The sequence below is a fragment of the Xyrauchen texanus genome, chromosome 47 (genome assembly GCF_025860055.1).
Source record: "Xyrauchen texanus isolate HMW12.3.18 chromosome 47, RBS_HiC_50CHRs, whole genome shotgun sequence".
Classification (NCBI taxonomy): Eukaryota; Metazoa; Chordata; class Actinopteri; order Cypriniformes; family Catostomidae; genus Xyrauchen; species Xyrauchen texanus.
The window spans coordinates 8,617,112-8,761,290 of NC_068322.1; the positions used below are offsets into that span (position 1 = coordinate 8,617,112).

The 144,179-nt window shown below is 37.1% G+C and overlaps 4 protein-coding genes across 8 annotated transcripts in view; all 4 read left to right on the forward strand.

Annotated features, from left to right (window-relative positions):
- The first annotated feature begins 1,490 nt into the window (after positions 1 to 1,490).
- LOC127639003 (inhibitor of growth protein 3-like) lies at positions 1,491 to 21,169 on the forward strand. The gene is made up of 12 exons (XM_052120801.1): positions 1,491 to 1,631; positions 1,765 to 1,836; positions 3,027 to 3,127; positions 5,932 to 5,997; positions 6,249 to 6,345; positions 9,213 to 9,284; positions 9,394 to 9,510; positions 9,927 to 10,087; positions 13,173 to 13,363; positions 13,729 to 13,915; positions 19,002 to 19,040; positions 19,957 to 21,169. Exons 1-12 carry the CDS (start codon positions 1,604 to 1,606, stop codon positions 20,071 to 20,073), a joined length of 1,248 nt encoding a protein of 415 aa, XP_051976761.1. The 5' UTR covers positions 1,491 to 1,603; the 3' UTR covers positions 20,074 to 21,169.
- A 2,904-nt stretch (positions 21,170 to 24,073) lies between these two features.
- On the forward strand, positions 24,074 to 92,257 carry LOC127639062 (cadherin-like and PC-esterase domain-containing protein 1). Of its 3 annotated transcripts, none has more exons than XM_052120899.1 (21): positions 24,074 to 24,894; positions 36,235 to 36,406; positions 41,745 to 41,839; positions 42,785 to 42,866; positions 47,329 to 47,395; positions 47,500 to 47,656; positions 53,148 to 53,275; positions 53,366 to 53,435; positions 53,779 to 53,928; positions 54,196 to 54,303; positions 54,709 to 54,854; positions 55,384 to 55,412; positions 55,690 to 55,876; positions 57,947 to 58,115; positions 81,753 to 81,870; positions 84,164 to 84,300; positions 87,150 to 87,370; positions 88,622 to 88,723; positions 89,011 to 89,098; positions 89,269 to 89,415; positions 90,961 to 92,257. In XM_052120899.1, the coding sequence occupies exons 1-21, from the start codon at positions 24,610 to 24,612 to the stop codon at positions 91,219 to 91,221; spliced, it is 2,919 nt and encodes a 972-aa protein (XP_051976859.1). In that variant the 5' UTR covers positions 24,074 to 24,609; the 3' UTR covers positions 91,222 to 92,257. The 3 variants fall into 3 exon arrangements, with proteins under 3 accessions (XP_051976859.1, XP_051976858.1, XP_051976857.1); XM_052120898.1 differs by having other exon boundaries at positions 24,075 to 24,894; positions 54,199 to 54,303; positions 55,384 to 55,458; positions 55,694 to 55,876; XM_052120897.1 differs by having other exon boundaries at positions 24,077 to 24,894; positions 55,384 to 55,458; positions 55,694 to 55,876.
- Positions 92,258 to 93,119: 862 nt separating this feature from the next.
- Positions 93,120 to 103,359, forward strand: LOC127639064 (protein Wnt-16-like). The gene is made up of 4 exons (XM_052120900.1): positions 93,120 to 93,428; positions 93,599 to 93,825; positions 97,060 to 97,346; positions 101,976 to 103,359. Exons 1-4 carry the CDS (start codon positions 93,337 to 93,339, stop codon positions 102,438 to 102,440), a joined length of 1,071 nt encoding a protein of 356 aa, XP_051976860.1. The 5' UTR covers positions 93,120 to 93,336; the 3' UTR covers positions 102,441 to 103,359.
- A 26,235-nt stretch (positions 103,360 to 129,594) lies between these two features.
- Positions 129,595 to 144,179, forward strand: part of LOC127639009 (podocalyxin-like) — a 30,323-nt gene continuing 15,738 nt past the window's right edge. Inside the window, exons 1-7 of one of the 3 annotated variants that reach the window (XR_007969919.1) lie at positions 129,595 to 129,994; positions 139,222 to 139,412; positions 139,499 to 139,528; positions 140,621 to 140,732; positions 141,202 to 141,245; positions 141,344 to 141,493; positions 142,043 to 142,307. Coding sequence is in view for 2 of the 3 variants with exons in the window: in XM_052120813.1 (XP_051976773.1) it covers positions 129,964 to 129,994; positions 139,222 to 139,412; positions 139,499 to 139,528; positions 140,621 to 140,732; positions 141,202 to 141,245; positions 141,344 to 141,493; positions 142,043 to 142,237 (753 nt within the window). In the remaining variant the exon portion in view is untranslated. Of the gene's footprint in view, positions 129,995 to 139,221; positions 139,413 to 139,498; positions 139,529 to 140,620; positions 140,733 to 141,201; positions 141,246 to 141,343; positions 141,494 to 142,042 lie in introns of all 3 variants that reach the window. The other 2 variants (XM_052120813.1, XM_052120814.1) reach the window with 2 other exon arrangements.

The window sequence follows — 144,179 nt, forward strand, 5'->3', positions numbered from 1 at the left end:
CAAGGAAACAATGGTAGTGGCGGTGGGGATCGAACCAGCGACCTTCTGATTAACAGTTATGTGCTTTAGCCCATTACGACTACGCCACCACCACTCCTGTTTCATTTGGTTCTATTTGCTTTCAGAACAACACTGGTGTAATAAGAAAAACACCATTATTAATCCATGAGATTTCCAATCCAGCATATAAAGTACACCCTCCTTGACCTTAACCATGGTCATACTTAAAATGACATTAAACGATTAAAAGAGAAAACATAAACCCACATCATGGGGTTAAAAAATCTGAGTCTATTCAAAATATAAATTAAACCTTGGATTTTGCAGGTATGATTAACTGAAAAGGGCTAATAGTTGATCGGCTTTTGATGCGCGAATGGCTTGCACGCGCAGCGCGTGTCTCGTCACACGTTTAGCTTCCCATTCATCTGATGAAAACACGCTGCGTGATCACGAGGAAGTATTTAATCAAGATATAGATTGGAATGCAGGAGCGAAAAACGTAATATAAATAAAACAGCCTGCTTCTTTATCGCTGTTACTTGCGTGCTGATTCAATGATTACAGTGACATAATATAAGACATATCATATTGATCAGTCATCAAATATGCACATTTGTGACATTAACCTTGTTAACTCATAACAAAAAATTGTTATGTGAAAATTCACATGCAGGATCATGATTATATCATAATCATTGGGGTTTGCACAACATTTTCACTCAAACAGTTTAATATAATTTATAATGAAAAATAAACGATTAAATTAGAGAAATCAGAAATGAATCTAAGGGCACTTGACATACCAAATTGAGTCAGTGCTGCCCTCCTGAGGCCAAAGCTGAATTAAAATGCAACGCACTGAGACTGTTTGTGTCTGATAAAATGTTTATAAAAATAAATATAAAATATAAAGCAGAGTAAATTATTATTACTTATCATCTGAAGAAAAGGGTTGACACAATATGTTACCAAATAAACACACTGATTTCATGCTCTGTTCATTAATAAAACATTTTTTTTTATATACATTTATTAATAAGGAAAACTCTATTTGAATACTAGACCACTCTCTGTTAATGGAGTACATTTCACTCTTTTTCTTTGTTTCCATTTTTTTATCTACCTGTGCTTCATTGTTGTTTTAATAGTAGTTTTATATTATAATTGTTACTTTTTTAACTGGCATTGCACATATTACACTATATGTTGTATTTTTCTCCCCACTGCTCTTTATTTATGTTCATTTGATAAATGCATTTGGCTTTTATCTTTCATTCTATTTGTCTCTCATTTTAATTGTAGTGTCGTTCATTCCAGCTGTCATACCTAGCAAAAGCAAACTTTTCATGTAATATACTCCTCCTGCATTAAAAACGAACAGTCCTATATTTACGATTTATGTTGTTTAAAGAACTACAATTCCCATAAACCGTCTTCTGCGCGACTCCCTCTTTGCCCAATCAGATCGCACGCTCTTGACGCAAACCCCTCCCCCAACTAACATGTTTTTATTCTCCCCTTCAGTTCTCCGCTGCCTGCGACGCCATATTGTTAAAAAACACCCTTTCCCTAAAACGCTCGAAAAACCCCTTCTGCCAGAATGCTGTACCTAGAGGACTACCTCGAAAGTAAGTAGAAGATGTCTATTAATGGTTCGTGTTCATATTAGTTTTTTGGGGGGTATGAGATGCTGTTTTAGGAACGTAAATGTGTCGCCTCTGTTAGACAGTAACGCTCGGCTCTTGTTTTTCTCCCCGGCAGTGATCGAGCAGCTTCCCATGGATCTCCGCGACAGGTTTACGGAAATGAGAGAGATGGACCTGCAAGTGCAGAGTACGAATACACTCCAAACTCACTCTTTTGGCATTAAACATCACATTTACCATTGTGTAATACAGAATGCCATTCATAACGGCGGGGATGTGATGGTGTGGAGTGTGATGTGCATGCATAATGAGGAGGACGAGTGAGTGTGATGTTGCATGCTGATGAGAAGTGCATGAGACCGTGTGAAAGTTGCAGCATGGGTGTAACTCTGATCAGGAAAGATTGGAGACGTGGTTGCGTTGTTTTCTTAAATAAATGCGGTATTTCTACTGTCTACGGAGTATGTTGAAAAAGTTTTCAAACTCCCTTCTGATATTTATCGTCTCTAGTAGCTTTCTTGAATTATGACAGTGGTCATGTTAGTCTTATTTTGTATGTTAGTATTTTTGTTACCTTTTTATAGGTTTTGCATGGAGCATAATTGATTTTGCCATAAAATTCGATCTATTTAGTCATTATTTCTGCAAAATTTAGCTAATGGGGCATTTCTTATTGGAGCAATCATAGCTGAATTTTACAAAATTAAATATACAGTATATGTCAAATGCAATACAAATTATATTTTGCATGAAGAAAATGAATACTATTAAACAAATTTGAATTATGGCATTGAGTCAGTTTAGAATATTTCCCCTCTAATTTTCATTACTGTTATGGATAAAAATCTAATTCTCATAACCATAATTTGTAATAAGAGAAATTATTTAAAGGGCTAATATACATCTCAGTATTATCCGTTTTGCTGATGTATTTTGTTTTACATAAGTTGATTATAAATTCTTTTTATTTAAATAATAAACTATAAACATTTTACATTTCATATTACATATGGTATTATAGTAATGAGGGAGTTTTTTTATTGCATTACAGACTGAAGGGGGGGTCTTGTCATTAAAAGCTCACCTATGATATCCTAAAATAGTTTCTTTATGCAAAATATAGCTAATTCATTATTTTTATTTAGGCGAGAATGGGTGAAAAATGAGATTAACCTTTAAATCCCTTGCGTACATTTCTGATAGTTCATGGTTCACACCTTGTGGGGTTTGAACATGCAACCTTTCAGTTATTACCTCCGTCGCATCCCTAAAGAGTCAGTGATTACCATTACGTAATCACTGACTCAGGCATTACGCATCTGTGTTATTGTCATTTCTGAATGCTGGGTTATTGAATTCTCTTTTAATTTTTTTTAGATGCTATGGATCAGCTAGAGCAGCGGGTAAATGAGTTCTTTACTAATGCTAAGAAGAACAAACCTGAATGGAGGGAAGAACAGATGGAAATTATTAAAAAGGTAAAGAACAGATGACTCCATTCACACTGCTCTAGATCTCGGTTAATCCACAACAATAAAAGTGATATTTCTAGGAGTAACTAATCAATTGTAATAGATAATAAGAAGTAATAGAATAATTGTAAGGAAATATTTAGAAAGATTAGTATCTTTTTGATATTTGGTTAGAAGTCTGTACATTGTAAGTGGCACAAACCTAAGCCAAGCAAAAGTGAACAATTTATTCATGGTTTTGGGTGGATTGCTTGCTCAACCACCTGCTTGGGGAACAAAGGAACTAGGGATGCACCATTCCGATTAGTGGATCAGTATTGGCTCTGGTAATAATGTTTTAGACAGAATAGAGTATCGGTTTGATGAGCCCAATCTAAATCCGATATCATGTTTTAGTCATGATTGTTACTGTCAAGGTCAAAGAATGACATAAAAGAATAATAAGAGTATCACTAAAGTAGTCCATATGACGTGCATTTTATTTAAAGACTCTTGAAGACATGCAATAGCTTTGTGATTCACAAAAGGCTGCATTTAAAAAGTAAATAATATAGTCTGCATGCGCAGCACACTTCGCTGAATCAGTAATTATTATTATTATTTAAGCCAAGTCATTTATATTTGTATAGCGCCTTTCACAACACACATCGTTTCAAAGCAGCTTTACACAAAATCATGCATTAACAGAAAATGAAACCGTAATATCTATAAATAATCTATAAATTATGTAGTTTGATAAAATATGAATGTGAATTGTTTAAAAATAAGTAATTAAATAATAATTGTATTTATAACCCTAGTGAGCAAGCTGAAAGCAACTGTGGCAAGGAACACAAAACTCCATAAGATGATGATTAATGGAGAAAAATAACATTGGGAGAAACCAGACTCACTGTGGGGGTCAGTTCCCCTTTGGCTAACATCATGAATATATAGTGCAAGTCATTGTTTAAAATTTGTAAACTAAGTAGTTAAAGTCCAGTGGTTTAAAAAAATATTTTTTATCAATTGTAAAATTAATGACTAATGTCTTTTGAAGTCCATCCTGGATTAACTGCAGAAGTTCACATATATACAATTGTCTTTGATAATTGGCTGATGAAGGCTTTTATGTTTTCCATTTCAAGAGTGTAGTCCATCATTAGATCGAGGTGATGCAGGCAGAGATCAGTGAGGTGCATAACGGTTCAACCGGCCGGTAATTTCTGTGAGGTCTATCCTAAATCCAAGGTTCAGGCAATGGCAATTGATGTATCCCATGTCTTATTGTTGGCATCAGTTCATCCTCTGAAGTCCATCGTTCTAAACTTAAGTGATGTTTGGCTGGCACCGGCTGCATTTAGTCATCACTCGTTCACGACACTTTGAAGTGGAGTCCCGACACCAAGCAGGAATGGAGCTGGATCCAGACAGTTCTGGTGACCTCAGGATAGGAGTCCCAAGGTTGAGAGGGAAACAATTAAAATAATAATAATTGCATAGATTCCATTCAATTTATTGCAGAGTTATAGATCATGATCACCGTTTCTGGTTCCGGCAGACTACGCTAAAACAGCCTTATTGTGAGTTGATGGATAAATTAGGCGTATGCCTGGCTAAATATATGAGTCTTTAGTCTAGATTTTATCTGAGGGAGTGTGTCTGCATCTCGAACAGTGTAAAGGAGACAATTCCATAGTTAAAGAGCCAAATAGAAAAAAGGATCTACCTCCTTTTGTGGATTTTGATATTCTAGGAACTATTTAACAGGCCAGAATTTTGTGATCTGAAGGAACGTGGTGGAATATAGCATGTTAGAAGGTCACTTAAGTACTGCAGAGCTAGACCATTCAAAGCTTTGTACGTAGTTAACGGAATATTTTAAATAAAATAAAACTAATATGAAATTTAACAGGTATGTAACAATTAATGTAATAACGATAAAATTGGGCTAATATGATCATATTTCTTGGTTCTCGTCAGCACTCTGGCAGCTGCATTTTGAACCAATTGAAGTTTATTTATTGATTTTGCTGGGCATCCACCCAGTAATGCATTACAATAATCTAGTCTTGAGGTCATGAATGCATGAATTCGTTTTTCCGCAACGGAGAGCATCTGCTGTAATTTAGCAATGTTTCTTAGGTGGAAGAATGCTGTTCTACAAACATTGGTAATTTGATTTTCAAAGTACAGATTGGTATCAAATATAACAATATACGTTTTTTGCTGTTGAAGATGATCTAACAGTACATCGAGAGTCAAATTATATTTTAGCGGCTTGTTTTTAGAGGTTTTTTGGTCCAATAATTAGGACCTCTGTTTTGTAACTATGCGATTGAATTTGGACTGATATCCTTTTACAACTCTAGTTAACCAAACAGACAAAAACAACAACAAAAATTATCTGAATGTATTTACAAGTCCAGCAATAAGTTAACAAATATGTGCAAAGAGAACTGACTTTTCTACCAAAGGCATTCACTGGAATTACTATTAATTTCCAGCAGGCTAGTGAGCAAAGTTTTTCCTAATCGGCAACACATATTTTTATGTTGCTTTTTTAAAATGAAGTAATTCATAGTTAGAGGTTTTTGTTTCTTAACACAAAAAGTGTACTCCCAATCAGTTCCACACTGTGGGACATAGATATTTAAAAATAATTAAGGAAAAACCAAACTGGTATCGGATTGGTATCGGCCAATACTGAGAGGGTTCAGGTATTGGATCTGTCAAGAAAAAATGGCATCTGTGCATCCCTTAAAGGAACTTATTTCAATCCTTGTCCAGGGTCTTTTAGAAAAACATCCTTCTCTTTCTGTCTCCATCAGGATTATTATAAAGCTTTGGAAGATGCAGATGAAAAAGTCCAGTTAGCCAATCAAATTTATGATCTGGTGAGTAAAACCACAACAGCATAAGATTTGATGCATCTACTGTTGTGTCAGTACATCATTTGCTACTGTAGGTGGCAGCCAATCACAAATAGTGAATGGTAGGATGACTGTTAGAGCTGCCTTTACTCCCACTGTTTACAAACACTGCTGCCTTTTCATATGCTTGATCCAACATTAATGATGGTACATGCACAAGGCCCTGGTGGGAGAAATCTACTATTTATTGATCTTGTATTTGGGGCTCTGTTTAGGTTGATCGTCATTTGCGGAAATTGGATCAGGAATTGGCTAAGTTCAAAATGGAGCTGGAGGCGGATAATGCTGGTATCACAGAGATCCTGGAGAGACGTGAGTTTGAACGGCTTTACTTAACGAGAGTAAACATAAAAACTAAGGATGTGCCCAAAGCCGAATGCCGTATTCCGAAAGGCACGAGTAATGACTTAAAACGAATGTCGAATTCACCTGTTTGTAGTCTATATTGATTTCTTTTCATGCTTGTATTTGTATCTAATATTCACTGCAAAATGTGTGCTTGACATTTTACAGTTGTTTGACACCTCTTTAGTGATGGGTCTTTTATAAACAATTCGTTCATTTTGAGCAAATCTTTTTTGTCTCGAAAGAACGAGTAGTCTCAGAGAGTGATTTGTTCATTTTGTCATGCGCAAAATCCGTGCTCTTTTTTTCGTTCATTTCACATTGGACTCTGCGTGCAGGCTCTGTACAGGAAACAGAAATGATTAGTTCACCTTCCGAGTCTTCGGGTATGAGTCTTTCATTCATTTTTCACATGACAGCCGCATAGGATTTGTACAGGAAACAGAATTGATTATACTCCCAACCTTCCTTTAATACAAGCGGTTAGTTTGATTGTATTTTTGCCTTTACAGTTTCACAAAGCATTTCTAGTCTCAAATTTTTGATTCTTTATTACTTGCAATATATACGATATATATTTGTGAATGTTTCCGTTATGATGGTTCTTTTCTGTAACATTGAACATCTGGTAATAAAGTGTTAGTTGAAGCTTTAGATTATCGTGATAACAATTTTGGCCATATCGCCCAGCCCTACTTGACAGAAAATATCTTGTAAACACTTCCTGCATTAAATACATTAACTCATCATGACAATTCTTATGATTTTAGAATGTATTTTATTGTCACACTACATGTATTTATCGTGATACAAACAACTGCAACACAATGAACTGGAAGCTGTTAAGAGAAAAATGTACATAATTTGTCTTTAATGCTGAGCCTAGTAGCAGTCACATGACAAATGAATGAAAGACTCCAAAGGCCGAGTCGGGAGGTGAACTAATCAATTCTGTTTCCTGTAGCCGAAATGCTCAAACTGGGGCCCGCGGGCCAAAGTTGGCCCATGGTGACCTTTTGATTTATCCCACCTTGCAGTATATGACAAGAGAGGAAAAAATAGAAATTCCACGTTTATAATGCGGGAAATTCCTGCACACTTTTATTCACTTTACAGTGCAGCTGTAAATTATTAAACCAATAGATACAGATTAATAAATCAAATCAATAAACTTTTTTTTTTTTTAATCAAACTGTAATTCCAGAAGATGCACGAGTAAATCCGCTCTACCTCTCCCTCCCTCTCTCTCTCTCTCTCTCTCTCTCTCTCTCTCTCTCTCGTGCAGCTGTCAGCAACACATTGAGCACTTGTTGAGTTTAGTGTGAGCACACGCAGTGAAGGAGCATTTTTATTTACTGAACTTAAGAGGTTACAGATGTATAAACCTTTCTAAACCTGTTAATTCACATGCAAATGGCATTATACTGCATCTTATATTTATATACGTATATTATACGTTCCTGTTTATAATCAACAAAGCTGTTAACATTGCACGCACAGGGGTTCGTTTATGATTTCTGAGGCCCCAAGCAACCAACCAACATGGGTCCCATTTAAAAAAAACATTAGCTTAAAATATTTTAAATTCATCCTATCAGCCATTGTAGCAAAGTACATTCAAAAGGTTTAATGAAGCAAAAATCTAAAGATAATTAATGTGTGTTTTTCATAATACAGTGATAAAAACCTACATCTATTTTTACAAACACCTTTTTTTTTAATGAACGGTGTGTGCAAAACCTACAACAATTATTTATTGTTGTCCAGTTTGTCATTATAATATGATACAGTATTACTATTATTACCTTGAGGATTTGATGTATACAATAGTAATATATTCCTGTCTTATTTACTTTACTTTCACCTGGAACTTATATTCTGATGTTGCAGTGTATTGTGCATAATGCTGCATCATAGGCAACATTCGTAACAGTAATGTAACCAAACATACAAGGTACGGCAGACCCTCAGCACGCTAGAGCAGAAGTAAAATACATGGCTGCTTATCAAGTGCTGAAACTTTGCTTGGTGCTGAATAATCTGGAATAATGCTAAACATTGTAACAGTCACCTCTTTTCAACCTGAACTTGTTCAAAACATTAAATCTTTCTGACACCTGCTCTAAAAATAAACTAGATGCAGCACAATGAATAAAACAGAATGTAGGTGTCTCGACATGCTTTTTTTTAAATATTTTTTTTTATTATTAACTTGACATGGTGTCTAAAAATGTGCCGGTCCTGCGTGAGACTTGGAAGGAACAGTGAAATGTGGTGCAGCAGTCAAGGACGTTCGTCCAGCGCATGTTTACATAGGAAAAACACAACACCTTGTGCCTCAAGAATAATGTTGTTATACTGGACGTATTAATGTCATAAATATGAGTAGAAAACACACTTAACGTAGCCCACTTATTCAGCTTCATCTGGTTAAAAAAGAATAAAATAATAGCATAATAATAATAATTATTATTATTATAACATTTTAGGCTACTATAATGAATAAGCATGTACAGGGCATATTATATTTATAGAAACTAAAAAATGTAATGGAGTAACATTTAAAAATGTGATTTTCATTTAGTTTTGACACTTCCAGTTTATACTCCGCCCATATCCGTTTCTATCCGAATACAGATTGTTTTTTCAATAGGAACAGATGCAGGTAATGGCTTTGCTGCACACCCCTAATAAAATCTTACAATGCCTCGTAATAAAAAGAGAATGAAGCATTTTTTTCTTAATCTTAAACAAACAAACTCTTCTATGCAATTCAGACTTTGTGCTGATTTCCTTTCTGAAGCTGTTTGTAATGTAAATTCGACCCTTTTCAGGATCACTGGAGATGGACAGCCCCTCCCAGCCTGTCAATAACCACCATGTCCACTCGCACACAACTGTTGAGAGTAAGCCCTGCCTCCAAGCCCTTGCCATCTTTCTTTTCTCTCACTCTCTCCATCCCCAAACTTGCTGTCCCTCTCCTCTGACCTGTTTCATGTGTGTTTTTGTTGACAGAGAGGAAGTACAGCACACCAGCCCACCACACGACTGAACACGTACCAGAAAAGAAGTTTAAATCAGAGGCCCTGCTCTCTACACTCACATCAGATGCCTCTAAAGAAAACACTCCAGGTAAAAAACACTTGTCCGCTCACACTCATTCATTTACGCTCAAGAGCACATCAGGAACAAAACGTGTATTCTCACTTTCTCTTATGAGTCGTATTTATAAAAACACATGTCACATCTTAATATAAACCTGATATTACCATACTTTGTTTCTTGTCTAACAACTTGAATGTGTTAAAATCAAAATCTCAGCACATCTGGTTAAGGCCTGGCTTATGACTAGTGTCATAGATTACATATGCATCTGTAGAAAGCACTGATTCCACTAAATACATTTTACACTGCAGAATTTGTATTAAAAGTATATGTTTTGGTAAGGTGGTCTTATAATTTACTGACTAGTGCAATGAAATAATAATAATAATAAATTTTTTTTTTGCTTTGTATGACTAATAAATGTGATCCTGTGCGTGTTTCAGGCTGCAGAGTAAACAGCACATCATCCTCTAACAGCGTCTTTAACGTAAACTCCTCCCAGTCTCTTACCTCATTCAACCTGAGCCCGCTTCCTGCTGGGCCTGCCGTGGGGGCCGGGGCTATTTCCATGGCAGCAGCCCAGGCAGTACAAGCCACCGCTCAGGTAAAACTACCAACCCCCCCCCCCTTCCACTCCAATTCTAGATCTGTTTGTACACCCCTCCCAGGGTTCGTACGGGTGCTTGAAATCCTTGAAAATGCTTGAATTTTGTTGTTGTGTTTTCAAGGTTTGAAAAGTGCTTAAATTTTGGATAAAATGCTTGAAAATGCTTGAAATTGTATTTTTTCCCCACAACAAATACCTATGTGACTGAATAGTCTGTTTATTAAATGGAGAAATAAAATGTTAGAGAGCCTAAAATGAAAACTGCGGTGCGCGCTTGCATGTGTGACTGGCACTGCGATCTGCCGCACGTGTGACTCCGCTGTCCGCCCCCATGATGAAACCACTACTGCAACATGCCGGTAGGTTGTCGTTTCAATGAACGTTGGCTGGAAGATGTGAAATTCAAATCATGGATTAAACGGGGACAAACCCCACGAGTTGCCTCGTGTAAAGTCTGCAAAAAAGACGTGCAGCTTTTCACAATGGGCGAGTCTGCTCTCTCGAGTCACATGAAAGGTAAGTCATAAACTTTTCAATTAAGTCAACTGAAGTAGCCTACTGTACACATTAGCGCCTATTTGTTTACGCTAGTAACTGCTAACTTAGCTAGGAATTCGCATTTTGTGACAAGTACTTGGTGTGATGATGTAATGTTAGTATTGCATGTCCGTTACACGTTCATTTGTGAACATAGCCAAAGTTACAGCACAGTAAATGTAACGTTAACTACCCGCAAATTAAAACCTGCAAACGTTAGTCCAGTGCATAACAACAATCGTTGATTGCTGAACAGAAATCGTGTCAGATGGAGTGTCATACATGCAATATTTACACTGCTCTATTCCAGTAGATAAATGTATATGTTTTGGAAATGAAATTTTTTTATAATAATTAATTCATATAGGCTATTTATCAGGCAGGTGCACTGTCAGAGTCTTCTGGGTTAAAATGGAATTACAGGTTGTTGTTGCACTGTCTCAGATTTTGTTAAAACCTTGTCTATATCAAGAATGTGTGCCAAAACCAAGGCCTGTTAAAAAAATTCTTAATTTTTTCAAATCCTGTCTTATTTTCAGCCCTTGAAATTACTTCAGTTTTAAAGCCTGGAAATCACATTATCTGGGAAGAAATATTTGTACATTAAATTAATATAATGAAAAGTATTATTCACAGGCAGCCCACATTTTGTAGGGTGGAAGACAAACATGTAAATATGACTGAACCATTACAAGTTTGTACGGCATGCCCTGGATTTGGAAAAAAGTGTGAAAAGACTGACATTCAGGGTAGCATAAACTTTGAGCAAAATCTAAGAGAGTGCAGCAACTGTTTTCCTGGATTCTGTCTGATTTGACACAGAATGACTCAGCTGCATGTCATTTGGCTCAAATCCTCCCATTCAGTGCTACTCTCCATAGCTGTCTTACTGTATGTTATGAACCATGAAGAGATTAAACATTTTAAAGGTGATAATTCAGCATTTATACAGCAACATAGTTAACTGACAACTGTAATTTTCAGCATCTTACTGATAATTGTTGAGTGATTTTTGTTTGGGGTAATTGTTTTTACATTGATTCAGGCAGGTTAGATAGTAAGCAAAGTCTACTTAGACACTGATACATTTTGAAAAATAAAACTTGTGATTTGCTTAAATATCTGATACTTCTGCTGCTATTACAAAACACAATTTTGGCTGTTTATAGCATTTAATGCGATAAAAACACTAAATATTAATTTTTACTATGTATTGGTATGTAATTAACGGTGGTGTAAGGTGCTGTAAAAAGCTGTAAAATGGACCTTGAAAGTGCTTGAAAAGTGCTTGAATTTGATCTTGGAAAAGGTGTACGAACCCTGCCCTCCTCACTTCTCGTTTCAACTGTTTGTAGCCCTTTTTTATATTTGTTATGGCTGTCAATCAATTAAAATTTTTAATCAAATGACTTGGTGTCCCGATTAATTAATCGCATATACAAATATTTGCTGAGAAAGCCCGTCATATAACAATAATTCAATATATAATGATGAAATAATGATACATAGTTATCTTTAAATATTTAAAAATTATATAATATATATATATATAAAATAAAAACATATTCAGATAATTAAAAATGCATTACATTCTTGTGGCAGAAGAGTTCGTCATTAATAAGACGATACAAAAAGCTGTTTTAGAATACAATGTATTGTTTAATACCATATTACTGATCATAAGTCAATCATTGGCATACAGTTCACAGCAATCCATTTCACAAGTGAATTTGTCAATCAGTTCGAGATTTATTATGAGGGCTTGTTTAAGGATCCGTCAATGAACAGCTGCGTCAGACATGCTTGTGTAGCGTCTTGGATGCGTTGCATCATAAACATAACATTTGTAGGTCACTGTGTCAAGTTAAATATAGTTTAATACTTAGAACACATCTTGAGATATCTTAGTTTGGATTTGCGCTCTCAAGTGTTTTGAACACAAGAACGTAACGCATGTTTGTGTTGTGCTGCTGCTCAAGGGTGTGCATGGCAACTGCGCATTGCCAAGCAGCTGAAGTTTCACTTACTGCCCTCTGGAGTAAACAGGTGATACTACAAGCTTGCATTTCTCAGGAATCTTCCACATTACATTCCAGGGTGCATTGCACTTAATGGCGTTAATTTTTTTAACGCGTTATTTTTAGTCAAATTAACTGAATTAAGGCGTTAAATCGACCGCCCTAGTCAGATTGCATGGCATTCAGCTCAAGTTAATTTCAAAGTTCACTTCACAGAGGCCCTTCTGATATCCTATGATGTTGTGCGGGAAATCACATCAACTGTGCTATCATTTAGGATTTTTCATTAGAAGCTTTTTTCTTTTTTTCCATTTTGGTCCAGCGAGACTCTTTTCCATCAGCGATTGTTTTTGTGTTAGTTGTTTTCTTCAGCTTATATAATGTTTTTTTTTCTTGGCATGATAATGATACTTTTAAAAGCATCTACACACTTCCTGTGGGTTTAAAGCGATTGAATCAGTCAGTGTATAAATGAAAGGTCATTACTGCTGTAAAGGTGTGACCTGTGATATCTTTGTGTGTTTCAGATGAAAGAGGGGAGGAGAACGTCCAGTCTCAAGGCCAGTTATGAGGCTGTTAAGAACAATGATTTCTTGGGGCAGGACTTTGCTCTGAGCAGGGATTCCAGTGGTTACACGTCTTCTGCACTGGCTAACACACTCACACAGCCCCTCACTTCCAGTAACAGCACAGACTCCCGCACGGGACGCAAGACCAAGTAAGATACACACTCTTACTCCCTTTAGATTTTTTTCTCCAAATCCCCCATTAATGTCAAAGACAATATTTTTGTACCCCCTCTTGATCTTGATGTTTAGCTGTTTTTAGCATTGAATACATTATTATTGTATTATAACTTATTTCAAAGAATTTAGTTAAGTTGTCTTGCTGCCACCCTTGAAAGTATGCTGAGGTTGAGCCCTTCCAAAATTGGTTTTGTCTTGTGTAGTCCTGTTTTCATCCTTTTTTACAATTTATCTTCTAATGGCTCATTTTATGTACTAAAAATAAAATATAAGACTCATTTCATATGCATCTATGATTTTATTAAACCGAGTCTCACTCTGGCATTTACTTTTATAGAGGAAACACAAAGTCTTCCAACCACCAGTCCTCTTCATCCTCCTCTTCTTCCTCCCTGTCGTCCTGCTCATCGTCCTCGGCATTGGCTCATGAACTGGTTCAGACCACCGTCACAGAGACGGAAACCAGCAGCCAGGTGGACTGGACATATGACCCCAATGAACCCCGATACTGTATCTGTAACCAGGTATGCTTTCTTTGTCTTTCCCTCAAGTATTATTGTGAATTCTTAAAGTCTGGTTGCTAATTTGATGCTAATAATTATTGCTTCTTGTTGCTTGTTGAGCCATGTTACTCGTATAAAGTTGAGTCTTCTTGCTTGCTTTATCAGAGGCAGATGCGCTGTCATTATTTTTGACATTTTTACGACACTGGTTACCGTGTATACTAACCAAAGAGAAAGATGAAAAATTCCTTTATTTCATTTGTTTGTGTTTGTTTGTATAGACCATTAATGCATAATGTGGGCAAGTTCAACGAACTGAGTCTCTTTTACACAATATAAGACAATGTCTCCTCACACAACAGCACTCGAAGCTTGAGAAAAAGTAGTGGAAATTCAGAACAGGACGAAAATAAGTTAGGAAAATAGTTACGATTTTTGTAAAACTAACAGAAATATGAGAGTAGAAATAAGCTTACAAACAATCGCTCTGTACTGTTGTGTGTTATGCAATTACATTTTGTCATAGTTCCTGAATACATAGAAAGCAACCCTCTACGGACACATTGGAGAAAGAATCGCCATTGGGTCATACATTTTTGTTTTTACTCGCCAGACTTTTGAGAACATGTAAGAGTAATGCAACTGAAAAAGATATTAAGCAAACCGAGAAGTGGGCATTTTCACATATATATTTTGATCAGTTTAATCACAATTTAGCTTTTGTACAAATGTATAAATTTCACATTCTATCAATTTATATGATGTCATGAAATTGCATTTTTAATTATACACTCTTTTGTCATTATTTGAAATTTCAGACACATTTTTAGCAAATTATTCACAAGGTTGAACCTACTAATGAAAGTAGAGTTACAAATAAAACAATTAAAATAATTGTAATGATTACATTATAAAGCTTATCATTTAAGTGCTACTATATCAAAACTACTATGCCAAATAAAAACACACACATAAAAAAAACATTTTTTGATTTGATTATGATTTTGTAAATATTTATGCTTTTACACATTTATTACACTTACTACATTTACTACATTTTGTACAATTTTTGTTTATATGCACTTACATTGATATCTGTAACAAGAACTAAATTGGTACTGTCTCTTTAAGTGAGACATGCAATGAAAATGAGGTGCCTGGATCTCATCTTTGGATACACCATAGACAAGGGTTGCTCCAATATCAAAATTTTGGATTCGGTACGATACCAGCCCCAGTACCTCGGTATCTATACTAACTTGATACTTATGCAACAAATTACAAAATTTCAGATTTTTGAAGAAATTACACATTATTTGTATTCTACTTTATTGACAAAAAGAACTGCATAAAGTCTTGTAGATACAAATTATGCCTTTTCTGTTTTAATTTTTCTGGATTCCATGTTAAATGTTTTATTGAAATCTCCAGGCTGCAATGGAGAAAGGGTTCATTTGAGAGTTCACAGACATTTATACACTAAAGACACTGGCTACTATTGGACACACTCCATGAGAGAGAGTGTGTGTGTGTGTGTGTGTGTGTGTGTGTGTGTGTGTGTGTGTGTGATGGATGGATGGATGGATGGATGGATGGATGGATGGATGGATGGATGGATGACAGGGCAAAGAGGCGCCTCATACTGTGGTGCACAGCGCATGTGACTATTTCATTAAATGACATCCTTCTGCTGTTTAATGATCTTGGCCATATAGAGGCTTTTTATTATTATTTTCAAATGGTCTTTGATTTCTTGTCCAATCTCAAGTTATATTAAATTTTGCTAATGGCGGCTTTTTGGGGCGGCTGTGGCTCAGCTGGTAGAGTGGGTCGGCTGCTAATCGCAGGGTTGGCAGTTCGATTCTCAGCCCACACGACTCCACATGCCGAAGTGTCCTAGGGCAAGACACTGAACCCCAAGTTGCTCCCAATGGCGTGGCAGATCTGTCGCCATTGGTGTATGAGTGTGTGTGTGAATGGGTGATTGGGACACAGTGTAAACTGCTTTGGTAATCTCTAAGGTAAAAAAAGAGCGCTATATATGTGCAGACAATTTACCATGATATTTTGTTAGTAACGGTATACTGCGCAAACGTACAATAAACTGAGCAAAGCTAAAATACATTTTTACTTGCATAATGTGTATGACTTTTACAATTATTTATTGTACACATTCTCAAATTGAAATCTACAAGCTCACGAGTTTGATGTCAGGAAAGACATCAGTATGACGAATAGTGGTCATATTGAAATTCACATGGTATCACCTGTGATTTGATAACATCTTTACCTGACTAAGAACTTGCCAACATCAAGGAAGAAGCCACTGCTCCAAAACCATCATTAAAAAAGCCAGACTACATTTTGCAAGTTCACATGGGGACAAAGATCTTACATTTTGGAGAAATTTCCTCTGGTCAAATTAAACAAAAATGTTACTGTATGGCCATAATGACCATCGTTATGTTTGGAGGAAAAAGGGTTGAGACTTGCAACCCGAAGAACACCATCCCAACTGTGAAGCATGGGGGAGGCAGCATCATGTTGTCGGGGTGCTTTGCTGCAGGAGTGACTGGTGCACTTCACAAAATAGATGCCATCATGAGGAAGGAAAATGATGTGGATATATTGAAGCAACATCTCAAAACATCAGCCATGAATTTAAAACTTGGGTCTTCCAAATGGACAATGACCCCAAGCATATCTATAAAGTTGTGGCAAAATGACAACAAAGTCAAGGTATTGGAGTGGCCATCACAAAGCCCTGACCTCAATCTGATTGAACATTTGTGAGCAGAACTGAAAAAGCATGTGCGAGCAAGGAGGCCTACAAACCTGACTCAGTTACCCCAGTTCAGTCTGGAGGAATGGGACAAAATTCCAGCAACTAATTGTGAGACGCTTGAGGAAGGCTACCCAAAATGTTTGACCAAAGTTAAACAATTTAAAGTCAATGCTAACAAATACAAACAAAGTGTATGTAAACTTCTGACCCACTGGGAATGTGATGAAAGAAATTAAAGCTGAAATAAATAATTCTCTCTACTATTACTCTGATATTTCACATTCTTGAAATAGTGATCCTAACTGACCTAAGACAGGGAAGGTTTTCTATGATTAAATGTCAGGATTTGTGAAAAGCGTAACGTTTAAATGTATTTGGCTAAGGTGTATGTAAACTTCTGACTTAAACTTATATATATATATATATATATATAGCTAGCTCTGGAAAAAATTAAAGGACCACTGCAAAATTACTAGTTTCTCTGGAATTACTATTTATAGGTATGTGTTTGAGTAAAATTAACATTTTTGGTTTATTCTATAAAGTACTGACAACATTTCTCCCAAATTTCAAATAAATTGCTGAAGCACCCCCAGATCATCACAAATCCTCCACCTGGTTGTCTAATGTTTAGACGGAGACCAGGAGAGGCCTTCAAGCCACAGTGTCTCGCCCCCACTGTGAAATTTAATGAAGGATCGTTGATGATCTGGGGGTGCTTCAGCAAGGCTTGAATCAGAATAGAAAGGTAGAGAACATGCCAAGATGCACAAAAGCTGTGATTGAAAATCAGGGTTATTCCACCAAATACTGATTTCAGAACTCTTCCCAAGTTAAAACATTAGTATTGTGCTGTTTACAAATGAATATGAACTTGTTTTCTTTGCATTATTCCAGGTCTAAACTGCATCTTGTTTGTTATTTTGACCATTTTTAATTTTCTGAATATAAATGCTCTAAATGACAATATTTGGAATTTAGGAGAAATGTTGTCAGTACTTAATAGAATAAACCAAAAAATGTAAATTTTACTCAAACGCATACCTTAAAATAGTAAATGATAATTTTGCTGTGGTCTCTTAATTTTTCCAGGGCGCTATATATGTATATATACATACACACACAATAATTGTAGTCACTGTGGTATTTGTTTTGTACATGTTAGTAGGGGTTAAAAATATTTTGGTTTGGACAAGTTCAAAAAACATGCAATTGATTTATTTTTTTCCTTTTTATTTTTTCAGTTTCAACATTTATTTTACAATTTGAGTGTGCATGTTTGTGTGCTGTTCAAATGTTTAATTTCAGTTCATAGGTTTTTGAGTCTGTGGAATAATATTTTTTTTTGATGGATGTCTAAATCAGAAATGTTTTAGTTATAAAAAAAGCGAGTAAATTAATGGATATAGCAAATACAGCTTTCATTGTATTTATTTCAGTGTGGGTCCCAGGTAAACACAAAACATCATATTTGGGTACTGGGCTTAGAAAGTTTGAAAACCCCTGCTATAGATGATATGTGAAGCTATAAAAATATATCAGATGTTTTGATATTTTCATGAAAAAGCACATTTTGTACAGGTCATTTGGAAGATCCCTGGGAAAACGTCTTCATATTCTTGATTAAAAAATTATTAGTTTTTTTTACTTTTTGAAGTTAAAGATACATTTGTGTACAATCTTATGTATTCAAGGTGCAAGGAACATATTTTAATAACTTTTGTAAGGCCACATGACATTTTTAAAGTCATTAAATATTTTGTAAAAATACGTGTTTTTAACTAGATTTGTAATAGATTCATAATTTTATAATATTGGACAACCATATTTGTCAATGGCTCTTTTATATTTAATGTTTTTCTCAAGTATTTTATCTGCCTCAGTTTCATTGTGTAGAAACGAAATCAACCACGGCTGGTTTTAAATATACTTATTTTCGAAACACCCCCAGTTCTAACACAGGATCATAAATTCAAATTAAAAAGCTCTTCAGAGAGGTGAAGTGGATCACTTCAATCCACATGCTGGTTTACAGATGAATTGTGTGCGTGCACGTGTGTGTACAATGTTTTGTATGCGTGCAAAAGAATTGTCTTCCCCAAATACATTTGTCTTATATCCTCAAAGTAATATTGCTTTTGTGTATCAAAAATAGAAGTGTGTGTGTGTGTGTCTTCAAGTAGACATCAAAGACAAAACTCGCTGAGAATCTTTGTTTTTGGAGGCGTGTGTATGCGTGCCTCTGCTGCAGCTGTGTGTGTGTGTTTATCTCTAAGCTCGCTCTCTCTCTCTCTCTCTCTCTCTCTCTCTCTCTCTGTGCAGGTGTCATACGGAGAAATGGTCGGCTGTGATAACCAAGATGTAAGTCACCTCATCATCTCCAGAGACACACACCCATGTTTCTTCTTCAAAGAACAGACAATATGCTATCTTTTACTGGGCTCTGAAAGCTCTTGTGCTTTCCATGTACTTGCAACGAGACCCTCGGGCAAGCTGAGATGATGTCTAATGATAAGAGCAAACCTCCTCTCTATTAGAAATAGTAATCAGTGTTATTGTGCTCGTGTTCCAGAAAGAGAAAATGAAGTACGCTGACAGCTGTTTATATAAATTTCATTTTCCGTCTGCTTCAAGGGCAAGCACATCACCAGAATGGACAAACTGAGGATGTTTTCAGTATCAAATTGGTCTGCTATCTAATGGTTATTTTTTTGATTGTTGAAGTCATGTAAATCTGTAAGTTTAAGCATAGTGTAGATAGAGGAAATTATTGGTTTGATCTTAATCTTAGCCTGAGATGGCAAAGGAGATGCATGTTGCACACAGAACTGAAAAGGACTTTCTTGATCTGCCAAGCTAGTAACTGATTGGCTGGCCTTGCACAAATTCCAGTAAGAAAAGCAAAGGCTTTTTATATCAGTCCAGCTGGAAACAAAGTCGTGCTTACAAGGTATCGGGTTGTTCAAACACCTTTTGAGGATGAAATTATCACTAATCTCTGTATTTGTAAAAGTTTACCAGGTTAGTGGTTTTATTTTTTTTATACTGGTCTATGATTGTAGTATAATCCATTTCAGTTAACCCATCCCTAAACAGCACATGAAACGAAAACGGGATTGATCACTTTACACGTCGATCAGTTTGTCTCTTCCTGACTAAGTGGGCTGCTCTAGGCAACAAAAAGCTGCAATGTGGACCAGGTCTTTTGCTTTTTAGTCAGATATCTGGCTATGTGAGATTAGTTTGATTCTGACTCTCTTCCTGTCTTTCCTTTCAGTGTCCTATCGAATGGTTCCACTACGGCTGTGTTGGCCTGACCGAGGCACCCAAAGGGAAGTGGTACTGCCCACAGTGCACGGCTGCCATGAAGAGGAGGGGAAGCCGGCACAAATAAATCCAGAATCATTACTGCCTCCAAACTCATAAATGACTGCCCCATCAACCAAGACTCATCTGCACTCCATAAAAACTCTCTCCCAAGATGCAGAGAGCGTCGCTGAGAGTGTACATGTTACGTTTTCATGCAATCAGGGTTTTTGGATATGTGTGAGAGAGATGTGTTTGGCTGTGGCTGATCTGTTAGTCAACCTCAGATCATGAGTTTTACTCTGTGAATCCATCTAAAAGCCCACACTGCCCTCAAGACTTCATGTTTTTAGTTTTTTCATCTTCATCTCCATTAATCTGTATTGAAGGGGATGTCCAAGTTGTTCTTTGAAAGGCCAGTGTGTTTTAACATTCAAGACATTCCTCGGCTTGCCATGCTTGATGATGACGCCTCTCGCATTTGGCAGCTCCTGCTAATTCGTACTGGCAGAGAATGGATTGACATGATGCAGACTGAGAATTGTAGTCCTGAACTGTCTGATGGACTACAAAACCTTTGAGACATTCAGTTGGAGCTCTGACAAATCTTACAGGATGCTGATATGAACCGATATTGATGATGACAGCAGTGATTATTATCACTGAATCCTACAGTTCATGTTGGTCGTTAGTGAAAACTTTCACTGGATTATTTGTGTGTAATTGATAGATGATGTATTGTGCTCTGCTTACAGGATCAAAAGTTCTTAATTTTAGCAAGGAGCTCTTAAGATGTACAATAGGAAAAATGAACAACTGTGACGTGTGTGTGTGTGTGTGTCTGTGTGTCTGTCTCTAGCCTGTACTGCACTGAAGTGGTGATGCAAAGTTTGGAGAGAAAAAAACATTAAAATGATCAAGAACTTTTGGTACTCGCCATCTCAAAGGATGTAAATGCTGAAACCAAAACTGCATTGATTGAAGTTTACTGTGCTTTTCAAATGTTGGAATTTAAAGGAATATTATGGGTTCAATACAAGTTTAGCTTAAAGAACAACTGTTTGTTGCATAATGTTGATTAACACGAAAATAATTTTAATTTGCCCATCCTTTGCTTTAAAAAAAAAAAAAAAGCAAAAATCTGGGTTGCAGTGAGGCACTTGCAATGGAGGTGAATGTGGGCCAATTTTTGAAAGTTAAAATACTAACTTTTTCAAAAGTATAGCCACGAGACATTAACAATATGTGTGTAAGCGTGAGTTTAGTGTGATAAAATCTCTTACTATCCTTTTCTGTGTGAGGTTACAGCCAATTTTACAACTTTGTTGCCTTGATGATGTAATATCAACAAACCCTATAAATGACTATAAAATTACAATTTAAACAACACAGTTCAAGTTTACAGCACAAATAATTTGAGTTTTAACAGGGAAATTATGAATTTTTTCTAAAATTATAAGCTTCAAATGTCTGCCTTTTAAACCCTCCAAAAGTCGGCCACATCCACTTCCATTATAAGTGCCTCACTTTAACTTGAGTTTTGCTTTTTAAGAAAAGGAGGGACGAGTCAAAATAAATTGTGGTAAAAACATTAGGCTATGCCACAAATGCTGTTGATTGAGCTTAACTTTTAATGAACTTTTATATATCTTTTAGGATATTGATTATATACTAAAATGCAGCGTGGCCCTACTACCGTCGTGCAAACACAATGGCAAAAACAAATGAACAAATCATAAAACAATGCCAAATTCTGAAATAAAACATGAAATCAGAAAACAACGGCAAGTCAGTCGAAACGGAAATGGTAGGTACCATAGCTTCTGATCTGATTGGCTGTGTGGATGATAATGATTGGTTCACTGATTACTTTCTAATCAAAAGATCACTGACTGAAAAAAACGAATCTTTCGGAGTGGTTTCTCGCACTGTAACAGAGAGCAAAAACTGCAAGCGGGATAAAATTACTTTTAGGTGCTTTCAAATAAAAAAATTTAAAAGCATGTAACTTAAGAAAAAATGCACATTTGAATGCTAAAACTGAGCATTTCAATTTTGGAATGGTGCCAAACACTGATGAAGCCTTCAAGCTGATCGCATTCTTGTGCTAAACAAAAGGATAGATTCAGCGCGAAAACTAAAGTTAAACAGAAAGCCAACGTTTCGAGATGCGTTTTAAAGGTTGAAGTTCTCTGTAACTTTACATTGCATCTAAAAAAAACAGCCCTCCTGCCAGTTGCGGGCTAGGGGGTGGCAGTGTCCACCATGGGCCGAAGCCTGGCCACCTTACTCGCAATTGCTGTGTTAGTAATTTTTTTGGTCATTTTTGGCACAATTTAGTTCTTAAGAGGTGAAATCATCTCTGTACAAATGTACAAACTTAACATGCGCACACCAAGGTCGCCAAACATCTCTGTCCCAGGGTGTCACTGTATCCACCCCCTCCCCCCACACAGACTGATCGCTTGCCCCTGCCTGGCCACCCTTTTGAAAAAATCGTGGTGAAATATAGACCTTTGTCTAGTGTGTGAAAAACAAAAGGTAAATGTTATGTGTTCAAAAACGTTAGTGCGAACATCCCCTTAGGTGGAGGTCTATGGCCGTTGTGTCTTGCCCACTTGTCATGTCATGTTTAGTCATATAGCGCTTTTCACAAAACATAATTTCAAAGCAGCTTTACAGGAAATCATGTATTAACAAAAAATTTAACTAATATCTATAAAGTCTTAAGTCATCATTGTGTAGTACGATTAAATACGATTGTAAATTGTGTATACAAATTTAAGAATTCTATTCAGAACCCCAGTGAGCAAGCTGAAGGTGACTGTGGCAAGGAACACCAAACTCCATAAGATGTTGTATAATGGAGAAAAATAACCTTGGGAGAAACCAGACTCACTGTGGGGGCCAGTACCCCTTTGGCTAAACAACATGAATATAATGCCAATATTTGTAAACAAAGTAAGTTAAAGTCCAGTGTTGAAATTTTTTTTTTTATGTACTGTAAGATTAGTGATTCATGTCTTTGAAGTTCATCCTGGATGTAATTGTCCTTGTTAATTGGCTAATGAAGGCTTTTGTTGGCAATTGTTAGTCTATGCATTCCATTTCAAGAGTGTAGTCCATCATTAGACTGAGGTGATACAGGCAGAGATCAGGGATGCGAAACCAGTTCAACCTGGCCGGTAATTTCGGTGAGGTTTGGTGTGGTCCATCCTAAATCCAAGGTTCAGACAATGGCATATGGAGTATCCCTTGTCTTATGGTTGGAGTTGGCATCAGTTCATCCTCTGAAGTCCATCATAATAGACTGAAGTGAAGAGCTAACAAAACGTATAAAAAAATTAAAAGCCACAACATGTATGTTAGATCCAATACCAACTGAGCTCTTAAAAGAGGTATTCCCTTTAATCTCAGAACCTCTTAATATTATTAACTCCTCGCTATCCTTAGGACATGTTGCAAGAACCTTTAAAATGGCGGTTATCAAACTGCTTATTAAGAAGCCACAGCTTGATCTTGGAGAATTACAGACCAATTTCAAATCTACAATTTATATTGTAGAAAATACAAGAAAAGGTAGTGTCCTCCCAACTATTTTCATTTCTACAGAGAAATGGTGAAAATATGAACAATTTCACTGCCACTGTTACAACAAATCGGACATGCCAATTCTAGACACAATGTCCTAAGCTAATTAAATGTCATTCTAGTTTTGGAACCCCTGTCAGAACTGTTATGATTATGAATTTGCATTTTTTCATCTAAAATGCACTTTCAGGATCTTCAAAAAGAATAATTTCAATTTGCTGTCATCCCCAGTATCCGCTTTTTAAGAGTCTTTAAATTACTACTTGAACAACTTTTCCTTTATTTTCAAAGAGCAGCAGCTGGATATTTGTATGCCTGTGTAATCCAGACTCCATCCGTGAAGGGGACTTTTGTTTAGCTTCCTTTTCGCTCCTCTCCGTATTAACGCAAACCAGGTGTACAAAGTTACCATGAAATCAAGAAAACACATTCCTTTCTTCTTGCTTTAACATACATGAGCATGGTACCGTTTTTACACGACGTGGCAAGTTAACAAGAACTTCAACGGTAAAAAAAAAAAAACAAGTCTCGAGACTCCTGCTTTCCGCTCTATTCGTGGCACGGCGTCTAGTTCTTTTACGGCGTGTAGTGAACGCCCCCCTTAGTATGAGAGACACAGCTTTGAAGCGGTTTGGTAAAGGGAGGCAGACGCTTTCTGACTGCGCGGCGCTGTGTGAAGGAGGCGTGTCATCAATCTCAGTCATGAGGCACCTCCACTCGGGAGTGTTTTTAATCAACCGAGGGACTCGGCATCTTTGAGACAAGAAAGGAGCCTTTAGAGAAACTTTTCACTCTGTTTGGTCACAGACCGCTACATTGAGAGGATACGACCAGCTCTGACGCACGTCGAATTAGTCATATTGGGAGACCGCTTCAGAAGATGCGTTAGGTTTAAAGGACTCAAGTTTTGCAATGACCCTGTCACGAAGTTGTGTTTCTCATATGTGCGCTTTTAAAGGGCGCATTGGATTCCCGAAGTTCGCGTTGCACGACGCGTCGTGATCCGTACAGGGATGATGCGGGCACATTCCCAATGGTATGTCTCTTGACTCAGTCCGGGAATATTTGTGCAGTTGTGGGAATGCTTTTCCGTGGGATCTGGACGCTCCGCCGGAGATGTTGCACGGGTCCCCTTCTGCTGCTGGGGATTGCGCTGGGGCTCTTTTACCACACCTTGACTATTGACCGTGACAGCAACGAGTTCAAGTCCAGTCAGCGGGACCAAAGGAACAAATCAGTGGTGTCTGATTATAAACTACTGCTCAAGCACCCAGAGAAGCTCATATCTCTTCTGGAAGCATCACAGACTGATAGCTTTGTAAGTATGGCACTTTCCTGTGCGTTTGAAAACTGCCATCATTCCCCCAGTAATATTATAAAACAAGTATTGATAAATGCATTTATTAACATATATAATTTAGTGTATTTTTAATATTTTGCATTAATATAAAGACACAATACAGTGTATTTTATGTATTAGATTTTTATATATATTTGAATAAATTAATTAAATGTTAATCAAAAAATGATGAACACATTAATAATGATAGTCTAATAATCAGACATTATTATAAAGTACTACTGAAGAACCCAGAGAGACTAAAATCTCTTCTAGAAGCATCACAGATGAATAGTTTTGTAAATATTATGCAACACCTTTTTAGATATATGCTTGAAAACGACTGTCTCTAATAATCAAACTTAGTTTTTATTAATTGTTTAATTTATTTATAATATTTATAACATTATTTTATTAGTGCTATAGCCTTTGTTAAACACAGTGGATAGGCCTATAGATCATTTATTGTTGATGTACTGATGTTGTATAATGACTTTGTTTATGCATTTGCATGTTCTTCTGATTTGAGGCAAGGTTGGTGTGTTGGGATATTTGTCTTCCCCCTGTTCAGCATGAAACCTGTGGTTTAAAATAGCCAGCCAGTTTTGTTTATTTATGATGGGTGTCTTTGTGGGGGTATTTTAGGAGGAGAAACTCAAGGCTGGACATCCACAGGTCTAAGAGACCACATGAAGGAGGAGTTATTTATGAGTGCACACATGCTTTCGTTGGAGAGCTGGGATGATTGGCATCAGCAGGGAAGAATTATAGTAGGATCTAAGGGGAGATACCATCAATAAAGACTCCTGTCATGCTAGATGCCTAGCCATTGATTTATTTATGACATTTGTTCGAGGGGTAGTGGGGCACGAGAAAGAGCCCTTAAAGGGATAGTTCACCCCAAAAAAGTTACAATTGTCATAATTTACTCACCCTCATGTTGTTCCAAACCCATATGACTTTCTTCTGTGTAACACAAAAGGAAATATTTGCACAATGTTAGCCTCAGTCACTTTCATTGAATGGAAAAAAGATTGAATGAATAATGGTGGCTGAGGCTAACATTGTGCCTAAAGTTTAGTTTTGTGTTTCACAGAAGAAAGCCATTCAGGTTTGGCACAACATGAGGATGAGTAAATGATGAGAGCATTTTCATATTTAGGTGAACCATCTCTTTAAGAAGAAAATATAAAGGGGCAAAAAATGAGACCGAATCAGATTTGATAGGGACTTATGGGAACGTGACTTAATGGTTTGCTCCAAAGTACACAGTAAAAATGCCAGGGCAAGTACTCATGATATAACATAAACACAAAATTCACTGGTGGCCAAAAGTTTAGAATAATGTACAGATTTTGCACTTCTGGAAAGACATTGGTACTTTTATTCACCAAAGTGGCATTTAACTGATCACAATATATAGTCAGGACATTGATAACATAAAAATTACAATTACAATTTAAAAAAAATAACAATTTCAGAACTTCTTAAACTACTTGAGAGTTTTCATAAAAAATCATCCATGTGCAGCATTGACAGCTTTACAGATCCTTGGCATTCTGTCAGATTGTCCAGATACTCAGATGACATTTCACACCACACTTCCTGCAGCACTTGTCATAGATGTGACTGTCTTGTCGGGCACTTCTCACACACCTTACAGTCTAACTGATCCCACAAAAGCTCAATGGGGTTAAGATCCATAACATTGTTTTCCCATTATCTGTTCCCATTACCTCATTATCTGTCCAATGTCTGTGTTTCTTTGTCCACTCTAACCTTTTATTGTTGTTTTTCTGTTTCAAAAGTGGCCTTTTCTTTGCAATTCTTCCCATAAGGCCTGCACCCCTGAGTCTTCTCTTTACTGTTGTACATGAAACTGGTGTTGAGCAGGTAGAATTCAAAGAAGCTGTCAGCTGAGGACATGTGAGGCGTCTATTTCTCAAACTAGAGACTCTGATGTACTTATCCTCTTGTTTAGTTGTACATCTGGACTTCCAATCCTCTTTCTGTCCTTGTTAGAGACTGTTGTCCTTTGTCTTTGAAGACTGTAGTGTACACCTTTTGTATTATATATGTATATATATATAATTATTATTATTATTATATATTTTTTTTTTGCCAATTTCAAGCGTTGTATAGCCTTCATTCCTCAAAACAATGATTGACTCTTTTCTAGAGAAAGCTGTTTTTGACCTATTGACCTTAAGACACACCAGTCTATTACATACTGTGGCAACTCAAAAACAAACATCAAGACAATGTTAAGCTTCATTTAATGAACCAAATATCTTTCAACTGTGTTTAATATAATGGCAAATTATTTTCTAGTACCAAACTAGCAATTTAACATGATTACTCAAGGATAAGATGTTGGAATGATGGCTGCTGGAAATAGGGTCTGTCTCGATTTGATAAAAAAAATATTTTTTAAAATAGTGATGCTGTTTTTTAGATCAGTAATGTCCTGACAATTGTGTATACGAATTGTACATTTTCTGTTTTCCATTGCAAAAAAAACTGGCTTAGACTAAATCAGTTTTGTGAACATTGGATGTATAGTCTCTATATTGTCTATTACATATTCTATATATGTTTTTTATTTCCTTAAATAATTTTTCTCCCCAATTTGGAATGCTTAATTCCCAGTGCACAGTTAGTCCTCGTGGTGGCGTAGTGACTCGAATGGTGGTGGATGAATCTCAGTTGCCTCCGCGTCTGAGACAGTCAGTCCGCGCATCTTATCACGTGGAGGCTTCATGCTATTCTCCACGGCATCCACGCACAACTCGCCATGCGCCCCACTGAGAGCGAACCACATTATAGTGACCACGAGGAGGTTACCCCTTTTGACTGTACCCTCCCTAGCAACCGGGCCAATTTGGTTGCTTTGGAGACCTTGCTGGAGTCACTCAACACGCCCTGGATTCGAACTTGCGACTCCAGGGTTGGTAGTCAGCATCTTTACTCGCTGAGATACCCAGGCCCCCTGTTTCTTGCTTGTTGTTTGTTTGTTTTCTTTTATAACTTAAAGTATAACCAGGGACAGGTGCTGCAAATTAGCTAGCCAGAAGCCTGCGTACAGAGCATCTGCTGCTTAAACCTATGAAGCAACAATATTCAGTATTGTCCATGTCAAATAAACCAGTAAAAATAAATATACAGTTTACAAAACAATATAAGTACAATACATATACAGGGTGTGTACTGGTGTTGGTGAGAGAGAGCAAAAGATTGAAAACCCGATTTTAAGGTCAATGAGGCAGAAGAAAAGGGCAAGAAAGCAATGAAAGGTTTGAGAGGTTTACGATTAAGCTGTGGTTGTGGCAGTGTGCTTCTGATAATCCTACACTAACTAACTCTGAACAGGAAGTGTACAATGACAACTATGACAGCTGTCCTCAATCAGCAGTTAGTAAGCCGTGTATGTGTGTTCACACAATCTTTGGGAACCTTCTGATGTGTTTTAGGACCATACTATCCCATACAGTGTCTGGGGCTGCAGTATAAATAGTCAAACGCATAGGTATCAAAGTTTGTGTAGCAGGAAACAAGGAATTTGCTTGTGAATTGGCTATATATACCACAGTGTTAAATTAAAAGTTCACCTCAAAAAATTCTCCCATCATTTACTCACCCTCATGCCTTTCGAAACCTGTTTGCAATTCTGTGGAACATAAAAGGAGTAATTTATAGAAGAATATTCAAGCTGTTCTTTTACATACAATGAAAGTGAATGATGACCAGATAGAGATTGACCAATAGTGTGGTAAACAGGCCGATAGCCGATTATTCAGCCGATAGTTTTTAAAATGTATAAGTTGAATAAAAACTTTACACTCAATGTACAATAGCCTTAGTATTACTTTCCATGACGATACATTAATACATTTCTCCCACACTGCTTACAAAGCCAAATAGTGACTATATGCTTCATCAATACTGACAGTATTTATTATTCTGTTTTATTGTCATTTTAAACCTGTAAATGTACAAGAAAGTTAGGGAGAAATGGGGATAGAAAAAATCTACTAAAATATTGTCTTTTTAAGGTAATTTTAGAATAGTGTTGTCTATTTTATATATCCATGTGCCATAACATGAACACACATTGTATTATAAAACAATGTGCCATCTCATGAATATCACAATTATTTCAGAAGGATATATTTTACCATGCTCTTAATAGTTTTACCCATCTACATCATAAATTTAGGAAGTTCAGATGGAAGTTAATTTTGTCAGAACGGAGAAAAAAATGTAAACCAACTTTATAGTCAAAAATCTATAAAACTGTTCCTGTGCATGTGCATTCACACCGAGCTCACACTTTGACTTCTGAAGCAAACAAATGTATTCATAAAAAGTTGCCATTAATGATTGATTTATAACTGATAAGTAATTTATAAATTCACTTTGAAACAAAACCTCTTTGGAGTGCTCATGTTTATAATCTGACTGGAACAAATTAGATGCATCTCTATCCCGGAAAAAAAAAACTCAACGGATATGCACAGATTTATTTAAAACAGCGTATTAAGTGGAACGATAAGCAGTTTCCATCCTTGACTTTGGAACATTGTTCTAACCATTCGAACAGCTAATTTCCATTTGCCCATCCTCTCCACCCAGTCAGCATTGCAGTTCTCTAGTGCAGCGATTAGTTATAAACAAATGTATTAACAAACCACCTCTGGTTGTCTGATTTATTGTGCAGTGACAATAATAATAATAACTAGCATTGTATACATATCTTGGCTTTTCTCCGTCAATGATTTAAACCTGAATATGAAGCATATGTCTTTATAAATAGCCTAGTCATGGTGCACATCAAACTCCATGTTTTGTCAGTGATTGTTTTATTTAACCTCTAGAATGTGCCATTTATATTGTTGAACCAAGGAGTTCAGACTGTAGAAAACTCCAGTGCCGGCCATGGAGAAATTAAACCAAAAATCTATTGGGAACTATTGGAGTTCAGATAGTTAAACAACACATCTATCGACCGATTAATCGGTAAATCCAATATATCGGTCGACCTCTTGACCACGGCCGCCAAGCAAGATTTTCACTGCATAACAACTTACATTTCAGTTTGCTTATCACTCAAACTTATCATCTGACTTAAGAATTTTGCAGTAAAGCGCACAAGTTGAAACAACTTCTTTTGTGGCATTTATGTTGCTTAGTTTTTCCTTTTTGGAGATTGACAGCCCCTGGTCACCATCCTCTTAAATGTTTTGGATGAGAACAGCTTGAACATTCTGCTGTCCTTTTGTGCTCCATAAAAAAATTAAAAGTCATATAGGTTTGGAACGAAATCGAGGGTAAATTATGACAATTTTAATTTTGGGGTGAACTATATCTTTAAGGATTCTGTGTTATTGTTAGCTATTAAAAGGAATAATATTATATATATATATATGCACAGCAGCCAGAGTGAACCGCATAATAACCATAATGTTTCTTTGGTGGATTATCTTAATGTAGTGTTGCATAACATATATCTATTCAAAATTCATAACATTCATTTGAAGAAAAATGGTTATACCATCCCACAAACCAATGGCGTCTCATTGCCCCAGGAGACAAATAGGAGAAGCACATTCATGTTAACGAAGTCACTTGTCTGGACTGGAGTCTGTCTGGTGCTGATCCAGTCTCAGCTGATGAGTTTACACACACATAAACACGCGCACATACTTTTAGTAATGCGAACAATTGCAGTGACTGCCAATGTGTCGGTCTAAGATGAACCTCACTATGCAGTGCTTAGACATTACACTTTATCAGCCTTTTAAAATGTTCTTTTATATCACATGCCAATTCAAAGTCCCTTTCAAGGCATGTCAATCAACTCAGCGGCCATCTTTGGAATGTTTCTCAGCTGGCTGTGCAGCTACAAGCAGCATAAATGTATAGCTTATATCTACTTGAATGGGGTAAGACTGAAATCTCCATAGCATTTATTCAAGATTACGAGCAAAGAACATATTTCAAATCAGAAATATGGCACTTTTACCAGTAAGGTAAGTTAGGCCATTGGGCTTTCCAATTTCGCCCATTAATTTTAAGACCATGCTAAACTGTCTCGGTACTAATATCACATAATCTACATTGAAGTGTGGCAACATTCAAGGAATTTCTTTATTAAAGTTTGTTGCTAATGCTAGCATCACTATAACTATTACTCCTACCTGGGGGATCTCAGGAATTTGAACAAAATCCTAACCCTAAGTATTAAACTTCTAAATGAATTACACCACAATCACAGCACAATATAATATATGACACACAGTATAAAAGACATGTAAAAATGAACCTCTGCAGTCGCAATGCTCTCAGGAGACAGGGTACCCTGCTGTCTAGCACATGCTATGCATACTGTAGTCTATATTAGGCTTGCTGTTTGCACGAACAACTGCACTCAATCACTTTCAGGGCTGAATGCTTGCTAAAGACACTTAGTTTATGCGTGCATTCTAATGCAGTTCAAGTATACCGAGAGTTTGTTGTCTGCTGCTTGGGGCGAAGACAAGTTTGGAAGGTCAGCAAGCAGCGTGAACTGCTTTCGTTCTCTCTGCGTCACATTGTTATGGAGGGTCTAGATGTGGCAGAGAGGTGTGTTTGGTATGATATCAGTTTGTATGTGTGTGTGTTCGATGTGGTTTGCCTCAAAAGTCTCTATTTAGATTTGGTAACTTCATGCGTGATTCTGATCGAATAGCTGTGTAAAGGCTCTCCATGATGCATTCGAGACAGATAGCAATCTGCCATTTTTGAATCACATGACCAGATGAATATCACTTAATTAATCTCAGTAATCGTTTTGTTATTGGACACTCATTCTTCGATTCAATTAATCATGGCTGATTGTGAATAGTGCATTTTTACAATGGCATCTGTAACTGAAAACTATTTATTTTGAATGATGCTGCATCCACACCACTAGGTGTCGCTGTGAGTCCAAGATGACATGAGCAAATAAAAAGATTTCACTACTTGGCATTAGCATCATGAACTATATATATATATATATATATATATATATATATTAGGAGTATGTGAATGGTAGATTGGACAGAATTCTATTTTTTGGAGATCAAGGGTGAATGTGCATACCCAATGAGATAGCAACCCGATCAATCAACACACATGAAGTAACTATGTGCAAATATGTCCTGAGAAAAGATAAATAGATGGGTGCCTCGCGACAGCCATGATTAACCCCTGAACCTTATACATGGGGCCAGGGGTAACAGAACCCATCATCCAGAGTAGCAGGCAGAGAGCGAGAGAGAGAGAGAGAGAGAGAGAGAGAGGTGGGGGTATTTGTGGAGGGGGAGAAAGAAAATAAAAACAAGGAGAAGTTTGTAGTGGAAATGCTTGGAAATGCCAAATCTTTGGCCAAGTAAACCATTCACTTTGCATGGACAAGTAGGGTTTGAGGTCTCTGCTGAATACTAACAGAACCCACATTTTGTTGTTCTCCCCCCTGCTCCTCTCATCAAAAGCGTTTTCTTGAAGTGAAGGACTTGTTCAGTTAACCTGACCCAGATGTGCCTTACACTGAGGTTAAATATCGAATCTGGATTACAGGACTATTATGTTCTTTGTAGAAACTTTTACAACATAGTTTCTTGGATTTTACCCAGAAGATGATGGAAACATGATCAGAAGTGTTCACATAGCCTATTTTACAATGGCATAGTGGTAAACTATTACACGCGGCTTATTCTGAGTATACAATTGCCCATGATACCCTTTGATAAAATGCCTTTCCTCTGACGCATGTGAATGTAGAGAGTGACTTATATTTATGGCAGTTATGTTTGACTCATAAGTAACCAGAGCAGGGTTTCTGAGATGATAATTGTATTTTGGTGTGGACACAACTCTCTGAACACTCACAAACTAAATTATTTTAGTCTGACCTTACCAGAACACTAAATGTTTTGGTAACGTGCCAAAATCTTTGAACTTGGTAATACACGTTTTTTCCTACATGCATCATGGTAATACCATGTTTTTAGACATGTACCATGGTAATACCACTGTATTCTTCGAGGCACCCTGGAGTGCCATATACTGTAAATACCATTGAAAATAATTATGGTAACCATGCATTACCATTGTGTGTATATGTGTGTGTGTGTGTGTGTGTGTGTGTGTGTGTGTGTGTGTGTATGTATATATACACAGTATACCATAGCATTTCCATCTGATGGCATGAATATACAATGGAACTGCTTTGGTATATACGTTTTTTTTTTTTTACACATTGTGCTATAGTGTTTTGTAAGAGTTTTCTGCATAGCATCTCTCCGGGTGGTCTGGTCTGTGTCTTGGTCAGCTGCATGTGTGTATGTGGGTGGGTGGTCGTGTTTGTTGGGGCAGTGGGCATGTGAGAATTGAGTTGTTTGACTGCAAGTACAGGTGCTGGTATCTGCTTAGATTAGTTTAATTGTATTACACAAACAACACTTGCATTATGTGTGTATATACAAATACCCTCCTGTATATGTGAGCACAATACATGTAATTAAACCGAGTGATTGTTTCTCTGTCAGTAGGATGTGTCCGCGTGTGATTTGGTGATGTGTGTCTTAAAGGTCATGACCCTTTGGGTACAGTCTTAGGAGGATGGCCTTTAAAGAACATGAATAGGATTTTTTTATATATATATGTTGAAAATGATGTCAACTCACTAGAGATGAAGACTCTAGTCATATCAGTAACCTAATTAAAGCCGTTTAATTTTACATGGAGCAGGCCACCCCCTCATAGACGCTGCCATGTTGACAACACATGACAACCTGTGTCATGCAATTTACTGAGTTGCTACCACCACTAATAATGATAAAAATGATAACGCGTTTACTTTATATAGCGCTTTCTGCCAGTGCTCAAACATAAAAGTATGTGTAAACAAATCAATCAGACAAACCATAAAATAACGAACGCAATATACTTACTACAAACAACAACTGAGCCCAAGTCAACATTATGTGATGGTGGTATGGTATTGATTAAACAGGAGTGTGATCCACCAGACAGTCTGAGCAGAATGAGTGCAAGTACAAAGATAAAATGTCAACAGAAGAGGTCCCTGCTGGAGTCATGAAACAAACCGGTACTACCTGCAGCTCTCAAGGATAAGCGGCGTGATAGAGAGAGCTTGTGAACCACGATTGCACAGTCTACCGTGCAAAAACTCATTGAAATGAATTTGGATTGGAAACAAGAATGTCCATTGTAGGGATTTGTTTATTATGAGATGGATAAAACAGACTGAAAGCAACAAAACAAAAGATAAAACATGTTCGGTGTAAAGCGGCAGCATTTGCTAAACAAACTTCCAGTATCCAGGACGATAGGTGTCAGTATAGAGTCCAAAACCACAAGTACTACTGTGACCGATGGGACAAGAAAGAGCCACTCTTACTGAGTGCACCTTTAAAGATAGTAGCAGTATTTTTAGTCTGAACACTTGGTGTTTAATTACACACATACCAAAACAGTCATCACTGTCTCTCACATACTTGTGCACAATCTCTTAAGAAATAAAGCTAGTCAAGTTTGAGTTCACACATTTGTATTAAAGATCAAAGTCGTTGAGTAAGTCTGGCTTCCACCTGTTTTAAATCAACCTCGCTTTTCGTCATTTTCAACTTTACAGTATTTCAGCTATGATTTAATCATATGTTCATAGATGCCTGCACGCATCACAAGACAAAATTAATATTTATAAATGCGTATTACCATTCCCAGTTGATATGAGGTGAGAATTAAAGGAAAATTTCGCTGAAGGGGTTTAATGTATTTCTGTTTTGCTGATTTAAATTCAGAACCTATTAAAATAAATGTAGCCATCATTTTCACTTTCAGCTCTTTTGAGTTTTGTATGTTTCTCTCTCTCTCTCTCTCTCTCTCTCTCCCTCCTTTCTTTTTATTTTCTTGCTCTCTTATTGAGATGTTTCTTATTAGTTGTTATTGCTTGCTTGAAGCGCTGGCATGTTTTAGGCACCGCTGTAATAAAGTAATGATGTTTATGTCTTGGGCCACAGACACACAGTGCGAAATGAATGCAGTCCAGTAATTGCATGTTTTAGATTAGCATCTGTTGCCTGAGGTCTCCAAGAGGGGCAAGTGAAAGAGAGGAGGAGAGACAGACTGTGGGATGTAGGAGAGAGAAAACGAGAGAGAGAGTTATGAGTGGAATAAGATTTATGAATGGAATAAGTTGAATGAACATTGGAAAATTAGCAGAAATGTTTAGGTGAGAGGAAAAGTAGAACAGTTGGTGGGTGGTTGCGATGCAGTTGCTAAAGTGTTCAGAGTGTTTTTGAAGCTGATTGCTATGCAGTTGCTAGGGTGTTCTGGGTAGCGACCTGGTGGTTGCACCACACTAGCAGACTCCAAACAACTCCATTTTGGCGAGGGTGTCACACATGCAGACTGTTTTGCTGAGATCTCTCTCAGATTTTACGTGGAGTTCACAGAAATAACAACAGGTGTACCGCATGAGCAAAAACAATTGTAAAAGAGTGATTAGGATGTGATTCATGGAGTAACTTTACCTTGTGAAAGTGTGTGATTGTGGTTTTATCCCCTTGAGGCTTGCTGTAGAATGTGTATGTCCATATCCAGTTTTCAGTGGGTTAAGAAATGGCGTATGATAAAAACAGACTGTTACCCCTCTGCTTTCTGATTTTGTGAGTCATTTTAGTGTGGAAAAACGCTTGGTGGCAGAATCACTATGGATTACAATTAGTGTTTTTGATGATATTCTGCTGAGTGCAATGAAAATGTTCAGATCAGCTTGACGTCAGTTCTTTTGTAAAAGAAGCAACTCATTGGTCACTTGAAGAGAACACAATAGTCTGTCCCAGGGACAGAATGATTTTTTCTGTCATTTTGGATAATTTTTTCCTGTTGCTGAAACCTTTAACTCAGCAGGAAATGATTAGCACTAATGACCACTCCATCTCTCACCTGCTAGTATGTTTCTTAGCAATCAGACTTACAATTTTCACCTGGTGAATAATACAATTGGTGAAAACAATCTCAAACACTTTTATTGAAAGCCATTTCTAGCGATCAAAACAGCATAGAGACTTTTGACTCTGGCTAGTAACCACCTAGCATTCACCCAGAAAACCACAGCAACTACCTAACGACCACCCAGAACATCATATCAACCTACAGAAGTGTATAGCGTGGGCAAGCAATGCTCGGATTTTCATCAGAAAATTGAATAATCTAGTTGCTAAACATAGTGTACTGTTTCTGATGCTTTTTTCCATCACTATTTTTCAGGTGCAACATTCTAAACGCAGCTGTGCGGGAAAAGCCATTATTCTAACAGGCCAACAGGCTCCGACAGATACAGAGGTTCAGTTGTATCAGCGAGTTCTACAACAGCAGGGGTATCATGTGGATCAAGCTCGCTTTGCTGAGACCAGTGCGACTCTCAGACAGGACAGAAGAGGTAAGAATCATATAGTTTGTATTCTTGACACTGTATGGGCTCAATAATGTTTTGCAGTATGCATCACAGAATTCACATTTTCTGTATGCTTGAAGTACCTGGATGACCCACACTATGAGACAATGTATCTCAAATGCAAGACCAACTTGACCTTCCGTTTTCACTGTGATGATTTGATTTAAAAAGCATTGTGTGCTTGTTGGGCAGTTGGTTTAGGGATTAATTTAGAACCCCTGCTTCATGGTCACAGCTGAGGTCCTGAAGGCCCACCTCACCCTTCAGGTCATGAATGGGCACGAGAGGTCAATGAAACGAAGGCCTCTCTTGTGAACTGCACAGTAGCTTAACATCTTTCACGACATGTACATAGATGTGGATTGGAGCCAATTGATTCAGTGTTATTACATTCATCTAGTCTTTATACTGATGTCGAAACTAGCATTATGCAACCTTATCACCATCAAATGAGGTTGTAAAATGTGACTGAGCACTATGCTTCAAAAAAATAAGCTGAACAATACATTTTTTAATAGTTATTTTGATTAATATAGTTGACCACATTTCCTGAATAAGGATGTAATGACATAATTGTGGACGAATAAATACAAGCAAAACCTTTTTGAGAGAACGCAGTATGTGCGTGCATGTGTGTTTCGCGAGTATCCAAACAGGTGTTGTCTTTGCCACTGCGGGTAAAGACTGGTTGTCAACAGCCGTCTGTCAGTATGATTAATGGGCAGGCCTGCCAACCACAAGCTGTCCAGATCTAAACCTTTGAGGTCATCAGGGCAACAACTTTACCCCCAAACAACTTTACCAGAGACATGCACAGAGAGACCGCTGATAAAACTGTCCTTCATACACTCGCACACACCCAGATGCCGAGAAAACTGGAGACATTAGTGAGGTTCCCCATTCTGTTCCATTTCTGGCACACAAAGTGTGTGTGTTTGTACATACTGTACTTAGCTATGGTTGTAGGACTAAATTGTCCCTATATTCAAGTTAAATCTGACAAAACCTCACTTTAGGGACATCCGGGGGATATACCTACACATTAGGTATCTTGGCCTAACAATGGGCAATACTTTTTACAGCATTTTATAAATATACTATTGTTTATTGTTTGTATATATTAGTTCTTAATCCTTAATGTAATGTTAACATATGCAAATTTTTATATATATTTTTTTTTTTTAATTAGCATTAATCAACCAAGATTAATAAATGCTTTTAAAGTATTGATTATTATTAGTTCATGTTAAATAATGTAGTTAACTATTGTTAATAAAAAACACCTTATTGTAAAGTATTACCAATTAAAAAAATTCTAAAAACATGAACTTTTCTAGTAGGTTTAGAAAGTCGTCACCATTATAGAAAAACAAACATGTGTATACACGGCCAGGGCCTTTGCTAGCTATAAGCAGTTTAAGTGGGCGCTTAGGGCCCCCGAGCCACCAGGAGGCCCGACAAAGCAAGGTTTACCGTAATTTCCGGACTATTGAGCGCACCTGAATATAAGCCGCATCCACTGATTTTTAAATAAAATATTATTTTGAACATAAATAAGCCGCTCCTGTCTATAAGCCGCAGGTGCCTACCGGTACATTGAAACAAATGAACTTTACTCAGGCTTTAACGAAACACGGCTTGTAACAAAAATAAATAGGCTTTAACGAAACACAGTGTGGCAGCGGGGGCGTGGTCAAGGGCCCGTCCGGGAGAGAAAAGCGGTAAGGGCGCTTACACCTGAGCTAAATTATGTCTAACACCGGTGTCTAATTTCAGTAAGCATGTGGAGAGCGGCATAAAAAGGCAGCAGCCACAGAGCTGAGAGAGTGACACACGTCAGTCTAGTGTTGGCGCATAGAAGAATTGAGAAACTTTATAAAATTGATTGTAAACATTGCTGTGGCCATTAAAAGCCTTACCTAGAACGTCAAGTGCCCTGCTGAAAACTGTCCCACTGGTGCCCGTGTGACAGTTTTCCCAAGAAGGACACGTGAAGCAGGGCACTTGAAATTAGACACCGGTGTTAGACATAATTTAGCGCAGGTGTGAGCGCCCTTACAGCTTTTCTCTCCCGTACGGGCGCTTGACCACGCCCCCGCTGCCACACACGGCTTGTAATAAAACATTTGCAGTAAATAGTAGCCTACCAAGAAAGTCATTGGTCACTATCTTCCTCGTCCTGTGCACTGAAACCACTGAAGTCATCTCCTTCGGTGTCGGAGTTGAATAGCCTCAGATTTAGTTGTCTTTTTGCACTGAGTCAATTCCTCACGCTGCTGTTTCCAGCGTCTTATCATCGACTCATTAAGACCAAGCTCCCGTGCAGCAGCTCTATTTCCTTTTCAACAGCCAGATCAATCGCCTTCAACTTGAAAGCAGCATCCTATGCGTTTCTCCATGTCTTTGCCATGGTGAGGGTGACAAAATTACTACCGTAATCAGAATGATGGGAAGTTTGAGCCTTCGATTTAATCTAAACAGTAAACAAAAAAAGTTGTTTTGACCTTAACCCGTTCGGCAATTTCATTGGTCTAATGAAAGCTTCACGCCGCCAAAAAACTGAGCACGTCACAGAATGTTTTTTTTTTTCAGCACAAAATTTGAAAGCGGGAAAAAGCCATATATTAGCCGCGTCATTGTATAAGCCGCGAGGTTCAAAGCGTGGGAAAAAAGTTGCGGCTTATAGTCCGGAAATTACGGTATTTATAATATAATTTATTTTTAAATATAGATATACTAAAAGCTGCACATAATACTTAGGCATCTCTTATGGCTCAATAAGACAGATATAGGGCCCCCTTGTGGCCCGAGTGGGAAGGGAGAATGTTATGATCTGGGGGCCTCCAAGAAAGACTTTGATTTGGGCCCCCATATGCTTAAAAACAACCCTGTGATTGGCTATAGTTTTGGGGCAAATTTGTCTGCAGAAAAGTTGCAAAATCTGAAGAAAACAATTAATATTTAAATAATGTGGTTTTTTTTTTGTTTTTTTTTTTTAAGTTGTTGTTTTTTAGAGGTAGGGTTAGGATTAGTCTATAGTAATTAGCTTTAAAGAAAAATAAATGAGAGAGGTCTATGGTGCATTCACATTTAAATGTGTATTAAGTGTTTGATCATACATTTCCATGTGGTGACAATTTTGTGGACAGCACAGACAGTAATTTAGCAACTTATTCAGCTAGGAGTTGTTTGTGTGCATCAGTCACTGGCAGTTATGGCTGTTGACCAGATTTTGGTACTAGCTGCCTGGAGACTTCACCGGAAACTGTGGGAAAACTCTGACGCAGACATAAGATTATGATAAGATTATTATTATCATGTTGGTATTAGGAGGGATGCAAGGGCTCATATCCACGATTCCCCTTTAGGCTATAAACAGTACTTCCTGTCGTTTGGGCTGGAACGGCACACAGGCACAAATGTTTGGACTTCTTGCAAAATACACACCAGCCCATTTCCTGAAGCGATGCTGACTATCACAATAACTACCAGATGTTTGTTTTCCCCCCACTTGTCCTCTCTCCTTTGCACAAAGAATTTAAAGAAACTTTAATAGCACAATAAACAAGGGTTCATATTTCCAAAGCAGTAATAATCATCACACACACAAATACATTCACGGCTTAATGTGATTTCCTCAAGAAGGACATATTCCTGGAGCAACAACATCATTGTTTGTCCTGGAACAATATTCCAATTATCCAATGAGATTTTAGGTTAAAATGTAGGGTTAGGTCTGAGGTTAATGGTTTCAACAACATTCTTATCAGTCAATGATTTCCATCTGTTTCAGTGGGTTGGTTATATGGATCAAGACTTTTCAAAACTCTAGTATTAAACTTGAGTGCATTTCTTGTCCCACACAATTTGTTCTACGAGACCTTATATCATGGGGCTTGTTCTTTTACTTTTCTAAGCACTTTAACTTGAAGGGATCATCTGAGCCATATAAGAACCAGAATGTCATGGAGTCCTTGTGGTGGTATCTTTTGAATTGGGCCAGTATGCAACCACCCAGAACATCTCAACATCATGGAAGCAACTGTTGTACATTACAGGCGAAACTCCCATTTTCTCCAATGTATTGATTTATAGTTAGGGCATGAGAAGTGCAGTTCTGTTTATACTTCGATTTTTGTGCATTAAGAACAAAAGCTTTCTGTGTTTGCTTGGAGAGCTGACAATAGCATTTTGGCACTGTTTGTATCAATAGTATTTCTGGATGGTTAATCAAGGCAGTTTAAAATTCCCTTGTAAGGGCATTTGACAGCTTCCATGTAATCCTACATGTAACCAGGCATCATCTATGACCCGTTACATGGCTTAATAGACCTTGTTTCAGGTGGAAAGATTTTAGTGTGGACTTCTAGATGGCTAATTGGGCCTCTGAACTGTTCTAGAATTTGGGGTATTAAAACGGCACTCATAAATCATGCATTCATGCGTGTTTGCATACAGAGAGAGGTGAGGTGGGGTGGGTGGGGGGTGGTTGCATGTCTTTGATATTCTGATCAAAACCATATCCCTCCTTTTAACTTTTTAAATTTCCTTTATATGGTTCTGGTTTTAAAAATGCAAAGTACGGATGAAGGCAATCTTTTCAATGGAAAGGAAAATTGGCCATGGCCCATCTCTTCCTGGCTGTGCTTTTGAGTCACCAAACTAAAGTGTTACGTAATCTACTTTTGTCCATATTTTTAGGTCTATAAAAGAGCATCACAAATGTTGGGCTTTATTTTAAGGGTTCAGGGTTTTTTTTTTTTTTTTCCCATATTTTCATTATTCCCATATTCTTCTCCTCTTATAAAAATCCAGACAGCCTTAAGGTAGTTACACCCAAAAAAGAAAAATCTCATGTTGTTCCACATGCATATGACTGACTTTCTTCCCTTGATGAAAGTGAATGGTGACTGAGACTAATATTCTGTTTGATATTGCTCAAACATTCAGTTAAGTAATTTTTTTTTCTATCCCTATAACTTCTATTCATTGAGCCCAAACTTCTAAACATACTGATTTTGCTTTGCAGATCATTTCAACTTTTGATGTGCTATTTATTCTTTTGCAAACATATGCTTTTTAAGAAAACATTGCTAGAATGCATACTGGATTCAGAATTTCTTGCATTTATCTGCAAACTGTATTGTGATTCGTATTTGCATCTATTTAACCAGCTCCGATTCAGCAGTTCAAATCCAAAGACTAAAACAAAAGCATACCTACAATTTTAACACTATTCTTTTACTGCCTTGGAAGCACTAGTATTTCCTTCAGGAAATGCAAATCGAGTTTTTTCTCTCTCTAAATCTATTTTCTCTTACAGATGGAAGAGACTGGTCTGTCTTGGTATGTTTAAAGGGATCTGAAAAAAGCTGCCTGCGAAAAATCAACTTTGCCCGTCCTTACCACCACCAGAGGGTAAGACCACCCACTCCTCTGCTGTCTTAACTCATATCCAGTGCTATTGAAGAGATTCCTCTTGATGATACAAACTAAGTCATAGATAAAAATGTGAAAAATCTTGTTTATTATAGATCTGAGACTTCAGAAGGGAAAAATAACACCAAAGCTAAACGTTTATCTAAGCGCTACGATCTGGTGAAGTGATTTAGTGGGAGAAAAATATTTATAGAAACCAGGCCCCAGTGAAGCAGGACTACACCATTTTAACATTCCAGCGTCCTTAAAGGGATAGTTCAGTGGATATTCTGTAATTATTTACTCACCCTTATGTTGTTCCAAACACATTTGTCTTTCTTACATGGAACCCAAAATGATAAGTAAAGCTGAATGTTAGGTCACCATTCACTTTCACTGTCACTGTATGGAAAAAATATACAAGGAAAGTGAATGGTGACTTAGGCTAACATTCTGCCTTACATGTCCATTTGTGTTCCATGGAAGAAAAAAAGTCAGAAGGGTTTGGAACAACACAAGGGTGAGTAAATGATTACCAAATTAACCATTTTGAGTGATCTAAAAATTGTGGAATCTCTAAAAAAACAAAAAACTGCAGAAATGCAGAATACTCCAAAAGCAGTTCTGGTATTTACTTATAGTTAATCTAAAACATTGTTTTACCTAATAATGTTCATATAATGACCAGATTTGTTTTAGATCATGCCCTTAAATATCCCAGCTTTTGTTCGTCTCCTGAGCCAGTTACAGTTCTGGATGTCATCCAAGCTCAGTTGCTACTTACTGTCTCAGTTATTAAGTCATTCTCGTTCACAAGCTATTAGTCATTCTCACGGGATCATAAGGAATTACTGAAGGATGTGTGTAAACGTTTTTAAACTATCCGTCATGGTGGTTTTGGCTAAACTGACTTTGGATCCCTCCGTGGGTCGATTCTCTTTCCAGGTTAACATTATTCCAGCATTTTCCGGAGCGTTTTTGGACATGGGCGGTGTCTGCCGGTTTTTGACAGACAGCAAGTTGTCAGGTGAGCAGAATAGGAATGTTCCTGTCATTTCTTTAGCATAGGTAGTCATGTTAAGTTCGGAGACATCTCATGTTTCTATAGCAACAATTCTATAGCCACAACATTAAAGGAATTGTTCACCCATAAATAAAAATTCATTCATCATTCTATCGCCCTATTCCTCACACAATGCTGTCTTATGACATCTAAAGATTTTACTCAGCCTGGTCTCATGAAATTTATGTGATAATTGCAAAGTTTTTGCAAAACTGAAATTACGTGCTTCATAACACGTTCGGCTGCAGTTTCCAAGTAAAGCCGAGTGAAATGAGGTTGTGATCAGACATGGTTTTTAAGGTGAATTTAAGAGGTGTTATTAAGTAAAACATGCCTCTCTAACCTAAAACTTTACCCTAAACCTATAAGAGTTTAACAAAACGTACATCCTTACCCTTAACCAACACCTAAACCTGACCGATAAGTTTTAAAAGGCAAATGAAAAAATTTATTTTTTTTTTACCAAAATGTACATTTACTGATGCATCCACATAATTTTATGCCACTTCTATGCCACTTTCTCATTCACGCGTCTTTGGCTGGTCTCGAACTGCAGCCATTGAGTCCAACATGCTTTCAAGTGAGCTACCAAACATGCTAATGATGCCTGAATAAGTGTGTACATATAGGGGTGTATGTAATACAAGCGTTAAAATGTTTCGTTTTCAAATCATGCGTTAAACTAAAACTGTTTTGTTATCATAACATAGCGAAGGGTAAATAATGCAGTGAAAAATACGATTTTATAAGGTCATAATCAGCAATTGTACTCGTGATTTGTGTGACAACGAATAAAACGCACAGTTGTTGTAGCGCCTCTAGTGTTTATTTCCCCAGGAAACTGCAGCGAAATGTAGAAAGTGGCACGTAAGAGTCAGTTGCAAATATGTACTGTATATAGAGAAACATAGTTCATTCTATGAGACAAGGTTGCTTTTACTATAGCACATGACTTGTAACATTTTAATTACATTACCGACTACATTTACAAGCTTGTTCCATTGTAATGAAATTACACTGATAGAGCTTTGCACTTGTGATGTAAAGAACCACGATACGAGTCCTGAAGAGCATGCTAGGCAACACGTGAGCCGAAAATGTCAAATGACATTTTGTGGTGCCTGTATAACATTTTCCATGTCACATTTGAATTTTATGACACTTTTGGTTAAGTTTTAGGTTTAGGGTAGGGAGGAAGGTTTTGTTGATTTAAAACTCGATGAAGCATAAAACATAAAAAAAAAAAAAAAACACTTCTATTTGGGATTTATTTTTTTTTACTAACTTTTAGCGATACTCCGTGCATATTTCACCTCAAACTGCCACAATATTTTGAATGAAGTATTAAAATTTGGCTAAAATGTCGCCAAAAAACATGTAATTGTCATGAGATCAGGCTGGCCAAACATAATCCGCACTTCCATCCAAACGTGCCATATGAAGGTGTGTCATGCCAGGTTTGACGGCAATGATGCCAAGAATCACTGGTTCTCATGAGGTTCTCGTTATGCGTTTATTTCTGGATGTAATATTCCTTTAATCAATAAATAGAGATTTGGAAATAGTTTCGAAATGAAGCGTAGGCACTTACATTAGTTTGAGAGGAAGATCAGTTCAACATCGACTTAATTTGACATCTCCAGTCAGACTGTGCAGTGTGTGGGAGGCACTCTCCTGTCAGGTGTGTTATTTGACAATCGTGTAAATGTAGTGTTTTCAGATTGACTCTGTAATTAGTTATAAAGGTCAGTGTCAAGGGTTATATTTACTGAGAGTAACTCTGCTGCTGCAGCGATATTAAAAGTTAAATGCACATCATAAATGCCATTTAATAACAGTCATGGCGAGTTATCTTGTCTTCAAAAAGTCACTCTTTTCTCATATGTCAGGATAAGAACTGTATTTACAAAGCAAACCGCTTTGAAGCCGCTCATGCTTATTTAATTTTACTCCTTTGAGCCAATTATGGTCATCAACTCTGAGAGACCTCAAAGAATGAGGATAACAGTGCCTACGATTTGTGATCGGTCAATAAAGACCAATTTTCCCCCACTGCTCCTATGGCTGTCAGACTGCCCAGCTTCAAAAAAAGAGGCCTTTGTCTCCAGCTCTGAAACAATATTGCCTTTCTTGTTGGCCCAACGCCTACAGTAACATGGGCGATTGAGTCCTGGTGTTTGGGGTTAGGTTTGAAAAGGTTGTGTCCTCTTCATGATTATATCTGAAGGCAGGCTTGGGCGGTACATATACACATATGACATGGATGGGTCAGTGACCAAGTTGAATGTAATCTCAACATAGCTCACACGCTTGGGTAAGGAGTGACCGGGACTTTGGCAGGAGCTCATGTTATGGAGAATGATACTAATGTTTTTCCACCAAGTGTGATGTTCGGTCTCTGGGTTTGAAACAGCATCCCTGTATGAAGTTTAAAGTGTGTAGATCAGAGAAGTGTGTGTGATATGTGTACTGTAGTTATGTTTGTGTTCATTAAGGATTGTTTGAGAGTTTTGCTGTGTGGTATCATCCTTTTTCTGCCCAGAAAATAAGATTGAACACACATTGATCTTTTGAGACTATTGAAGCATGTTGTCGCACTATGGTGTAAGTTGTTACAATGAAACTTGTCATTAAAATATGCTATGCCGAATTTCATATAAATGAATCATTAAATGCATAATTAATTATTGAAATGTATCTGTATGCTATCGGTACAGAAGGAAATTGGTACATCAAATCTGCCATGTATTTCATTTCAGCTCTAGTTTTGAATCCATTTTCATTTAAACAGTAGCTCTCCTGTGTCTATTTTATTAAGAACTGCAGCAGAACTAACCAGAAATCCAAAGAAATTTGAAAGGTGACGCCCACTGTCGTTGAGTGGCGTGCTGATAACAGAGTTACATTTTACAATAAAGCTCCATTTGTTAACATTAATTAAGAACATGAAATAACAGTGAAAATTCATTTTAATTTCAACATATACAAAATACATCTTAAAATGAAAAGTTGTATTTCTCAACATTAGTTAATGCTCTATGTACTAACATGAACTAACAATAAACAATTGTATTTTTATGAAATAATATTAACCAAGATTATTGAAAGTTGTAAAAATATTTTGTTAATTGTTTGTTCATGATACCTAATGCATTTACTAATGTTAACTAATGGAACCTTATTGTGAAGTGTTGCCCTTTAGTGGCTGAAATGAAAAGACACAAATGCTGAAATGGATGCAAACTAGTGCTAAATTAAATACAAGGGACATTCACTGATTTATTTAGAGAATTAATGATTCATTTAAGTTTTTTTTATTATGTTTAACAATTTTATTACCTATTTAATGATTTATTGAAATATTTGGAGTTATTTGGCCACCATTAAACAAACCATATTTCAAATATTAGTTTGGCCAACCAACATCGTCATCAATAAATTTTATACATTCTGTGTGTGTGTGTGTGTGTGTGTGTGTGTGTGTGTGTGTGTGTGTGTGTCTCTTTTTTTTAGGTTACAAACTGGTAATTACAAGGGTATTATGCTATAAATATGGTTTTTGAGGACATTGCTGTGTCCCCATAGTTCAAATCGCTTAAAAAAAAAAACATTAAATTATATATTTTTTTTAAATGTAAAAATGCATAACGTTTTTTTGTGAGGGTTAGATTTAGGGTTGGGGGACAGAATCTATAGTTCATACAGTATACAAATCATTGTCTATGGAGAGTCCTCATAATGATAGCTGCGTGTGTGTGGGTGTGGGTGTGGGGGGGTGTGTGTGTGGGTGGGTGGGTTCTGATTAAATGGTGACGCCAGGACTGGAATCAGTGAAGGAATTTTCATTTGCAGAACAGTGCCAGAAATTGAGTCCACAATCTACTTTAGATAAAGTGAGCAATGCATGTGTTGAAATGAAGATTTGTAAACTCATAAACTTACATTAAAGGAGGGGGACCTGAGCCATCTAGAGACTAGAACATGGGTGGGCTCTTAGAGCCAGTGAGCTACCATCTAGACACCATACAGATCATTTTAGGGTCAGGAATGTTTAGAATTTAATAGTCATTAATCTTAAAATCATCTACATTAACTACTAATAACATTTTCAGAACATCCCCAAAAGGTATTGTATATCTACTCCTAGGGACACCTTTTTTTTTTTTTTTTTTTGGCCATAATTTTGTCCCAGTCAAAAACACACTTAAATGTCATGTAATCAATCTGTTGATCTCCTATATGAGAAATGTATCTACAAGTGTCTGGATGTCTTTATGGAAAGTATTGAAATAGCTCTGGCTGTGCTGCCAGGCTGCAGCCCCTGGTCCAGATGTCTGGAGCAGGTGTTATGTGTCGTCCTCACTGAGAAAATAAATGTGCCTGAACTCTGACTCTCTGCTCTACACCCTTGTGTTTTTCATTTTAGGAGTGACATTACCCATCCTCCCCTCTGCCTGCACTCCTGGAACCCCAGACAATGCTGAATATGAACGGTCAGTCATGTAACATCTGTGAGAACCAGGCAATCAAACATTTATATTATAATTGTTTTGCATAGGGTTAGTGTTTTCCTCTCAATTTTGATGTGATTGTACAGGATGCAGCCAGACATACACAGCTATTCAGACAATCACGGCTTGAACACCATCGTGAATGTTTACATCCTGGTTACCTCGGCAAGCCCTTTAACAGCTTTTGTCCATCACACAGCCTTGGTCAGAACTCACCTGGACAAAAATAGTTATGCTAAAGAGGTAAGAAAACAGCATTTTCATGAAGTGGCAGAGAGCTATTTGGTGGGTGTACTTCAAAAAATAAAATAAAAATAATAATAATATTTTTGTCTCGTTTTTCAGTAAAAAATATTCTTACGTTTCCTTAAAACAAGATACATTTACTTTAGAGGCCAAGTTATTTTAGATAAATAAAGACAAGAAAATAGGCTAAGAATAATCTCTCTCTCTCTCTCTCTCTCTCTCTCTCTCTCTCTCTCTCTCTTATTTATATATATATATATATATATAATGTGTGTGTGTGTGTGTGTACAGTATCTCACAAAAGTGAGTACACCCCTCACATTTTTGTAAATATTTGATAAAATCTTTTCATGTGACAACACTGAAGAAATGACACTTTGCTACAATGTAAAGTAGTGAGTGTACAGCTTGTGTAACAGTGTAAATTTGCTGTCCCCTCAAAATAACTCAACACACAGCTATTAATATCTAAACCGCTGGCAACAAAAGTGAGAACACCTCTAAGTGAAAATGTCCAAATTAGGCCCAAAGTGTCAATATTTTGTGTGGCCACCATTATTTTCCAGCACTGCTTTAACCCTCTTGGGCATGGAGTTCACCAGAGCTTCACAGGTTGCCACTGGAGTCCTTTTCCACTCCTCCGTGACGACACCTTCCATTTGAGGATGCCCCACAGATGCTCAATAGGGTTTAGATCTGGAGACATGCTTGGCTAGTCCATCACCTTCACCCTCCGCATCTTTAGCAAGGCAGTGGTCATCTTGGAGGTGTGTTTGGGGTCGTTACCATGCTGGAATACTGCCCTGCTGCCCAGTCTCCGAAGGGAGGGGATCATGCTCTGCTTCAGTGTGTCACAGTACATGTTGGCATTCATGGTTCCCTCAATGAACTGAAGTTCCCCAGTGCTGGCAGCACTCATGCAGCCCCAGACCATGACACTCCCACCTCCATGCTTGACTGTAGGCAAGACACACTTGTCTTTGTACTCTTCACCTGGTTGCCGACACACGCTTGACACCATCTGAACCAAATAAGTTTATCTTGGTCTCATCAGACCACAGGACATGGTTCCAGTAATCCATGTCCTTAGTCTGCTTGTCTTCACCAATCTGTTTGCAGGCTTTCTTGTGCATCATCTTTAGAAGAGGTTTCCTTCTGGGACGACAGCCATGCAGACCAATTTGATGAAATGTGCGGCATATAGTCTTACCACTGACGGGCTGACTCCCCCACCCCTTCAACCTCTGCAGCAACTCGTACGTCTATTCCCAACGACAACCTCTGGATATGACGCTGAGCATGTGCACTCAACTTCTTTGGTCAACCATGGCGAGGCCTGTTCTGAGTGGAACCTGTCCTGTTAAACCACTGTATGGTCTTGGTGCTGCAGCTCAGTGTCATGGTCTTGGCAATCTTCTTATAGCCTAGGCCATCTTTATGTAGAGCAACAATTCTTTTTTTCAGATCCTCAGAGAGTTCTTTGCCATGAGGTGCCATGTTGAACTTCCAGTGGCCAGTATGAGGGAGTGTGAGAGCGATGGCACCAAATTTAACACACCTGCTCCCCATTCACACCTGAGACCTTGTAACACTAACGAGTCAATTTGGACATTTTCACTTAGGGGTGTACTCACTTTTGTTGCCAGCAGTTTAGACATTAATGGCTGTGTGTTGCGTTATTTTGAGGGGACAGCAAATTTACACTGTTATACAAGCTGTACACTCACTACTTTACATTTTAGCAAAGTGTCATTTCTTCAGTGTTGTCACATGAAAAGATATAATCAAATATTTACAAAAATGTGAGGGGTGTACTCAACTTTTGTGAGATACTGTGTATGTGTATATATATATATATATATATATATATATATATATATATATATTCTGTGTAAAAAAAAAAAATCATAATTTCTCAATTTATAAAGTAAATGTATCTTGTTTTATGGAGATATGTTTACTAGAAAACAAGCCAAAAATACAGATAAAAAAAAAAAAAGTTGTTCACTGTTTGTAGTGTGAGAGCTTTACAATAATTATTCAGTTCAAAATAAAATACAATATCTGCATATCATGGTCTTAATACTCAAATCCTTTTAGATATAATCATTATATACCTTTTTAGCTATTCTGATAAGCGTCTAAATGTTTAAATCACATTTGTAAGATGAGATTTCTGCTGTATGCATATTGCAGTTTACCAATGATTAAAACTTGGCTAAGCATTTATTCCCCATGTGATGTTTATTAGGCCTCTGCAGCTGTGAAGCACTGCTCTTATTGCAATGTTGTGTATGTCATTTAGTGTTTTGTGTGTGTGTGCAATGCTAGATTACTTAAGAGGTTACAGTCTGTGTCTTGTAAGCAGCTGGAAGGCACACACAAATATAATAAAGAGAAAGAGCATGTTTACTGTTTGTAGGGTTGATAAAAGAGCCCTGACAAACAAGCAGATCACTGCTTGTTTATTGTCTGCATAAAACTCTGCACATACATTTGTTCCACAGTTGTATATAAGTGTGTGTGTGTTTGTGTGGGGCTATACGCTGTGTGTGTGGGGGGTATTTGTCCCAAGACGTTATATGACAAAACCTTCCTTTCGGGAGAGTGGAGGAGGTCCTAATTTGGAAAAACAAATAAATTAAATGTGCATGTTGTCGCAAATTTCCAAGTGTGTGGGTCTGGCTCAAACACAATTGTTATTATACTTCCCTCTACTGACAAAACTGTGCTTTTACACCTCAGCTTGACTCATTCACTTTCTCACTCTGTCTGTTATGCTGCTCATTGTACAATGGAACGGTTTCTCTCACATGATGCAATAATGTGCATTTGATAATAGTATGTGTCTCTCGCTAAACCAGCTAAAGTTTAACAGCTGACTTGTGCAGTGAGCAAGCAACTTAATATTATTTAATTGAAGTAACTTGTACCAAATAATTAGGCTAGAAAGCTGCATTACTGCCATGGGTGAGAGTTTTTATCTTAAGTCTAATGACACTGCAGTACAGTCATTTTAAGTGTTCACTTTATATCACAAATAACCATTTAATAACAAAGTCCTTCTGTAGTATTTATATGCAATGAAACAAAACAGCTAATGTTAATATGCTGTAGCTTATAAGTCTACATGCCTCATCAGTGTGTCCCCCCAAATTTCAAATGAAACCTACGCTACTGTGTGGACATCAATTAGACATGTGCCACCTACCTAAACATCGTTGCAGACCAGGTACACCCCTTCAGGGCAACGGTATTCCCTGATGGCAGTAGCCTCTTTCAGTGTGGCAGGATTTGCCCTGCCACACTGCACACATTGTTCGGGAATGGTTTGAGGAACATGATGAAGAGTTCCACGTGTTGGCCTGGGCTCCAAATTCCCCAGATCCCAATCCGTTTGAGAATCTGTGGGATGTGCTGGGCAAAAACGTCTGATCCATGGCGGCTTCACCCCGCAACGGCTTACAATCACAAGGACTTGAAGGATTTGCTGCTAATGTCTTGGTGCCAGATACCACAGGACACCTTCTGGGGTCTTTTAGAGTCCATGCCTCGGCGGGTTGGTGCTGTTTTGGTGGCACGCAGAGGACCAACTGCTTATTATGCAGGCTTATCGAGGACAGGAACTAACTTTGTGTGTGTGTGTGTGTGTGTGTGTGTGTGTGTGTGTGTGTGTATGTATACGTATGTATACATATGTGTACATATACATATACACACACACTACATACTATATATATATATATATATACTGTACATACCACAGTTAGTTCCTGTCCTCGATTCTGATTAGACAAGAAACGTTTCATGAGTTCTGATGTCTCCGAATATCAGAACTTGGACGCTTCACTGTTTGTATCACTCCACTTGTGTTTGTGCCATTCTAAACTAAAGTGTAAGAACAGTGCAGATGTGTAAATAGCTAGATGTGTCTCTTTGCATATATTTTTGTGACATTGCAGATTTAAGCCAGTAGGTGGCAGCAAAAGACAATTCTTTTGTGTGTAAATGAGTCCGCTGAGGTGACGTGCATTGCCAGTCAGTATTTTCATTCATCACCACTCTGTGATTTCTCGGATTACTACTACCCTACTAAATCTGGGAAAAACAGCTTTAACAACTTCAGCGTTAAAGCTCATCACATCTGAGAGACACAACAGGCTGATTCATTGCACAAACTCAAGGTGCTTTACTCATACCGGAGTTTCCACATTGGAGAGGATATACTGTTCAAAATTGTGAAGGACATTGCGATTTCTATAGTGAATGACTCTTGCGTTCACGATTCACCGGCTACCGAGGAATACCCTCACTTGGAAGGCTTTTTTCCACAGAGAAAATAGGATGCATTTGACAATGACATTATCTTCAGAAAGCTGACTAACACACTGCAGCATCTCTGCTTGGGAGTGGCAACAGATGCAGGTGATCGCACATGCTCCATATCTCTCTCTCTCTCGTGCACACACATAACTTGCAAGAAACAGCCTGTGATACTTGTTCTAAAGTGACGTTTTTGAGAGGCTTGGACGCATAATTTGGTTTGAACCAACAACGGCTGATTCTGTTGGGCACCAACAATTATCACAATCAGCCAATCGTGTGGCAGCAGTGCAGTGCATATAATCAAGCAGATACAGGTCAGGAGCTTCAGTTAATGTTCACATCAACCATCAGAATGGGGAAAAATTTAGATCTCAGAGATTTGGACTGTGGCATGATTGTTGGTGCCAGACGGGCTGGTTTGAGTATTTCTGTAACTGCTGATCTCCTGAGATTTTCACACACAACAGTCTCTAGAATTTACTCAGAATGGTGCCAAAAACAAAAAACATCCATTGAGCGGCAGTTCTGACTTGGGAAATGCCTTGTTGATAAGAGAGGTCAACAGAGAATGGCCAGACTGGTTTGAACTGACAAAGTCTACGGTAACTCCGATAACTACTCTGTACAACTGCGGTGAGAAGAATAGCCTGAGTTGTCGCTGTTTTGGCAGCACGAGAGGGACATAACAATATTGGACTTTATTTCTTCCATGGAACACATAAGGAGAAATCTTAACAGTCTTTTGCTAATGAAAAATGAGTAGTGAATCCAGCCTGTCAAACTCAAAAAGGGCACAAGAACACCATATGATCACAGTAAATGTAATCAATAAAACTCGTGCTTTATATTCCAAGTCTTCAGAAGCCATATGATCATGTTGTGTGATGAACAGATCGAATGATCTCATAGTTTCTCTGTGTCTTGGATAGTTGTTGCTGATGCAATTGAAACTTTATAGTGCAGCACTTGTAGTACTACTGTATCCTTAAGATGAATCGCTTGCATTGTATTCTTCCTTTTTTGTAAGCCACTTTGGACAAAAGTGTCTGCCAAATGAATAAATGAAATGTAAATTATGGTCCTTTTCATTCCTACACCTTCAGCTCATATATCAGACTAATTCAGATCGATCTCTCTCTCTCTCTCTCTCTCTCTCTCTCAGTTGCAGGTATTCTTTAGAGAGAGACTGGGTCCTGTTGCGTCACTGCAGGCCAGTGAGCACATGAAACGCATCATCAGTGACATCCTTAAAGCTGCTCTATTAACCACACAGGAGAGCAGCTCGCCCAGGTCACAAATAAACACATGTATATGATCAGAAATTGAATCGGCAGTACTGTATGTATATAATTTTGAATGTGTGTGTTGGTTCTCTCACAGATGTCAGCTGTGTTTTCAGTTAATGACATTCACTTTGCACTATAATGCCTCTCATCCAGTTGTGGTTAAGGTAGTGATAAACTTACAATACTCTTGATTGCAATTATATAGCAGCTTTCTGTCTATTTGTCTTTATGTTCCTCTCAAAGCTCTCTGTCTTGTCTAGAAAACAGATTTGCCAGCTTTCTGACACTATTTTTCCTTATTTTACTAATATGTCTGTTCTTCCTCTAAATAATTCTTCCTCATTTGTCAAAGTGACAGGAAAAGTGTCACTATGTAGCTAGTTCAGTAGCTATGATGTTGACGTCAATAATTCAATGCTCTCAAAGGGGCCACTAGATGGCAGCAAATTTATACACATTCTCACTCTCTGACTGAGGTACTACTGGTCTGCTCTTGGTCTGTCTCAGCTTCAGACTGATCTACACTTTGATGAAATGAAGGACCCTGACTTTGATGCACAGATCAGCAATGAGTACATGCTAGAGGATGTGCTGAAACTGCTTTTCCCAGCATGCATCAGTGAGGCCAGAGAACCTACAGAAGAGAACCAACTGAAGGTAAAACACAGACTCCTGCCAGCGCTGACATTTACTATACATATTTTTGAATTTTTTGAATTATTAAAAAAGAAAACATAGTACTTTTTAAATAGTAAATCAAAATAATTTTTCTTAGTGTAACTGTCATATTCAACTTTATTCTCAGCCACTCTGTATTAATTAATATATTTCCTTGTCTTTTTTTATGTAGAGACTTTTTTTTTTACATATATTTACCATTTATTGTTTTCAGTGTTGCTGTCTAATTACTCTAATTATGTGCAGCAGTACGGGGGCTGTGAGTGGCCAAACAGCTTGTGTTTGCCTCCAGAAGACCTGCATTTACTTCAGCAATTTAATCAACACCTCAAGAGACCAGGGCCTTTTCAGCTGGTAAAGACACATTCACATTATAAAACAGATAGTTCTTACTCTATATTCTGACTGGATTAGTCATGTTCAAAGCCATTCACTTTGACTTAACAGCACGTTTAATGTTAACACACAAAATGATTATAAACGCAGACCTGCGACTGCTTATTCTGTATTAATGTGCCAGCCAGGTTGATTTGCAACCGGAAACCACCTACTGGTATGCTAATGAACTATATTACTTGATAGAAGAATAGTTTTTCTATTATTAATTGTATTATTATTTATTAATGATAATAATAAAAAAACGTATACAAAAAATTTTGGGCATTTTTGTATAATAAATATTCCTCTTATTGTGTGTGTGTGTGTGTGTGTGTGTGTGTGTGTGTGTGTGTGTGTGTGTGTGTGTGTGTGTGTTGACAGCTGTACCCTATATCTCCTCCGGATCATCTCTTCCATGATTTAATCCAGAAGTCCCTAGTTGCTCAGGATTATGAATGGAGACCAGCTCTCATGGCCCTACTCCAACAGCTCAGCCTTTACTACACCAGAAGAAATCAGACTGAAAGGTAAAACACACACTTATACGTGCAAACAGATTCCCCAGATCATGTCATCAAGACTTGTTTTCTATCCGGTGATGAGATGAATTATGTTGCAGGCATGCAAAAATTCTGCCAGGGTCTGTAGATCATCTCATGCAAATAGTTCTGTTTCAGAAATAATGTTTTGTATTCCATTATTCTGTAGTCATGGTGTCCTGTTAAATTGAGCCTTTGGCGCTTTTTGGGTTTATTCCAGTCCATTCAAAACATTCTTTTTAAGGCCTTGCTTCTCCATTATTTCCCAATCCTCCTAATGTTGACTGAATATATATATATATATATATATATTCTCTCTCTCTCTCTCTCTCTCACTCTCACTATCTGCCTCTGTCAAGAAACTTGTGAAAGTCCTTAGCACTGTTAATCAGAATGATCACTAACTCTTTCCTCATGGAGCCACCAGCATTATGAGACCATTATTGAGAGTTTGTTTGTTTTCAACCTGTTTTGTGAAAATCATGTGAAGTAACTGTAGTTCCCATAATTACAACAGCATGGAGGACCCAAAGAGCCCTGGACATGGTGAGGCAAAACCAGATCCGTCAGATTCATTGTCAAGAAAGGGCAAGTACCCAGACAAAGGCTTAGCCTTGGTAGCCCATAATGTAAATTAATTATTGCTGTGGCAACATGTTAACTCATTTTTCATTGATTCATAATGATTTGTTTTAATTGTAACAAATATATAAACCAGTTATAACTTAGTAATAACACATTAACAACTATATATAGTCATATGTGTATACTGATAACAATTGTATTTGTTAATTTTTTTTACTGTTGAATGTGCCGTATTCAGGAAGGTGTGTTGATCCTCATCTGAGACAGTTGTACACACATCCGCCTATGTTACTTATGCCAACATTCAACCCATGGGTGAAAGAATATCGAGCCGAGGTTCCATTTGATGTGATCACTATTCGGATCAGACCAGAACCAGTGAGCTCACAGTGCCACATTCACCTGGATGAACATCGTGGACCAAAGTCAGTCACTACTCACTACCCATAGAATTAACTGTACAAACATAACATAGTGACGAATATTGTGTGAAATTTTCAGAATAATCACAATGCACCAAATGCTTCTTAAAATGACATTTAAATATTATTATTATTATTATATAAGCATAACAAGGATTCTTATGATCGTGTTTACAGCAGAAAAGAAGACAACTTTACTTTTGGAGATTAAAATGAGAAGAAGTTTTATATATAATTTAGGTTTATATAACTGGGGAAATGCACTCACGTTTACATTTATCTGATGCTTTTATCCAAGGTGATCAGATAATGTAGCCACCAGCTATTCTATGGAGACAGTATCATATGAAATGCTCCAATACAATGTTCGTAATGGTAAATGTGTCAAAAATATAATTGATCTATAATCACAATTATATTTTGCAAACAAAATTCACATATTCTTCTGAATGGTTTAAACTATGTATAGGTTGGTCATTTTTGTATATAGAAATGAGATAAAATGTTGAGTTTTTGGAGATATAATCTTCAGTGTGTGGGCTACAGCCATGCAGTCAGTGTTGTAAAACACATCGGCTTGAGCTGAGAAACAATGAACAAAGAGGCTGCAGTACGGTAGTGCTGTCGCTGCTTATTTCTAGGTAATCAGATCTGCCTTCTAATGTGTCAGCTCAAACTCACTTCAACCTTTGAATGATTTATCAGATTAATTTTTGAATTTGCTTTCCCATGCCAGTCAGATCACACACATACATAAAAAATCCCAGATTACTGCCTATTAGACTCTGTTACACTCTGTAATCTCTAAAACCCCAGAGAATAATAACTTCCACATATTTTAAGGTGACAGACACATTATTACAGCGGAGAAGCTGCCGTATTGTACATTATCACTCAATTTTCAAATGATACATGATTAGTGATATGAAATTGTTTTCATTTTCAGAATTTGGGTTAAAGTTTAATACATTTTAAAATCAAGATTTACAACTTTAAATATATATCAAGAGGATTGACCCTCACATAAAAATATTGATCCCAAGTGTATCGTTCCAATAACAATAAAGCTAAATGTGACTTTTATTATAAATATTACAATTATTGTTATAAACATAATAAAATGTTTTTGTGGTATCTTGATACGACTTTAAATTAAAAGTTTAAAAATTGTTAGTCATAAATGAAAAGCAAAAATAGTCTGATCATTTACAGTTTAAGCTTATTTAATGGTAATAACGATGACTTGCAAATATAATGTTAAATGACTAATTACCAATTTTATTCTTATATAAAACTGCATTCATGATAAATAAACAAGAATAAAAAAAAAATCAAATAGTTGGTCCGATGGACCGATTGCCCCAGATTTGAAAAGTAATAAAGTGTTATAAAGAGTCCATAATAAATAATAAGTACTTAAGTTAGTTGCTGATTATTTTACACCATCAAAATTATTTTCATATTCGGTTTTTTGTTCTTTTTTCCAGGAAAAATATCCAGATAATAATTTTGAAATAAAATTCTCTACGATAATAAAAATGTATTTTCAGAAGTTTATTTTAAATGAAGTTTCTTTTCCTTTGGACAAAACTTTAAGTTTTAAGTTTATGCTTAAATCAAACTAAATGTGATTAGGTTTATATTAATTAACTTAATTCAAGTAATATTCTCTGAAAGCTTTGAAGCAAATGTAATCACAGTACCGTACATTTATCTTGTTTTAAGGAAGTTTAGATAGATCATTTTACTGGACAAAAACCTATTGATTAAGAAAAGTGTTGAAAGCAAAGACTTTACTGATCTGTCTGAAAGAAGTCTGGGCTGTCTCCTTTCTCAAGGTTTGGTGAATGCATACCCTTATTTGGTAATGTCTGAGGGGTCACCTGTTGACTTGGACCCAGTTTTAATCCACAATAATCCTCCAGCCTTGTCATGACTTCAGTAACCCAAAAGTGAAGTGCGTGCGGGTGCGTGTGCGTGCGGATGCATGCGTGCGTGTGTGTATGTGTGCGTGCGTGTGCGCGCGCGATTTGGGACACTGTGTTCCTTAGAACTCCTCTCTGTTTCCCTCAGGATGGCAAACTACCCGGTTGGCCTGGGCAACAACAAAATCAACATTCTGGTTATGGACGATTCAGAGGCTGAGCCCGTTGTCATGACGATATACACTCTGCATATATACCGCGAAAGCAGGCCCAGCCTGCCAATGTTTGATGAGTATGTGATGTGCAGCTTCGTACAGGTACGTGGGAAAAATGCCCCAAATACACACACATATATATATATATATATATATATATATATATATATATATATATATATATATATATATATATATATATATATATATATATATATATATATATATATATATATATATATATATATACACACACACTCTCTCACCAGCTCCTCCCAAAAACTCAGTGGCAGACATTAATACACACTTCTCTGTCTGAAAATAATTTATCATTTAATTTCTTCTTTTTTTAAGCCTTGGAGGATCTATGCATGTTAAATCTTTGAAGGCAGTAAAGTATTTCTTTTTTAAAATGATGTGTTATTTATGTCTCACACTCTGTCTGTCTCTTTCTCACTCACACACACATCCTGCTACTTTCTTGTGGATGTTCAAGTTTCAGTGCAAGCTGATAGCACTGATCATAGTCTCAGTTATACTGGAACACAGTGAGTTTTTGTCACATGTCAGAGGTGCTTTCTGCCTCTTTGTCTCTTTCTTTTTCTCAGGCATGATATATGAATAAGTTAAGCATGAGTTTTGAAATCTTGTCGAATAGAGAGCGCGTTCTGAGCTTCAAAATCCGATGAGTGACTGACAACAGTAGACATATTAAAGAAACAGTTCACTCAAGAATGTAAATTCGTTCATCATTTACTCACCCCCTCACGTCACACTTAACTCACGTGACTTTCTTTCTTCCTCGGAATAAAAAAGGAGATATTAGTCACAACGCAATCAGTGCTCTCTTGCATACAATGAAGAGTGTCATTTATGACAATGTAAAGTTTTGGGTGAACTATCACTTTAAGTTACCAATGGAATGCCATGCTTTTGGGATAGACATAGTTCATCTTGTCAATGTTACACTGCTGGTGTGACACCTTCAGTCTAGCTTGAGCAGGACTCATTCTGCAATCTTTGAACCATATGAGGATTGCAAAAGATCCTCCCTTTCAAATGACATTCCTTCTTTCATCCCTTTGTTGCTGGAAAAGCTGGGGAGGGAGAGTGGGCTGGGAATTGAGCATTTTATCACGTTTCCCCTCAAGCAAATCAAAATGTTGTCTGTGGCTTTATTTACATCAAACCAAACAAATTCATAGCTCATCGCTTTGTAAATTAGGGACAGGACCAAAAACCATAAACCATAGTAGTTGCTCACTTGATTCACAAAGCAGCCTTTTGTTGATGAGTGACTTATGAAGATGTTAAAAGTTTACTAGATTGTTGAAGTAAATGAGGCAGGCAGGCAGGCAGACAGACAGACAGACAGGCAGGCAGGCAAGCAGGCAGACAGACACGACACATAGACTAGATAGATAGTTTGTTTGTTTGTTTGTTTCCTCAAAACCCCGTAGACTTACACTTGCATTGATTGATCTATCAATGTTTATCTATGGGATTTTGGGGATTATTTTATTGGACGTTACAGGAAAACCATAATTTCGATCAGTTAGAAAAAGTATAGCATGCTAAGTCAGAACAGATTGATGGTTTGTACAGATGTAATTTAAAAGCTGTAAAATTAGTTACATTTAATAGTTTTGGTGTTTGGATTTTGGAAAAACCCTTATATGCCCAACGTGTAGAACAGAACGTTGTTTTTTAAAATCCGCACAATATTTCCTGGCCATATCCAATGCGATACAAAAAACAAGGCCGTTCTGCTGTAAAACGGTCTAGCTCTGTTACAAAACTTGAGCTGCCAACCTACACCGAATTTTAAGGCACCATAGCCAGAGGTGAGTAGAGTAGCCAAAAACTGTGCTCAAGTAAAAGTACAATTACTTGCATTTTGTTTTTTACTCAAGTAGAACTAAAAGTAGTGATGTTAACCTGTTGATCACGCAATTTCACCGTACTCTGGAGTGATGTCACTCTGCTTACATTTACAATCTAATTTACCATCTATAAATGTAATTAATGTTAAGAAATTATACATCTTTTCAAAGGTCTAAAGGTTCAACATTGATATCCGATCTCTGCTTCATGACAGCAATGCTCCATAAACAGCCATTTAGTTATTTGTGCCAGGAGTACAAATTAAAACATGCAATATCAAAACGGGACTTCATACCTTTGTTATGAAAACGCGATCACCAGATGAATCCAGTTCGCCACACTATGTTCAATGGGTCAATGGGCAATTCATTGAAAAACATCCAATAGACCTTTTTGTCACTAAAAGTGATAAATCTGATAAATATTGATATATATATATGATTATGATCTCGCCTGAAAGAATTGCCCTTCGTCATCGTTCTTCAACAAACTATGCAATCTGAGCAGCATTCATGTTGTAAATCTGTATATTATCTTGTATATTAGAGTCCCATAAACAAAATGAGCCTGTCTCCAAAGTCTTTTTTTTTTTTTTTTTAAAGTGGTGTAGTTTTATTCATAATAGCCAAGCCGTGCAGTCAGATTTTGTGTTGTCTGGAAAGGCGGAGCCTTAATTTTACGATTTTACAGAGAAAAATGCTTGCAGGAAACAATTTTTTTGTTAGATCATCTTCAAATTTGAAACATAACTTCTTTAGAAGTGTGACTTTGAGAACATTGTATTTCTGGGTTGTCTTGGCACTTTTATTATTGTTTTTTAGATTATGAAACATTTTCAGCACAAAATATTTCCATTTACTATAAACTTCAGCTTCTCTAACTTTTAAAAATAACAACATATATTAAATCTGATACTTGGGAAATAAAGCCCAAAGTGTCTTCTTTCAAAAGATACTACAACTGTGTCCATACTCCAAAGGGTCAGTAAATACAACCATTTAAGTTCAGGTGTGTCATTTTCATGGTTTGTGCTCAAAAATGGGGTGCGTAACAACAGGTTAATAATTACTTGAGTAAGTGTAAAAATGATCCAATTAAATGAATACTCTAGTGAGTAAATAGTTACTTTCATATGTAATATGATATGTAACCTGTAATATTCTTTTGAATACACATTATAATACATATTTATAACAATTTAATAATAATAATTATTATTATTATTATAAATTCTTTCATCATTTACCCTAATGCAGTTCCAAACCTGTATGACTTTCTTTCTTCAATGCAACACAGTTAAGGAGATGTCTGACAGAAAGTTAGCCTTATAGTCACCACTTATTTTCACTGCATGTTTCTTTCCTCCATATTTTAATAAGTAATGTTGATTGAGACTGTCAGTCCCTAACATTCTGTCGTACATCTTTTGGGTTCCACAAAATACAGAAAGTCACACAGGTTTGAAACATCATGAGGGCAGGGAAATGATAACAGAATACTAATTTATGGTTGAACTATCACTTTATGTACACCTGTAAGATTTTGACGAATCCATCCATCCATCCATCTTCAACCGCTTATCCGAAGTCGGGTCGCGGGGGCAGCTGCTCCAGCAGGGGGCCCCAAACTTCCCTATCCCGAGCCACATTAACCAGCTCTAACTGGGGGACCCCGAGGCGTTCCCAGGCCAGTGTGGAGATGTAATCTCTCCACCTAGTCCTGGGTCTTCCCCGAGGCCTCCTCCCAGCTGGACGTGCCTGAAACACCTCCCTAGGGAGGCGGCCAGGGGGCAGCCTTACCAGATGCCCAAACCACCTCAACTGACTCCTTTTGATGCAAAGGAGCAGCGGCTCTACTCCGAGCTCCTCATGGATGACTGAGCTCCTCACCCTATCTCTAAGGGAGAAGCCCGCCACCCTTCTGAGGAAGCCCATTTCGGCCGCTTGTACTCGCGACCTAGTTCTTTCGGTCATGACCCAACCTTCATGACCATAGGTGAGGGTAGGAACAAAAATTGACCGGTAGATCGAGAGCTTTGCCTTTCGGCTCAGCTCTCTTTTCGTGGACAAGGTGCCGATAGAGCGAATGCAATACCGCCCCGCTGCCCCGATTCTCCGGCCAACCTCCCGCTCCATTGTCCCCTCACTCGTGAACAAGACCCCGAGGTACTTGAACTCCTTCACTTGGGGCAAAACCTCATTCCCTACCTGGAGTACGCACTCCATCGGTTTCCTGCTGAGAACCATGGCCTCAGATTTAGAGGTGCTAATCCTCATCCCAGCTGCTTCACACTCGACTGCCAAGCGATCCAGTGAGAGACGAATCTATCAATTAAAAGAAAAGTTTGGAACCAGTTTCTGGTCATTATTAAGGTGAAAAACGTCAACAATATTCCACAGGCACAATCATATTTAATGCTGGATAAAACAACTCAAGATCATGCTTTTATTAATGGCTACCTTCTCTGTTTCACAGCTTTTTAAAGTCCTGAATGGATTCTTAGTTCATTGTAGTAGTATTTTCAGTGTAGAAAGATTGATGTATTTTGGAAGCATGCAAGTGCAAAGCTTGTTCTCTGTGGTCCATGAGAAAAACATGCTGAATCTGTCAAATGCAAAGTTGCTATGTGCATGTGCTTTGATGCGCTCCAGTAATCACACACACATGCCACAGCAAAAGGCTTTTACACTTCACACGGATACAGTAGGCGCTGATATACACCAATCAGCCACAACATTAAAACCACCTGTCAAATATTGTGTATGTCCCCCTCATGCCACTAAAACAGGGCCAAACTGCATCTCAGAATGCTATTCTTCTCACCACAGTTGTACAGAGCAGTTATCTGAGTTACTGTAGACTGTCAGTTCTAACCAGTCCAGCTATTCTCCATTGACCTCTCATCAACAAGGCATTTCCATCCACAGAACTGCTGCTCACTTGATGTTTTTGTTTATGGCACCATTCGGAGTAAATTCTAGAGACAGCTTTGTGTGAAAATCCCAGGAGATCATCAGTTACAGAAATACTCAAACCAGCCCATCTGGCACCAACAATCATACCACGGTCCAAATCACTGAGATCAAAATTGTTCCACATTCTGATGGTTGATGTGCACATTAACTGAAGCTCCTGACCCGTATCTGCATGATTGTATGCACTGCACTGATGCCACACAATTGGCTGATTAGATAATCGCATGCATGATTGTTGGTGCCAGATGGGCCGGTTTGAGTATTTCTGTAACTGATGATCTAACAAGTTTTCTTAATTTGAAGCAGTAATTTTAATATTGAAATATCCGCTTGTCTTGGTGTAAAACGAAGGCATTGCGTAACGAAATTGTTTATTTTGCACACTGGCTGCTGCAGCCATGAGCTCGACGAGTGACACAGCGCAACTGTAAAGCTCCGCTGTCTTAAAAGTCCAATTCAAAAATCTCTCAATAAATTACGCATTTAATAAAACATATTTAATTGAAATCAGTAATGTAACAAAAGGAACATTGCCCATTGTAACAAAGTAAAAGTACAAAAAAATTAATTCGCAATTTACTTGAGTCCGAGTAAAAAGTACCCACAATTAAACCTACTCTTAAAAGTACATTTTCTCCACAAATCTGCTCAAGTAAATGTAATTGAGTAAATGTAGCATGTTACTACCCACCTTTGACCATAGGAACACTAATGTCTTGAAAGCTGTTCCAAACAGTAAGATACTGCCATATTCTAACCTGATAGCATGTGCTCCTTTTCCCTTCTTATCGTGTTTTCATTCTTTAAAAAAGCTTTTGCAAAATGAATCAAATGGGAATGTGCTGGTTGATAAACTGTTCTCATGCAAAACATAACAGTTGGCAAAATCCTTTAGTTGACGACATCTAACCCTCTTGAAATCACCACTTACATAGACAAAGTAGCTGACAGATGTCTCTGCTGTCTCCGTTTAAATCAGAGTTGTCATATGGCTCGTGATGGAGCGGGTTTTCAGTAGGGAACAATTTTTTAAAAGAAGCCGCCGCAATGCGGTTTCGTAGATCTGGAGCTTTTCCCGCTAAATTTGATGGGTGTTTTTCACACCTCGAGTTGGCTTTCAGACATAACGGATTGAAGATTGGACTGTTGGCATGTGTTCTGTTGATTTTATATGTACAATTTATATTCATGAACTTCTCCAAAGGTCAAATGGTCAACTCTGAGTATGAGAGACTGTTCTGTTTTCCATTTTTATGTCTCTATCTCTAACTTTTTCAGTCTCGCTGAACAGGACACCTGTCTTTCTCGGCAAAACACACAGGGTGGTCTTTGGGGAAAACAGTGCAAAATAAGAATTATTTCCAGCTGCATCATGTACGCATCTTTTTACGCCACAACCCTCTGCAGCTCAGTCGTGAAGACTATCACCATAAGCAAAAACCATCATACATACAGACACATAGTGGACTTCTACCAAGCACTAACACAACCACACAGTGTCGCCAAAGTTACAGCAGCAAGGATATAATCAAATCAAAAATGACCTTTTGTTTCATGTTTCGATGTATATTATTCCTTTAACAAATCCTGACATCCTTCCAAAACATCTTCCTGGTCTTCTATGACCCGAATGCTGTGGAAAACACTAGCGCAGTAGGAACAGAAAGGCAATGTGGCAGCGCAGAAGAATTCTTTGACGCTACAGCATGTCGACATCTACGCCCATCTCCTCTCAACACTCTCCATCTGTCCTAATGTTTGCCATTAGTACCCTTAGCATCCATCAAAGCTCTGAGAAGGCAAACAATCATCCCTGTTTTCCTCTTTGACAACAAAGCAACTAGAGCAATTAGATTAACATATGTGATTTGACCAATGATTTAAATGTGGATTGTTACTTCATTCTCTCCATTCTGAAGCAGTTGATGGTTGATGGGTCTATGCCTGGTGTTGTCATTAGTCAACTAACCCCTGGTTCCTAAAGCCCATTCCAGCTGGGAAGTACCGTTTGCATTTGGCATACTGGTCTGTGCGTGTGTGCGTGTGTGTGTGTGTAGTCTTTTGGGTTTATGGAGTCAGTAATTAGGAGAGGGGACGTATTTGGTGTCACCCTGGCACTGTAAATGTACATAGGAAGTATTTTATAAAACGGCAGTGCAATGTGGCTTATAAAACAGATGATGTTGTCCAGAATGTAATGGTCTATTAGGAGTGCGATTCTCTATCCAAGTATACTTGCATGTGTTGCACAATCTGATGAATGCGTTTTTTAAAAACTGAGTTGCACGACCTTTAACCTATAAAGAGAGAAAACACAACCAAGAGAGCTGTTTCATGTTAACTTACAGCCTGTTTTTTTGTAAACTATATTTTTTGTCTCCTTATACTGGTTTCAAAAAGTGTGATTGTATTTCTTAGTGTTTAATTAAGACCGTACAATAAGGTACTATTTGTTATTCTGTTTGTCTTTTTGCATTGGGTATAATCTAACAATGAACAATAGATTTTTACAGCTTTTAGTCATCTTGTTTAATAAGTTATAAAAATACTATTGGTCATGGTTAGTAAATGTTAGTTGAAAATGCATTAGCTAAATGTTAACATGAACAGTTAAGTTAACATTTAAGTTTTTCAATTTAAAAATGTACGTTTTCAAGTTAACATTAATCAAGAATAATAAGTGCTTAAATATTGTAAATTGTTAGTTCATGTTAACTAATGTTAATAAATACTACCTTATTGTAAAATGTCTTTTTTTTTTTATATCGCAGTCAACACATTTATTCAACTTTACTTTTGACATTACAACAGTATACTTGTATTCTATTCTGATGATAGTGAAACTTTGTAGTATGGCACTTTTCGTACCACTGTCTCCTTAAGATGATTCGCTTATAATGTATTCATCTTTTGTAAGTTGCTTTGAATAAATGTAATGTAACAGGTGTCTGGGTTTGAATGCATCAACAATCACATATTAGGATTCTTCATGATCAGAAAATAATAACAAGACCATCTTAATGGATAACTTGTTTATAAATCGAATTTAGATTGGACTTAAAGTACAGTGACAGTCATTTACTGTTTATGCCATATTTTAATTATCATCAAAGCTTGACAAATCAATAAAACATCTTTATGTTACATAATAATATGGTATTATGTAACAAAGATAGAAGAAAATAAAGAGGTGCTGAATATATGATTGCATTTAAATTAATTAATAAAAGTAAAACAATTGTAATTAGATGCAATTTGAGAAAATTCAAGTTCGAAGTTATTCACATCAAAACAAATCCTGAGATTAATCACTAATAATGATCTCAATCTATTGATAGCCCAAGTTTTAATAAAACAAAAGTATAGAAAAAGAAAAATCGAAAGATATGTAAACGTAGAGGAGCCACACACCTAGAAAGCTCCCATGGACATGATTTTAATAAGTGAGCATGTTGCTTCAGTTCATTTGTCTCTCTAAAACCACCTGGACTCTCTTCCACTAGCAAGTGATCTATCATGTGCTCTCTTTTCATGTTTTGCTCTCATCTCATCCCCCCTTCCTCAATGGGTCAGTTAGAGTGCCATGATAGTCAGTGCTGGACGTCTGCAAACTGGGACCACCAGTACCCCCACTAAAACAGAAGCTCCATTCACCCCGCCTGGCTTTGAAGTCTTCTCGAGTGTCTCGGGCCACTGTATTGTCAAGCTAATGCAAAATGTTGCCTGATTATTAGGCCAATTTGATTTTTAATTAGTTGAAGATGACGCAGGTAGAATGGGCAGGTATGCAAACAGTTATTAGTCCCTCCCATGAAGGGTTGTATCGAAGTATAGACACACACACGTCCCGGTTCTGTCTCCCTTTGTTTTCATGTAGCCGCCCACTTTCATCCTTTAATAATAACAAACAAAGAAAAGCAATTTTAAAGAGAGCACTGGACTAATGATGGCAATGCAAATGAAAATATTTGAGCAATCCTGCCGAAATATGAAGGGCAGTTTGGGGCATAAGCACTCAAGAGCCACACAAGAGCTGTGCGTCATGTTCGAAGTGTTCTAAAGGAAACGAAGATTTTTAATGAAGATTTAACGAAGATTTAATTGGGTTTAAAAACCCAAAATGCAAGTCATTTTTCAGTGAAAATCTTGATGAGAGAAGCAGTCCCGCCATTTCTCTTGAGAACTTGCATTGTTCAACATTTCTCTTGTGAGCGTGTTTACATCATGAACATGCAAATTTTTTTGTTCAAAATGAATTACTTTTCGTGTGTCTTCTTATGTCTTCAGAAGACTTGAAATATTTGGACAGGAGACACACGGACTACTTTTATGATCCTTTTGGGCCCTTTTTAAAGGAATATTCCGGTTTCAATATGAATCAAGCTCAAATAACAACATGTGTGTCATAATGTTGACTTCCAAAAAACAGTATTTTGACTCGTCACTCCTTTTATATAAAGAAAAAAAATCTAATTTACAGTAAGAATGAAAATGAATGGGGCTAAATTAAAATAAACGTTAAATTATTCACAATAATCATGTTAACGTGTATAAAGTGTATGTCTTGTGGCTCTACTTTTAAAACAGGGTGTATTATCGTTTTTTTTTTCTCTTTTATTATGACTGACCCCATTCACTTCCATTGCAAGTGCCTTTCTGTAACAGTTTTTAAATTTTTTCTTCTTTGTTATTTTTGTAAATAATTGTTTGTGGCCATCACCATTATGACACAAATGCTGTTGACATAGTCTCTGTGACCATTAGTCCAACTACTAATGAAGCTTTTCACCGCACCTCACAACTCGAAGTTATTTAACCATGTTTTGCTTCCCCTTTCCGCATACCTTGGCGGTCGGTATGGTGATGGTGAGAGTAAAGCGCTCATTTCCTCACTTTGTCAAGAGTGTTTAATCCTGCTTTGAAGTGCACCAGCTTGGAGTATCCCCCACCTAGAGCCCCCCAATCCTATTCCATAAAGAAATGTGCTACTGTTTGAAAGTTATCGGTGTACTACTTAGCTCTGGAAATGTCTGTGAACATCGGGAGCTAGCTAACTCAATACACAGAGCGAATGTCCACAATGACCGATTACATTGACCTTATTAGTGCTGGGCCGAGTTAGCACTAGTGAGGGGAAATACCAATTTGATGCAGTGTGTCACATTCACAGGACTTTAATTAGATACAGCTGTGTTTTGCTTCAGATCTGATTAAGGAAAGACATTTCCATTTCTCTCACACGCAGCTGTTGGTCACATGTTGGCTAGCTTAGCTAAAAATGTACTATGCTAACTATAGAGTCCACCACAATACCATTGCTACTACTGTTATGGGGTAGTTGACTTGAATGCTTTTAAACAGCATTTTGGTAGTTCCTTTATAATAATGCATGCAGCTAATGGACCCTTTTCAGACTGTGATGACGCGTTTCCGCCTCATTGAGCAATGTAAATCTAGCAAACTTTTATATTTACTTTTTTTTTTTTTTTGTGTACATTTATACCAATATACTTTGTGTTATATTACCCTGGAATTAGTAAAAAAACAAAAAAAACAAGTCACCACAGATGCAATAAGGTTTCTAATACAACTGCTGAGAGACTGTCTTCTCTGTTCTGATTTCTGTAATCTATTGTTCTGTTTTTTTCTGCATTCGGAAAGCTGTGGAAATGTATTAGTGGCGTTTTTACTTTTGACTTTGGAGCAAATGGGTAAGCTAAAATTGTATTTGCCAAAGTCTCCCATTCCATATCAAAGTTTATCCTGTAATCGTTTACTTCTGCTTTCCAAAAACCAAAAGTGTGAAAAGGTTCCACTGAGACACTACTTGGACTATTTGTGTTTTTGCCAATTAATTTGTCACATTGCAAGACTGAAATGCTAGTGAAGGCAAAAAGTTTTTAAAGCTTAGAAGAAATGCAGTCACAGCAGCTAAAATATACACGTTTCCTTATATTCATATACATTTTAATAAAAATTCTTAATGCTGATTTAAAAACAAAACTCATATGCAAGCCATTCACCTATTGCTTTGCTAATCCTCGATACTTAGAACAAACTTTCTGTGTCTTATGTTGCTAATCCTGATATATCTCTCGTCTCATATTATTTGTCTTAAATTGCAATCAGATTTTGACAGAACGTTTCAATTAGGATGATTGATAGATGTGGAGAGAGATATGAGAGATCTTGTTCCCTCCCTGACCCAATACTCTCCCTCTTTTACTTTCCTCTGCATCTCCGACACATACCGGGTCTTTTTTGCTCCATCAGGATCCGGGGTGGAATTAAAGAGATTATGTAGCAGCCCATGTGCGCGCGTGATCGGGAGCTCTCCTTTTGAAGTCTGTCAGATCAGACCCATTCACACAGGGATTAACATCTTATAGCACTGCCGGGATCACACCAGGCCATTTTACAGTAAACGCATATACACGCACTACCACCAATGCACTTTCCAAGAATTATGCTCTTATTATGTGTGCTGTGTGTACTTCCCTACTATGTGTGTGAGGGAAAGCAGAATTGTGAGCCAGGGATAAATCAGAGAACAAGCATCCTCTCTGTTTAGTCATTAACATCTGGTATCTGATTGCTGAGTCGGGACTATTACATCGTGGAGAAAGAGAACATTTAACTTTTTCACACTTACCTTGCCAGCTCTTTCTGTTCTGCATTTTTTCAATTCTACCTTGATTTTGCTTTTTGTCACCTGGTTTACCTCACTGATCTATATATATAACTGGATAGCTCATGACGTCACAACAGTGAAGCTACTGCGCCGCCATCTTGGTATTCCCTAACGTTCTGTATTCCTGTGGGTCTCAATGGGAAATCGTCTGTTTTGGTGAGTAATTTTTACCTATCCAGTCACATTAAAAACAATGTTTTACATCTGTATACACTGCATCACAATGCAATCTTCCTAAATATGTAATTCATTATTTATTTTGACTTTCATTTTTTCCCCCGCTTATTTTAAATGTGAGCGTGTTATGTTACTCTTTATTGCAGCAGCATTACGTTCAGCGGCGCACGTGTTACCTCAATAGAAACAAGTTTAAGAAACTGAGGTAAGATATCAGTAGAATTTTTTTTGCAGGCTTTAAAGTTTTTATTCTGAATACATAATTATGTTTTGTAGCTTTTGTTTACGTTGAACGTGCATTGTGGTTATTTTCTTAGGATAAATGAATATTAGCTATGCAGCTAACGTTAACTTAGGAAAATAACCACAATGAATAACAGTATAACTCACCAAGTTAACTTTTTTGGTCAAGTTGAATATCTAATTGCAGATCAACACCGGTTACATATGATGAATATAATGTGGGCTTGCATTAATTCTCTGTGTGTGATTTGTAGTTTTTGCAGTGCACGCCTGAAACCGGACCAGCTCACGGGCATCATTTATAAAGTGATCAATTGGAATAGACGCGGAGCAGGGCTGGACTGGTAATCTAGCCTACCGGACATTTTTCCGGTGGACTGACGCACTTTGGGGTCGATCACGGTGGACTGGCCATCGGGAGAACCGAGCGGGCCGCTGTGTCGGCCGCGATAATCTAAAACGAGCCGCCGCTGAACACTCTCCCCCCAACAACTTTTGGGCAGTTATGTGAAATCCCGGGACGATTTCTCCTTTCAGTCCAGCCCTGACAAGGAGCACATGGATATTGTTGAAGTTAAACAAGGTGAGTTTGCCGTTTGGATTTCAATAAACATCCCACTGAATGTTAGATAAAACTGGATTTGGTTTGCAACAGGAGGAAAAGCTGTATGAGGAGACATTGTTAAAACAGCTCTTCAGTGAAGCCAGGCTGACAGAGTAAAAAATATTATACTGTTATTAATATATTATAATAATATAATATTAATATAATATTATATCTGTTTTTATTTGCAGTGAAGATACTTTTGCAACATGCAATATAAGTCTCATAAAATTACTGTTTCAGATAGTTATAACATTTAATATTAATAGAAAAGTTGACCCAAATATGTAAATTCTGTCATCATATACTCAACCTCATGTCCTTCCAAATCCATGTGACTTTCTTTTGCAGAACCCCCAAAAATGTATTTTGTATTCCATATAAGGAAAGTAAATGGTGAGCAAAATAGCTTGTTTTGGTCACCAACGGCTTTCATTATATGGACAAAAACATTTTTTAAAATGTCATCTTTTGTGTTCCACAGAAAAAGTCATACAGGTTTGGAAGGACATGAGGTTGAGTAAATAGCTGTGCGTAAGGTCTTAAGTTGGGGTATAAAGTTCAAGGCTTCGTAACTACTAGTTAGTTTGCAACTAAGTCGGTGCTTAATTTGGTTGCTCCACCTGTTCTTAAGGCAAGTCTTAACTAGTATTCGTAAACTCTCCGTAAAGTGATGCGTAGTCGCATACTATGACGTTTACCTGCATTGATCCAATAAGCAGCGTTCATATTTGTACACAGAAGTATTACAAAGCCGTGAACTTCAATTTGATTTTGTTACGGTTGATGAACAAACCTTGTTTGCTTACGTAACCATCACTGCGGACGTCACAAGAGCAGCTCTCTTGAGAGACATATTTTGATAATTAAGATATTATTTTAATTAACATTTTATACTTTTATATTTGACTGTCATTCATATGATTTTGAAGCCTGAAAAGGAAATCATACCCTTATTTTATTATATGACTCAAGCTTGTAAAAATTTGTATACATTAATTAGTGAGTTTGTATGGTAATAAATCATCATATTTATGAAACACCTAAAACAGGCAATTAATTGTCATAATCACAATTATTTCATTGATGCCTGTTATGCAAAACATGAGCTTATTGATGTCATAAAATATCAGTCTGCTTTTTTATTCCATCAGTTACTCCTGCTCGGAGTCTTCCGTAAATATTTAGTTTATACTTAGGGTTACGTCGTACTGAAGTTTAATGGTGCAACGCTCAATTATTTAGTAGTGTGTAAATTGTGACTTTGTGCTCATTTACGCCACAACTAAGCTAAGTTTAAACTTTTGTATAGCTGGTGCAACCGGCTCCTGATCTTTATATCAAACTTTTCTTTTTTCTTCTATTTTGCAGTACAAGCTTGCCCAGAGTTTTCTTAAGCCGTCTGGAGTGTGATGCAGCACATGTTTCCTTGGCAATGAAGTGGAGGCTGATGTTTGTGCAGCTTTCTGCAATGCACTGAGTATGAAGATGTGATTGTTGTATGGTTCTAGGTTGAACATGTTTGCCTCAAGTTCCTTGAATGCAGAACCACCATGGAGATCCAGAACCTTTGTGGGGACAGAGATGGGCCTTGTGAGTGTGTGCTGTTGAAGAAATCTCTCAGCTGTCTTGCAGACTTTCAGGACGCTGTCTGACGGTCTTATAAATCCACCTCAGGACTTCATGTCGATCAGTGTGTTCATCTTGGGAAGAGCTCTCGACACTGAGTGCTGATAAACAGGTAGTGCACAGAATCATCTTCATAGTGGTTTTAACTGCAAAGCCTGCTATGTACCCCACCACAGCCTCTTTGAACATGGACAAGCTGGGAAGAAATACAGTGATGTTTTTCTCTGTGTCTTCTGTTTCAGGCTGAACATCACTGCCTGAAATGCCAGCATATCAGAAGATGTTGCCTCCAGTGTCACTGTGCTATCCGGTGGAGAACTGTTGCCACTAGCTCTGATGGCATGTCTTGCTACCATTCTTTTGAAAGCTGAATAATGTGGGATTGTTGTTAAATCCATTAGCAGATTTGTTCCCACATATCTGCAAATGTTTATTGTATTATTCAGTTTAAGTCAATTTTTGTGTGTACTTGGAAGCTTTTGTTATTGAACAAATAAATATGTATGATTTCCTTGTGTGCGTATGTCAATAAACTTATTTCTAATTATGATTTAAAAGATCAGGGGATTGTTGAAATAATTAAATTCTCACAAGCTGGTATGTACATATTCCAGAAATGAATGCAAATGGTTAATTCCATTAAGTAAAGGTAAATTAATTTATGTGTGTATATATATATATATATATATATATATATATATATATATATATATATATATATATATACACACACACAGTGGGTACGGAAAGTATTCAGACCCCCTTAAATTTTTCACTCTTTGTTATATTGCAGCCATTTGCTAAAATCATTTAAGTTCATTTTTTTCCCTCATTATTGTACACATAGCACCCCATATTGACAGAAAAACACAGAATTGTTGACATTTTTGCACATTTATTAAAAAAGAAAAACTGAAATATCACATGGTCCTAAGTATTCAGACCCTTTGTTCAATATTTAGTAGAAGCACCCTTTTGATCTAATACAGCCATGAGTCTTTTTGGGAAAGATGCAACAAGTTTTTCACATCTGGATTTGGGTATCCTTTGCCATTCCTCCTTGCAGATCCTCTCCAGTTCTGTCAGGTTGGATGGTAAACGTTGGTGGACAGCCATTTTCAGGTCTCTCCAGAGATGCTCAATTGAGTTTAAGTCAGGGCTCTGGCTGGGCCATTCAAGAACAGTCACGGAGTTGTTGTGAAGCCACTCCTTCGTTATTTTAGCGGTGTGCTTAGGGTCATTGTCTTGTTGGAAGGTGAACCTTCGGCCCAGTCTGAGGTCCAGAGCACTCTGGAGAAGGTTTTCGTGCAGGATATCCCTGTACTTGGCTGCATTCATCTTTCCCTCGATTGCAACCAGTCGTCCTGTCCCTGCAGCTGAAAAACACCCCCACAGCATGATGCTGCCACCACCATGCTTCACTGTTGAGACTGTATTGGACAGGTGATGAGTATTGCCTGGTTTTCTCCACACACACGCTTAGAATTAAGGCCAAAAAGTTCTATCTTGGTCTCATTAGACCAGAGAATCTTATTTATCACCATCTTGGAGTCCTTCAGGTGTTTTTTAGCAAACTCCATGCGGGCTTTCATGTGTCTTGCACTGAGGAGAGGCTTCCGCCACTCTGCCATAAAGCCCCGACTGGTGGATGGCTGCAGTGATGGTTGACTTACTACAACTTTCTCCCATCTCCCGACTGCATCTCTGGAGCTCAGCCACAGTGATCTTTGGGTTCTTCTTTACCTCTCTCACCAAGGCTCTTCTCCCCCGATAGCTCAGTTTGGCTGGACGGCCAGCTCTATGAAGGGTTCTGGTCGTCCCAAACGTCTTCCATTTAAGGATTATGGAGGCCACTTTGCTCTTATGAACCTTAAGGGCAGCAGAAATTTTTTTGTAACCTTGGCCAGATCTGTGCCTTGCCACAATTCTGTCTCTGAGCTCTTCAGGCAGAGGTTCCTTTTGACCTCATGATTCTCATTTGCTCTGACATGCACTGTGAGCTGTAAGGTCTTATATAGACAGGTTTGTGGCTTTCCTAATCAAGTATAATCAAACACAGCTGGACTCAATTGAAGGTGTACAACCATCTCAAGGATGATCAGAAGAAATGGACAGCACCTGAGTTAAATATATGAGTGTCACAGCAAAGGGTCTGAATACTTAGGACCATGTGATATTTCAGTTTTTCTTTTTTAATAAATGTGCAAAAATGTCAACAATTCTGTGTTTTTCTGTCAATATGGGGTGCTATGTGTACAATAATGAGGGAAAAATATGAACTTAAATGATTTTAGAAATGGCTGCAATATAAAAAAAGAGTGAAAAATTTAAGGGGGTCTGAATAATTTCCGTACCCACTGTACATACACACACACACACACACACTGTATATGAACCTGTGTGTGACGTTTTTATATTTGATTCTTCTGGATTTATTCTGAAGAGGTACTGTCTAGTTACAACATCAATACAAAGCTAGTCGTTTTTATTAACAACTTTAAAACTTGTTGATGTGCATGCCCCCCCCCCCCCCCCAAATTAGTTCACATTTACTATATAATCTAGTCAAAAATGGTTAATAATGTTGGCAAATTATGCAGTTGTATAATTTGTCAACATTATGAACAATGAGCATCAACAGATTTAAACTATGAAGGCAGAGAAACATTGCATCCTGTAACAATCTGCAGATGGATAACTTTGCTTTAAAAAGGGGTATTAATACACTTTGGTGTTGTATTTTTACTGTTGATTATTAAAGGCTATGATCGTTATGCCCACTCTACATGGGGATAACGACTAATGTGTGCTTAATATGTACATAGTCATAAATTACAACCTGTGGGCACATTAGCCGCATCCTTAAGTGAGTGTTGTTTCGCGGTTAAACGCTGCACTTGACGCGATGCCCTCTGTCGGTAGGGAATAGTAAGATGGCCGCCAGAGCACTTCCGGTAGCTTCACCTACTGCTGGCAGTTTAGAATTCTATGAGCAATCCAGTTATATATATAGATCAGTGGTTTACCTCCAATTTTTATTTTATTTTTCGTAGTGTGACCTTGGTCGTCCCTCTGGATGCAGGGTCGTAGATTCAGGGGGAGATGGGGGTACCCCTCCCCCCAATATGTATAACATTATTAGTGAAAACATGTAAATGCCTGAAGCTGCAATCAAAGATGGCGCTGCTGTGAAAAAGATCAATTTTGGAGAAATGCAATATATCATGTCTCTCATCAGTTAAAATCCTTGATCCCTGAATGTAATCCCTATCCCTTTTTCCACTCTTTCTCGTTTCTAGGAATAACGTTCATTACACATCCTGCATCATAACAGAAATACGAACCCATGTGGTAATTTCTGGATCTGAGTGCTGGTTGTTATTAAATTGTATCATGGTCTGGCCACAGCCCCCTTTCTGCTTCATACCCTATTAAAGCAGGGATCCAGCTAAAGCTCTGCGCTGCTCTCAATCACAAACTAACCACTTGCTGCTCTGTCTTGTGTTTTTGTAGTCCATTAATTATTACTACAGACACAATAACAGATCGACTGGTGTTGCAATATCAGTGCAGTCCCTATGCATCACAGTCAGATCATGAACCAGAAGATCGGACACAATTTTCATATTTTTTTTGGCTACTTACTGTATAAGATTGTACTGCCAAGACTAAAACCTTTTTTACTCAAGATTGGATTAAAAATGCTATTACATTTTATGGCAATTATTTTTGTCCCCATATTTCCAAGATAAGTTGATGCTATTTGCGGAATTGAACATGCAACATAATGAGGTCATGTGATAACTTTGTTCCATACTAACTTTTAGATGTTTTTGTTTGGATTTTATCAAATTGCATAGACAGTCAAAACAAAAATCAGGATGCATATGGCATATAGAGTACTGTGCAGTATGCAGCACACTAGTATTCTATTCTGATCATATTTCAATATTTAACCTGACATTTTCTCTGAAGGGCCGAGAGTGGCTTACTGTCCAATAAATTTGCTTTTTCCATAAAAACCCTAACACTTTAAAAACGTCTGTTTTGGCAGTGTTTCATTATGGCCAAAATATCATTGCTGCATTTTTTAGCTTTGTTTAATTTGTCCTCGTGGCTTGGAAAGTTCTTGCCATAAAATCTTACACTTACGTTACTGAATGACCCAGTCCTGTTTTCATTCTTCAGCTCTCCTACCAAGACAGAGAGATCACAGAACAGTGAAGCAAGACCAGCTGTGTGTGTGTGTGTGTGTGTGTGTGTGTGTGTGTGTGTGTGTGTGTGTGTGTCTGAGTGTCCAACCGGCTGTTTTTGCCTTTTCTGCTAACAGGACAAGAAGATCTCTTGATTAGAATCAAGCTGTGTACTTTTTTGTACTTTTAGTATTTAAGGAATACTCTGATGGAAAGACCTGCATTTCTGGTCACTACTATATGTTGCAGTGTTTTAAGATGGTGAAAGGATTCTGACATTACCTGAACTAAACGCCATGAAATTACGTATGCTATTCGACTTTTTTCGTAGCTGTGTGAAACGAGGGGCCTTGAGTGTGTATCACAGGTGGTACATGGCTATATCGTATTACAGAGGAAGTTATTGTGTGTTCTGTATTGATGAGACTGACAGCTTTGACTTGTCTTCATTTCCCCACTGTAATTAGTAAATGCTTATCTGATGGCACAGTTAGCCAGAGAAGGGGAAGAAGAATGCAAGTAAAAGAGAGATGGAAGAGAAGAGAGGCAGCAAACGCATTATTTGATTGGCATTTCCCAAAGGAAATATCAGTGCTTGTAAAACTGCCAAAAAGTTGTTTTAAAGTTTAAATAAACTAGATTTTAGGCTTTGATTTGCTATTTCTGGCTATAGATGGTTAAATAGATGTAATTGTCAGTCACGGTACAGTATGCAAACAGATGTCAGAATAAAGTTGAATTGGAAATCAGAATGCAAATATTACAATGACGTTGTCACGCTCAATTACATTTTGAATGTTGAACTTTCTGTTATTGTAAGGCAATGGGAGACTCCCGATGGTGATGCTGAAGATAGCTGAATTAAAAAGAAAGTGTTTGCCTTGCATGCACTGGAAAAAGTTTTTAAATTGTGTGGCAGCAACAATCACGTACTAACATGTCAAGCCATCAACTATGACAGTAAAATTGTGAATCTCGTTCTTTCATGTCTTGTGTCTCTTTTCTCACAGCATCCTTGTGTTATCTCTTCCTTGGATGATAAATGCAGTTTTTGATAGCTTACATCTGTCATTGTCCATTACGGCTCAAATCTGCTTGAACAGCAGCTGTCGAACACTACTTCAGTACGACTCTAAAAAACAAAGCGTACAACTGCGGGTTTCAAACACACAAAGTCCAAGCCTCGTGAGCTTTGATCTATCCCCCACAAAACGGATGACCCTGACTTGTGATCCAATCAGAGTTCAGAAGTCCCTAAACCCCTCCCTACATTTCACCCTGGCCTGGAAAGCATTTACAGTGAGCATTCAAAGAAGTATTCAGAAGAGATTTGCAAATACCGGTAATTACAAATACCTGGAATGAAATCGTATGTATATGCTCATGTGGTTTGTATTCATTATTACGGTTGTAGTGGAGCAAGATTATTATTAGGATTTAAGTCAGTCCATTATTAAGATACTATTTGCTACTTATTGCATATTGTGCAACATGAACTGGGTACCATATATAAAAATAGCATAAAAAAAGTATGTAAAATGTAATTATAAACCTTTTGAAACAGTAGTTTTCCACATACAGTGCAGTGACCTCACTATGTTGCATGTTTTATTCATTGAGTGACATTGAGTTATTTCAGAATTACTTTTATTTAGCATTTATTAGTTATCCATAATTATCCATCATTTGTATTGCTCACTTCAAGTTGTGTTAAGCCCACTTCTATATGTAGTAGGGCATCTGGGGATTTTCATCCCTTCAGGATAATGTACATACTGTGACCAGAATACAAGCTGCACTGCCAGCTAGTATGCCATTTGAAAAATACATTGTTTTGTGGATTGAATACAAAGAGATGAGGAAAATCATTATACTGTTATAGATTTAAATGAGATCTTCTCTTTCTATATTGGCTCTTAGATTTATCTGCTCACTTCAGAAAATGTGTGTTTGTCTGTGTTTAGCATAGCTGGCAGTAGCGGCCATTCGGCTCTAATAGAGATCTACTGTATGAAAACGCAGACCAGATGTGGAATAACGCTCCTCTTCAGATAGCTTTGTTTTGTTTTTTGTTTCCCAAAACCCTGTGTGAGCCATTTGGCTTGGACGTGCTACAGATGATTACATCCATGTGCATGTTCATGTGTGTTTATCTGTGCATTTAGGTTTGGAAACAATGCGTTTAAGAGCAGAGTGTGTGTGACAGTATGACAAACATTCATATACTCCATAAAAGTAAAATATCAAATTCATCTGAGAAGTCTGTTCTTGGTCCATTTCAATGGATTTGGTCTTATAAATGCTACTGAATTCCTCTATCCATGTAGGAGCTGAAAATAATGAGGTCAGGAACCAGTACAAAGCCATGTCTACATTTACATTCAAAAGAAAGACATTCACCCAGATATTAGAATTTTGCCAATCCTCCTTCCTTATTTATTCCTCTATTCTTTCACTGGGAAATTGTGGAATTAAACATTTGACGTTGCTCTAAATAATTCTCTATTCTATTAGGCTGAATAAACCCCTTTATATTCTTATAAGAAAAGGTTTTATAGTCTGAGGGATTGACTGAAAACATGACCATTCTAAAGGATTACAATCCACAGGATTACATTAAACACTATTTGTAAAGCCACTTTAATCTTTCATAACAAAGGCTGCATTTGAATGACCAGATGGGTCATCTGTATGGTAGTTCGCAGAATGCACTTAATTCAATTACACTTTTGTATTGATTAGTGATAGATAGGCAGACGTATTAATTGTGCTTTCTTCTTCAATCTCTGTTGGATGGACATTTGGACCTCCCACATAAAGATCTGTCTGAGTACACAAGTTTGATTGTACGCTTTTTTTTTTTTTTTTTAAGCATCTATATGTCAAAAGGTAGTTGACATGAAATATTTTTATGTCCTGACATGCTGAACTCCCCCTAAAACAGTTTTAAACAGCATTTTGCTAATTATTTTGGTAACACTTTAAAACAACGTTCTGTTTGTTAATATTAGCTAATGCTTTAGGGATCATGAACAAGTTTTTTATTTTATTTATTAATCCTTAATAAATAAATTTTTACTCATGTTAGTTCATATTGATTGACTATTTTTAACATAATGAACAACTTTTAATGTAGAAGTATATTCGCAAATGTAGAAATAACATTAACCATTAATGAATGATGTAAAAGTATTGTTCATTGTTATGATACCTAAATAGGCGTTAACTAATGTTATCAAAAACAACCATATTGTAAAGTCATCATTATTGTATATGCATATATATTTTATCAACTTTTTATAATTTTTTTAATGTTTCTTTGCAATGTAAATTGACGATTACATTGTTAAATCATTTGTATGATTGTAAAAAAATAAATAAAAATAAAGAATTTGTTTTTATGTGAGCTTCAGTTGAAATCTGTTTTAATATTTTTAACAACAATCAACCACTGGTACATAAAAGTAAAAGTAAACATCTATAAATTCTAACCTAAAAGTCCATGGACATTTTATCAACTTCCTCCCCAAAAAATTAGATAGTTTAAACAGAAATGTCTTCTACTCAAAGTGTGGTTCGGTTTCCTTTGTTGTGTCGCTCTGCTGTTTTAATTTGGCAATTGCTTTCATCCTACAGAGGGACACTTGAGCCCACTGGAATGGTTTTACATGTCTGATCTCTGACAAAAGCTGCTAATCTCCTGCTTGCAACTTTTTATGTCTTTCATTCCACCACAGCTGAGGAAAAGCAGGTCTTTGTCTCCAATTGCATCTTATTAAAACAGCCTTCTTAAGTAAATGCCCTTCCTTACAGAGAGCTTAATACTCTATCTCGAAACAAACCTGTAAAGGTAAAAGCTAAGCAGAAGCATCTTGAGGAGTCTAAAGAAGTTTGTAAGAGCTGCGACTGAGAGACTTGACTGCTGTGGCCACAGAGAGCACAATCTAATGTATGAAAATAATCCAGGCTTTCCTATCAATGGGGTTTGCCTCACCCTTTGATCAGAGGAGATTACATTGCCATTTTTGTTGCTCTCTGGTCCATCAAAGCAACACAAGTGGATCGGACAACCTATCAGAGCTTAAATGTTCACACACTCTGGAAAATGCATGCAGACGCACTGCATTACACTGCACTATGTATGTGCAGTACGTGAAGTCCTTTCGCAGAGCCTGTTCAATTACTTGAGAGAACTAATAAAGTCAGTCATATTACCTCCAAACTACTTTTTTCCCTTTCCCCCAAACCCACCCTCTCATGTTCTAATGGTTGTCCTGGTCTCTCTGTTTTGTGAAATCCTTATTAACTAGAGGCCCTTGATTCATTATTCTCTCGTGGTTGAGGTGCGCAAGGATGTATCCTCTCAAAGCCAAGCTCTCTAGACAGCAGATGAACTGGAGATCACAGGATTACATCTTCCCTGCTAAACCATCCCCGCACAAACTTGAAAGATCCTGAACTTGGATGAAACTCTTTATTCCATCTTTTCCTACTCTGGTGATTGAAAAAATGGCAGATGATAGAGATAAAACAAAGGATTTATGTCTTTTACATTCCCTCTCCTTCTAAATGTGGTTTAATTACAACGTTTTCCTTTCCAAGGGTATGCTAACTTTCACCGGCTCCGCTGTATAAATCGCCAGGCGGTTCCGCCGGGCTCGGATGAGCTTGCTGATTTATGCCAGCCGGCCCAGGATCAAAAGGCCACCCGTGTTTGCATGCACGCACTGTGTGCAGGTACGAACAAGAAAATCCCTGTTAAGTTGTCTTGTGGCACTTTGTCGAGAATAGCGGCAGGAGCTTGGGGAATGTTACGTTGCCTTGAGAAGCCCCTGTGCAAAGTGTTAAGGAAGGGGGCAAAAGAGACTATGAACGGAAAGTGAGGCGTTCAAGGGTGGGGCCGCTGGTCTTCTGATGTGGAGCCAGACCCGATGGCTCCCATGTGGGACCTCGGGGGTCAGCAGAGCATGCCTGCTGCTGTCACTTAGCCTAGTTTGGTTTGTTTGACCTATGACCTCTAACAAGGGGCAAGGCTGCAGGGCAGGGAAGGCGTCGGGTGGCGCGCCTGCTTTAAGCCGTCCTTGAGGAACCTCCCATACAAGGCCACATGAAAGCAAACGTGGAAAGCGAGAGAGGAAAGTTTGTACTGGTGGAAAAAGCTATGGAAACTTCACAAGAATGCAATCTTTGGTCATCAAAGGGCTTTATTTTATTGTCTTGGGTGCTTAGATTTTTAACAGAATGGTGCAACAGTCATATTGACCTTTGTAGAACTCAGAATTTCTTTTCAGACTTAAACCCATCTCTTCTTTTTTTGTTCCTCTTCTACCTTTATTTGGGCAGGACTGTGGCCTGGTGGTCAGACCAGATCAGCCCTGTGGTTTGGAGCAGATTCTGGGGATGAGATCATCAGAAGAGGCCCAGGCATCACCTCGGCCTTGTGTGTCAGGAGATGAGCCTGGTAAGTTTACTCCAAAAGTGGTTTAATAAAATGTCTGAATATCATTGCAGTAGATAACAAAATATCCAACCAAATGACATCTGAAAACAAACGAGGAATTTTCTTGCTTTACTTCTTTTTAGACATAATTGCAATTACTTTTAACCAATTTGATTAGATTTTTAGTGGACTTTTTAAGTTAATTGCCCTTAAGTTCACACAGGTGTTTCTAGCAGAGCAACCACACGTGTAGTTCATCACATAAACAATGGAAATATTCCACCAACCTTTCTATTATTCATATTTCTATGAATTAATAACAGATTATATTTCTATGATCTATTATTTCATGATATAAAAGCTAAACAAATTCCTTTTGTAAAATGTTTTGTTTGAAAAGTGTGCTTATGCTGCTTTTCTTTTAAATAAACTTGACTTTGAGTAAGTGTCTAAAACTGTACTTTTCGGGGCCACTGTACTTCACACACTCAGTTGCAAACAGAAAGAGACTCCGGGATTGTTTTGGTGATTGGCTACATTAAAATATCTGAAATTTGAATCTGAAACTTCCTTTGGTCAGATTTACAGCCTTCTGTCATTTCTTACACACGATTGTAACTCATATACAGTGGATCCTGTCTTTGCAAATAGTTTTGTAGACAAATGATATATATTCATATGTTTTTCTCATATGAAGGACTAAGTTGGCTCTATAATATATATTTCAGCAGTAAAGTAGTCATGTCTGTCATGTGTTGAAAAAAGGATATATCCAAGGCACTCAGACTTCAGTATAAAATTTAAAAAGCCTTTATTAAACCATGGCTAGAATAATAACAATAAATAAAGAATGCAATCTTTTAATTATTCTAGCCATGTTTTAATAAAGGCTTTTTTGGAGTTATATTAAAAATATCCCGGCTCTTCCAAGCTTATAATGGGAGTGAATGGTACCTTAGATTTTGAAGCCCAAAAAAGCACATCCATCTATCAAATAAGTAATCTATACGGCTCCAGGGGGTTAATAAAGGCCTTCTGAAGCGAAGTGATGTGTTTTTGTAAAACGGTCGTCCACGAGTTCACGAGAGAGTTGAGTTCCGGCGTATGACGTAGGCGTAGTGTAAGCTCCGGTGAGAAGTGACGAACGCGGAAGAGTAGAGGAAGCCAGTGAACGTGCTGACGGCAGTTACCTGAAGTCAGTGGTTACAGTTTATAAAGTTATAAATATGGATATTTTTTGTACAAAAACACATCACTTTGCCTCAGAAGGCCTTTATTAACCCCCTGCAGCCGTATGGATTACTTTGGGATCATTTTCATTTTTGGGTGAACTAACCCTTTAAGTATGAGAATATTGACTTTATACCTAAGTAGCACTCATACATACAAACATACATCTTTGTTTCTATAAAGTCTATAATGTGCTTGGCTATATTAACACAAAATATAGGCAGACTATTAGCCCCTCCAGTAGAGGATGAATTTAGTAATTTATGTGACGGCCTTTATGATGTGATTATGCACTGATTCGGTGCTTCAGATGAATCATTGCTAAATTATAAGTCAAGGCCTCTTTACTTATTTTGGGGGGGAAATATAATCACTTCATACAGGTTTTTCTAAGTGAGCTGTTCCTCTGTGTATGTGTGTTTTCAGCTGCTATATGCCTCTTAGATTTAAAGCCACCAGGTTAGGAGTTCATAGGAGGTTTCTGTCAGAGCTATAAAATAAAAAGGTCATGCTCAGCAGGACAGCACTTCAAAGTCAGAGGGAAACCACTTGAACTGTTTGAGATTGACTTACACACTGTATGTATGTGTGTGCATATACATGTCTGACATAGCCTTTTCCCAGATTCTTTTTTCTGAAACCAGAGTCCTTTTTATAATCTCTGTTTTAATGTGCTTTTTAAAAATCACTTAACAAATGTACAATAATTCAGAATTATTTGGCAAATAAATGGAAATAAAACGTTATTTCTGCAAGCTCAAAAGTAATATGAAATGGAGATCACAAAAAAAGAGGAATTAAAGAGAAAAAAAAAGGTTCTGTTGTATTTTATGTGTAGATCGCAACTTAATTATTTGAACTGATTTTAACTTTAACATTTTAAATCATGAAACGGGTCACGTGTGTCTTAGCGGAGTGTCACTCGCACCTTTATGGTGAACATTAGCCTGTTATAGGGCTCATAGAGATTCACTTCAGTGTGAAGCACATTTAAACACTGTCATTTGAGTAGATTTGGTAATGGAAATCTAGTACAATCCTGTTTAAAGAATGCATGACAGAATGTATTTTCCATCCCCGTCAGGTCGTTGGGTCATCCCATGCCTGAGCTGCTCGGACAATAGGACCTGTGATTGGAGAGAGGTTGACTGGCAACCCGACAGCTGTTACCACCCTTTGCTAGACCAACCTCAGTTGCAAACCTGCATGATGGATAGGAAGGTGAGGAACAAGGAAGCACCAGGAAACATTTCAAAATTGTTAGCCCGCTCATCTTAGACTTAATGACAAAATAGCATTCCACGTTATTGCATCATTGATTTTTCAAATTTACTAAATAAATAAAGAGTCATTGGTTGTAGTTTTATAACGCTTTCATTAAAAACAAAGTTGGACAATGTCATGATATTTTGATGCATATAATTTCAATATAATAAATGTACATGAACTTATAAAGCATTATATAATATGTTGTTTATGACTTATTGATGAAAGTTATTATAGTGTTACCAGCTCTATTGCAATCAACTTTCCTGTTTTTTTTTTTGTAAGCAACTGACAGCTTTGCAATATGCACATATGTACAATTATGAAGAATAAACGAAAGGCAGGCAGCTCAAACAGTATTGCAGTTCCAGTGCAGCAGTTAATCAGAGTTTAGCAGCAGGTGTTGATCTTTAACTACAGCTGCTGAGCTCACAGACACCATATGATTTAATTACACTGCTGTTTAAATATCTTCACATGTAAGAATGTTGTACATTCCTGTGGAGAGAACAGAAAAGGGGTTTTGGAGAAGTAAACGATATCTCTCTTGCTTGCTGTAATATTATTTATTATTTTAATATTTCATTCAGATTAAAAATATTTAAATTATATGATCCCCACCCCTGCTGTGTTTTTAAGTTGTGTGTGGATAAGTTATTGCTTCAAGCTCTGCAGGGGTTTCAAAGCTGCTGCATCAAACACTCTGTCAGTGTTCATCCTCCCAGTAGGACTGTTTCCACCCCCTCACGATTTAAGACTCACAAGATCAGTCCTGACACAAACAAGCAGCCTCAATACACAAGGGCCTGTTCTCTCGCTCAAACAGACTAACCACAGCCTCTGACTCTTCAACTGATCCAACTAGCCATAGATTGTTTTTAAAACTTTTAGGAACAGGCAAAGAGTGGTTCTTAAGCTAAAGAAATTTGCAAACAAAAGAGCTTAAGGATGCCAAGATCGAGAGTTGCACTACCAGTCGAGTTTGGACAAACTACTTGACTGAATTTATGTTTATTATGATTTTTTTTAAAAACTATTGATCAAAATACATTTGCCTAAATGCTAGAAATTGGTTTTGTAGGCAAATATAAATTGTGCCAAGATAGTTCTGCATTACAGAAATAACTTTTTAATGTTTTTTATTGTTGAATTTGACAGGAGAGTGTAGGAATAGTAGCCAACAAGTGACTAGTATTTACATTTATGCATTTGGCAGATGGTTTTATCCAAAGCGGCTTACAGTGCACTTATTACAGGGACAATTCCCCCGGAGCAACCTGGAGTTAAGTGCCTTGCTCAAGGACACAATGGTGGTGGCTGTGGGGGTCGAACCAGCAACCTTCTGATTACCAGTTATGTGCTTTAGCCCACTACGCAACCACCATATACATGGGATTTGTGATCTAGACAAAATGTTTGTACTTTGAAGAGACTAAATTATAAGATAGTTTTGATTAGTTAATGTTTTGGACACTATGTAATCCTCAATTTAATTTGTTATATTTCATAGATATGATTTTATTGTAAGATGTGAAATATAGTCATAATAAATCATTAGTAGCTATGTCCATACTTTTGACTGATAGTGTACTGTATATACTGGAGTATGTTTGCAGTTAAAGTTGTTTCTAGTGTTTGGAATGTGCTCTATAGTCATTAGCCAGTTTTAAGTTAAATTCCCAGTGTGCCTGGAATTTTCAGTCTGATTTCCTGCTAAAAATATGTATCCTTAATCTTATAAGCATATCCACAAACCAGTGTCAGCCTATGCCCGCTCTCTAAAATCTCGTGATTCAGACTGGCATTCTTGCCAACTTAACCTCCAAAATGTGCCCACACACACATTCCAGCTTATCAGACTCTTGTGAATTACTTCATGGCCATCATTATTTTTGGAGGAAAAAGGGTGAGACTTACATGCCAAAGAACACCATCCAACCGTGAAGCATGGGGGTGTCAGCGTCATGTTGTGGGGGTGCTTTGCTGCAGGAGGGACTAGTGCACTTCACAAAATAGATGGCATTATGAGGAAGGAAAATTCTTCATAATGCCATAAAGCTCGGTCACAAATGGGTCTTCCAAATGGACAATGACCTCAAGCATACCTACAAAGTTGTGGGAAAATGGCTTAAGAACAACAAAGTCAAGGTATTGGAGTGGCCATCACAAAGCCCTGACCTCAATCTGATAGAAAATTTTTGGGCAGAACTGAAAAAGCATGTGCGAGCAAGGAGGCCTACAAATCTGACTCAGTTACCCCAGTTCAGTCTGGAGGAATGGGCCAAAATTCCAGAAACTTATTGTAAGTAGCTTGTAGAAGGCTACCCAAAACATTTCACCGAAGTTAAACAATTTAATAACAATGCTACCAAATATGAACAAATTGTATGTGAATGTGATGAAAGAAATAAAACCTGAAATAAATCATTCTCTCTACTATTATTCGGACATTTCACATTCTTGAAAATAAAGTAGTGATCCCAACTGACCTAAGACAGGGAACGTTTTCTATGATTATATGTCAGGAATTGTGAAATACTGTGTATGTAGTATTTTATTTGTATAAGGAATTTGACCTAATATGTTCCCAAAAGAAATGCTGCTTAAATGATCTGATAGACATTTTGACCTGATATTGAGTGATATTGTTTGTTTTTTGTTTTGTTTCTGCAGCTAATACCACTTTTTATGTTTAAGGGTCTAATTATTGACTGGATAGAATCTGTGTTCAGGAAATCAATCAAGGAATGGAGACAGATCTATTTTAGTCTACTTTAGTCTTAAAACATTCATGTCTTCCTCAGGTCCTGTTCATCGGTGACTCCACCAATCGAGGGATGATGTACTACCTGATTGAGAGAGTGAACACCACATTAGAGGACTGGGACAAAGCCCACGACACCATCGTTTATCACAACCTGAATCAGGGCCGAACTATCATCAGTTACTCATATTACCCACAATTCTGGCTTCCAAAGGCCCAGAGGCCCACCTTCCAAAGAGCTCTACAACAACTTATAGCGAGGTCTGTGTAATTAGCTTTAGATTTTTCTATTATTGTTATATATAGTACGTCCCCATGTAGCTTAGTAAACATGCATGTGTGTGTCTTAGATGTTTATCTCCACGTGGCTGTGGGCTACACCCATGAAGCTGTGAATGTGCTGGTTTGGTGTCTGTCTAAAGTGGCAAAGGCCTTGTTAACACACAGAATGACTTTGAATCTGTGTTTAATGGTAGGATGTGGGTGTGTGTGGTTGAAAGACCATGTGTCAGATCAGTGTATCTCTGCAGGGACTGTAACCGCTGCTGGCTCAGCGTACTGCTGATCTCACATGGCTACTGATGTGGAAAGAGGGCTGGGAAATGCAACACAGATGTGTGTGTTTGAGGGCATATATTGAGTGTTTGTGTGTGCATCTGTCAAGTCAAAGTGTTATTACCATATACACAGGACAGTGTACTAAGTAGAATGACATTATTACTTGTTAAATACATTTATGCATTAGCAACAGACACATGAGTGAACATATAATAAACCTTCTTCAATATAAAATAGAAAAACAATAAACAGATACAGACAGATAGATTGATTTTTCAACTTTGTATGACAAATATTGATAAATGAAAACTATTTATGGCATTATTTTTGAAGACATACTCTGTATGCAAAATGTTTCTCAAGTTCCTAAACTTTTTGCTCCATACTGTACTGTATTTACATTTAAGCATTTGGCAGACGCTTTTATCCAAAGTGACATACAGAGCACTTATTACAGGGACAATCCCCTGGAGCAACCTGGAGTTGTGTCCTTGAGCAAGACACTTAATGGTGGTGGATGTGGGGGTTGAACCGACAACCTTCTGCTTAACAGTTTAGTGCTTTAGTCCACTATGCCGCCACCACCACTACTACTACTGTTTATAGCCTATTGCCTATAATATATTGCAAATGTAAGAAAAGAGATTTTAAAATGTAAAATAGAATTCAAAAGTATCTGTTGAAGACAGGCGTGTGTGAGCAGATTCATGGTTTCAGCTGCTTATAGGATCTGATAGACATTTTTGGTTCTTACAGAAATTAATAGATACAGTATTGCAAATGAATGCATCTTGTATTCACTTGCCTTGTTTTAGTGGTGAAAAGCTAAAAGGTTTGTGTTTGAGAAGACATTTTTATACTTGGGATTGTGGGTCAGTTCCTGCCATGGATTGTTGATAATGGTTCCAGGATGTGGTGCTGACCTTTAACTCTGTAACCACTGACACTGGGCAGGTCACAACCCCTGGAGAATTCGCCTCAGACAGTGCTGGTCGCTGGAGGGGTACAGTGGCTGAACCTGAACCATCTGAGGACCATTCAACAGGTCTTAGAGAGGTAACACACACATCTACCCAATTTCACAAAACCATTCTCAGCAGCTCAAGTTAACCACATTGTTATTGGCAATCTTCTGAAGGCATAGCCTGGTATGTTCTTCAATCCTTTCCTTCCTGGGCTGCTGGTTTTGTGATGTGTGGTTTGCTACTTGGCAGTTGTTCCAAAATGTCTTGATTCATCTGAATAAAGACCTGGGGGCATATTTGTTTACAGCTGGTTGGGCAAATAATTACTTTTAAAAAAGCATAAATGTCTAACATAATTTTTTCTGATTTATCTCAAAGGGAGGGTCTTCAGAACATCATGGTGGTGGTGAAGTCTTTAGGAATGGGCTTTCATTTGCCTGTGGATGGTATTCGTTTCCTTCCCCAGGTATGAACCAATGGAGCTCAGGAAAAGTCCATAAAAATGTTCTTTCTTTACAGAACAAATCTCAAGTCTTATGTATTGGATGTTAATCTATACATTTATTCATTCATTCATTCATATGTTTATTGGTCAGACATTTATTAAGTTGTTGTCTTCCTCCTCTATGTTTCTAGAGTGGAGTGCAAGAACTCTATAATGTGAACAAGAATATTCTGAAAAGTGCCAAACATCTTGGATACGAGGTCATTGACACGCTCAGCATCACCATAGGTCGATACAAGGAGTTCCTGCAGGGACGGTGTGCCTGCCATTTCCATGAGGTAAAATTCCATTAGGCGTTCATGTGCACTTTCTTGGCCTAAACAGTTTTGATGAGAACTCTTTGGAGTAGTTTAAGAAGTTCTGAAACGATTTTCTTTACAATAAAACTTTTTTTTTTATTATTATTTTTTTATTCAGTGTCCTTTCAATGTTTTTTGCCACTTTGGTGAATTAAAGTTCCAATTTCTTACATAAGTGCAAAATCTGTACATTATTCCAAACTTTTGGCCTCCAGTGTATACAATGTACTTATCGGCATAAATGTGCTAAAAATAGGCTTCTTTATCCTTAAAGCTATATTATAACTTATTTCTGTCTTCTGATTTTTTGGTGAAATGTGACCCAGACTTGTTCTTGGAAGGTTTCATTAGATTCACCCGTTTATCTCCCAAAACCAAGAATCATATTTTTAGGTGTTATTAAAGAATTCTCATCCAGCAGTCCAACAAACAACACATATTAGCTTTTTTTTATTATTTACACATCTCAATTTCATAATGCAATTCCTAACTAAATTAAAAGATTGAAATATGCAGTATATTTTTGTTATTAAAGATTAGTCAATTCAATTTGATGTAATTTTGAAATTAAACTGAAATGCATAAATCTTAATATATATATATATATATATATATATTTTTTTTTTTTTTGAGCATACAGAGCCAAAGAACATAACACTGTTAATAAGCATGCTGTTAAAACATGGCCTCTGTACTTGAATTTGTATCTGTAATTATATTATTATAGGTGGAATTTACCACACAGAACTCTGTATTTTCACATTTCGACACATACACGTGTGTGTGTGTGTGTGTGTATGTAACTGTTCTACCAGTTACACTCCATATAGATCCTTCTAGAAACACTTCCCAGACTTCCAGACCCATAAATCCTTTAGAAGAGAAGCCTATCCTTTTTTATTTCACCCTAAAAGGGCCAGGCGGATCATTTAATGAGTAATTAACAATTAGGCAGTATTTTATTAGTCAACAAAGTGCAGGCTGGAAACAGATGTATTAGCTCACTAAGTGTGTGAAGTGGTGGCAGCAATGCCAAACCTGCTCACATATGGTACTGAAGTCACCATAGATCGACCTGCAAACCCAGCTGAACGGCCACATCTGACAAAAGGCCAGCCGATATAGACCAGATAAACCCCACAGCACAAAATACTGAGGTCTGTAACTCAAGTTTTAGAGCAACTTTTGCTTGCTTTTTTAATTCTTTTTTTTTTACTATTTTGCAATTTAACCAATGAGTACGTTGTAGAGCAGGGAGCTAATTAGAATTGGCAATTACAAAATTAAAAGACTATAAAAAAACAACAAAAACATCTCCCTAATTTATAAAATGTGTCCCACGTCAGACCTAGAACCACATACAGATTAAAGACTTTGTATATAATCAGAATCTCTTGTTTCCCGATTTTGTGTTATCTTCAATGTAGTCTCACGTAGCCAGACATATGAGTAAAGGTACAGAGGTAAAAATCAGAGGCTCAATCCAATAAGCATTGTCAACAGCTCTGTCATGTTCTACTGCAGGTCTATAAGCTTCCATTTCCCACTGCTGATTCCCAAAGAACGCTGAAGACCTTGAGACATGATAAAGAGAGTGCACTCAGGGCCAATGAGCCACCAGGGATGCCACAGCAAGAGGAAGAACTTGGAAGAGGAAGAGCAACATTGTCTCAACCCAATGTGTCCTACCATGTAAAGGGACCAGTAAACAAGATCTACTCAGAGATCCTACTTAGCAGGATTTGTGTGAATCGCGATGTCAACAGGACTATTCGACCACATTGACTAAAAGACAGTTAGCGGCTGGTGACGCTAAACTGAATGTGTGTTTTGTTTTGCAGGTAAATGTGTATACAGTGGGAAAGAGTGTGTCTGTATGATGATCAGTTGTGAATATGTATATATATATTTTTGAAGAAAAAGCAGTTATAAATATGCATTAAAGGGCTAAAGTGTCTTGAAAGCACTCATAGTGCACACAGATTGGTCAAAATGTATTTAGCCATATGCTGGTGTAAATTGTGTGTGTGATACAGATGGAAACGGGTGGGGTTCAATAAGACCTCTTGAAGCACAAATTCTTCTGCTATGCTCATGTAATGTTCCCACAAGTCTGCTGCTGGAGCACAGGTCGAAATGTTTCCAATGTGTTTTGAAAATATTTGCAGGTGCTATGGAGTGCCTTTGATGTCACGCTGCCCCACACTGTCACTTTTATGGAAGCTTGATGACGTTTTGAAATCTAGCTTTTCACCCCCTTCATTTACATACAAGGTTTTGAGTATTATGATGTATTTTTATACCAAATGTCTAATGAACGATATTATATGTTATAGTCTTATGTTCTTCACATATATTTCTACATTTATTTTTCTACTAGTGTTTTACCAATGCCTTAATAATAATCCATGTAAAATGTTATAAATGCTGTTTACAAAAAAATAGGTTCTATGTATTAATACCATTACTGTAAATGTTGATGGTAAGCATTTTTATATTGGTTCAGGGTTTATTCTGAATAGTTCATGTTTCATTTGTCCATCATTTACATTAAACAGAAAATAGTATTGGGGGAGGGGTGGAGCTAAAATGATTTGAAATATCCCACAAAACTTCTGTTCCCACCAATAGTTAGGCTGCATTTTTGTATGGGCAAGAAAGTTTTCCACATGAAACAATGTGTTGACCTGTGAAGATTCCACAGTGTGGGGTAACACATTATTCTACATAAATGTATAAGGAGTTTATGGATGTCTAAATGTTGTCAAGCATGAAATATGTTATTAAAAGAAAACAATCAACATGCAATGTACAATTTTGAGCCCAATTAAAATATATTTTTTCATATTTGTTTCTTGAATTAATGGAATGTTTTTGTCCTTAAAGTGCACGTTGAAATTGTGTTTGAATTCAAGTGGGGAAAACGTTTTAAATGGCTTTAAATTAGATTTTTTTTCCATTTAAAAAAAAAGTTTACGACGAACAGAAATAGGCTATTTTGCTGAATAAGATACCAAATGTATTTTATTATGATTAGGCTATGTAATAATTTACCAGGCTAATTATCACTTTAGAATGAAACAGATTTTTTTCTTCTCTTATTTTGGATTTTTATTAGTTTAACTGTCTCTAAAATCGAAACTACTTTAAATATAAGTAGCCTGCTTTATAACTTCCGCTTAAGGAAGACAAGGGAAAAAATTATTTAAAAATCGCATTTCATTCTTCTGCTAATTTAAAGGCTAAAGTTGGCCTAGGATACAAAAAGATACAAAGGAAAACGTAAAAAAAAAAAAAAAAGTATATAGCCTATATATATATATTCGTATAGGCAAAAAAGGTTTACTAGTCATTTAATTTTTCAACATGGTATTTAAATATGCTTTTTTTTTGTGTCTTTAAAATTCAGACAATAGGCCTACCCTAAATCTCACAAAAGACTCTAGTGAGCGGTTATAATGATGGAATTCTTTCTTTTTGCCCATCAGTTGCACTCTGTCCTCTCTCACCAGAGTCCACACCAAGTTTGCCGCTCTGTCCAATCACTGTTTAGAACTGGCGCATCTAATGAATATTAATGAGCCGCTCAGCCAATCATAATATGGCAGCGCTCGGCAGCTTCAGTTGCACGTTCTTTTTCATAACTGTGTGTCTATATCAGCACGCTGATGAGAAGTTGACTTGTTAGTGGTTAGACGTTGTTGTGAATACCAAGTTCTCTAATTCTCTAATACGGACTTAATGGATACAAACAAAGGAGATTAATGATATTAAAAGCGTCGCTGGTGGATTTACATATACATATTATAATGTAGTGAACGGGTGAGAATCGTCTTTGTCCAAACGTCCAGCTCAGGATTTACACGGTAAAGTGCAGAAGCTCTGTTAAATGAAGTGGACATGGATCACACCGGTTCTGGACTACATGCAATTTACCATTTGTTCCTTATATGCCTCTCAGTTTGCCCTCTGTGCTCTCAGGGAAGTTGGATGTAAGTATTATAGATGCAATATTTTAGATGTTTTTTTAACAATAATTTTATTTACGATTTTTTTTTATTATTGTTTCATTTTGCTTGGGCCTGGATATGGCATTTCAATCCAGGCCGACAGGAGAAGAGAACCGCTTCTGATCTTTGTGTCACCCTGCTCCACATCACAGGTGGTTGGGCATCACATCTGTAGGAGTGCCCGAGAAGATGGGGTGCGCGCATTTGCCCCTATCGCACAAACAGAAGGAGCTGTGCACGCGCAAACCGCACCTTCTACCGAGCGTTAAAGAGGGCGCGCGCCTGGGCATCACCGAGTGCCAAACGCAGTTCAAGCACGAGCGCTGGAACTGCTCGACCCGACGGGACCCATCCGTGTTCGGCAACGAGCTCATCAGTGGTATGCATTCACTCAACAATAGGCTTGTTTGAATATATATTAACTAATCATCTTAAGTATTATGCAATTAGGCCTACATATTTGTTTTTAATTAAAGTTAGGCTACTAGAAATTACTACCTGCATTTTGAAGAAATTATTTAATAGGTATTCACATTTTAAACATACTTGAACTACCATTCATTTGCATTCTAATGTTTGTTAAAGACTTGTTAATGAGGCTAATTAATATGTGAAGAGATATATATCGCATTGCTGATTTAGGGCCATACAGCACGATTGAGACTGTGATAGCTATTGCTTAAACATAGGGCCTATAGCGGAGAGCGAGGCACAAACTAACACTTTTTGGTTTTCTTAAGTTTTTGTAAATGTAGGCCTACTTGGAGTTCGATGTATTTTTCTTTTTTCGCATTAATGTCACTCGTGTCTATTACACATATGTGGCCTTGTTTCATGAACAGTCTACAGCGTATTCTTTTTTCGCAATCTACCTCAGAAAAAAATGAAATGTTACAAGACCATATAACATCTTAAACCCCCTTTAACAACTTTATCTGATCGAATTAAAAAGTCTAGACGATAAACAAAATACATTTATTAGCTTTGTCAGATATAATTTACACTTGACAATAAATACACAACAACGCCGAACACACAGCATTGACCGAAATAATGCATGGATTGATGACAACACACACACACACACACACACGTAATAAATGTGTTACGTAATGTTATGTAAATGACACATCTTACTGCAAGGAATTGCATATCGTTTTTTGTGACCTTGCTGGTCACTTCTGCTGGACGATGTAAGATGCTAGCTAAAAGATTGGAGATTAAATTGATACCAAGTTTGCCTCATTTGAAATAAACAGTAAAAACAGGGATACAAATTTGCTTTCATGTGAATGTGTACTTTTGCTATTTTAAAATTAATATTTGGCGATATCTTCCAAAGTTTTTTTTCCCCCCGCAATTTCTTTATCTGTGTTGGTATGGCAACAAGTAAACAAATGAAGCTTGGTCTTACCAGCGTGTGGAAACAATTAAACAACGTTAGTTTGTGCCCTGCGCTCCCCAACAACAAACAAATAAAATAAAAAAAAAATAGAAAAACTGAGTAGACTACCAGTGTTGGGTAACATTACCTTTAAAGTAACTCTTTAGAATATTGTGTTACTCCTTAAAAAAAGTGACAAAAATATATATATATATATATATATATATATATATATATATATATATATATATATATATATATATATATATATATATATATATATATTTATTTATTTTTTTTAATGAAAAGTAAAGCATTATGTTACTTTTGCGTTACTTTTTTCTCACAGCCACTTTCTCTACTGCTGTGCTAAGCATTCCTTACAAATAAGCCATGCATTACATACAAGAGACATTACAGGTCATGCGCTACTGTACAACACTCATGTCAAAACAATATAGTAAACAAACAGATATTTAGAAAATAGGACTTCACATCATACTTATAATAAAGAATCAATAACATGAATATGAATGAATTGTTTTTCCATCAACATGGCAGCCAATATGAATAATGCAGAATAAACACTGTCAAAGCAGCAAAGTCCAACACTTGAACCTGCATCACACGTCATCATGTCCTGTGCCCATCGACAATGCCAGAGTCAACTTGAGATGTTTTCAAAAGTCAGGATAAAATTCAGTGGGGAATGCCAGTCTAACCTGTTCAAGGAATGTGTCTGATAATAAAATCATATTTTCTCTTAAGTCATCTCAGTGTAAGCTTGTTTTGAGATGATCCTCCTTGCGTACAAACGTCACATACTGGTTGATTGCATACAACTTTAAACGTGCAAATTGATACAGCTTGAATGGAATCATTTTTAATGCTACCAAAATGTCATAAAAACGGTTTGTTTCATGAATCAAACAACCTGTTTATTATAAAACAAAAATGTTGAATCTATTAATATATATATATATATATACACACATATATATCATATACAGAAAGCACAATATATTATATTGTGCTTTCTGTTTGCCTAAAGCAATTAAAGTAAAGGTGATATTTGATTCGGGGAACAGCTGTGACACATCTGCTTTAGGTAAACTATCGCTATTCTAAATTTACTATGGTCTACAGCTGGCTCTGTGCAACAGTGAATTTAAAGCCTACAGGATTAGATTGATTACAAAACAACGAGTCAACCTGTAATCCTAGAACTTGTGTCTTAATTTCTTAGAATCCAGCCTTCATATCAACCCAAAGTTGTCCCAGCTCAGTTCAAATCCAGGCCTGGAACAGAAATAAATTGAATCTGACAAATGTAAATCTTACTTCATAGAAAAACATCCATGGTTTACTTGTAAGAGTGTGCCGAATCAAGAGAATCTGTTGTGTATGAATTGCTGTTGTGTCTAAAAACACCCTTTAAAATCAGAATCACAAATGCAAGATATTTCTTTTCGTTTCTTTTCTACACTAATGAACAGCATTATCCAGTTGTTCAGGCTTCATGTCCTAAATGTTTAGGTCACGTCTCTTGAAAGGAAGCAAAAATGAAAAGAAAAAAACCAAGTCAAATCATTCTGTAGCATTCAGTGTACAAGGCAAAAATCTACTTTAAACATTACATATGCCTAAATCATATATTTAAACTGCATATATTAACTAATTCAATATATTTTAGTTATATTAGCATATATTAATTAAATCCCATTCAGTCAAACACTTGCCATGAAGATACTGCATGCAGATAAATCATTAAGTAATTAATTAGCTTCCAACTTACCAATTTAAAATGTACTTAAAAGCCATTGAAAACAGAGATAAATATTTTAGCGAGATCCACATTTAATTCTGGATTTGTACAGTATATAGCCTTTAATTCAATCATATGTCTTTGCATGAAATTACTCCAAACATATATTCCTTTTTCAGTTCAAAGGCTTTCCATTATATTTTATGACTCTGCCCTGTCTCATCTGTTTGTACATGAAACCAAATCGTCCCATTTTTTAAAAATAGCTATATTTCACAGTATGACTGTCAGAGATATTCCCAGACTTTTCTGCTCTCAGATACTGAAGCACCAGGACTCCTTTTCCTTAACGTTCCACTGTTACATATTTTATATTTTCGTTCTTTCAGGTGGTTTGAACATTTCTAAGCTCTTGGCCAGCATAAACATCTGGCTTATGTTCTCTTATTTTATTGTTTTATAAGGGACGAAGGAGACAGCGTTTATCTATGCAGTAATGGCTGCTGGATTGGTTCACGCAGTCACTCGTTCTTGCAGTGCGGGAAATATGACAGAGTGTTCATGTGATACCAGCCTATTGGGCAGCGGTTCGCTCACAGAGGGCTGGCACTGGGGCGGCTGCTCAGATGACATCGCTTACGGGATGTGGTTCAGTCGGCGCTTCATCGACAATTCTGTGAAGAACATATCAGCCCGTGGGGAGGATGCACTGCACACTATGAACCAGCATAACAGTGAAGCTGGGAGACAGGTGGGTGAGAAACAAATACTAAACCACAACCTCCAAAGCAGTGTAGCATAACTTTTATTGTCTTATGTAAGTCCACAGCCCCATCAGTAAGGCCCCTTCATTGACACTAAACCAGAAATGGGTACTTTTTTACTCATTTTATACTGGATGTCATTTAATATATATATATATATATATATATATATATATATATATATATATATATATATATCATTATTGCTATTAAAGTCTTTTTCCTTAAAAAGGAACTGAAAATTATTAATCAAGTTATTTGTAACATTTTACAATAAGTTTGTTTTTGTTAAGATTAGTTAACTACATTAGTTATCATGAACTAACAATTAATTAATTGTTGGTTAATTATATTTTCAACAAATACAGATACAAAATTAAAAGTTGTATATTTTAACATTAGTTAATGGATTGTGAACTAACCTGAACTAGGAATGAACAATTTAATCTTTTATAAATGAATATTAACCAAGATTAATAAATGCTGTAAAATATGTAGTAATTTGTTAGTTCATATACCTAATGCATTTACTAATGTTAGCATAAATAACCGTAGTGTAAAGTGCTTCCGTTATTTTAATCGAATGGCTTTCCTAATATTTTTAAGTCATAATTTCTTTTATGGTTTATGGGAATTTTAACAAGCAAAATTTGAATCTTTCCAAGTTCCCCCTGAAAATTGCTTGTGTATCCTGACTGAAAATCCCTGCTTTATAGTTAACGTTAATAGGAATTACTCGCAGACATTATCTTGAAAGAAATTGGAATAAAATGCGAAATAATGTGTGAAACAACCTTGAATAATTTTTGAAATGACGGTATAATTCAGGTAAGCTTCAAAATGTGCTTAAAGAGAACTTATTGACAAGTGTCACTCAAAGTTTGAATAAAAAAGGTAATATCTGTGCTTGCCTGTTTTCAGAAAAGACAGCAAAAAGTTCTTACTGTAGATACTAAATCACTGATTAGAGACAATGTGGAAAGCTTGACAGCATGGAAAATGTCTTTCCTACCCCATTTACTTAGAGATGCATTCCTGACACAATAAAATATTACAGACGAAAATCGTTGGGCCTTATTTATAACCACATCTCCCCTCTATAATTGTTGATTTCACCTAAGACAGTCAGTCCAACATCAGAGCTCTTTTTCAAAACGTAATGAGCGCAATACCTATACAGCATTTTAGCCATAAAGGATGCTCCGAAATGTAGGCAGCAACATTATGCTTCCTTATTCTGGTCAAATTCAAAAGGATAAAACATACTCTACTTAAGTACATAAAACCTCAGTAGTAAACGGAGTAAATGTCAGAAAACAGTAAACGTAACTCTTTCAGCCCCTTGAGTACTGAGGTTTGTTACCGCCACAGTTAACGCAAGAACGCCCGTTAAGCATACCCAACCAGTCCTCGCACTGGCAATGCCTTGGCCAAGTACTTGCATCTATATATGTAAACTTGCGTAAAGTCTGTTTCTGGCCAAAGGCAGCACTGCATTTATCATTCATGGAAAAGGCATTCCCTTAATGAATTGCAATAAGCAAATAAAAAAGATTGTGGATAATATTTAGTGGCACACAGATTTGCGTTCCAAATCTGTCACTTATGAGATTCCATTACAGTTAGCATGCTTTCTTAGAAGGCAGCTCACTATGCAGACGGTATATAGCAGGACGCTCACTAGGAACAGAGCTAAGGTCTCCCCAGTCAACAACTCCATGTTTTTAAAGCAAGCCCACTTACCGATAACCCAGACTAAGTGTATTTACCATTTAAAATACGACTGTTCCCACCAGCAAATGATTTTTGGACTTGTTCAAACTGACAATAGAAAACATTTCAAAACAACTAAATAAGAACAGAAATAGTAATTGGGCTGCTTTTGCTTTAGCAATTTGTCGATCAAATAAGTTGCATCTCCCCACAAGGTCTGTTCTTGATTACTCGAAGAGGCTGATGTTTTGCCTGTTGAAAATTAGAGAGAAGATTTGCACCAAATTCCTCAACCTTGACTGAAGAACACTTGAGTGTTTGGAGACCCTAAACCCCAGCACTGGTTGGAAAACACTGAGGAGTGTTTAGTGAGATTGAATTCCCCTTAAATCAGCGAACAGTGCCCCCATAATCCTTTAACCAAATGAATGCTTCTATCTTATGCAAGTTGTCAGATCACAAAATACTTTCATGATGCAGAACATGAAGAAAAATCTTCAATTTTCCCCAAAAAAGAAAGAAAACACCACAAAATGGTATAGTCCTTGGAAATGTGGTTTACAAAGAGATACGCTTCCACTCACTGTTAACTCTCCTGATTTGCATTAGTTCTGCGTTTTTGTCTGAATTCCAGGATGTCAAATCACATTGAAAATGTTAGAAGTGGGACACAAAGCATTTGGGCTTGTATCACCGATGACATGTCTGCATGCTTATTTCATTATTGTATTGTCTAGAGTTTGAATAAACATATTTTTAAGACTTAAAACACTTTTGGCAAGTTGGCACATGTGCTGCGATGTTGCATGCTATACACCATATAAAACAAATTCTTAATTATTTTATATATTTTTATTATTATGCTGTATCTTTTACGACCTAATATGAATTGAGATACTTCATGGAATAATTATACATTTAAAATGAAATATTAGAGCAAAAACTTTGAATAAAATGGTGAAAGATTTGGTGACCAGTCACAACATTTTCCCATATACTGCAAATTTAGATAAATATAAACATGACATATTGATGCTGGTAAGGAAGTGCATGTGCTGTGTCAACTACCCATACATTCATACAAATTTGAACCTACCGCTAATATCATTGGATTTTTTTTTACGTTGATAAAAAGTCCATGGACATTTTTATAAGTGTATATACAGTACACTGCCTGGCCAAAAAAAAAGTTGCATACTCTAATATTTCGTTGGACCACATTTATCTTTGATCACAGCGCACATTCATTGTGGCATTGTTTCGACAACCTTATGTAACACAAAATGTATTTCGGTCCAGAGAAAGTTTTTCCAGAGATCTTGTATTGATGATGGGAGAGTCGAACCACTCCATAAAGTCTTCTCCAGCACATGCCAGACTTTCAATAGGGTTAAGGTCAGGAATCTGTGGTGGCCAATTCATGTGTGAAAATGATTCCTCATGCTTCCTAAACCACTCTTTCACAATTTGAGCCGGATGAATCTTGGCATTGTTGTCCTGGAATATGCCTGTGGCGTCAGGAGAGAAATAATCCATTGATGGGATAACCTGGTAACATTCAGGTAGTCAGCTGACTTCATTTTATTGCCGCATGACATTGCTGAGCCTAGACCTGACCAATTGAAGCAACTCCAGATCATAAAAGTGCCTCCAGAGGCTTGTAATGTGAACACTATGACGGGTGCATCGCTTCATGCTCTTCCCTTCTTACACTGACGTGCCCATCTCTTTGTAATAGTGTAAATCTGGACTCATCAGACCACATGACCTTTTTCCATTGCCCCCATTGCCTCTCTAACAAGTGGCTTTCTTGTGGCCATACAACTGTCTAGTCCCAATCCTGTAAATTCTCATCACATTGTGCATGTGGAAATGCTCTAACTTCCACTATTAAACATAGCCGTGAATTCTACTGGCGATTCATTACTATGTGGCTTCACAAAGCATTTTAGTGATCTCTGATCACAATCATTCAAGATTTTTTCCAACCACAATACTTCTGCTAAGCTGACGGTTCACCACTGTCCTTCCAGGTTTTAATAATGCATTACACTGTTCTCAACCCAATTCCAGTTATTTCAGCAGTCTCCTTGTTTTCTTTGCTTGATGCAGGCCAATAATTTGCCACTTCTGAAACATAGTAACATCTTTTCCACGACCATGGGATACGTCTACCGACATAGTTGTTTAAGAAATGAGAAGCTACACACTGCATCAGTTAGGGTTAAAATAATTGTTGCCAGCTGAAACATATTAATCACTGCAATACTGATCCAGTCATAGGCTCTCATGGGTTATGGACCTCATCAATGAATCAGGGGTTTTACCATAACCTTGTATCTGCTTATTTAAATCCAAACAGCAAAAATTTTTGGCCAGGCAGTGTATATGTAATGTGAGTTCAGGAAATCAAATGCTCTTTGCCTGATCTCAGCTTAAATCAAACCGATGCCGTTGATAACCAATGAGACGCACCATAAGGGTCTGTCTGACACCATATGTACACAGACCCACTATTAGAAAACACACAGACAGAAGGCAAGAATATATCATGTGAGAACTTGACAGACTGCTGAACTGGCGACTGCTTATTTGAAATGACATGGGATTAAAACAAACTTCTAAAGCCACTTTTGTAGTGTCTGATCAAAGCTTTACTTGTCTGCCACAATAAAACAATATATTTATATATTGTTTTTATTATTAATTGATGTATGCAATTAATTGTGATTGATTCAAATAATTAATCGGTGTCATGTTATTAATTTGATGAACATTTTTAGCTATTGACAGCCTTAATGTGTGTACTGTGTGTGTGTGTGTGTGTGTGTGTGTGTATACATATATATAAATATATCACTTTAGTTTATGTAAAACACCTCCCTAATCCTCTTCCTCTACAGGCAGTGGCTAAGACAATGTTGACTGACTGCCGTTGTCATGGCGTGTCAGGTTCGTGTGCGGTTAAGACATGTTGGCGCACAATAGCAGTGTTCGAGCGTGTGGGGGTCTACTTGAAGGAGCGCTATGAGACCAGCGTTCAGGTTGTGGACCGGACCAAACGTAAAGTGAGACGTAAGGACAAAGAACAGCGCCACATGCCTATCACCAAAGAAGAGCTAATCTTTCTTAACAAATCGCCCAATTACTGCTTGGAGGACAAACGACTGGGTGTGATGGGGACCAGGGGCCGCAGGTGTAACAGAACTTCAGCCGGGCCGGATGGCTGTAACCTGCTGTGCTGTGGGAGGGGCTACAACACACACGTGGTACGACACGTAGAACGCTGCGAGTGCAAGTTCGTATGGTGCTGTTATGTTCGGTGTCGACGTTGTGAGACAATGAATGACATACACACTTGCAAGTAGAGCGACTACGGTTGAAGGTGAGCAAAGATAAGCTCTCACTAGACATGATAAGAGGAAAAACTTTGTGAGAGAAAGTAGAGCTGTGGAGGATCATCTTTACACTGTCAACCAAGCCCCTTAAGGCTGAGAAAAACAAGCATGTTGACAAAATATCCATGGCAACCAATTTTTTGCTATGATCCATTCAATGCATAACTCTTCCCATGGGCTTCAAATGGGAATTAAGCCATGTTGTATATATATTAATGACTATGGAATATAACTGGAACATAAAGGGAACTGAAATACTGCATTATAAGTAACTGCAAAGTGTAAATAATAATACATGTTTTGTCTGTATTGAGAGTGAAGGGAAGCATCCCTCTTCAAGACTCTAAGGCATTTAACAGATTGGCTCCTTCAGTTGAGTCTGAACTAATGTGATTGTTATGAAGCAATGTAGAATGTATGCCAAAATATTTTTGATACAATGTTTTATATTGCAGGTTCCAAATGAGAATCCCTTGAATAAATGAACATAAATAATTCCAACCCATGTTGCATTCCCAAAGATGCAGTCAAAGGAATTCCAGGTTCAATTCATGTTAAGCTCAATTGATAGAATTTGAGGTATATGTTAAATAATTACAAAATATTTGTGACTTTTCTTTCAAGATATCTGAAAAATCTGAATTACAGTTTGTGACAAAGTGGAGTGCGGGGCCGGGAGGACACATGCCCGGCCCAGAATCGGGCTAATCAGCCGAGATGGGGATAAAGACGAGCCGGAGGGGCCATTTTGAGAGATGGAGAGCCACATGCACCCGCTGTGTGTGTGTGTGTGTGTGTGTGTGTGTTTAAGTTGATTCAAGTTCATTTATGATATTAAAACTACGCTGATTGTTCAGTCAGTTCCCGCCTCCTCCTTGCCCTCCTTAATCCGTTACACAATGAGCAACTTACAATGGCAGTGAATGGGGCCAATTTGTAAATGTTAAAATACTTACTGTTTCAAAAGTGTAGCCACAAGATGTAAACAATATGCATCTTAACACGATATTAGCATGATAAAATTGCTGAGCTGTATCCAGTTTTAAAACATCGTTGCCATGACTACACATCACAAACTTCGTAATTAAACAAAAAGCAGACAATCACAGAAAATATATTTTCTGTGATTGTTGCTTTCTAGATTCACCATATAAATGTACATATTAAATTATGAACAATGGATCTTGGCTTCAATATGAGATTACACATATTTTTTGACAAATAAAACATAAATAAAAAAGGTAAATAGAGACTTCTTCAAGCTTTTAAAAGAAAGACTTTGTTCGTTTTTATTTCAACAAATCATTTTACACATTTCAAAAATAATTGCATTTCCAAAGTGTAGTTAATGGATATGGTCTGCAGTTGCATCTTTTCGATTCACATTTTAAATGTAAAATTACACATTTTGGTTTGAGATTGGTTTTTTGGGGGGTTTTTTAATGAAAAAGACTTTAATGGAGACTTTCAAATATAAGTACTTGACTGATGTTTGATGTCTTTTACCTTTTCTCTAAACTTTCTCAAGTTCTGACCCCCTACTCTCTGTCGGAAAGAGTAGTGCTTTGCTAGAAGTAACAGATTTGTGCCAAATGCCGTGGCTACATTCTCTTAAATGCTAATGCAAGTGACTCTTATGTACCCACATTCCAGGAAACAAGACAGTTGACAGTGAAGGTTTACGCCAACATATGCAGACCATATCAGAGATCCTCTGTTCAAAGACAAAAAACTCATGTGAGCTCATTCACATGCTGACAAATATGTTAAATTGTTTGGAAAACATGCTCACGTTTTCCCTCTGAAGGAAGGCTTGTTCATTCTCATGTGTTTGTATTTACCAATAAGTGGAAGTTGCATCAAGCTTGCTTTAAATGAATATTCTTTCATTGTAAAATCTCTCCATAGAAATTTAGTTCCAAGTGGACTCTTGGAAACCATATAATAAATGAGTGATTAAATTATTTTCTGAAACTAATCATTTTAAGAAGAAGTTAATTATTTTGGTTGTATAATTCCAAACTGATGGGTAAAGAATCCAGTGACTGTCTTCATGTTGTATAGTACATTACTGTATCGGCATGTGTCCCCAGAAAGTCATTTATGGCACCTATAAATAAGACATTTGACTTGATATGTCACCTTAGATATGTCTAAAAAGAACAAAAAAAAAAAATTCTAAACAAAAGAAAACAAAAATTTGGAGAATAGTACCATCCTATTACTTTTGCCAATCCTGTGCATCTTGGGCAAACCATTGGCCAATCACTGCTTTACACCAGCCAATCACAGTCAGCATCATGTTACCAGAATCAAATTCAGCAAGAAATTAGAATATAAACATAAGTTTTGCATTAATCTCAGGAACATTTTCAGTAGTGTTGAAGTGTAGCCCACCCTGGAGAAGGAAACCATGCTGACATGTGGACTCATCTTTTCCCTCAGAAGTAGCCAAACTTAGTTGGCTGCCAACATCTCTTCTGCCTCAGTGTAGTCTAACTCTTCTGTCTTCCTCACATTCTCAACACATTGGTGAATAATGGTTAAATCATAAGCAAAATTAGAGTTTTGAAGAAAAATTATGTGTCAAATTAAATCTGCTGTACTGCAATATTGCCTTTTCAGCTTTTGTTCTGCCATTGTTATTGAGCTGAGACTGCTTTTCTTAATGGTCTGGAAGTGTTGTTTGGGAATGGGAAAATCAGACTTCCTGACATTACCTCCTGTTAAAACAAAGAAACTAAAAAATTCTGCTTCAACATTTTTACGCTGCCTCTTCTTAGCACCAGTGGCTTTTGAGGAACGTTTATGTAACATGCTGTATATCATTCACATTGGAAATTATTTTTTAAATAGATATCAAAGTTACTCAGCTTTTGGAATAGCTATCATAGTTATGTTATCGGAGCAATGATCAATGTTGCTCAGTTTTCGGAAAAGCTTTCACATTGTTCGGTTTTAGGAATAGCTATCAAAGTTGTTCAGTTTTCAGAACAGCAATCATAGTTGCCAATTTTCAAAACGGATATCTTAGTTCAGTTTTTGGAATAAATTCCAAACCTATATAGCTATTGCAGTTGTTCAGCTTTCAGAGTAGCTATCCAAAATTATTCTGTTTTCGAAACAGCGATCAATGTTGCTCAGCTTTCAGAATATTTTTCAAGTTGTTCCATTTTCAATTGTTGCTCAGTTTTCGAAAAAACTATCAAAGATGTTCTGTTTTCAGAACAGCGAACAATGTTGCTCAGTTTTCAGAATCGCTATCAAAAGAGTACAGTTTTAAGAATTTTTGGAAGTTGCTCCTTTTTTGGAACAGATTTTTATCAATTTATCAGAAATTGCTATCAAATTTATTCCGTTTTCAGAGTAGCTATCAGTGTTGTTCAGTTTTCGGGAATAGCTTTCAAAATTGATCAGTAAATTGTTGAGTTAACACTAAGCTCGAAGTGGGTGGTAATGCCAAATAGACACACAAACACAAAATGTTTTTGATGTTTATTTGATCCGTGCAGGCCTGTGGACTCCAGGCTCATCACTCATCTTGATCATCGCTCATCTTTTGCCACAGTGTGTGAATAATCAGTTATGTCCATCCAAGCATAGCTTTACAACCGAAGCCAAAAGTCATGTGTATTTCATTGGACCATTCCTGAACGCTCTACGAGTGGTGCCATGCTCTGCACGCCTTCCCAGAAGTCTGAAGGGGCTCGTGGCTGTCTCTAGTTGTGTTGGTTAAGGCCTGAGGGGTTTTGGATTGGCTGTACTGTTTCCTTGCCAATAACTGTTCCTTAAACGTCAACAATTCCCACAACAACTGCTGCAGAGTCAATGTTAGGATTCTAAACATGTCCTTTTGTTCCATCTCTTCCTTAATTCACTTATGTTTTCCATATTATCTTTGTTTCTTGCTTTTGCTAATATATTTTACCTTTCTACTATCAAAAATTTATGTTTATAGATAATCATAATGGATTTGTAAGAATCAGTCTATTCATATATGCAATAGGCTCTTGTCTCACACGCTATATGAGGGGAATGTGAATTAATCTACAAGTGTTATGGTATCTGCCTCCATCTGGTGGAGTCACAGAATCTCCACATTGGAGAGGGCAAAATGGCGGAGGATGGCGGTTTCTATAGTGAAAGACTACGGCTACAGAGAAATAAGGAGGAATACCCCCGCTTGGACTGCTATTTTTCCAGAGAAAATAGGATGAATCTCTTGTAGGTAGCTGTGCAGAATGTAATCCTCACTCCCCTGGCCTCAAAAGGCACACTAGCGACTGACACTAGAGGCTGTAGCATTTAGCCTCCTTGTTTGCTCCCGCCTCCCATGCCGGAGACGCCGGTTCGAATCTCGTTCAGAGCGAGTCGAGCAGGACCGGTTACACAGATGTTAAAGTTTTTTGTCACAAGGGCTATATCTCAGTAACTATAAGTGTTGGGTAAGTAACTAAAAAATTATCTGCTTAAATTCCTAATTATTTACCTAAAATTTATATCAGATTACTTAACAGATTACATATTGGGGAAGTAATCACATTACTAATTAATTTACTTTAAAAAAAACACTTCATTTATTTCCACTCAGAATTCAAAATAGTGTCTAATTCCTCCTTGTTCATTGTTGCACGCAAGTAACTTGTTGGGGTGCAAATGCTGTAATGAGTTGTAAACTGACAATACAGTATATTATTAACAATTCATGTTTTAAATGTGTTCTACATAAATCATTTTAGAAATGTGCAACCATTTTAATTGAATGTACTTAAAAGTAGTTAAATTAATGTCAGTAACTTTAATCTTATTAAAAGTATTTATGTGGTACACTACTTTTTGTCTATAGAGGTCATTAGTATACAGTAACTAATTATGTTGTAATATCATTACACCCAAAACTGGTAACTAGTTTAAAAAAGTGAAAAGTCCAAACAAACAAATGTTAGTTTTCTCTTGCCATGGCTTTGATTGTTGGTTTAAAAAAAGTTGTTTAAAACTGCCTTAAACTTTAGGAGGATAAAATCGATAAAAGTCATATTTTACTATAGCTGAACATAGCTGTATAAGTGAACATATTTTATTGGGGCAACTTGTTTAAACATTATACATTTATTAATTACATTATCTGTTGGCCAAAACAATAGTCAAGTCATTTTTATTTGTATAGTGAATTTTACAACACATTTACATTTATGCATTTGGCAGACGCTTTTATCCAAAGCGAATTACAGTGCACTTATTACAGGGACAGTCCCCCCGGAGCAACCTGGAGTTAAGTGTCTTGCTCAAGGACACAATGGTGGTGGCTGTGGGGCTTGAACCAGTGTCCTTCTGATTACCAGATTACCAGTTATGTGCTTATTTGGTGTTGTTTGTTTTTTTGCTTAGACCACTACACCACAACACACATTGTTTCATAGCAGCTTTCTGTGATTTATTTGGTGTTGTTTGTTTTTTGCAATGTCATTTTTCATAGGTAATTTCCCAATTACGCTGCTGTGTATATTGTCACAAAAGGTTAACGTGTGTTAAATAAATTTTAAGATATTTTTTCTTGGGCAACAATGTTGGAAAAGTTGAATAGATTTTTAGAGTCCAAAAAACTAGACCTGGTCTCTCCTATATAGTCTTAAAGAAATTTTAACTTGATTAGATAATAGTTTAAAGTGCTGAATTTTGAATCAAGTCATATGGATGATCTCTGATATACTTGTAATTCACCTTCTCTTTTTAGACCTCCTCTTGGTACATCAATGATGTCATCGATTCTGATATTTTTGCCTCCAATGGGTTCATCCAGCTAGTAAAAAAATAAAATTTTATAAGCTTATGTTCTTATTAATGCTAAGAATTTATCATGTCTTATTACAAGTCTGATTGGTCAAACATGGTCAAAATAAACCCTTTCAAGATGATACAAAATCACCTAATCACCCTGTCTAGGTTTAGTTTACCATAATTATGGACTTACTTTACATAATTTCTTAAAGGGATAGTTCACCCAAAATGTTTATTCTCTCATCATTTACTCACCCTAATGCAAACCCAGATGTGTGACTTTCTTTCTTCAGCTGAACACAAACTAAGGTTTTTAGAAGAATATCTCAGCTCTGTAGGTCCTCACAATTCAAGTGAATGGTGACCAGAACTTTGAAGCTCCAAAAAGCACATATAGGCAGCATAAAACTATAGTGGTTATCTCTATATCTTCAGAAAGGATATAAAAAGTGTGTTTGAGAAACAGAGCAAGATTAAGTCCTTTTTGTGGTGGTGATATGCACAAGAATGTGAATTGCCAAAAGAAGGAGAATGTGAAACTGAAAGTGGAGATCGATGTTAAAAAATGACTTTATATTGAAATGTTTCTCACCAACACTTATCATAATGTATCTGAAGACATAGATTTAATGAGTCTTTTGGATTACTTTTATGCTGCCTTTATGTGCGTTTGGAGCTAAAATGTGAGGACATACAGACCTATTTTCATTTGTGTTCAGCAGAAAAAAAGAAAGTCATGAGGGTGAATGTAATTCTTCAAAGACCTGATTCTACAAAGCTCTGGTGCAGTTCCCTTTTTCAACACAAGAGGGCACCAGAAACTGGTGAAATCAAAGAAAAAAAATAGAAAAATCAGTCTGAATCTACTGAGGTTGTGTATGCGTGCATTCGGTTGAGAGAGTATTTTGAGTTGTAATGTTTGTAAGTAACATGATTTTCTGTAATCTCTCAATTCTGTAGTACTGTATTAATACATTTACAATGTTATTTGTACACTGTATTTGAAAAACAATTTAGTTAATAATAATGGAAAGTCATGAAGCAAAAGGAAGTCAGTTTCCTAGGAGCTAAGAGTATGTCTGCAGTTCAGTAATATAAAGTGGTGCAGAGACAGAAGCTCTTATTCTAGGGCAGGGGTAAGGAACGTTTTTTGGTTCAGGGGCTGTATTGGGCTTTAAAAAGTACGTGTGTGTGGGGGGGGGGGTCTTTTGAAAAACTGGATGCCATGGGAGGAAGATGCCACGCCTTCACGGTTAGTGAAGTTAGTCTCACTAGGACCCGGATGCTGGCACTAATCAAATAAACAGGTGTTGAGGTGGGTACATCTCCTAGGAAACATGCAGGTTTTCTTACTTTGAATTTCCTATGACAATGATTTAGTACCAAGGCGGAGTAGATCACAGAAATTTGGTGTGACTTTCAATAAAGTTGAAGTGAAAGGGAAACTGATTCAGTAATTTTCACAGCCAGTTGGCTTTTAAGGCATTTGGATATATATAAAGGGGAAGTGTCATTTTACCAATGTTAAAATACTTTTTGCCTATACCAGGGGCGGACCGGGAAGTGAAATCGGCCCAGGATTTTACATAGAAACTAGCCCAAAAGTTGTTGAGCGGGGGAGGGGGTGGGGCTGCTGTCCTTTTCTGCATATCCCTTCAGCATATCGCTGCACCGTTTTGTGGCCCATTCTGCAAAACAAGACGGCCCATTTAAACTTTTCATGGCTGGCCCACCTGGAACAGTCCCGGTTCTCCCGATTTCCAATACACCATATTAATATGCACAGTCAACTACAAGTAAACCATTTGTAGATTGATAACCTCTCACCAACAACTAGCCACCTCTAAATTTGGCAATTCCTTTATTAATGCTGATTCAAATTTTGGCCACAAGATGGAGCTATGACGACCTGTTTTTGACCTGGAGTGAACTATTGTTGTCACAGAATAAATCAGTTTACACAAATTTAACTTGATAACAAGGGACTTTTGCCTGAGTTCACAAATGCCAAGGTTAAAGAAGGCCAGACTTTTTGGAATTAAACAAATTAGTTTAACTTCAACTAACTTTCAGTCTTTTGGCACATATGACGAATGTAGTAAACTAAAGTGGCAAATATCTCATTGTGTGTTTCACGGAAGAAACAAAGGCAAAGGGGTTTGGAACAGTACGAGTGTGAGTAAATAATGACATCTCATAATAATGAATAAATAATACATTTGCTGGTTGAATTCATTTATAAATGTTAAATCCAGTCATTTGTTTGTTTTTGCTCTTTGTTAAATTTGGTATTACGCAGACACCTGACCTACTTATCCAAAGCGTTTTAAAAGGAATCTACCCTGAAAATCCATCTTTTGGGAAGTGGCACAGACTGAAAAAAATTTTTGGGCAGATCATCAAGTGTGGACAACGAGTGTTGAAAATTAATTCTCTTAACATCAAATTAATCTGTAAACTGCAATCAAATAATTTGTGGAGCTAAAACCTAACTGAACTGATTAAACCCTAAGAATATTAGACACAACATTATTTAAAAATCTTATGTTAAATACTATCATGATAAACCAAGCTTTGTTTTACCATATTAAGCAGTTTGTTTTAGATTAAGAGACTGTTGGCTGTACTGAAAACAGCACAGTAACCACTACAAAATGCAATACACAGATTAGCTTTAAAGGGATAGTTCACCCAAAGGTGAAAATTCTGTCATTTACTCGCCCTCATGCCATCCCAGATGTGTGTGACTTTCTTCTGCTGAACATGGTACATAACTTTGAAGCTCAAAAAGTGAATAAAGGTGACATAAATTAATCCGTAAAACTCTATTGGTTTAATCCATGTCTTCAGAAACAATATGATAGTTGTGGGTGAGAAATAGATCAATATTTAAGACCTTTACTACAATTCTATAATTTAAAATAATTTTGTAATATTCTATCATATTTTTTTCATTATTACTTGTTTTACTAATTCCGCTAAATCTTAAAATTTATAAAACCACCACATAAGTGCAAAGACAAAAAATCAATATGAATGGCAAAATAAATGGCATGATTTGCAAGCCTTCTTATTTTACATCGGATCAGTAAATGGTCTTCTGTAACTCCACAGTTTGTGTAAATGGGTTTAAACATGATTTTAGATTGTGAATGCATTATTTCTTTATTTTATTTTTTTCCTCATTCAGAAAATGGTAAATTGTTTCAGTGTTTGATGTTTTTAAGATGCTGGTGTCTGTGCTGAGACATACCAAACTCAAACAACTTAAAGTTTATTGGTAGGCTACGACTCGTTTGGTAAAAAATGCCATTCGCTCCACTAGTTGTCATAAGCAGGCTTTACTTCCAGTTTGACACATGTGGATCCTTGGCAACATGATGCCTGATAATAAGTCGACTCAACACATTTGGACTGCATAAAACCCATGCAAGTATAAATCCAGCAAATGATTGACTCTTAATTTCTTTCAACAGCACATATTCCACCCCAGAACATATTCCACCATCAGCAAACACAACCGAGACACACTGCGATAAATTGCACGAATCAGTGTGACTCACCTGTAAGTAACTTTCACCAAATTCAAAGTGCTTTTCTAATGTAATACTAGTATGCATAATGCAGCAGTCTTTATTGTGCATGTGTTTATGTATCTTTATTTCTCTACGCCTGGATATGTCCTCTGATATCCCATAGCAGGTGTCGGTCCTGTCAAATCATTTGTTAGATTCAAATGTTGGATTAAACGTGTTTGCTGTAGTAATGAGATATAACATAAGATACAGCAGAATCTCTCCTGTCCTAGCTTAATGTGCTCTCAACTATAAATAAGCTGTTCATAGAGATTCCATTTAATAAACACAGTGGCTCTGTGGTGCTACAAAATAATTTGATCTGTTTGAGCATCCCGACCAGCATGACAGTGCAATATTGGCTCAACCAGTAGTGGGAGTTTGTGGTGGGACAATTAGATTTTTGTCTTTCTGAAAGCAATCATTATTTGTGCGATTTTGTTTGGTGAGACTAGTGTAGTGATGTCCACTTCATAACGAATCATTCTTTTGAACCGGTTATTTTTAGTGAACGAGTCGCTCGTAACGGTTCTCGAGTCAACAGCGCAACGAGTCGCTCGTAACGGTTCTCGAGTCAACAGTACGAGTCGCTCGTAACGGTTCTTGAGTCAACAGCGCAACGAGTCGCTCGTAACGGTTCTTGAGTAACAGTGCACTGAACTGAAAATTGCCTCTTTCAGAGGTGTCTGACATTCTGAGAACCGATGAGCTACTCATGCATGTGTGTGATTAAGGGGCGAAATGTATGTTTCTGGTGTATTTTTCTGAACAACAGAGTGTAACAAATAAAACATACCGGAAATATGTTTGACTTGATTGTATTACCATTTTATCAACATATGAAGATGACCCAGTCTACAGCTCTTGAGCCAACAGTACAGAGTCGTTCGCAGCAGTTCTCGAATCAACAGTACACTGATCCGAGGACAGCAGCTCTCGCGTCAGCAGTACATTGAGTCGATAACAGCAGTTTGAGAGTCACCAGTACACTGAACTGAAAATCGCCTCTTTCGGACATAATACTGACAACTGCTGATCAGTGAGCAGCTGATGAGCATGCGTGAACCGATGACTTGCATGAGGGGGCGAAACATATTTTACTATGGAGTATTGTGCATGCAGATTATATCTGAAGTTGTTGAGCTGGATCATGGTTTCTGTAAAAAAGGTTGAGCTGATTAAGACTAGTTGAATCACTTTTTATGCTTTAAACGTGTAGAACATCCACGTTTGTATATCGGTGTCAGTACTGAGTGCAAAACGTTAATGTAGGATGTATTGTAAGATCACTGAATGAAACACTGATGGCAATAAACACCCTTATTATTATAGCTTAATTAAATAAAATGTTAAAATCAGCAAAATGCCCATACATATGGCTTTATTGAATGTGTTGTGTGTGTATTCTACAACGCCGGTAAATTACCATTATATATAGTGACATTACGTGACTGGTGAATGTTTTTTTTTTTTAACTGTCTGAAAGAAAAGGTTTGCGGAAAAGAATCGGACTTCCCAACACTATAATAGTGGTAGAGAAATTATACAACTCCCCTTTAAGAATAATGAAGTTCCTTTAATCAGCAGGAACTAAAGCATACTTCATAAGAATGGGTCCGTTTTTGATTGATTGATTGATTGATTGATTGATTGATTGATTGATTGATTGATTGATTGTTTATTTCATTCATGGATATTTTCCAGTAACTTACTTCATCATCCTCGTATATATAATTTATAAAACCATGATGAAAAGGAGGCAGAACGAAGAATATCTTATATTTTCTGCCCCCTCCACAAATAAATTTAAAATAAAAAAATAAACTCAACATATCAAAAGACTCAGCATATCAAGTCCCCGTCAATACATACTGATAACTAATGAAACAAACTAGAAACCAAAACATCAACCTGAAACAGATTTCCAAAGCAAAAGCAAACCATGATCACAACCATCATCATCATCATCATCATCATCATCATCAACTTCTATAAGTGTTCATACAAATCCATTGTTTTCTCTTTAAATCTTTTTTTAAACTAAAATATATTTTTACATTGCTTTAGTTCATTTTGCAAAGAATTCCAAACTTTCACTCCCACCACTGAAGTACACATTTGTTTTGCTGTTGTCCTTGCAGTTTGATACCTAAAATGTCCCTTTCTTCTTCCTTCATTTTCTATAAGGATAAACAAGTGTTGAAGGTTTGTGGGCAATACTCTATCTTTTGCTTTAAACATAACAATAAGTGTCCGTAATTCGACCAATTCTTTAAATTTAAACAATTTAGAGCCAAAAAATAAGGCATTTGTATGCTCTCTATAATCTGTTTTAAATATAATTCGTATGACTCTCTTTTGTAATAGAAATAGTGACCTTGTATTGCTTTGGTATGTGTTTCCCCACACCTCCACACAGTAGCTGATGTAGGGCAACACCAGTGCACAATACAAGGTTCGCAATGCCTTATAATCTAAGACATGTTTTACCTTATTTAATACAAAAATACTCTTAGATATCTTTTTTTGTATGTATGAGATATGAGGTTTCCAAGTCAACCCTTCATCTAGTAGCACACCCAAAAACCTGATTTCCTAACTTTCATTATTTTTGTTCCTGCTATTGATAGTACAATACTCTCATCTTTTTTTCTATTACCAAAAATCATAAACTTTGTTTTCTTTAAATTTAATGACAACCTATTAATATCAAACCATTCCTTCACTTTAACCATTTCTTGTTCCATACTAATTACCAATTCATTTAAATCATTTCCTGAGAGGTAAATGTTTGTGTCATCTGCGAATAGAACAAAATTCAATAACTTCGATACATCACAAATATCATTAATATAAAGTATAAATAATTTCGGTCCTAAAACTGAACCTTGCGGTATACCACATTTAATTTGCATATTATTGGATTTTTTATTATTATACTGAACATACTGTTGTCTTTTATTCAAATAACTGCTTAACCAATCCAACACTATTCCTCTCACACCATATGATTGTAGCTTTAATAACAAGATTGAATGATCAATTGTATCAAATGCTTTCTTTAAATCGATAAACACACCTATTGTGTGTTTCTTGTTGTCAGTAGCATTTACTATGTCCTCAACTATATTCATGGTCGCAGAAGCTGTAGATCTACCTGAACGGAATCCATACTGACTCTCGCCTAACAACTGGTTTTTTTCAATAAATTCATCTAATTTTTGCACAAAATTTTTTCAAGGACTTTAGAAAATTACGATAATAACTAAATTGGTCTATAATTTGTAAACATATGCTTATCACCGTCTTTGTATAGTGGAACCACCTTTGCTACCTTCATCCTATTAGGAAAAATCCCTGTCTGAAATGAAAGATTAAATATGTAACTTAAAGGTTTAACAATACAATCAATCGTTTTTTTTACAATAATCATATCTAACCCATCCATATCTGTAGATGTCTTGTATTTTAATGCATTTACTATAGACAGAATTTTATTTTCACTAACATCTCCAAGAAACATTGATTGGAGTACTCTACTCCCCCTTGTTCCTCCATTCTGTGACCCTAAGTTATGTCTTTCAATATTCTCTGCTAGCTTGGGTCCCACATTTACAAAAAAAGAATTAAATTCGTTTACTACTTCGTTTAAGTTTTCAATTTTCTTATTATCCTCGTTTATAAAATGGTGTGATGTACTGTCCTGACCTGATGTACTTTTCCCAATCAATTTATTCAAAACATTCCATGTTCCTTTAATATCAGTTTTGTTTTTTTCTAATAAACCACCAAAATAATCTTTTTTCGCTTGTCTCATTATTGTTGTTAATTTATTTTTATACAACTTATACTTCATTTCGGCTTCTTTTGACCTAAATTTAATAAAATCTCTATAAAGTTTATTCTTCTTTTTACATGCATTCTGTAGTCCCCTTGTAATCCAAGGGTTTTTACTAAAGCTATCCTTATATCTATATTGCACATATGGACAATACCCTTCATATAATGTAAGATATTTATCTAGAAAAGCTTCATATGCAGCATTTACTCCCGACATACACCTCTTTCCAGTCTTGCTCACTCAAGTCATTTCTAAATCTACAAATTGCTTCATCTGTCCTTTTTCTAACATATTTAGTCCTACAGCCAGCTTCCTTCTCATTAGGTATTTGACAATCCAAAACACAAAAAAAGGTAAATGGTCGCTTATATCATTGATCATCAAGCCACTCTTAATTTTACTTTCTAAAACATTTGTGAAGATATGGTCAATCAATGTCGAACATGTTGTTGTTATCCGAGTTGGCTCAGTGATCAATGGAAACAACCCTCTACTGTGTAGCGTCTCCAAATAATCACTAGCTGCAGCTTGTCTAGTCACACTCAACAGATCGATGTTTGTGTCCCCACACAAAATATAATTTTTCTTTTCATTCAGCTGACATAATACCTTTTCTAGCTGTTCATTGAATGTTTCAATTTTTGACCCAGGTATTCTGTAAATGCATGTAACAACAACATTCCTCTTCTTTTCCATATCAATCTCCACTGTAATACATTCAAATAAATCATTAATGGCTGTTGTCATACATTCTACAATTCTGCATTTCAAATCAGTGGTCACAAATAAGGCAACACCGCCTCCCCCTCTTATCTCTTCTACTGCAATGATGCAATTCATAACCTTCCATACAGAAATCTACACCTCGAGCTTCATTAACCCATGTTTCTGACAGCGCTATGGCTGAAAACTTATGTTTTAAAGACCTTAAGTATTCCTGGATCTTGGTAAAGTTTGCATACAAACTCCTACAATTAAAATGTATTACTGAAAATTTACTGTCCAGGCTAACTGTATCATTGAACTTTTCTTCTGTATAGTAATCACACATGGAATTATTCATGTTACAAAAGTAGTAATAGTTTGAAATGGTAATTTTTATTTTTTTGTAGTTTCACTGTAAATAACAGACTTCTGTATTAATGATTGTTAACAGAGTCAGCTGATGTTGTGGGAACAGTTCAAATTCTATTTCAGATATAAAACTGTTCCTGCATTACAGTCAGGATCATCTAAATTTTGGAGACTTCTGCTTTGGATTCTTATTTTGTAGCAACTGCTCAGTTAATATGTTTGTTCAACCTTGTTCTTCGGTCATTGTGAAGATTTTGGATCCACTGCTACTGACTTAGTCTTTGTTCTTGACTTCCTGTGCTTTGTTTTTTCAGACAAGCCAAGTTATGTAATCATTACAAGTTTAAGTTCATCCAAATGATACCACTTTTTTCAATCTTGCTTTTATAGAGAGATTGTCTTTTATCATCCATAATTTAATTTCGGTGTCTAAAAAAATTTATTTTCTCCAATCCTCCCCCCTAATGGTGATATTGTGCACCAGAGACTGCACCGTTACTCCATCTTTGAGCAGGCTGGTGTGGTTGAGGTCTATTAAGCTCTATTGGCATCATTCAGCTTCTCATAGTCTTTGTAGACAGTGAGTTTGAGATTAGGGGATTTGAGGCAATCTAAAATCAGTACAGTCAGTCCCGTGACTGACCTTTTTCTTAAGAGTGTAATCTTTACAAGAAAGTCTGAAGCCACTTTTCTAGATGATAGAATACAGACAGACTGAACTGTACTGTAGGTTAGGACACTGTTAGGCTTAATGTTCCTGTCAGTATGATCTGGGTGATTCTCACAGGTGTTAAACACACAGGAGTGACCATAACAGAACTGGACACAATTCAAAGCTTCTGCCTCTTAAATAGAGGTTTATTCAAATATGTAACTTTTTCAAAATGTACATATGTTTTTTTTCTACAAAAAACATAAAAGTAGATTTTTAGTTCTATTGAGACATTGAAATGTAAGATTTTATTGGATATGTCTGTTTTCATTCTTTATAGTTAAATTACCAGAGACTCTTAAGTCAGAATTCATGCAGAAAGTGAGTGTGATACAGACAAACGGTTTTATTTCCAAATAAATGATGACTCAGTGGTTAGAACATGTGGCATGTCATGCAAATAAGGCATACCTGTGTTCTAATCCCTCCTCAGTTGCGGTTGGAAATTTGAAATGGTTGTGGTGACATGAGGTCAATAAGAGATGAGATAATTGGAAGGGCTGAAATGTTCAAAAGGTAGGTTGAAAATAATAAAAAGCATTTAGATTTCTCACATCTTTATCCACATATCACTTGTTTTACCAACCCAGGTGTTCTGCTTGTTCACAGTTTATTCCACCCAACATGATGAGGTGGGACTTCATCAATAATTTGAAAACAAGACTACTGGGGACGAAAGGCTGGCATTTATCCCCTGAGCCACAGAATTTGGCATGATTTGCAGGGTGTTTTGGGGGAGGATGTTTTGTTACACATGATGACAGAAACATAACAATTGTTGGACTCAAACAAAGACTTCAACTTAAGATTTTCATGGGATGTTTTGTTACTGAAATGTTTTTAAAAATGTCAGATTTGAACCAAGCCTGAGGGGTGTCCCCATCCTGCACCAGAACTGGTGAACGAACACTAAAATAGGGCGGATGGGGTTAGGTCAGAGGTTTCAGGAATGGAATCACAAATAGCTGCATACCTTAATCATTCCATAACAATTAATTTGTCATCCTATTATCCCTACCCTCCCTTCCTCTCCAGAATTTTGTCCCAAGGGAGAACAGCGAGCCTGTCTATCTTTCCCATGTCCCTCTAATATTATGCAAACTTAACTATTTTGAAAATCTAAGAAATTATGTTGCATAAAAATATGACTTTCCTACTTCTGTGGAACACAAACAAATATTTTTGAAAACTATTATGATGTGTGTTTGTACATATATTGCAAGTCAATGGGGTCCAAAACTTCCAAGCTCCAAAAAGGATATAAAGGCAGCATAAATGTAATCCATGCGAATCCAGTGGTTTAAAACATGTCTTGAAGCTGCAAAGTGTTGGACCCCATTGGCTTGCATTGTATGGACATAAAAACAAAATATCTGTGTTGAAAGTCAGAGTTTGAGAAGGCATAAAGTTTTATAAATGATGAGAAAATGCTTCATTTAGTTAATCTGTTATTCTAAATAGCTGGCCTCTGACAGACACACATCAACAATTCCCATTCCCACTTTTTTTGGTCTGACTAATTGAAGTCTGAAGACCCCCCACCTCTACAAAAGGCTAAATTAAAAAGTAAATAAATAATAAGAAAAAAACGTATTCTGCTTTTCCGCTTCATCCTGTTCTTTCCTTCCTCCCTTGACCTTCTTTAGTTGGTGTTCACTTTAAGACTTTGCCTTAAAGGGATATTTCCCCAAAAATGAAAATTCTGTCATCACCCTCACGTCCATCCAAACTGTACGACTTTCTTCCATGGAACACAAAAGGAAAGATCACGCAGAACATTAGTCTACCTCGCTCACTCCAAGTCATTAGGGTCTGGAATGATATGAGTGTGTATACACAGACATAATTTTCCTTTTTTGGGAACTATCCATTTAAGAAGCAGTTTTATACATCCCTTTAAAGCATACTCAACACATCCTGTGGGTCACATTCATCCCTTAAATGCAGCGACTGGCTTAAAAAAACAACTGCATCCTCCTTTTTAGACACACCCTGGACAGGGGCCCACCAAAGATGACCCATCCCATCTCTGGTAATGCATTGCCAGGGCTCATCATGAGGAGGGTTGTCCTGGCACCATCAGAATCAATATGAGGCTTTACAGGAGCACTTTGAGATAATCAACAGGCTACAGGGTAGCAGACAAGAGGCAGATAGATGCCCCTTCTACAGGACAAAGGTTATATCTAAGCACCCACACACTGATTGTTTTCTTTTATCAAGAACAGTGGACCAAGCTCTTAACTTTGAAATGTTCCCATAACCTCCAAATTGTGCTCGTCACTGACTATGAGAATGCAATTACTTCCTGGGTTTAATACAGGATCCGAACTTGGCTCTCTCACGCTCCCATGATGCAATGCACTCCCAGTCATGCCACAATGGAAGGTAAACACACGTAATGTAAGCACAGCATAGTTCTAGTGGGAAGACTTACAGATGTACATCATCGCATCATTTAGCTAGGTAACTCCTAACCAATCACATGTAAGGCATTGCTTTATACATCTGCTCACAATCTATCACATTGCTGTTTCAGTGTGCTAAAACGGCAACCTCCACAACCCCACCGTCACCAGTAGAGTTCATGAGAAAATGAGAATTCGTCAAATCAATGCAATCTAAAACTTAACTCACATCTGCGAGTCTTCCTGATAGAACTAATGCAGAAATGTCTGATGGGAGACGCCGCTTGTCAGTGAGTTGGCATAATGTGTCTGATCCTAGGGTACTTGGACTCTCAGAAACAACATCCAGACTTCCTGTGTGATAATGTTTCATTTTTGCCCCTACCGTTTGAATATCTAATCCATTTCTGTCCCTGCCTCACAGACAATGAAAAAAAACAAAAAAAAACTTATACTTACATTGAAGGAATAAACTGAGTCATATACAGGTGAAACTCGAAAAATTAGAATATCGTGCAAAAGTTCATTAATTTCAGTAATTCAACTTAAAAGGTGAAACTAATATATTATATAGACTCATTACAAGCAAAGTAAGATATTTCAAGCCTTTATTTGATATAATTTTGATGATTATGGCTTACAGCTTATGAAAACCCCAAATTCAGAATCTCAGAAAATTAGAATATTGTGAAAAGGTTCAGTATTGTAGGCTCAAAGTGTCACACTCTAATCAGCTAAACACCTGCAAAGGGTTCCTGAGCCTTTAAATGGTCTCTCAGTCTGGTTCAGTTGAATTCACAATCATGGGGAAGACTGCTGACCTGACAGTTGTGCAGAAAACCATCATTGACACCCTTCACAAGGAAGGAAAGCCTCAAAAGGTAATTGCAAAAGAAGTTGGATGTTCTCAAAGTGCTGTATCAAAGCACATTAATAGAAAGTTAAGTGGAAGGGAAAAGTGTGGAAGAAAAAGGTGCACAAGCAGCAGGGATGACCGTAGCCTGGAGAGGATTGTCAGGAAAAGGCCATTCAAATGTGTGGGGAGCTTCACAAGGAGTGGACTGAGGCTGGAGTTACTGCATCAAGAGCCACCACACACAGACGGGTCCTGGACATGGGCTTCAAATGTCAAACGTCTTACCTGGGCTAAAGAAAAAAAGAACTGGTCTGTTGCTCAGTGGTCCAAAGTCCTCTTTTCTGATGAGAGCAAATTTTGCATCTCATTTGGAAACCAAGGTCCCAGAGTCTGGAGGAAGAATGGAGAGGCACACAATCCAAGATGCTTGAAGTCCAGTGTGAAGTTTCCACAGTCTGTGTTGGTTTGGGGAGCCATGTCATCGGCTGGTGTTGGTCCACTGTGCTTTATTAAGTCCAGAGTCAACGCAGCCGCCTACCGGGACATTTTAGAGCACTTCATGCTTCCTTCAGCAGACAAGCTTTATGGAGATGCTGACTTCATTTTCCAGCAGGACTTGGCACCTGCCCACACTGCCAAAAGTACCAAAACCTGGTTCAATGACCATGGTATTACTGTGCTTGATTGGCCAGCAAACTCGCCTGACCTGAACCCCATAGAGAATCTATGGGGCATTGCCAAGAGAAAGATGAGAGACATGAGACCAAACAATGCAGAAGAGCTGAAGGCCGCTATTGAAGCATCTTGGTCTTCCATAACACCTCAGCAGTGCCACAGGCTGATAGCATCCATGCCACGCCGCATTGAGGCAGTAATTAATGCAAAAGGGGCCAAACCAAGTACTGAGTACATATGCATGATTATACTTTTCAGAGGGCCGACATTTCTGTATTTAAAATCCTTTTTATTTATTGATTTCATGTAATATTCTAATTTTCTGAGATTCTGAATTTGGGGTTTTCATAAGCTGTAAGCCATAATCATCAAAATTATATCAAATAAAGGCTTGAAATATCTTACTTTGCTTGTAATGAGTCTATATAATATATTAGTTTCACCTTTTAAGTTGAATTACTGAAATTATTGAACTTTTGCACGATATTCAAATTTTTCGAGTTTCACCTGTATAGTGACCAAATTATCATAGATCATTGAAGGTAGATAAAGTATATATACAGAGGCGGATTAAGGTGGTCAGAGGCTCCTAGGATGCTCTTTGTGTGAGGCACCCCTTAATCATTATGCTTTACAGGAAAAATTTATTTAGTGCCACACATGGTCCACACGCAAATAGTAAGGTGAACTGGCATAAACACACACACACACACATTGAGACAGCCAATACTACAGTGTTTCCTATACATTCCTTAAAGCGGTGGACCACGACAGAAAGAAATTTACCATCACACCATATAAGTAAAATGAGAAATTTAACATTACAAACAAAACACAAATACAAACAAGCACAAGGCCCAGTGCTTAGAAGCAGCCCTTTAATTATGATCAAGAAACACCGGCACTACAACCAAAACTAACATTAACAGAGATGTAAGTGGAATAAATACTATATATTACCCTCTGCCACCACAGCCACAAATAACTTACAAAGGAAATATGTAACTATCGCTGTACTTTTCTGCATATCGCGGCGCAGTTTTGTTGTCCGTTATACATAACGCGGCAGCTCATTTTAGCTTATCACGGCCCATTCGGCACATTTCGCGGCCAACCCACCGGCCCGCTCGGTTCTCCCGATGGCCAGTCCACCCCTGATAGGCCCCAAAGTGCGACGCCCCACTGGGAAAAATGCCCGGTATGCCAGATTACCAGTCCAGCCCTGCCCATCGTGGATCTCAGTCTATTTTTAATTAGTAGCAGTTTTGAAAAAGAGTGCTCCCTGCTGGCATTGGTTACAGGCAAAGTCATAAATAGCCGGAGTGCTATATCAACAGTTGGAAACAGATCACCTGCATATTTATTCTGCAGATTAGCTGCTCCTGTGTGAATATCTTGAGGTATCCAGTCAATTTAGGGATTTTGTTTTTCAGTGTATCTTGGTCACGTTATTCCTTTAATCTTTGTATTTTCCATTTTTGTGCTCCACTATCGTACTTTTGGACATTTTGCTGATATGCCGTCTGCCAATAACAGTGACATAAATGAAAATGATTGACATGATTTGACCAGCAGCTGATTGGACAGATGTGATCTAAGTCACATCTATCCAATCACCTGCTTATTTTTTAGGGGCTAATGAGGGTCTTTTTTTTGTTCACACTGAAGTAAATTTAAAATTTAAAAAAAATGTCTGGCCAATCCGGGGCCCCAGCACACGTGGGGCCCCTAGGCTGCAGCCTATGCAAGCCTGTGCGTTTTTCCACACCTGTATATGTATGTATGTATATATATATTTTAAAGGTTCCATAATAACAAAAATATTTGTTCATCAGACAATGCAGTAACAGATGCCCATTTTTTTCAACAGTAGATCTGGATAACCTGAAAGGCATTTTTTACATACTATGATAAGTCTTGTTTTTCACATGAACACATTCGTATAGCCCATACAGTACAAACCAGATGCCTTTACTGTGATCAAGAGCACCTGTCTGTTTGAAATTAGGAGATTTTAAACATATCAAACGAGTGTTTGGAATGAAAAGGATTTGTGGAGAGTGGTACTGTAAGCGTAGATGAGGAAAAAAAACAATGACTTCTGGATCATAATATCGTAAGGAGTAACTCGTTCAAAAACTCTCACTTGCACAAACACACTGCTGTTGTTTCTCCCGGGGATTGAATCCAGTTGGTACCAGACTTCTGATAAGGAGGTGCAGAGAGTTTTGTGAACTCTCAACTCCTAAATTACACACTTCCAAGAATACTTACACACACACACACACACACACACACACACACACACACACACACACACACACACACACACACACACACACACATTTATCTTGCATTAAGAAAGACTTGTGCAAAAAGATTATGCAAATGTTTTCTCCATTAACCAACATCTTATGTAGTTTTGTGTTCTTTGCCACAGCCACCATAGACTTGCTCACTGGGGTTCTAAACACACTTTTTATTTCATTATTTTTATACACAATTTACAATCATATTTAATCAAACTACACAATGATCACTCTGTAAAGCTGCTTTGAAACGATGTGTGTTGTGAAAAGAACTATACAAATAAAAATGATGACTTGAAATGTCAATTTGGTCAGTCTGAAAGAACATGCAACATGTCTGGGAGAGCCATGTTAAGAATGTGTCTTCCATGTCTGTGCTGCTTTGAATTTGTTACATTCTTGTGTGTGTCATGTTGCCTGTACTCCTCTGGCCTTTTAAACTTTGAGTGTTTGTGCGCGCATACACACACGGACCACCTGTGCCTTTGAAAGTCTTCTCTGCTGATAAACTCAGTCCATTTATCAGTCCAGTACCACTATCTATACTGACAAACTCAACTCTCTCAACATAAGATCCTACCATGTGGGAGTCTGAAATGCTTTATGTTGAAGCCATGAAGATAGAACACTTTCTTGAGAAAAAGACTGTGAGAATTCCCTGTTTTGAAGCAACAGATGAAAAATTAAAATTCTGTCATTGTATACTCAGAAGAAAATTGGTTATGCAGGTTTCAAAGGATTAAAGGCTGAGTAAACAATGACAGAATTTTTGGGGTTAGCGAATCCTTTAAACCAATTAGATACTGCATATTATTTTCAACCCCTACTATTCTTTTGGTTTTTGATGTTATACTTGATATTTTAGACTTTTGCTGAGAAAAACTAGCTACTATCTATCATTTCTGACCATTGAAAATGGGTAAAATGTTGCAATTTAGAGATTGAGAATTCCATATCTTTGGGACCTTCAATGTGAAGATACCAAAATGAATGTTTGTTTTGAACCAGAACCTAAAAGGATATCAAGATATATTTTATATCTCTGGAGTTATAGGCACTCCAACTATTGAAACCAACACACACACACATAAAAGTGTGGGTTTTCTCCCATTTTTGGGCACACACCATTGGCATATAATACAACAAGGGGCGCTGAAGTCAACTGATTTTGTATTTTTTTTTATCTGCAGTTTTGCTTAAAAACCATAGGTGGAAATTTTTATTTTGACTGCCCTCTACTAAATGGATTACTCATAAATAAATGCCTTTTATATTTTGCCTTTATTATTTATGTTTACCTTTCTTCAGAAAAATCATCAACAAAATCAAAATTTCAAGGTTTACTTGACATGGAATAAAGTTATTTAGTAATCTGTTGTCCAGGATGCTCTTTTTTGAGTGTGTATTGTTTGTTGTTGAGCTACAAAAAATCCAAAAAAGTACTAAAAATGTACCACAAATGGTAGTCCTTATGACTTGTGCACTATATTCATCTTCTGAAGCCATACAGTATGCTAGGTTTGAGTGAGGAATAGACTGAACAGAAGTCGTTATTCACTGCCGTAGCTCACGAATCTCTTACGTGTTTGTGTGGTTTGATATCAATGATCTCAAATGTCATGGGTTCACGCATGTCTTGAGGAGTCAAATTAAAGGGGAAGATTTTCATCAACCAACAATTTAAATTTAGGCCTGTTCCTCACTCAAAGCATTTAAATTGGTGAATGGTTCATCATGTGGTACTTTTTAATAGAGCTTTTTGTCATTTTAGGAGCTTGACAATCCCAGTCTTCATTCGCTTTCTCAATACGGCCAGAATATTTATAAAAAAATGCACCTTTTGTGTTCCACGGAGGAATGAAAACCATTGGAACAACACAAGAGTATACATAACAACAGAACTATTTTTTTAATGACAAATGTGACACCAACAGCATGGCCAATGTGCTAATTTATGCTAATACTAGCTTTTAATTAACTCTTCTTGGCAGAGTGAATGTTTCAGAAATATTCAAACATTTGCATCTACTTTGTGTCACAAAATATGTGATGCACACATCTACCATGCACAGTTCAACACTTTCCACATATCTGAAGAATGCATGCCATAAATCTCAAAGATAAGTTCAATTAATTAACTTTAGAAATCTTATTTGTCATGGGGGAGGTTTCACACTGCCTTGTTAGTGCTTGGCACAGAGCATCAAAATAGGGAGAAAGTGAATGAGCGCCCACATTCTTGGAATGCCCATGCCATTGTCACTCTTTGAGTCATGGCGAGCATACGATCCCAGTGCCAAAACCCTTGCGCCACTGAGATAACGATGGATATGAGGTGAAGAGCAAGCTATAAAGTGTCAGCCTCGCAACCCCCGAGCTGTTTAACATGCGATGTGTCACTTGTCGCACTGTGAAGAGTGTCAGAAGGACACCCTCGAAATTCTGGCCCAACAAATTACTCTAGCTATATGTGTGTTTGTGTGGGTGTTAACACTCTTTTTATCTGTGTAAAGTCAACTTTACATCAGCCCATACAATCTGAAATTAAATCAAACCATACACTGAATATGATAAAATAATACAATTATCTACTACATGCTGCTGCAGGGTTGTGCACAGACATTTTGGGGGGCAGGTGCCCAAGCGGAGAAGGGCACCCCTCTCATAATTATTCATAAAAAAATAATATTACATCTTTTACTTATATAATTTATTATATAATATTTTTCAAAACCCATACACTCATGCAAATGTATAATACTCAACAGATGTTTTAAGTTAAACCCATCAAACTTGTGCACTTTAAGAGCAAAATTAAGAGGCTTGATCTTTGTGCTCTTGTAAACAATTTTGTGCTCTAGTAGTAATTTAATCTAATATAGATATGAATGATGATGACACATCAAAAGAGTCACACCCACAAAGCATGGTAAACTAGATGGAGTTTAACACAGTTCACAAATGGTCAAAACACATAATCGACTAGAGCATACATTTGAGCCATCAAAGAAACGAAGCAAAAGTGGTTACCTGTGATGAACTTGCTCCTTAGATGCTGACTGGGAGTGAGAGATGCTTTGCCGATGATTTGGGCCACCACAGTCTAGGTAATTAATGGGAAACACTGCTATTTCTACATTTATCTCAAGAACAGGCAACAACAAAGAAACCAATGCCAAATTGTGCATGCTTTAGTGGTCTATAATATAATTAACCATTCAAAATCAACAAATCTTTACACAAAATTTAAAAAGGCAGTTCTCCTAATAAATAAAATAATAAACCAACCAATCTACCCTCCAAACTACTTAGTAGGAATTTGTTCAGTTGCAACAAGTGTGTACTGAGATCAAGGGAGCAGGATCATTTGTCTGCTTTTACATTTTAAATTAGGTGAACAGTTAAACTTTCAAATCTGAGCTTGTAAAGGCTGTTGTATTATTATTGGCTATTGTATTGAAATAATCAGTTGGCTTGCCTGCAATTACCAGTACATTTTGTGTCACAGGAGTATGAATCGATAATTTACTAGGCTACATCGTAAAGATTTCGCTATCAGTATTTAATCAATCATATTTGCACATTTTCTTGTGACATGTCGGCTAATGTTCCTGATATCCAAATATGATTGACTACTAACCATGTAATGTATATTTATTTGTTTCAAATGCCTGACAAAGGAACTAGCCTACCGGAGTTTATTCGTTTTCATTGACGCCAACGCCAGACTAGCTTGCTTGTTGTTGTTATGCTTAACGGAGGGCTATTGCCTAGGTCTGGCTGTATTGAGATGTTTTAATAGTGGTTTAATTTCACAACAGTGACAAGCAATGCCGAAGCTTAGGGCAAGCACTGTCATTACCTGGCTTTCATCAATGAAGGCAGGTCAGAGAGACGTGGTAGCTGCTCCAAGCGCGTTAACTGTGGTGGCTGTGACAAGGGAAGTCGAAGAGGGAGGGGCTTGTTCAGACTCCCAGAATTATAACTTAAATGCAGTTGTCGGGCATTACAACACACTTTTAATTGAGAAGTGATGCCATTGGCCAAATTTAAAAACTAAAATAGAAAAAGTAAAACAAAATATTTGCAAAAAGGGCAGGTGCTTAAGCACCACCTGGGGTCTATCTGTGCAAGTGTGTGTGTGCTGCTGTAATTATGTACACTAAAAAAAATCTTTAGCCTATTTTTAAGATCTATCCATTTGAATTGAATAACAAAATTCCATCTAATTGAATTGAATAGTCTTGAAGAAAATGTAATTAATAAAACAATTTATTTGGTTAAAGATGGAAAATTGTTATTCAATTGAAATGGATACATCTTAAAAATAGGTTAAAATATTTTTTGGTGTGTATGCACAAACTGGTTTATGAGAAATTGAAAGACTTTTACATAATGCAAATATTTTGGACCACCACCTTTATTAATTTTTGGTGCCTTTCTGTTATTTTGGAGCTGGACAGCTCTTTAGAATATTATTAAAACATTCACCTTCTGAGGTCAGTATGAGGGAGAGCAAACAATGACAGCATTTACATTTTTGGTTTAACTACTCCTTTAAACCAATTAGATACCCCATACAATTTTATACAATCACACTATTCTATGGATCAAAGTTTCATGCCCAGACAGATCAGATGGCATAACAGTTACTATTTCAGGGCAGACAGAGACCCCAGGAAGTAAGGCCGTTACCCATGTATTTATCTCCCTTTGTACAGCAGCACCTAAAACATTTCCCCTCTACCATCCATAACAGTCACATGTGACATGGCAGGAGCTACGTCACTGGTCTGATCTAAGGTTTCCCATTGACTGGTTATAGCACAGGGCTTCTCTGGGCCCACACTGAGTAAATGCAATAATTAATGGAGCATAAGTGGAAGCCCATGAGTAAAGGTCACAGTTCATGAAACTACAACTGAATGGAGGTATAGTCTCTTATGGGACTTAAAAGTAAACATGAATTTTTGAGACAAAACAAGAGCTTTGAAGTCTGGTTGCCATGGTTATTGGCTTGGTGACTGTGGTGTGCAGCGACAGTGCCAGAGTTGGCCTTCACAGCCTAAAATCGGCCCAGCAAACTGCGTGCCAGCTGCGCTTACACGTGGCTTTCCCAGACAAATTAACCTATTGGTTTTCTCCCAACGCATCTGCCAGACATCAGTAGATATCCGTTGACATGCAATGCAGACTGTATAACATTTTAAAGAAATTGAACCATGTATAAGTACTGAGTAATACTAATGAACTGTCTGATTATTTTGATACTCTTAGGCCTTTATTCATTATAGTGGACACATGTGTTACCAAAAAGTATTTTAAATTACATATTGAGAATTATTTATTTCAAATGTACTTATTTATATAAAATTATACATATATTTATTTAGGTAAAAATGTCAGTAATTTTAAAAGAATCCATCTATCTATCTATCTCTCTCTCTATACATTATATATATATATATATATATATATATATATATATATATATATATATATATATATATATATATATATATATATATATAATTAAACTGTTTGGTACATAACAAATAAACACATTTTTGTATTTATTATTATTTATCAATATCATTTCATTTATATGATTTTCACATTATATAATTCTTAGTTTTGATCATATAATATAATAATTTTACTGGCTACGTCCTTAAATATTGGTATCACAAAAAAGCTCAGGATGATACATTGACTTAAAACATACCATGTATGATCACAGGCATTTGAACAAAAAGCATTGCCCATTATATTCAACAAAATTATTCATGAGCTAGTCTTGGGCCTGCCCATTAGTGTCCAACCCAGACTTCTTCATTGGGTCCCCTTCTCTGCATGATAAACTCAAACATCTCAAAGTTGCTTTTAAGAGCATCTCTACACGTGCAACACTAGCAGCAGTGAGAGCAGACAGAGCACAGCACGTCTCCGGCTCACTCCATAGGACTCCGCATCTTCAACAGAACACAATCCGCGCAGCCAAGGAAACACACCAAAACTTTGCCCCCCTAATCACCGGACCCTGAGGGTGGGGTAAACACGCAGAGAAGAAGAAGAGCCGCGCCGCAAACAAAAGCACTCCTATTGGCTTAGGTATAATGTAAAATAAATATCAACTGCTGAATTATTTCGTTCACATTACAAATTCAAGAAGATAAGTTGAACTCATCGGCGTCTCCACGTTTTCAATAAAAACCTTTTACGGTTGTTGAACACTGAGCGACTAGCAGCAAACTGAAGGACTGAAATGGCAATCACATGGACAATCATTGTACTAGGTGAGTTTATTGCAATACTGACCTTTATTAATGATGCAAAACTTATAATGCTTAATATGCACGTCTGTCGATACTGGAAATATTCGCAGCTTTAAATTAAATGATCAGAGTTTGAATCGTTGATTTTAGAAAACGTTCAAATATTTAAATATGTCCTCTCAATGGTCTTGCTACATAATTACCAACGTCATAATCATTTAAACTGTAAGGCGGGAAGGTGGGATATTTCAAATGTTTTCTTAATAAAAGAAAACGCCTAAAATACTTTAATATTTAATTAATAATATGTGACGCTTTTTAATAAATTTAATAAGTCACTAACAATCATTACATTAATGTTGTGTTAAGCATTAGGTTGATTAATTAAAAGTGTTAGATTACTTACATTAAAATATTTAATATGTAATGAAACTTTGATTCATAATTTTTTTTAATGCATTCATGAATTGAGCCAAAAATGTCAATGATAATACATGATCTGTGCTTGATGTTGTTGTTGTTATTATTACTAAGTGTTACCCACTTAAAAGTACTTAAAAGTAATAGCAACTAATATGAAAGAGACTGACCTAATGTGTAGAGGTGGATATTCTGTTAAAGCTGCAGAAAATTCTCAAACCAGCTCATCAAAAACAGTGACACAATTACAGCTAAAGTGCATATCTGACTAGCTAAGAGGGATGAGGGGGAAGTACTGTTATTCTTTAATTATCAGCATGGTGCACCTGCTTGTCCAGACATCGGACAAACCAACAGTCATTAGAACAGCTGTCCTGTTTTCTTTATTCAACCACGTAAAAGTGTGTCTAAGCATTTCTGACTATACTTTGTCCTGGTCAGCTTTATAGAAGTCTCTACATTGTTTTTCAATGTTTGCAGGAGTGCAACACTTGATGGTCTTCGTAATCATTCTCAGTTTTCTGAACTTAGAGGGATAGTTTAACCCAAAAATGAAAATTCTGTCATCCTTTACTGTTTTTCCGAAATCTGAATGACTTACTTTCTTCTGCAGAACACAAAAGGAGATGTTAGGCAGAATGACAGCCTCAGTCACCGTTCACTTTCATTGTACAGAAAAATGATTGTTTATTTTGGGTGAACTATCCCATTAAGTTTCATGAACTTGAATTTGATGAAAGGGAAATTGGGGAAGTCAGTGTTTTTTCTAGAGTAAGGTTTACCTAGTGATGACAAACAAAAGTTTTCCATATGTTATGTATGGTTTCCCCATCCTCAAAAGCCTTCACTTTTAAAACAGCAAGTTAAATTGATAGCAACAAAGTATCATTTGGCAAGGTTCTTGTCTGGATGCGACCTGACAGGGCTTTCTCACTCAAGGCTTGGGAAAGTGTAGAACAATGGGTAGGAAAATGTTGTGTCAACATCCCTGTTCCCAGGGAAGGTGTGGCACTAACTTCCTCTCTCCTCTTATCTACTCCTCTCGCTCACTCTTTCTACATCTCCTGTCCAAATGCTACAACACTTTCCCATAGATCTGAGAAACACTGCCGATCAAAAGTTTGGACACACTTGACTGAACTCAAGAACTGTTTATCAAAAGGCTCATGCTACAATACTTAAAATCAGTTCTGTAGATTAACATAAATCATGCTTACATAGGAATGTCTTTACATTTTTGTCATTTCATTACAAAATCATAATTACATTTTGTTTTTTTAAAGGATGGCTTGGAGACAATAGTCAAAATAGCCAAAATATGGCCAGCGTACATGGGAAATATTGATGTAATGAAAAACTGTTAAAAAGCTACCCGAGTGAGTTTTATTGACTCAAATGTCAAATTAAAATAAAGTCAAACTATATTTGGGTGGATAATAGGCAGGAAAGAAAAAACAATTTACTTAAGTGTGAATAGCCTGAGTAATCCGCAGTCTTGAGTTCTGATTCTAATGCTGTAATGATGTTTGTTAGTGTGTGTTGAGGAATGCATTCGAGTCAGCCACACAAATGGCCACTGACCTTGTCCGGCCTCTTTCCAGCCCTCTGGACTCCTCCCTTTTTCCTGTAATCCGTTCATTCGATGTGAGCATTTTCATATTCACAGTCCTTCTCCTTACCTCAATAGGGTTAGTTGTTACTCAGTTTCATAAAGGAGCTCCCAATCCTCCTCGCACCCCTCCCATAGGGCCAGTGGTCTGTTCAATTATCCCTGAATAGGACACATCACTGGAAGAGGGGCAGGAGGGGAAGGGTGGGCTAGGGGCCCCTAGAGGTCCTGCACACTGTTGGGGGGCTATACTGAGGGTGTGCCTCCCGTATTAAAAGAACTGTATAACAACTTTATTAATCCCAATGGGTCAATGTAGTGTGCAGTTTAAGGAAAATTTACTTCAATAATCCCAAAAATGCAATTTAGTTTTCCTGATTTCATTCTGATTCACAAGCTCACAATTTTATTTGATTCTAATTTTGATATGATATGATTCAATTGTGATTTATTTGGGTATACATTTGGGTCATAATGTCCATTTTGCTTACATATGAAAGAAATTCTCACTCAGCTAATGCTGAAAATCACTGATACAAAAATATAAATAAAAAAAATAACAACAGGGCCAACAAAACTATGCAGTTCAAATGCTGTTTATTTAAGAGATACAATAATCGACACATCTAAAACTGATGCAAACTTTACAGTAAAAGTAAAGATCAATCTTGGGATTTTAAATAAAGATTGTGATTAACTGGAAAATCAATATTTTTCAGCCCTACCAGAGAGAACCAAAAGCATTCTACAGAGCACTCAAACAGCTGTGCAAAGGCAAGAGGACATTTTTAATCATCCTAATGCAAAAACAACTAAATATTAAATATTTCCAAGGACCAGAAAGCACTCATTTTGACACATCAAAAAGATTTGGAGTGTGAGAACAAAATAAATATATATTTCAGGCTACAGATGTTGCAGTACTTATGTAGAAATTTCTCAGTTTTTCAGCTGAGCCATACCAACATGTACTCAAGAGAGGTGAGCTCCTCTTATCTGGGATTACTGGAATGGTACCTTCAGAGTCCCCGTGAGGGCACGGAAGCCCGTAGAAAAGATTATGCGCTTCTGTGCGGAGGTAACCAAGAATACTGAGTATCTTATCCAAGCAGGAGGACATTTTGAGCAGGGAGATGTATGGAGGTGTGAAATGTCTGTATTTTGTCTAAACAGTCCCTATACTGATATGTGATAGTGTCAGGACCAGTAGCCCTATCTGTCGGTAATAAACAGACCGCAACTGACAGCAGGGTCAACGAGGGTCAATCCTAATGATAAAACCATTGGAAGCCACATGAAGATGGTCGAAAGGAAGAATGATATCTGCAAAGACAACAAACCATCTCACACTAAGTCCCTGATCAATTTTCATTCATGCACTAACTGCAGGTTGTTTTCTATACTGCATGTAGTTTAGACTTAGCTTAGACCAAAAGGTCTACCAAAGGTCTTAGCCAAGTGAAATGGCTTAGAACTGGAGTTGCTGATTAGCAATGGACATATTTTCAGAGAAGCAAAGCTCCATGATAAGATGGTGATTAAACGGAAAGCTAAATATAAGACCACTGGCCCCCCAACCAAAATAAACAGCCTCTTGTCACTACCCCCCATCCTGATGCCAACAATGCCTTGTTGCTACAACCACCACCACTGATTGCTGTGATAACCCATTGGGTCAAGTTTTACAAGATCTTCATCCTGGGTGGTCACTGAAGGATTATGGTAAAAGACCAGCTGGCAATGGAAATTAATTGGTCAAATGTGTAAGAGTTTAGGTCACCTAGTACATAAAGCCTTGGACTGATCAATATAAACAGTTGTCATGGTATCTGGAGTTAACCAAAGATGTTTTTTATCTGCAGAGTATTGTTTTTTTCAAAGCAATCTGCTTACTGTCATAAATAATGTCTCTTCTCACAAAGCTATAATTTTTTATGTTACTTCACCTCAGCAATTTCTATCTAAAAGATACAGCCATTGGTAACATAATGCAGTTCTTAACAACAATAGCCTAAAATGAATGCTGGATTGTTTTCTTTCTTGTGCTTGATATTATTAGATCTGACACAGTGCTGCTGTGGCAATACAATATTATGTAACAACTCTGTTTTGCCAATTAATGTCTGCGGTTGAGATATTTGTAAAAAGGTTGCCGAGCATAACTCTGAGCAAACACTGAAAGAGTAAGCTCACATACAGTCAATGTGCAAATGTATAATTACTGTATGAACTTGAGAGCCATAAGCCAAAGAAAGGCTATTGTTTTCTGCCTCCAGAGGCCATGAAGCAGATTTGGACACCATAGCCCTCTGCAGTTCCGCCCATAAGAGTAGGTGTGTTACTTTATTGTATAGAGTGTCCTGTTCAAATTGACTAAAAACAGTAAACAGTAAACTCCCAATGCAGTGTTACATCAAGACATATTAATAGCAATATGAGGAGCACAAATACATAAAATCGCACATTTACTAAATTTGGCGTGCTGGTTGTTAATAATAATGTGTATGCTGAAAATGAACTGTATTAGATAATTGCTACTGTTCTTATAGATTCATCTAATTATTTAGCTATTTGTAAGGCCATCAGGAACAGACAAATTACTGTAGTACCTTAAGATAGAGATACATTTTTCCACATATCAATTGGTAATAAAACAAAAAACGACAAATTCTCTCCAATGCCAATTTTTTAAACAAGCACTGCAATTATATACATTCTGCATTCAATTAAGTAATGCCATTCAGCCAAGTCAACAAAGTCAATTATAATCATAATATATGACTACATAGTGACAATGATGATGCCATAATACAGGAGTTATAATATAGAGGCTATTTGGAAGTCTAAGCGATACTAAATAGTGTAAATAGCACCCAAAAGCATCATCTTTGCACTAAGTGAAAAAAGTGTTAGATACTATTTTCACCTCTACTACGTTACAACAATGTTAATATAGTAAAACCATGGTTCATTTTACCCGGATCAAACTTTTCTCTCAACTTCTCTACTTTCACCGTGACCAAATCACTGCAAGGAACCTTTATATACATTTTTATTTAATATTATAACCAAAGTAGTATTAAAGGAAATATTAAGGGGCAGATTCACTAAGAATGATTTGCAGCCGGTAAAAGCTTTATTTTTTTGAGCATGCACTCTGTGCTGGTTTAGCATCCAATTCACTAATGAAATTATGCATAAGACGCAAACATGCCAACAGAATCTCTGCTGAATGCAAACAGTATATAACGGAGGATAACGCACACCGCTGTATTTTACTCATTCTGCCTGAACTGTACAGAATCAATTTGATCCAGACACCTGGATCATCTCCGAAACATGCAGAATGTGTGCTTGGCAACACCACTCATATGAAAATATGCCAGATTATAACACTCTTCTCCATCATTTGATGATTATTTGAGTAATTACTGCTGATATGATCAGTTGAATATGTTCACAAACATCTCTTTTAAATAAAATTAATTTATCCACCTACTTTCATTTGGTGGTAATAATATGATCTAAATTGGGGCAGACAATTTTTGTGAATGAAGCACAATCCACAATGAGACTAATTTGCATACAAAGGAGGCATGGTTGCATGGACAGAAAAGATTATGACTTCATTTAAATATTCAAGACGCAGTGCAAATGTCAGTGCTGACTGTGGCTGCTAAAATAAACTCAGCAAAAAACAAACATATCTTTTTCAGGACACTGTTTTTTAAAGAGAATTTTATAAAAATACAAATAACTTTACAGATCTTTATTGTAAAGGGTTTAAACAAAGTTTTCCATGATTGTTCAATGAACCATAAACAATTAATGAACATGCACCTGTGGAATGGTTGTTAAGACACTAACAGCTTACAGACGGTAGGCAATTAAGGTCACAGTTATTAAAAACTTAGGACACTAAAGAGACCTTTCTACTGGCTCTGAAAAACAAAAGAAAGATGCCCAGGTTCCCTGCTCATCTGCATGAACGTGCCTTAGGCATGCTGCATGGATGCATGAGGACTGCAGATGTGGCCAGGGCAATAAATTGCAATGTCCGTACTGTGAGACACATAAGAAAGTGCTTCAAAGAGACAGGAAGTACAGCTGATCGTCCTCGCAGTGGCAGAACACGTGTAACATCACCTGCACAGGATCGGTACATCCGAATATCACACCTGTGGAACAGGTACAGAATGGCAACAACAACTGCCTGAGTTACACCAGGAACAGCACAATCCCTCCATCAGTGCTCAGAGTGTCCGCAATAGGCTGAGAGAGGCTGGACTGAGGGCTTGTAAGCCTGTTATGAGGCTGGTCCTTACCAGACATCACCGGCAACAACGTCACCTATGGGCACAAACCCACCTTCACTGGACCAGACAGGACTGGCAAAAGTGCTCTTCACTGATGAGTTGTGGTTTTGTCTCAGGGGTGATGGTCGGATTTGTGTTTATCATCGAAGGAATGAGCATTACACCGAGGCCTGTACTCTGGAGCGGGATTGATTTGGAGGTGGAAGGTCTGTCATTGTCTGGGGCGGTGTGTCACAGCATCATCGGACTTAGCTTGTTGTCATTGCAGGCAATCTCAATGTTGTGCGTTACAGGGAAGACATCCTCCTCCAAGTGGTACACTTCCTGCAGGCTCATCCTGACATGACCCTCCAGCACTAAGTTGCAGGTATTTTGCGTTGAAATACCACATGTAAAAGTGGCGCAACCATTTAGTGAATTTAAGAGAGCGGTAGTCCGTACGAAACAAAAAAGAGCATCCACAGCATTTTTACACACCACGCCACTGATGCAACAGTTGGGGTGAAGTTTGTCTTTAGTTTCAGTGTTTCTACCAGACTATTTGGGTGCAATAGTGGCACTGTGTGGCAGGTGCTTTTTGCACCTAGTGCAAGTACTCTGTATAAGGTATTCTTGGAGGGACAATCTCAGAAATGCGCTAACTGATTATGTGAACACGATTACTTCCTAATTTCCATAGGACCATAACCTAGGTGTCTACCGTGACGGCTGTAAGGCTGCATAAGGCTGCTCATGCAACATGCTAGTGCCACAAGAAAAGGTGAACACGTTTAAATTGATCCAAAGATGCTTGTCTGATGGCCAATGATGGTTGTCAGTTACTCAGCAGAAAAGGGTCAATGTCAGGGTACCTGAACATCCAGTCACAACATGTCGGGTTGTTATCATGTTAGTGTACCTTTAGAGCAACACAGGCTGCATTGAGAGTCTGTGTTAACACTATCAGACAGAACTGATCAGAAATATTGTATTGGTTAATCAGTATATCATGCTTATGCATCTTTTTAATAAGTTGCTATATGTGTTCCTTACAGGTGCCCTCCTGCATGGCACACACTCTGATTTTCCCAGTACCCAACCCATGCAAACCACTCCAGCCACTTCGCCAAAGCAATACAATCCAACTACCTCACCCTTGCAATCTGTTTCTACCGAGACATCCTCGCAAACCAGTCATTCTGCTTCCATACAAACTACTGTGCAACAACCTTCTGTCACCACACAAATAGGTTCAAAAATCGCTGATTTATCCTCTAAACCATCTGATTCTAGTACAAGCCAAGCACTACCCATCCCGACTGGCATACCTTCGACAAATGCTGCTCTTACGGTCTGAACACACAATCCTGAAAATTCAATTACAAATTCTGTTAGCCCCACCTCATTAACCCAAGAAAAGTCAAGCTCAGGTAGATCCTCAGCTACTACCCACAGCCAAGATGGTGCTTCTGACCAAGTTACAACATTAAAAGACCTATCAACGGCAACTGTTCCAACCACAACTGAGAACTCCATATCCCATAACAAGCCACTGCCTACAGAATCCTCCACACAGACTGCAACCAGCAAATATACCATTGGGTCAACAAGTAAGACTTAATTTACATTAGTTACACTCATTACAGCAAAGCAATGTCAATGGAATTAAACAAAGAATACAACAGAATAAGGGGCCGTTCAGACCGAAAACGTTCTTGCACTAAAAAAAGCTTGAGGCAGCACAAAGAATAACAGAACACAGGTGTCTCTAGACACCTCAAATTAGATTTCCTTTTTTTTGTCTGACACTATAACATTAACATACACTTAAGAATATTTTTTTTATTCCAAGGTTTTTGCACAAAGCGGTGCTCTGAAACATGTCTTAAACAAGAACGCCATATTCCTATTCCTCTGATTAAGCGACTAAGAGAAAGTGGTTTAACACACCCAGGTTTCTCCCAAAGAATGTGGCTTTTGTGGTCATGTAAATGCATGAGTGGTGTTCTTAAGAGGTTTTTGAGGAGGGCGCATGTGCGTGAATAGACCGTATAACAAGTGACATAGGATGGAGCCCAACAACAAGACAACACAATGGAGAGAATTCAACATTTTAGGGAGTACAGAGGGAAAAGAATATACACTTTAAACTGTACCCAATTATACACACCAATGTAAAATATTGACAGTCCCTCACGTTCGTGTATCTGCGCTCAAGTGCATTTTGGGAATCCAAAAATGTTGTAAGAGAGAAACCTCACTATTGCAGTGCAGTGTTTTTTACACAAGCATCGCAGTGAAATTACATTGCTGTGGAGAAAACTGCTTACTGACAAAGTTGCATGTATATGGGAGTAAAGAGTTTGCCACCCTTATAGTAAATGTAAATTGGAACGCCACTTTATAATAGTGTCCATGTAAGTCTACTGTAGTCATTGTCTAAAAAACTTGACTGTATGAGAAACTGAAAAAAAAAAAGAAAGGGAAAAAAAAAACAGTGAGATTTGGTGCAACCATCAAAAAGGTCCATTTAGTGTAGCTTTACATAGAAAAAATAACTGAACGGCCCCTTAGACTTCTGCACAAGTGGAATGGCACAACTTCAACACACCTTGAACTTTTTTCAAATACTGTTAAAGGGATAGTTACTGAATTATCATTCAATCATGTTACAAACCTGTATGACTTTTTATTCCATGGAACACAAAAGGAGCTATTTTCAAGACCTTTCATGCTGCTCTTTGCCATACAACAAGAGAATATCAGAAAGAGCATTGAGAGCAATCTTCAAAGTATCTCTTTGGTGTTCCACTGAAGATAGAAAAACATACACATTTGAAACTACTTGAGGTAAATGATGACAGTAATGCTTATTTTGTGTGAAATTTTACTTAAAAATCTTGTCCTTTTAATTGGCTTCTCAGATGGTGAAACACTGTACCCAAGAGCACCAGATTCTACATTTACCATCTCTCAGAGACATCAGACACAGAAAATACCAACAACAACTTATCAAATCACATTTGCTCCGATTCCAGGTTCACGCAGACATGACGATGACAACACGACTAGCATCTCTACTCCCAAAATAGGGGATTGGACTCCAGGAATTTCTGTAATACACCAGAAAAAAAACTCATATTTGTTTTCATTCCTCATGCTGATGTTAAAAATATATATATTTTTTGTTCTCTTCTGCAGCACAACTTTGACTTGAGCAATGCTACTGAGGTGAGAATACTTGACATTTTGAACACATGGTTGTTTCAACGTTCCTTCTCCTTTAAGCCATTAACACATACAATTATATATATATATATATATACACATACAGGGTTGGAAGTGTTACTTTTGAAATGTATTCCACTACAGATTACAGAATACATGCTGTAAAATGTAATTTGTAACGTATTCTGTTAGATTACTCAAGGTCAGAAATGTATTCAAAATACTTTGGATTACTTTTTCAGCACTGGTTGATTTTTTCACTTGTTTTGACTATAAATACTCTGCCAGTACAGGAAGACAAAATACACATGTTAAAAATACATTCTCTGAAAAACCTAAATATCTTATACAGTGTTGTTTCTAAAACAAGTTCAATCAAATTGATCTTGTTTTAAGGATTTTTAGATCTTTTTTTTTATAGGAAAACAATACAAACATTATCATCAAGAATATGATTTTTGCCCAAATATCAATGGTCTTACAAGAAAAAAGAAGCTACGAATTTTCTTCATAAAAAAATATGATCGTGCCTGGTAACATGTGCATTTAAAATGGCTAGAAATAGCATTTTAGCTTAGCATAAAGCTGACAATTTACACAAGATTTATTTCTTCTGCTTCAAACTTACTTTAAACTTACTTCTCTGTCTGCTCGTATGAATGTAACACATCATAAGAAAGTGTTTCACCGCTTTTCAAATGCACTTTGGATCGCATCATTTATATGTATAAATGTTTTCCATATAAAGGCCTAAATATTAAATAAAACAAATGACAATAAAATGCAAAGTAATCTCTTCAGTTATCAAAATACTTTTTGAATGTAACTCTAATTACCAATTATTTCAATTGTAACTGCAGTGGAATACAGTTACTTATATTTTGTATTTTAAACGTAATCCCTTACATGTATTCTGTTACTCCCCAACACTGTATATATATATATATATGAAATGTCCAAAGACTTTTTAGAGCCACGGCATACAGTATGATTATTTCAGTGGTGAATTTATAACTGATTCTCTTTAAAATAATCCGAACATGCAGCCAAAAATGGAGTACTACCATTTTAATAATTGTTCTGTTCATTGGACAGGGGAACATCCTGTTTGAAGCCTGTAAAATATTGGGTCCAAAGATGAAAGGTCATTGTTCTGTGACCATGAAGATAGAAGGCAAACAATTAATTGCAACATTTACAATAAACGGTAAGTGAAATGTTGTTTTACAAACATATCTGGAGTCTTTTCCAACCTTTTTTTTGGAGGCCAGAACAGCACACATTTTGGTCCTTTGTTCCAAACGGCAAAAATGATGCCTTCAGAGAGCACTTAGAAGGGAGAACAATCATAATAGCCATGCTGTAAGATCATCCTAAACAGTTTCCAATAAAAATTACTTAAAAAGTTAGTTCGAAATGCCCATTATTTTTTATCCTGGGTGACGCATCTGCACGATTCATTTTGAAAATTGAGGTAAATTATTTGAGATATTACCTGGAATTTAAATCCATTTAAACAAAACAGGAATCATAGTTTGGGAACTATTTAAATGATAGTCTATTTTATCCCCCAATTTTGTTAGGTGCCACTAGTGGCTTAGGAGTTAGACACCTTTACTAACAAAAAAAATATTGTAAACCATACTCTAGTAATTCATATATTCCTCTCTTTATAGCTCATCATCAGATCCCACAAAAACTCTACAAACCCCCAGTACAGGTAAGGGGTTTTACAAACCCTAAAAGTATTACAGACATATTGCCAGTCTTTCAGGATGGCTGTTAATTCTCAAATGCACCTCGCTGTTGTCTTTGCAGGTGAATAATATAAATGAGGAGAATAGAAGCAAAGGGTCAATGCCAGATACACTGATTGCCATTTTGGCTTCATGTAGTGCACTGGTGCTCATTCTGTGCTGCTTTGCTGCATACTGTGCCTATCACCGCAGATCCTACAGAAAAAATCAGGTAACATCCATAAGAGCTCTCTCACTCACTTCCAGACATAAAATAAATTAAAACACAGTGTCACATTTTTGCAATGCCTCTGCCATTTTGAACCTCAATAACAGTATAACACATGTTACTCATTATGATTAGTTCATCAAAATAAGTATAGATAAATGCTTCTAAGGATGTGTACTCACTGGTTGCATGTAGAAGTAATTTAAGGCAGCATTTCTCAATCCTTGTCCTCACGAACACCAGCACTGCACATTTTGAATGTTTTCCATTTTTGACACATCCATTTCAGGTCTTGAGAGTCTCTACTTGGAAGCTAATTAGTACAATGAGGTGTGTTAGTTGTTAAATACAAAAAAGGGAGGGGGTCATCATTGTGAACTTTATTTTGTTTCAAAACATCAAAGAAAATTTAATGTATATGACACACTATTTACATATCAGATTTAATCCTCACAGACAAATTTGATTAGTTATTTTGTGAGTGTAAATGTAAGCATTGACTCTATCGTTTTGTACTGCCTAACACCTCGATGCATTCCTCCATCTTGGTAGCAACACCTGACGGAAGAGATGCAAACAGTGGAGAAAGGTTACCATGACAATCCCGCATTGGAGGTGATTGAGGTACAGCCAGAGATGCAAGAGAAGAAACGGGCATTGAACGGAGAATTCAACGACAGCTGGATCGTCCCCATAGACAACCTGCTGAGAGAGGACATACCCGATGAAGAAGACACCCACTTGTAATGGCACAGATGAGCTGTCAGGAGTATGCAACGTGCTGTTCTCGCAATGGTAGATTGTGACCAGCCTGAATGTAAGGAAAGCACAGATTGCTGTAAAGAATATCAAAAGACCATGGTTTCATTTGGTGCCCAGATGTGCATGCTGTAATTAGGTAGTTCAGTGCTGGCGATTAAGGAAAACTTAATGTCACACAGAATACTCGCAATTTATCTATGGAAAAGGGAAAATTCTGAGTTAAATACATGCGATCAAAGCACTGTGGCCTTTGCTTGTGCCTTAACCTTTAGCCTATATGGGTTTTTATTCCTTCAACACACTTGGATCATAGCTCTGTTCCAAAACCACACAAAGAAACATTTAATTGTTTTCATTCTCTCTAAATTACAGATTGTGTGTGATGTACGATTAGAGAGGAATGCACATTATTTTGGCTTTATATAATGTTTATTTTTCATGCTTCTTACCCAATTGGTTTGCTTTCTGTTTAGGGAAGATTTAAAACTCATAGTCAACAAATTACACTGTGACCAATGGATAAATTATCATGGTTAATTAAACTAAGGGCCATCTTCAAGCATGAGCACAATAAAATTGGCCTTGTGAAACTGTCTAACAAATCCATACAAGCCCTTTTCAGTATTCTGAAATTCTATATGCATCCATTCAGCAAACAAATTCAAAGGCACCTTAAAGGGACAGGTTAACCCAAAATGAAAATTGTCATCATTTACTCAGTTTTTATTTTTGGGTAAATTATCCCTTTAAAGTAGTAGAGGTCCTGAGGTAAGACTGAATTTGCAAAATTTGAGTGAATCATTATCTTCCCTCTGTTCTGTTTGTGTATTTGTGTTTGTAATTGTGCTAGTGTGAACAGATGCATTTTTTGTTAACCAGAAACATTCAGTGGCAAATTCAATTCAAACTCAAGTTTATTAGGTGTATTTACAGGTATTAAATCCACATGTGTCTGTCAGTCTATAATCAGATATGTTTTTTGTTTTAGTACAGAGATGTCAAAACCGGGGCCTGAAGGCCAAAGTTGACCCGTGATGACCTTTTATTTGGCCCATCTTGTTATACAGTCTAGAGGAATAACTATTTTTTTTAATTTTTTTTAAATGCCATTGACACAGCTCTTCATTGCATTAGTTAAGCAGATTCCAGAATAACGTTTATATATATATATATATACTGATCTGCCACAGCATTAAAATAAGTGACAGGTGAAGTGAATAACATCGATTATCTCATTACAATGGCACCGGTCAAGGGGTGGGATATATTTGGCAGCAAGTGAACATTTAGTTCTTGAATTTCCTGTGTTGGAAGCAGAAAATGGGCAAGCGTAAGAATCTGAGTGATTTTGAAAAGGACGAAATGGTGATGGCTAGATGACTTGGTCAGAGCATCTCCAAAACGGCAGGTCTTGTGGGATGTTCCCGGTATTCAGTGGTTAGTACCTGCCAAAAAGGTCATGGTTCACTGATGCTCGAGGAGCGAAGGCAGACTTAATGCTGGCCGTGATAGAAAGATGTCAGAACACACAGTGCATCGCAGATTTCCGCATATGGGGCTGCGTAGCCGCAGACTGATCAGAGTGCCAATGCTGACCCCTGTCCACCGCCGAAAGTGCCTACAATGGGCAGGTGAGCATCAGAACTGGTCAATGGAGTAATGGAAGGTGGCCTGGTCTGATGAATCACATATTCTTTTAGATCATGTGGATGACCGGGTGCGCGTGCATCGTTAACCTGGGGAAGAGATGGCAGCAGGATGCACCATGGGAAGAAGGCAGGCCGGCGGAGGCAGTATAATGGGAAACCTTGGGTCATGACATTTATGTGGATGTTACTTTGGCACATACCACCTACCTAAAGATTGTTGCAGACCACATACACCCCTTCATGGCAACGGTATTCCCTGATGGCATTGGCTTTTTTCA

Excerpts from the sequence above, each read along its gene's own strand:
- LOC127639062 (XM_052120897.1), top strand. The coding sequence starts at position 24,610 with ATGGTATGTCTCTTGACTCAGTCCGGGAATATTTGTGCAGTTGTGGGA. Across the intron at positions 47,657-53,147 it reads AAAATAGTTATGCTAAAGAG|TTGCAGGTATTCTTTAGAGA; the intron begins GTAAGAAAACAG and ends TCTCTCTCTCAG. Across the intron at positions 87,371-88,621 it reads CTACAACAACTTATAGCGAG|GTCACAACCCCTGGAGAATT; the intron begins GTCTGTGTAATT and ends GACACTGGGCAG.
- LOC127639064 (XM_052120900.1), top strand. The coding sequence starts at position 93,337 with ATGGATCACACCGGTTCTGGACTACATGCAATTTACCATTTGTTCCTT. Across the intron at positions 93,826-97,059 it reads CGGCAACGAGCTCATCAGTG|GGACGAAGGAGACAGCGTTT; the intron begins GTATGCATTCAC and ends TTGTTTTATAAG. Across the intron at positions 97,347-101,975 it reads ACAGTGAAGCTGGGAGACAG|GCAGTGGCTAAGACAATGTT; the intron begins GTGGGTGAGAAA and ends CTTCCTCTACAG.
- LOC127639003 (XM_052120801.1), top strand. The coding sequence starts at position 1,604 with ATGCTGTACCTAGAGGACTACCTCGAAA. Across the intron at positions 1,837-3,026 it reads GATGGACCTGCAAGTGCAGA|ATGCTATGGATCAGCTAGAG; the intron begins GTACGAATACAC and ends AATTTTTTTTAG. Across the intron at positions 9,511-9,926 it reads CTCTAAAGAAAACACTCCAG|GCTGCAGAGTAAACAGCACA; the intron begins GTAAAAAACACT and ends TGCGTGTTTCAG.